At 39.7% G+C, this 144,179-nt stretch overlaps 1 long non-coding RNA gene across 1 annotated transcript; it reads right to left on the reverse strand.

Moving 5' to 3' along the window:
* LOC106502077 lies at positions 21,540-70,557 on the reverse strand. Its single transcript, XR_001295646.1, has 3 exons — positions 70,504-70,557; positions 22,012-22,106; positions 21,540-21,576 (listed from the first exon to the last, which is right to left on the reverse strand). It is a non-coding gene; the product is annotated as an uncharacterized LOC106502077 (long non-coding RNA).

Genomic DNA, 144,179 nt, shown 5'->3' on the forward strand with positions numbered 1-144,179 from the left:
GGCACTTTCAGACTGGGTAATTTAAGGAGAAATCATAAAATAATTGTTTGCAAAAATATGAGCAGAGTTTAGGAAAAGGACCAAAGAGCAGAACAGGGATCCATCATCACCTGACACCCCAGCCTGATCAGATAGGGGAGGAAGTGGTTACAGGAACCAAGAAAGTGAGCTGTGGGGAGAGGGCCATCTGAGAGGAGTGTGGCCTTTAGCTGAGGAGCACCACAGAGAAGGCGAAGAATAAATATTCCGACCTGACTTTCCTCCTGCTCTCCAGATCTCTTGCCAATGTCTTCTACTAGCAAAACCCACTGGAAGAATGGAGGGAAAGGACGTTGTTGGCACAGTCCATACGGATAGCCACCCAAGCCACCAGAATGGCTATGAAGGATGAAGGATGAAAAATGGACCTGTGGAGCAAAATGGAAAATGCCCATCAGAGGCTTACTGATATCTATGCTTTTTATCAATATATATACACATACACATGAAGATGGAGGTAAGTAGAAAGGAAACTTCTCCCTCCCTCTCAATTTCTCTCTTTCTCTTTCTGCTCACTCTTCCCATTTCTTAGAAACCCATTGAACTGCCAGTAATACAGTGTATGCCATACATGGGCTTAAACACTAAAACACTACTTTTATATAAGTAGTTAAAAAACATAATAGACCACCAAGGTTCCATCTTTCAGCTCTACCATCCTGGACGTTTTGGCTTTCATCCTCACTTTAGTCTGGTGGCTCAGAGGTTAAAACGTCTGCCGGCAATGCAGGAGTCCTGGGTTCGATCCCTGGGTTGGGAAGATTCCCCTGGAGAAGGAAATGGCCACCCACTCCAGTATTCTTGCCTGGAGAATCCCATGGACGGAGGAACCTGATGGGCTACAGTCCACAGGGTCACAAAGAGTCGGACACGACTGAGTGACTTCACTTTCACTTTCTTTCACTTTAGTCGTCTCTGGTTAGGATGGGGGCTCCTCCTAGCAGCACATTGGCACCTCTGTATAGTAAGCCAAAAGAAGAATAAAAGGGAAAGAGGAAGACAAAGACTCCCAGGAAGGCATCACTTATGTCTCATTGGCTAGACTGTGTCTCATAACAACCTTGGATCCTTGGACTACGGAACAACGTAGTTCTCTTGTAAAATGTAATAGAATGTACTACATTGAGAATGTAGTAGAATAAACTCCAGCAATTGCCTTTATTATAGCTGGGAGAGTTAAAGTTTTCTTCAAAAGGATGGAAAGAAAATAGACACTGGGTAGGCAGCTATTGGGCTTTCCCAGTGGCTCAGAAGGAAAGAATCCACCTGCAATGCAGGAACCACAGGAAACTCTAGTTCAAGCCCTGGGTTGGGAAGATGCCCTGGAGGAGAATATGGCAACCCACTTCAATATTCTTGCCTGGAGAATTCTATGGACAGAAGAGCCTGAAGGGCTATGATCCATAGAGTTGCAAAGAATGAGACATAACCGAAGCGACTTAGCATGCACACATGCAGGCAACTGTCAGTATCTGCTATATTTAACATTTTTATCTATATATTTTTTTAAATTCTTTTCAGCTCCCAAAACTCTTTAGGTCACTGGAAATCAAATCTAAGAAGAGATTTACAGACTCTGGGTTTGGGGATGCTGTAAGGAGGGAGAGAGAGAAATAGATGGATATATAAATAGACAGAAAGATAAAGTTGAAAACATAACTGCTCAGCTACAATATGTTTCTTAGACCTTTTTGCAGCTAGATGTGAATGTTTATCATCTTCTCACCTACTGAATGTGAACAGAAGAGATTTGTGCCCTTGTATCAAGGTCTTAAGACAGGAACGTGTTCCTACAGCTCCTTCCCTTTCCTACAGTCTAAAAGCTAGTGCCTGTGACCAGCCTCTGCTATACTCTAGGAGATAATGGATCACAAGATGGCATCACTTTATATGTCTACATGAAGCAGAGATATGGCCAAACCTGGACTGCTAAATCCAAGACTGTTATGAGAAAGAGATAAGAGCTTCTTTATTTTATAATCGACTTCTTTTTGAAGTCTCTATGTCACAGCCTCAAATACCTTCTGACCCAAACATGGTTGTCCAGGATGGTTACTACCTCATCCAAAGCCATGCCTGGGTTTATCTGTGATATTTTCCCAGGCTTCCCAAAGTCAGTGGTTAAGTTCTCATCCCCTTGTTTGCTTGTCATTACTTATTTTCCAAGGACTTCCTCCCTTTTCCAAGCACTGTTCCATCCTTCTCATTCCATCTACCAAGTTCAGATGGGAAGAGGGAGGATCATTCTTGTGGATTAGCAGCCATTCTTTGGGCATTCTGGATGTTCTCAGGAAGGATGAAGATAAACAAGATCTAAAGTCATGTGCAAGAGGGACATAGAACAGCTAAATAAGACCAGGACATGAGAAGTCCACAATAGGAAATTCTCACAATCCTTCCTCTAGGTCGCTGGGGAGACTGAATCTCATTTAACCAAATCTTGACTTGTTCAGTTTTCTAGGTCTGTATCAGTTGAGGTAGCTATAGTCGTAGTGTGCATGTGTGCTCAGTTACTAAAGTCGTGTCTGACTCTTTGTGACTCCATGGACTATATCCTGCCAGGCTCCTCTGTCCATAGGATTTCCAAGGCAAAAATACTGGAGTGGATTCCATTTCCTTCTCCAAGTGGTGGTGGTGGTTTTGTCTCTAACTCACGTCCAACTCTTGCAACCCCATGGACTGTAGCCCGCCAGGTTCCTCTATCCATGGGATTATCCAGGCAAGAATACTAGTGTGGGTTGCCATTTCCTTCTCCAGGGGAATCTTCCTGACCCAGGAATCAAATTCAGGTCTCCCACAATGCAGGCAGATTCTTTACTGACTGAGCTTTGAGGGAAGCTTTTCCTTCTCCAGGGGATCTTCCCAACCTAGGGATCAAGCCTGCATCTCCTGCATTCTCAGGCAGATTTGTTACCACTGAGTCACCAGGGTTGGGATAACACTTGTCCATCCTCCTGATTTATCCAGAGAAAATTGTGGAAAGAAACTTTAAGAATCTCACAGGTGGTTATGAAAAATAGGAGAGGGAGATGAAGAAGGATGTGGTTGTTCTTTACTACTAGGGTACAGGAGGGCTTAAATTAAAGATATTCAATGGAAACTGTCTGTTTTAAGAAATGTCCAAAGATCAAAGGTGAAAGCTTGGAAAAGCTATCACCTTCATGATGTCATCTTCTGGAAGATTGCAAGGGAATCTGTCTTGACTCTGCTGTTGATGTAGAAATTCAGGAAATAAATATATAAAGACAAGGATGCAAGGGTTGATCCTCTTTAGTTTTACTACAGTGTTTGTGGTTCACAACACTTGGAATGATCCTTTCCAATGATGTTTGAGAAGAGTCTTATGTTGTGGTTGTTTTCTGTAATCCAAGACTTGAGACTGAAGGGGTTCCAGTACTTTATCACTAAGAGAAGCTTCTTGGACCTGTTGATGATCTTGAGTATGCTGCCTTCATCCCCTACAGTATTTTGCCATGTTGAACTGTAAAAGAACAGCCAAGTCAGGGGGTGAAAACCCAGCATGCAATGGGCTTCTAGTGACAAGTTCTTATGGGAATAGTCTTTGAGTTCCTAATGGCCTGAAAACTAAGGGCAAAGCCTTAACCTTGGCAACTAAAGTTCTTAAGGTAGTTTTACAAGCCTCAGTTGGTACCTCAGTCACTAGATAAATAGGTGGGTATTGCCAAGTGGAAAACACAAAGCCTAAAAGTTTCTTTGCTACTATCAAAGGAGTTGCTTTATGGCAATGAACGACTTTTAGAAGACCAGAAACACAAATACATTGATAAAAACATATTCATCACCACATAAAGGGAATAACTGAATGAAGTCTGTTTGTAGATAGATTTCCAGAAGGTCCTAAAGGTTTTGGCTTCTGTTTATGCCTCAGCTTTACAATTTTTCAAGACGGTAGGTTTGACAGATGGGAAATACAGCAAAGATATACTTTAAGATCTTATTGAAATGTCCCCATCACCATTTATTTTTGATAGTTTTAAATTTTTCCTTCCCATAGTGGGTCATAGCATGTAACACTTTTTAAGAAGATTCATTTAAGCCTCTTGGGCAGAACCAAGAGACCCTTTTTGTGCCACCATAGCTTTCTGGGTGAAGAAAACAATTTGATTTTTTCAAAACACTTCTTCAGAATCAAATGCTTAATACTGGAGTCAACTCTACATCTCATGCCAATAGTTACAAGTTAGTTTTGGCTTTGACTCTTGGATTTGCTGGACAGCCTGGAGGTGTTAAAGCAGCTCATTGAGTGCAGTAACCTGCTAAAGTATTACCCTTTGCTCCTTGAGTCTGCATTTTTACTGTAGGGCTCAACCCTAAGACAGCCAATTCCTTTGGCAAAACCAGGTATCTAATAGGACCCTTATGTGGCTGCCATGCTTAATTGGAAAACCAGATGCAGTTAAGAAGCAAAACTGCTTCCAAAACATATCAAAATCATGAATTACTCCCCAAAGCATATTTGTTATATGTATAGATATTTGCTCTCTTATCTCTACTTAACTGACAGACTGTAGTAAGTGCTACAATTTCATCAACTTTTATCGATTTTGCCTCTGGTAAAATATAATATTCAAGTAAGTCTGAGTGAGTTGCAAACCCATACTAAGTTTGATAACTTCATTGTTCATTTTTCAAATTGACTCCTTCCATAACCAGTTCTAAATCTGGATTGTCTAAAAGAGTTTTGAGGAGATCAGAGTAAGGCAAGGAAAATATCTGAATAAGTGCATGACATGGTGAGGTTCTTCTCCTTTGGGGAAAGAAAAAAGCTGAAGGGCTTTGGGGATTACAGAATGGGTGGAAACATATGTGAGTGAGAAGAGGACAATTTTGTAGAAGGTCAGTCTAGAGGTAGAAAAGCACTGAGTGTTTTCAATAAAGAGTAAGATCTGAATGACATGAGGACCATAAGATTAAGTGGAGATCTTAAGACTAAGTCTAAAACTTAAGATCTTAAGACTAAGTAGAAACCTCAGTTAACTTTGCTGCTGTTGCCACTTAATATAAACAAAGAGGGGATGCTTTGCTATAGGATAAAGCATAGAGGCAATTTTAAGTGATGAGTGTCTGAAACCCATTGTGTTGTTGTTAGAACACTCAAAGCTTGTCTTTGGATCTTTCCTATACAAACAGAAAGAAAGTTCAGTTCATTCACTCAGTCGTGTCCAGCTCTTTGTGACCCCATGGAATGCAGCACACCAGGCCTCCTTGTCCATCACTGGCTCCCAGAACTTACTCAAACTCATGTCCATCCAGTAGGTGATGCCATCCAACCATCTCATTCTCTGTCATCCCCTTCTACTGCTGCCTTCAGTCTTTCCCAGCATCAAGGTCTTTTCAAGTAAGTCAATTCTTTGCATCAGGTGGCCAAAGTATTGGAGTTTCAGCTTCAGCATGAGTCTTTCCAATGAATGTTCAGGACTGATTTCCTTTAGGATGGACTGGTTGGATCTCCTTGCAGTCAAAGGGACTCTCAAGAGTCTTCTCCAACACCACAGTTCAAAAGCATCAATTCTTCAGTGCTCAGCTTTCTTTATGGTCCAACTCTCACATCCATAAATGACTACTGGATAAAACCATAGCATTGACTAGATGGACTTTTGTCAACAAAGTAATGTCTCTGCTTTTCAATTTGCTATCTAGGTTGGTCATAGCTTTTCTTCCAAGGAGCAACTGTCTTTTAATTTCATGCCTGCAGTCACCATCTGCAGTGATTTTGGAGCCCAAGAAAATAAAGTCTGTCACTGTTTCCATTGTTTCCTCATCTATTTGCCATGAAGTGATGGGACTTGGATGCCATGATCTTAGTTTTCCGAATGTTGTATTTTAAGCCAACGTTTTGACTCTCTTCTTTCACTTTCACCCAGAGGCTCTTCAGTTTCTCTTCTCTTTCTGCCATAAGGGTGGTGTCATCTGCATATCTGAGGTTACTGATATTTCTCCCAGCAATCTTGATTCCAGCTTGTGCTTCATCCAGTCCAACATTTCACATGATGTACTCTGCATAGAATTTAAATAAGCATTGTGATAATATACAGCCTTGATGCACTCCTTTCCCAATTTGGAATCAGTCCATTGTTCCATGTCCAGTTCTAACTATTGTTTCTTGACGTGCATACAGATTTCTCAGGAGGCAGGTCAGGTGGTCTAGAATTTTCCACAGTTTGTTGTGATGCACAATTTGTTTGTGATTCCTTGGTTACTCTAAGGAAGGAATGATGGGTTTATAGTAGGAAGTGTAGGTTTAGTATCAAAAAAGAAACATCCTAGGTTTGTTTTTTTTTTTCACAATTGTATGGCAATTTCATCTTTACATTTTAAGGGCAATTTTAGAAAACCAGAGGATCTACTTACTCAAAGACAAGTCACTGTGTTAAGCAAAGGTGGCTCTTTGTCACTTTAGATTCTGTCTTTCAAGTTAAGGCTTTTTAGTGTTTTTTTTTAATCTTAATAGTATCCACAGGTATCTTTGTCTAGACTAGCTATAGAGATGTTTTTGTTCCTGGATTTCTCTAATGGCTTATCTGAAAAGTTATTAATTTGATCTGTAATTTTCTTTTTCTGAGCCAAAGTATCTTCAAAGTGCTCACTGAGCCCTTATAATTCAGAGAAAGCAGTGTATACAATCTTGTATTCCATTTCCTAACTAAATCTGTCACTTCAGATTTAAGACCATCAAAAAAGAAGGTAGTTAAGGCAGTTGTGATATCTTCATCCCAATGGAGAAAAGAATATTCTTCATCCCTGTGGAGAAAAGAATATGGTAGTTAAGCTGTTTCTGAAATCAAGGATGGATCTATTTTCTCCCTCTTTACATAACTGGATTTTTGACAAGTGAATTTTGACAGAAAGACCTCAGGAATAGCTGCTAAGAGATCTATCCAACTTTTTCACTTTTTATAAAAAATTTAAATTTTGTCCCATTTCTTGTATCATTTCAGTAATCAATCCATTCTCATTTTCAAATGAATTTCTACTACCTCTGGTTTCCCACAAAGAGATGAACTAATTTATAGAGATCAGGGAAGCCCAGACTATACATTCCTAAGACAATGTTTAAAATCTTCAACTAACTTCTATTTCCTCCCTAGGAAGAATCAGAAAGTCCTTTGCTAAATTATGAAAATCTGTTTTGACTAAGATTTAAAACTGAAGAATGATTTCAATCTACATTAAAAGATATTGTGAGGGGATAGTTTCCACTGAGAGGACTATATTTAGAAATGGGCAGTAGAGGAGAAGGGGATTGAGGGAAGGTTCAAGAGGAGGAGGAGCAGAGCAGGGAAAGGAAGAAGTTGGGGGACCAGGAGGAGAGTCAATTTAAAGATGGAGCAGAAGTGGGAAAAGCAAGCTTAGTTTTGATTTTGAGGTCCTCCACATTTTTATTAGCTTTTCCTAAGGAATCCTGCAGCCATGAAATTAAAAGACGCTTACTCCTTGGAAGAAAAGTTATGACCAACCTAGATAGCATATTCAAAAGCAGAGACATTACTTTGCCAACAAAGGTCCATAGAGTCAAGGCTACGGTTTTTTCCTGTGGTCATGTATGGATGTGAGAGTTGGACTGTGAAGAAAGCTGAGTACTGAAGAATTGATGCTTTTGAACTGTGGTGTTGGAGAAGACTCTTGAGAGTCCCTTGGACTGCAAGGAGATCCAACCAGTCCATTCTAAAGGAGATCGGCCCTGGGATTTCTTTGGAGGGAATGATGCTAAAGCTGAAACTCCAGTACTTTGGCCACCTCATGCAAAGAGTTGACTCATTGGAAAAGACTCTGGTGCTGGGAGGGATTGGGGGCAGGAGAAGGGAACGAGGATGAGATGGCTGGATGGCATTACCGACTCGATGGATGTGAATTTGAGTGAACTCCAGGAGGTTGGTGATGGACAGGGAGGCCTGGCGTGCTGCGATTCATGGGGTCGCAAAGAGTTGGACACAACTGAGTGACTGAACTGAACTGAAGGAATCCTTAAGAGATGTAATTTCATAACTTTGCTGTATTTTAGGGGACTTTTTTTTTTCATCTTTAAAGAGACCTCTTCATATGAGTTAAAAACTTGTTGACCATTGAATATTTAGAATCTGAATCTTTTCATTCACTGAAGTTCCAAACTACTTCCAAATGTTCAGTGCTATTGGCTTTATAATGTTAAACCTATATTCAAGTGGCCTAAACAAACTAATGAAACCTCCTTAGCACTATGGCTCTACCATGACTACAAGAATTTCTGTGAGCAGAATAAATCAAACCAAGAGATGTATACCAAAGATAAACAGAAAGAATAAAGGCTTAAGCAGTGCTTCAAGACCAAGATAACTGGACACTGGCATGGTCCATGGAAGGACTTACTCCTCTATGAAGTAGCCAGGCTGAGCAGCAAAGGGACCTATCCTGCCTGAAACTCAGTAGCAAAATTATGGATGAAATCAACTAGACAGCCATTAGGAAAGACTCTCAAGGCAGGCTCCAGAGGAACATTCTATTTGGAGAAGGATGGTGGAAAATTCTGCGTGGCTTTAGCAGGAGAGAGTTGGCCAAAGTTCAGCTCAATTTAGCAGGATAGGGGTTGGCTGAAGTCCAGCTAGTTTTGGAAATGGGCATAGAGGGATTGTTCTTGGGGAATGAGAATCATTGTCTGGGCAGCCTGTATTTCACTGAATGAGGTGAAGAGGAGGAATTAGGGGTGAAAAGGGGATGGGAAGGAACAGTTGTGGGGTGAGAATGGGGATGCAAAAACTCATAAAGGTCAAAGGGGAAAGTTCTCCAGTCTCAAGTCATTCGGGATCTTTTACATACAAAAGCAGTAAAACTTGTTTTCATTGAGGCCTTCAATGCCTTCATTCAAAGTGATTTCCAACAACGTGACCATGTCAGGGAGGACAATGTCTTGTAACAGAATACCCTTGACTAAGTCCTGAGACTCCTGGACTAGGCTGTGGGATGGGGGCTTCTGGGGAAAGAAGAGGAACATTTCCTTCAGTGGCCTTTTCTTTTAACAGATGAGAATTCAGATTTGTCAGGAATTTTGCAGGGTAGGATTCAAATGGAAAAACGTAAATCCAGTGGATAAATTCCTCCAGGTTACTGCATATCCAGATAAATGTGAAAACCTTTTAGAATTCAGCAGTGTTCTTTTATTCTGTCAAGATCCCAGGATAATGAAACATAATTTTGAGGAAGAAAATTCAAAGTACTTGGATGTTTGCTTATTTTGGTTCAGGAGAATGCTGGCACCCTTAGAAGACTAGCGCTTAAGTATGCGACATTGGAATGGAAGTCGAGTAGAAAAAAGCACTGGTTCTTCTTACATAAATTTCAGCTGAATATAACTTTCTCATGACATTTCAGCCTTTCCCCCTGCCCCCCATCTTGGATAGAAATAAGTGAAAAGATAGGACCAAAAGAAGAGACAGTATAAAGAGATTTTCCAGATGCTTTAAAACCCTGGGAAGCATTCAATTCTGGTTTAACATGGGGTATAAGTGAGTCCACTTATTTTTTTTTTTCCCTCTGAATCATACAGCTGGTTCTTGAACTGAATGTTCATCTGTGCCCTTGTGAACAATTCCACTGCAGTCAGAGGTGAAAATACTGGAGCAGCTTCCACAAATTTGAGTCACTGAAGGGAATTCTTGTTACTTTTGTCCTTTTCTCCTTTTCATGATTAAAAAAAAAATTGTAATAACAACATTGTTTTGCCATAATTTCAAAGAAAGTCATAACATTGATGGATCTTGGCAGAGTGGATCATTTAAATAACTACTTATTCCAGCTTTGCCACAGATGTAGAGTAACATGCTGTAGGTGTTACTTGCCTGTACTCGAGTCTTATGAAATATAAAACCTGTTCATTACCAGATTTAACTCTTGTTTGAGGTTTATTTGAACCTGTTTTTTCAATGTGTATGGAATGTATAAAAATTGACTTTGTCCAAACTGTTTGTTTAATTGCTTTCAACTGCTTGGTGAGTGTACCATGTACCAGGCATGATAGTGTTTTGTACTAAGAAAATATTGTTCTGAAATAGCAGGAAAACAACACTGTTGTCAGGGTTTAATACAAAACTCATCAGGGCCAGAAATTCGTTATTTCATTCTTTTTACTGTGAGAAGACTTAACGATAAATGTTTAAGCCTAATGTTGTTTCTTTCAAGATATCTATCTTCTTTTCTTCCATTAGCCATTCACCTATTACCTTCTGCTAAAGGCAGTGCAGAGCATTTTCAGTTGTTTCAAGAACACAAACTGTAGAAATTCTAATTTTTACAGTTATGCTTTTGAAATTATCAGAGAAAGGTAACTTTTTTCCTGTACTTAAAAGGAAGTGTCTGCTAAAGGGAACTCAATTTAACAAGCTGTGTTAAATAATGTGACTGGAAATTTATAAATTCTATAAATACTTCAAAGATAAGATTAATATATTTCTTTATGAGTACATGGATACTTAGAAAAAAGATATACAGGAAATCAAAAAAAAAATTGAGACTACAAAATTTCAAATCTGGGATTCAAGTAAGTTTCCCAGTAAAATTGTTACATAAATAAATTTTATCTTCCTTTGCTCTCCTTGTCTTTTTTAATGCTATTTTCTCTCAGTTGTGGATGCACTTATTCAGTCAGTTGTATAAAATAATTCACACTAGGGTAACTTTGATTGAAATCTCTAAATATTTGTTAGACATCTCCTCATGGCCCAAACTCTGTATGTAGGATTATACGCTTTCTCTCTTTGATCTTCAGACTTTCCCCTAGAACATCAGCATTATCTGTGAACCTGTTAGAAAGGCAGAATTTAGACCAACTAAATACGAATCTGCATTTAGACATATTTTCCAAATGATTTTTTTTTAACACATTAGAATTTGAGACACAATGGTCTGGAGCAAAGATTCTCAAACTTTAGCTTAATCACATTCATCTGGGTGGTTTTGTCATGAAGTCTCCATTTGAAGAACCTCAGCTTTAGAGGAGATAAAAGAAATCTTTGCCTTTAAGCACTTTATAACATAGCTGGGAAGCAAATTGATCATGCATTGAATAATTAGGGAACAGTTGAGTGCAAATCTGTGTGATTTTAACGCAGTGGAAATTTGAGAAGGGAAAGATTCATGCAGAGTTGAGTTGTCAGGAAAAGTTCCATTGCCTGGGAAAGGCAGTAACACTGATGAAACTGAGAAAGGCAGAAAGTATGGCAGAAAGTGTGGCCAGCTGGCAAGAAAGGCTCTGTTTCATCTCAGATAAACTCAGCTAGAGGGACTGATGGACCAAATCGTTATTGAATTTTTCAGTCTCTCGGTTGTGTCTCTGTGTGACCACATGGACTGTAGTGTTTCAGGCTTCTCTGTTTATGGGATTCTCCAGGCAAGAATACTAGAGTGGGTTGCCATTTCCTCCTCCAGGGAGTCTTCCCAACCCAGGGATCAAATCTGCATTTCCTGCATTTCCTGAATTGCAGGCGGATACTTTTATTAAACCTCCAATGGGCCAAAAGAAAGTTCATATCCCTGACACTGGAAGTACATAATTGCAGTGCAGCTCGCGCTAAGAATTAAACAACTACTTGTACCGAGGGCAGAAGCCTTACCTTATTCCTCCATCTTCAGTGCTACTGGTATACCCGGCACATAAGGAGGTGTTCAGTAGCTTTTTGCTGACTTCATGAATAAATGAATTTAGATTTGCTCCCTGAAGCTATGATTCTTCACAAATTTTCCCACTTAGATTGCATTTAGTCTTTTAAAGAAGACAACAAGAATAACCAAAAAGCTTAAGCCAAAACTATAAATCTTAAATAGTGGATTTTCCAGCCCTGAGGAAGCCAAAAGAAAAATATTTTTGGTGGGAAACATTTAACTTCCTACATGTCCTATGAATAAGGCTATTATATAGGGAACTGTGTATATATTTCATTTTTTGTTTGTCATGTGTTTCATTAGGAGAAAAATTGTTAGTGTTTAAGAAAAATCTTAAACACTCCCAGAAAACCTTTTAAAATGAATTTGAACCTTGTGATTTTCCCATTATCATTACTGAACAGCACTGGGTGCTACTGCCTGCAAAGTCTCCTCTCCCAGCCAAGAAAAACCTGCTTATTGTGGGCAGTTTTATAGAGGGAAACATAGTTTCTAGCCAATTCTTCTATAATCATCCATCATATCTCTTGATTTCCAGTATTTTTTTTGGGGGGGGGAGCCTAGTTTATATAAACAAGGTTGAGTTTGTTTCACTGCCTCCATGCACAACTGAAGTTGGTATCGGGGTTGGAAGGCTCCATTGCTGTTTAACTAATTGTTCCATGTTAAGGTGCAATTTACTGGCTTGAGGCTCTTGGGATGTGGCATAACATTACATCCAGATCACTCAAAGTAACTTTAAAAACACAATCCAGCTTTCAACAAAGTAGAAAAGAGGCAGAAGAAGGAATCATAGCACCCTCTCCCCCACTGAAACGTGAAGGATGAATTGCACATGTAAAAAGCCAGCTTTTATGTTGAGATTTATACTTATTATTTTATAAGCATGCTGTAGTATATAAAATAGGCTCCCCAGGTGGTGCAGTGGTAAAAAATCTGCCTGTCAATGCAGGAGATGCAGTTTTGATCCCTGGGTCAGGAAGATTCCGTGGAGTAGGAAATGGAAACCCACTCCAGTATGCTTTCCTGGAAAATTCCTTGGACAGAGGAGCCTGACGGGCTACTGTCCATGGGGTTGCAAAGAGTCAGACATGACTGAGTGACTGAGCATGCACGTGCAAGTATATAAAATACTTATGTAAAAAAATCAATTAAATTTAAAACTTTTTAAGCAATTTCTGATTCAGTAAACAGCTTTTCCCTTTACTCTGTTGTTATCAGACAGTTGTCATACTTAACAACACATACCATAAAATCCACCCATATGTAGAAATGACTATCCCACTAGTGTCTTACCTTCTGAATCAGAATCCCCCACTCTTATTGCTTTGGAAACCATTATGAAAACTAAATCCGTGGCTTTTAAATACATTACAGGGAAAAAGTGAAGAAGAAAAAAAATCAGCTTAGGGGAGCTGATCCTATTTTCCTCATCAAAATGAGGAAATTTAGATTCAGTCCTAGATCCTAGATTCATTTAGGTTAGAAAAGCATCTTCTTTTTAAAATACAAATACCATTTTGAAGGTTATGTGACTGTTTCCTTTTTTTATTTTTTTATTTTTTTTAACATTTTGAATGTGAAATATTTATTAACACTTTTTTTTTTAATTTTATAATTCTGTTTTAGAATGATTTTCTCCACCCAGTTGCTTTCCTTTTAATCATTGGCTGGGTGAATTGCACTCAGAACTGGGAGTTTTGATTGAAATAACCACGGCATATGGAGCCATGGTGAGGTGAGGGGAGGGAGCAAATGTTACTAGCATGTTGCAGTGGAGCGTTGAGGGTGACACAGAAATATCAATACTAATGACTGAGACTAGATAGCAGGAAATTCTATATTGTCTTCTATAGAAGACAATGTGAAACAGTATCAAAATTAAATTTCATGTGCTTTAAATTTTTGTTTGCTAATCCAGAAATAGGAAGAGAAACCTTTTTGTCTTTCTTCATATACCCCAAAGATACTTTATCTTGGGATCCACAATTCTGGCTGGTAGTTTAGCCTTGAAGAAGGAAATGGCACCCCACTCCAATATTCTTGCTTGAAGAAAACCATGGACAGAGGAGCCTGGTGGGCTACAGTCCATAGGGTTGCAAAGAGTTAGACACGACTTAGTGACTAAACCACCATACCACTTCAGAGATCCTTTCTCTTGGGATCCACAATTCATTAATAAAAGGATTTTTGTCTTGCCTGCCTTTGACTCATAAGTGCTCAAGTGTACAAACAATCCTTTTGAGTTTGCACTTCTATACAACATGCATGTTCCCTATCTAAACTACCTTAAGTGCAAAAAGCTCCCTCTCCACAGAATTCATGGTTCACATTATTAGGAACACATATACATAAAAGTGAGGAAGGAAACTGCTTGGATGCAAACACAAACTTAGAAACTCATCAATGACACTATCTCTATTCTGATTACAAAATTTATGAGATTAGATTCTGTCATGAGTTTTCCATCACTTCCTGAAAGGTCAGCAAAATAGTGTGCTGTTCTCAGTTTAAGAACTAAAGTAATGCAAAGGTTGCAAAATTCCAAGAATGATTAAAATCAGTTGCATTGCTAAATTAAAAACTAAATCAGCAGGAGCATATTGTACTCATGTACAAGGTTCCTCCCCACCACTGCACCCCACCCCAGTCCCTGACACATATTGAACCAAGTCATTTGGCTCAAGAAATCGTGGTACTGTTCATGCCTTATCACTAGGGAAAAACTAAGGACAAACTTTGTCCTTCTAAATATCAGAAGCCCATTTTGTACCTTGTTAGAAGACCTCACTACACCCTGAAGAATGGATTGCCTGTGGCTTACTGCCTTTTCCCTATTTAGTTGAGCTAAACTAAAAAGGCTAAGAAAACCCATTGTTGCATTATTTTAGAGTTCAACAAAACGCAAACTAAGAGCTTCAGTTCAAATAACCTTAGTGTTCAGAAAAATTAGTCAATAGATAATATATATAATATTAATAGATACGCATGTATAGTGCATTATATAAATGCATATAATATATACTATAAAATCAGGTTAGTAAATACAACTCTTAATTTCCTGTCTTTAAGAAATGTGATTTCTGGTTTGACCATGCAGTCTTCAAATTAGACGTACTAGTCACATAATTACTTTAGCCAGCTGGCCATTTGGGCTGTTCATATGATGGAAAACAAATGCTTTGTACGTGAGTCTTTTCTAGCTTAGACAGGATAGACCAAATAATGTTTTTTGAGAAATGTTTTATTGTGGGCTACAGTTAGGCAATAAGAATCGAGCCAGTCACCCACATTCATTGGCAAGCGCTATGCCCTTTCCAAAGCCATTTGTTTGCTTTTATGACAGCAAACTGAAAATTAAATCCAAGGAGTATTAAATTATTATTAATGAGGACATTTGTGGGACACTGAATTAAACCATTACAATATTCTACAAGGCTACATGATTATGGAGAGAGAGAGAAGCAATTGAGCTCGTTTAACACTGTTTTGTTTAAAGCTATCACAACCAGTTTCAGAAGCATACATGATGCTCCAGGGTCTAGTGTACCTGAGAACATGATACTTCCAACAGGAATTTATTTAGTTTCCAAATGATCCATTAAGAAAGTTATAAAGTACAAGAAATGTTCCCAACTACCGTTCAGCAAACAAAATTTTTAGTGCTTGTAGGTGAGTCCGAAAAACACTAGTCTATACAACTATAATAAAAGTTTTGTGTTCCAGAACCTTTTGCCAAGATCATTTATATCTTATTTTGTTAACCATACTTTTAAGGATTGTTCAGGTCCCTTGCTTGCTGCACTTACTTTTCTCCTTCAAAAAAATAGAGAGAATCATCTCCTCCAAGAAAGAAACTTAATCCCCTCCAACAAAGAGAGTGACATCTTCTGTACACATACATTTTTTTGCATCCAATTCTAAAGATATGTAAAACTAGACCATAAACTCATTTATCTGTTAGGGGGTCACATGTGTGAAATGGACTATGTAAGACAATGTAAACTCTAGTTAGACTATCATATATAACTTTTGTGGGACTGATTAAGAAACAATAGAAAAATGAGCTTATGATATAAGTAAAAACATAAATATAAAATTTTTAGTAAAGTATGACTAAGTACACAAAAACTGTGCATAAGAAATGGCTAACGATATTTTGTTTAATTAGCACTTAAACAGAATAATTAAGCAAAATAATTATTTATTTGCCAATTCAGTGAAAACAAAACTTGTGCCTGAATTAGCCTTAAATTTCTACTTTACTTGTTCATGTGAGCTGGTCTAATAATTACATCTTCGTTAAAAAGAAATAAAGATACTTTCCGTTGGCTTTGCCTTTGCTATTTTGATGGGTGTTCTGGGAGGAATAAGAAAAAAAAGTAGTTCTGGGAGGAATAAGAACAATGACTCAAAACTGTACCACGTATGTATGTTTCCTTTTCATATTACCCTTGTTGTTCTTAAGAGGATAGTTACTCAGTATAACTTTTGAAATATATTTGAAATATATTCTTTTGAAATAGTATCATAAAAGGTATCAGATGTGTTCCTGACAAACCATTCTTATAATTCTTAAATAAAATATTTAACAGTTGAAAATACATGCATTGTTATATGGTTTTAAATATGTTATTGCTTATGCCTTTGTAAATGAATAATACAAACTGATAGGAAACCTACCTACCAAATTACAAAACCATAGAAAAATCTCACAATGTGTATTCAAAGGGATTGCCCTTCAAAAAGGTATTGTGTAAAACCAGATGTCAAGATGAGATTAATTATACAAAAGATTAAATGGAGGAAACATCTACGAGGGAAAATGGCACAGGGCCCCAGGGGAGGCTCAGAGAGCCATCAGACCAGGATGCAAATCTGACCCCTGTGAAGGAAAGAGGGAAGGATGTGAGGCTGGGTAAGGAGCACCTGAGTTGTGTGTGTGCATGCTCAGTTGTGTCCAGCTCTTTTGCAACCCCATGGACTGTAGCCTGCTAGGCTTCTCTGTCCATGGGATTTTCCAGGCAAGAATACTGGAGTGGGCTGCCATTGCCTACTCCTGGGGATCTTCCCAACCCAGGGGTCAAAGCCATGTCTCTTGCAGGTTCTACATTGACAGGCACATTCTTTACCACTGTGCCATCTGAGACGGCAGTGCAACTTGAAGGAAGTTCAGCAAGTTTGCTGGGAAGTCCTTGAGACAAAGTCTCCCACCAGAGAGTCCTTTCTTTTCCAGGAATGGCCATGTCCTAGTAATCCTACAGTGTTCAGTCACAGACTTAAAACAGCCTGTGGGAAATGTGGCCTCTGCATCACAGCAGTGGTGGATTTAGAATGTGGCAGCTGAGACCATCTGGTAATTATGCCATCTGCAACAGGAGCTCTGAGAAGCTCTTTTTCCTCGCTGCACAGGTAATATTTACTTACACTCAGAACAGAGCTTCCTATTTTATAATGAAGCATCTACTTCAATGTTCAATGTTATTTGATGGTATTTTTTTTAATGTATGGTTCATTTTTGTCCTATTTCTATTTATTTATTTAGGCTGTGTGGTAGCATGTAGGAGCTTAGTTCCTCAGCCAGGAATTAAACCCACGCCTCCTGCCATGGAAGCATGAAGTTTTAACCACTGGACCTCCAAAAAAGTTCGATGTGTTTTTTTTTTAATGAAATGACCACGAGTTTCTCATGACAACAGTCTGGGAAACACTTAGGAAAGCGTGTATCTCTACTGTTTTGGTGAGGAAACTGAGGAATAAAGAAGCAAAAAGACTTACCAAAGTTAAAAACAAGCAATAAACCAGAGTGCAAATCACTGTTATTTTAGTATAAGAAAGCCACTTCTCTTTTATATCCATACATATAGAGATATAATAAAATTTGTAAGATGTTAGCATCAGTTCAGTTCAGTTTAGTCGCTCAGTCATGTCCGACTCTGGATAACATAAATTTCAAGTCCAAATGGCTCCCAAGTTCACTTGTTCTGTAAGAAAGGAGATTTCACATTTAAGCATATTTATTTCCAAATGGACTCGAAGGACCCAGTGTCTAGTCATAAAGTTTCCTAAGAGAATTGATTGTTTACCTCTTATCTTCTGATTCAGCAAATTAGGGAGAAATATTAATATTTTCTTCATTAAGTCTTAAGAGTACATACTCAGTTTTGAGTTCAGCCAAAGAATTCAACCAAAGAAAAAGATATGTCCTTCTGGCCATTGGGCACAAAGAAATTATTTAAGGCCTTTAAAACAACACCTAGCCCCAAATATCTGATTTAAAACATGTAGAAAACAGATTTCTCATTTGATTCTATACATGTTAGGACCCAAATTACCCTTAAAACTAGAATATTTTCCTCTGCCCAGCTGTTATGAGACTGGTCCCTTTATTAAGGGACTTTATTAAGTCTTTAGACTTTATTAGTCTTTATTAAGACTTTATTAAGACTGGTACTTTATTAAGCCAAATTTTTAAGTGAACAAACTGAGGACGTTTGAAAACTGAATTAAATCATTAATGCATATTAGCTATACCTTTCTTTGTTGCTGTTGTTTAGTCACTCAGTCACGTCCCATGACTGCAGCCTTCTAGGCTCCTCTGTCCATGAGATTCTCCATGCCAGAATAGTGGAGTGGGTTGCCATTTCCTCCTCCAGGGGATCTTTCAAACCCAGGGATCCACGTCTCCTGAAAGCCTTTATGATGGTCTATTTGTCAAAAAGAATTTGTTTATGCTCAAGGGATAGCTAATTGATGTGAGATGCTTATATCACTTCAAATCCCATAAACATTATGAAGAAAGGATTTTACTTTCCAATATCAAGGACATACCTGTCTCAACATACAAGTCCCATCAGAATCAGCTCTAACCTAATCATCTCTATTGATAGCTGCTTTTAGTTCCAAATATTAGGATTTGAATACTTCCCAGGACTTCTGAATATTACTTATCAGGTTTGGGCGCAGAAAGGGTGATACATGCTAAACTTACTTAAATATCACTTCCAAGGCATCACTTGAATGACATCCAAGGTTGGTTTGTCTTGGATTTTTTTCTTTCTCATAAGTTTTGTGAGGTAGCTACACGGATTCAAAATGATGACTACAGCAGTAATCTCCACTCAAATATGTATTTAAAAATAGAGTTCATTGCCATAGAAATTTTCTGTTTCCCCAGACTTTGAAAAATGAAATCCTCTGCTTATTTATAACAACAGCTATAAAGACTTTGACTGTGTGGATCACAAGAAACTGTGGAAAATTCTAGGAGAGATGGGAATACCAGACCACCTGACCTGCCTCTTCAGAAATCTCTATGCAGGTCAGCAAGCAACAGTTAGAACTGGACATGGAACAACAGACTGGTTCCAAATAGGAAAAGGAATATGTCAAGGCTGTATATTTTCACTCTGCTTATTTAACTTCTATGCAGAGTACATCATAATAAATGCTGCACTGGAAGAAACACAAGCTGGAATCAAGATTGCCAGGAGAAATATCAATAACCTCAGATATGCACATGACACCACCCTTATGGCAGAAAGTGAAGAGGAACTAAAAAGCCTCTTGATGAAAGTGAAAGAGGAGAGTGAAAAGGTTGGCTTAAAGCTCAACATTCAGAAAACGAAGATCATGGCAACTGGTCCCATCACTTCATGGCAAATAGAAGGGGAAACAATGGAAACAGTGCCAGATTTTATTTTTTTGAGCTCCAAAATCACTGCAGGTAGTGACTGCAGCCATGAAATTAAAAGACGCTTACTCCTTGGAAGAAAAGTTATGACCAACCTAGATAGCATATTCAAAAGCAGAGACATTACTTTGCCGACTAAGGCCCATGTAGTCAAGGCTATGGTTTTTCCAGGGGTCATGTATGGATGTGAGAGTTGGACTGTGAAGAAGGCTGAGCACCGAAGAATTGATGCTTTTGAACTGTGGTGTTGGAGAAGACTCTTGAGAGTCCCTTGGATTGCAAGGAGATCCAACCAGTCCATTCTGAAGGAGATCAACCCTGGGATTTCTTTGGAAGGAATGATGCTAAAGCTGAAACTCCAGTACTTTGGCCACCTCATGCAAAGAGTTGACTCATTGGAAAAGACTTTGATGCTGGGAGGGATTGGGGGCTAGAGCAGAAGGGGACAACAGAGGATGAGATGGCTGGATGGCATCACTGACTCGATGGACATGCATGTGAGTGAACTCCAGGAGTTGGTGATGGACAGGGAGGCCTGGTGTGCTGTGATTCATGGGGTCGCAAAGAGTCAGATACGACTGAGCGACTGAACTGAACTAAACTGATAGCAATTCAAGTTTTAGGGACCATCATCACTAGATTTTAAATTGAGCCTGAAACAGCCTACCTCAAAGACCTCTCTTGAGCAGCTTCAGTTCATTTCAGTGGCTCAGCCATGTCCGACTCTTTGTGACCCCATGAATCACAGCATGACAGGCCTCCCTGTCCATCACCAACTCCTGGAGTTCACTCAGACTCATGTCCATCAGTGATGCCATCCAGCCATCTCAACTTCTGTCATCCCCTACTCCTTCTGCCCCCAATGTCTCCCAGAATCAGGGTCTTTTCAAAGGATTCAGCTCTTCGCATGAGGTGGCCAAAATATTGGAGTTTCAGCTTTAGCATCAGTGCTTCCAATGAACACCCGGGACTTTAGGATGGACTGGTTGGATCTCCCTGCAGTCTAAGGGACTCTCAAGAGTCTTCTCCAACACCACAATTCAAAAGCATCAATTCTTCAGCGCTCAGCCTTCTTCACAGTCCAACTCTCACATCCATACATGACCACTGGAAAAAGCAAAGCCTTGACTAGACAGACCTTTGTTAGCAAGGTAATGTCTCTGCTTTTCAATATGCTATCTAGGTTGGTCATAACTTTCCTTCCAAGGAGTAAGCGTCTTTTAATTTCATGGCTGCAATCACCATCTGCAGTGACTTTCTAGCCCCCAAAAATAAAGTCTGACACTGTGTTCCACTGTTTCCCTATCCATTTCCCATGAAGTGATGGGACCGGATGCCATGATCTTTTTCTGAATGTTGAGTTTTAAGCCAACCTTTTCACTCTCCACTTTCACTTTCATCAAGAGCCTCTTTAGTTCTTCATCGCTTTCTGCCATAGGGTGGTGTCATGTGCATATCTGAGGTTATTGATATTTCTCCCGGCAATCTTGATTCCAGCTTGTGCTTCATCCAGCCCAGCGTTTCTCATGATGTACTCTGCATATAAGTTAAATAAGCAGGGTGAAAATATACAGCCTTGACGTACTCCTTTTCCTATTTGGAACCAGTCTGTTGTTCCATGTCCAGTTCTAACTGTTGCTTGCTGACCTGGATACAGATTTCTCAAGAGGCAGGTCAGGTGGTCTGGTATTCCCATCTCTTTCAGAATTTTCCACAGTTGTGATCCACACAGTCAAAGGCTTTGGCATAGTCAATAAAGAAGAAATAGATGTTTTTCTAGAACTCTCTTGCTTTTTTGATGATCAAGCATATGTTGGCAATTTGATCTCTGGTTCCTCTGCCTTTTCTAAAACCAGCTTGAACATCTGGAAGTATATGGCTCACGTATTGCTGAAGCCTGGCTTGGAGAATTTTGAGCATTACTTTACTAGCATGTGAGATGACTGCAATTGTGTGGTAGTTTGTGCATTCTTTGGCATTGCCTCTCTTTGGGATTGGAATGAAAACTGACCTTTTCCAGTCCTGTAGCCACTGCTGACTTTTCCAAAAGTGCTGGCATACTGAGTTGGCACTTTCATAGCATCATCTTTCAGGATTTGAAATAGCTCAACTGGAATTCCATCACCTCCACTAGCTTTGTTCATACTGATGCTTTCTAAGGCCCACATGATTTCACATTCCAGAATCTGGCTCTAGGTGAGTGATCACAACATCGTGATTATCTGGGTCATGAAGCTCTATTTTGTACAGTTCTTCTGTGTATTCTTGCCACCTCTTCTTAATATTTTCTGCTTCTGTTAGGTCCAGACCATTTCTGTCCTTTATCAAGCCCATCTTTGCATGAAAGGTTCCCTTGGTATCTCTAATTTTCTTGAAAAGATCTCTAGTCTTTCCCATTCTGTTGTTTTCCTCTATTTCTTTGCATTGATCACTGAAGAAGGCTTTCTTATCTCTCCTTGCTATTCTTTGGAAGTCTGCATTCAGATGCTTATATCTTTCTTTTTCTCCTTTGCTTTTCACTTCTCTTCTTTTCACAGCTATTTGTAAGGCCTCCTCAGACAGCCAGCTTAGTAACTTTATCTTTTTCTACTCTAGCCATCTACATAGCTAAATCAGAGCAAACTCACATCATTTATTTTGCACATTTGACTCCACTCCTTTGGGGCAAATTCATTCTCTGGATGAAATGGAACTGGCAAGGGTGTTCATAATACTTGATCATCTAGAGGGAAACAGAACATATACTCCCTGGTAAATATTTATTAGATCATTGGTATTTTTGCATAATAATTTCATACAAACATAACTATATGAATGAATGAAAATAAATTTAACTTTCACTCAGTTTTTTAAAAAAGGGGATTCAAGAAAGTAATTGCAAAAGTTTAAAACAATGATTTGTCTTCATTAAGTCAAAATTACTCAAATATATTCAATTGCAAATCAACCAGAGGTAAAACAATCAGAGAGATTTGGAGCTTGAAAGATTTAATAAGTTACTTTATTACGGATACAGCTTTACTTGTGCGTAATAGAGACCCAAGTTAACATTGTCTCAAACAAGATGGAAGTTAATTTTTCTCCAATACAACCCTGCTGAAGCAGGCAAAGTGCTAGGATATTCTGCTCTGTAAAGTATCTAGGGGCCCAGGATTCTTCATATTCTTCATCATATTGCTCTATCATAATTAATGTGATGTCTTTGTTCACATGGCCCTTGATTCAGTTCAGTTCAGTTCAGTCACTCAGTCATGTCGGACTCTTTGCGTCCCATGGACTGCAGCAAACCAGGCCTCCCTCTTCATCACCAACTCCCGGAACTTGCTCAAACTCATGCCCATCCAGTTGGCGATGCCATCCAACCATCTCATCCTCTGTCGTCCCCTGCCCTCCCATCTTCAATCTTTCCCAGCATCAGGGTTTTTTTCAAATACGTCAGTGCTTCACATCAGGTGGCCAAACTATTGGAGTTTCAGCCTCAGCATCAGTCCTTCTAATTAATATTCAGGGTTAATTTCCTTTAGGATGAACTGGTTTGATCTCCTTGCTGTCCAAGGGACTCTCAAGAATCTTCTCCAACAACACAGTTCAAAAGCATCAATTCTTCAGCAATCTGCTTTCTTTATAGTCCAACTCTCACATCTACACATGACTACTAGAAAAACCAAAGCTTTGACTAGACAGACTTCTGTTGGCAAAATCATGTCTCTGCTTTTTAATATACTGTCTAGGTTGATCATAACTTTTCTTCCAAGCAGCAAACGCCTTTTAATTTGCCATGAAGTGATGGGACTGGATGCCATGATCTTAGTTTTCTGAATGTTGAGTTTTAAGCCAGCTTTTTCACTCTCCTCTTTCACTTTCATCAAGAGGTTCTTTAGTTCTTCTTTGCTTTCTGCCATAAGGGTGGTGTCATCTGCATATCTGAGGTTATTGATATTTCTCTTGGCAATCTTGATTCCAGCTTGTGCTTCATCCAGTCCAGCGTTTCTCATGATGTACTCTGCATATAAGTTAAAATAAACAGGGTGACAATATACAGACTTGACGTACTCCTTTCCCGATCTGGAACCAGTCTGTTGTTCCATGTCCAGTTCTAACTGTTGCTTCCTGACCTGCATACACAGTTCTCAAGAGGCAGGTCAGGTGGTCTGGTATTCCCATCTCTTTCAGAATTTTCCACCGTTTATTGTGATCCACACAGTCAAAGGCTTTAGCGTTGTTAATAAAGCAAATGTTTTTCTGGATCTCTCTTGCTTTTTCAATGATCCAGCAGATATTGGCAATTTGATCTCTGGTTCCTCTGCCTTTTCTAAAACCAGCTTGAACATCTGGAAGTTCATGGTTCATGTATTGCTGAAGCCTGGCTAGGAGAATTTTGAGCATTACTTTGATAGCACATGAAATGAATATAATTGTATGGTAGTTTGAGCATTCTTTGGCACTGCCTTTCTTTGGGATTGGAATGGAAACTGACTTTTCCAGTCCTGTGGCCACTGCTGAGTTTTCCAAATGTGCTGGCATATTGAGTGCAGCATTTTCACGGCATCATCATTTAGGATTTGAAACAGCTCAGCTGGAATTCCATTACCTCCACTAGCTTTGTTCATAGAGATGCTTCCTAAGGCCCACTTGACTTCGTATTCCAGGATGTCTGGCTCTAGGTGAGTGACCACACCATTATGATTATCTGTGTCATGAAGATACTTTTGGAAAGTTCTTCTGTGTATTCTTGCTGCCTCTTCTTAATATCTCCTGCTCCTGCTAGGTCCATACTATTTCTGTACTTTATTGTTCCAATCTTTGCATGAAATGTTCCCTTTGAATCTCTAATTTTCTTGAAGAGATCTCTAGTCTTTCCCATTCTATTTTTTTTCTCTATTTCTTTGCATTGATCACTGAGGAAGGCTTTCTTATCTCTCCTTGCTATTCTTTGGAACTCTGGATTCAAATGGGTATATCTTTCCTTTTTTCCTTTGCTTTTCGCTTCTCTTCTTTTCACAGCTCTTTGTAAGGCCTCCTCAGACAGCCATTTTGCTTTTTTGCATTTCTTTTCCATGGGAATGGTCTTGATCCCTGTCTCCTGAACAACGTCACAAACCTCTGTCCATAGTTCATCAGGCACTCTGTCTATCAGATCTAGTCCAGCAAATCTATTTCTCACTTCCACTGTATAAGGGAAGTGTATAAGGGACTGTATAAGGGACTGTATAAGGGATTTGATTTAGGTCATACCTGAATGGTCTAGTGCTTTTCGTTACTTTCTTCAATTTAAGTCTGAATTTGGCAATAAGGAGTTCATGATCTGAGTCACAGTCAGCTCCCGGTCTTGTTTTTGCTGACTGTATAGAGCTTCTCCATCTTTGGCTGCAAAGAATATAATCAATCTGATTTCGATATTGACCATCTGGTGATGTCCATGTGTGGAGTCTTCTCTTGTGTTTTTGGAAGAGGGTGTTTACTATGACCAGTGCATTCTCTTGGCAAAACTCTATTAGCCTTTGTCCTGCTTCATTCTGTACTCCAAGACCAAATTTGCCTTTTGCTCCAGATGTTTCTCAGAGAAGGCCATGGCACCCCACTCCAGTACTCTTGCCTGGAAAATCCCATGGGCGGAGGAGCCTGGTGGGCTGCAGTCCATGGGGTCAAGAAGAGTCGGACATGACTGAGAGATTTCACTTTCACTTTTCACTTTCATGCACTGGAGAAGGAAATGGCAACCCACTCCAGTGTTCTTGCCTGGAAAATCCCAGGGATAGGGGAGTCTGGTGGGCTGCCGTCTATGCGGTCGCACAGAGTCGGACATGACTGAAGCAACTCAGCAGCAGCAGCCAGGTATTTCTTGACTTCCTACTTTTGCATTCCAGCCCCCTATAATGAAAAGAACATCTTTTTTGAGTGTTAGTTCTAAAAGGCTTCCTTAGCCAGCCATTTTTCCTTTTTGCATTTCTTTTTCTGTGGTATGGTCTTGATCACTGCCTCCTGTACAATGTCATGAAATTCTGTCCATAGTTCTTCAGGCACTCTAACAGATCTAATCCCTTGAATCTATTTCTCACTCCCACTGCATAATCGCAAGTGATTTGATTTAGGTCATACCTGAATGGTCTAGTGGTTTTCCCTACTTTCTTCAATTTAAGTCTGAATTTGGCAATAAGGAGTTCATATCAGAGCCACAGTCATCTCCTGGTCTTGTTTTCGCTGACTGTATAGAGTTTTTTCATCTTTGGCTGCAAATAATATAATCAATCTGATTTTGATGTTGACCATCTGGTGATGTTCATGTGTAGAGTCTTCTCTTGTGTTGTTGGAAGAGGGTGTTTGCTATGACCAGTGCGTTCTCTTGGAAAAACTCTGTTAGCCTTTGCCCTGCTTTGTTCTGTACTCCTAGGCTAAATTTTCCTGGCCCTTGATTGCTCATCATCAAATTCCTATTTCAGATATAACCTAAATTTTGTATACATCACTCTGCTCCTATCCCATTGGCCAGAAATCAGTCACATGGTCATATCTAGATGCAAAAGATGCTGGGAATTGTAGTGTTTAATCTTAATATTCACATGCCCAGCTAGAATTCAGTTACTATGAAAAATGAACAGAAGATACTTGAAAGGATTAGCTAAGAGACTGTGCCTCAGAGGGGATTGTAGATCCTAATATATAAAACAAATAAAAACTGAGCTCTGATTAAAGGTGGTGAGGTGTTAGACCCATGTTCCCTGCCTCTTGATTCCTCATGAGGATCCTCTAATGACCAGGGCCTTGTAAGACACATTTGGAAACTAGTGCTCTAGACCAGGGATGGAAAACTAAAATGTCAAAAAAAGGTCAGATGGGTAAAGTGAATAAACACAGTATATGAATGCGTCTAGTGACTGACAATGGGACAACCTAAAGAAAACATTCCCAATTAGATCAGAAGGTTCTAACATACTCAGTATCAGCAGATTTTTGTCCATAAAACTCTGGATCCTGCTTACCAGACTTCTAATTTTTCAAGAGAAGCTTAGAAATCTATATTTTAGTGAAATGTCCTGCTTTTTTAATATTGGTTACCAGTTAACACATCTTATCATATTTCAAAGGTTGAAAGTACACCTGCAAGCCAGATCTACTGAAGGGTCACTGAATACAATTTATAATCATATAAGCCAATCAGGTTATTCTCTAGACAAGGAAACAGAGGCTTTGAATGCTTGAATAACTAGCTCACAGTAATGTAGCCACACCTGGTTAGGGTGGTTTTTTTTTTTTTTGTCTTTGAATTTAGTACTTCTTACATGATACCATCATAAAATGCCACAGTGACGTTCAGAATAAGCAAATAAGAAAAAAAAGGCCAGGGAGGTGGGGGGAACGTCTTTAAAAGCAATCTAATTCTACGCTACAATTTAGTGTTTGGCTTTGAAATAAAATATTTGACAGCCGACCAAGTGTGTGTTCTTTGTCCCATTCCCTCTCAATCCCATAACTGAAAGTAAAATCTGTTCTGTTTTCTACCTTCCTGGCCTGGACATGCCAGATCCTGGCTGCCTGATCGGGAACACACAAGGCCAAGAAGCGTCACAGATACCCCTGACACCCACACAGTAGCCAGTCTCCCCTCTCTCCAGCATGGCCCATTTAATCACACACTTGTATCTTATCAGTGGCAGATTCATTGCAAAGCACGTTTTTCATTTTTATATGTATTTTTTTCTGTACGCTGTAAAGTAAAATGGCTAAAATGTTTGTGGCTAAAAGTTTTAAATATATGGAAATGGATAACATTTACCTTCTAAATGCCTGAGTAGGACTAAATTGTTCACGGATTAGTTTACTGTACTTTCATAAGATTTTTTATGAATATTTCTATTCCTTAGAAACTTCTTACAGAAGAATCTTATACTGAAAGTGTGTGTCCAGCATGAAAAATGCTCTTATACATTTTTTCTACCTTATGATAGTCTTTTAGGTCCAAAACTTAGATGAAGGGATGTGCTTATTTTCTGCCTTTATTCCTAAAATCTTTTGTTTAGATCAATCTTTCCAATACTTAAATTAGATTTTTTTTTTTTGGGTCCAGTGAGTGTTATCCTAAATGTATAATAAGGGGAAATGTTGGAAATATAATGTTGGTATAAGTCTATACCCAATAATAATTCAAAAAGATATTAAATTCTCAAATTTTCATTTTCTTTCATTTAAAATCATTAGGGTTCTTTTTTCAACCTGAGGTTTTCATGGTTTCTGTGATACTAGCAGTTAGCAAAAGTAATGTCTTTGGGGGCCAACCTCAAGAAATAAGAGCAAAGGAGTGGGTTTGGTTTGGCTGGGAAAATACATTATTTTTCCATTGCCTATTGCTAATGTCTTAAATCATCAGATTTTATTAATAGAATAAAGCAAACCACATGGAGCAATTCCAATATCACTGTTGGAAAAACATGGATGCAAATGTACAAACAAAGCTGCTCCATTTCCCGGTCACTTTCCGCAGTTGTTTTTTTGTTTTTTGTTTTTTTAATCTTCTATCTTTCTTTATTCTTCTTTCTTTCTTCTTTCCCTCTTCTATTTATTTGCATTAACTTCAACCTAAATATGAAAACATTAGATTTTCACTACATTTAGGGTAAAAGCTTGTTATCTTTTTAAAAAGAGGACTCTTCCATCCTATGCTAAAGAGAACATCCCAGCTAGTGTACAGGTAGCAGCTTTCATTACATTAAACAGGGAACAAAGTTAGGAATGTGATAGAAAGATAAAACCCCAAGTAATGAGAGTCAGAGAGAAAGTATTACATAGCAATGAGGCAAGAAGGAAGATGATTCAGAAAGCACAGGGAAGGGCAAAAGTGGTTTTAAAATGGTTCAGTGTGAATTGCTTCATGTACATGACACTAAATCAGTTATAAGCGAATAGGTTTAAATAAACCATTAATGATTGAACATTCTTCAAATGAAATGGGTCTTCCTTTGCCTCAGCATCACTCACCACCTTATTCAGTGACAAAAGTAAAAAAGTGAAAGTTAATCGCTCAACCATGTCTAACTCTTTGCAACTCCACAGACTGAAGCCCACCAGGCTCCTGTCAATGAAATTCTCCAGGCAAGAACACTGGAGTGGGTAGCCATTCCCTTCTCCAGGGGATCTTCCTGACCCAGGGATCAAACCCAAGTCTCCCGCATTGCAAGCAGATTCTTTACTGTCTGAGCCACCAGGGAAGCCCACAAAGAGGGTCCTGAATGTAAGAGGTAAAGGAGGTAAGAACTTATCAACACGTCCACAACTTAGCAAAGACTCCTTTGGTCTGGTTTCACTCATCTTACTGCAGTATCCTCTTTTTAAGAATACAGATAAACTGAGATAGTTATATTTAGGAGAAGGAAGCAAAGAAAAATTATTGAGAGTAGTTGCATGGGCAGAGTTGGGCAAGGGAAACAAAAAATACAGCAAAGATGAGAAATAAGCCACAGAAAGGAAACTCTGTGTGTGTGGGGGGGGGTGTCTCTCCCTCTCTGTCTCTCTCCCTCTCTGTCTCTCTCTCTCTGTCTCTCTCTCTCTTTGTTCCCTCTCTGTCTCTCTCTCTGTCTCTCTCTCTCTTTGTTCCCTCTCTGTCTCTCTCTCTCTCTGTCTCTCTCTCTTTGTTCCCTCTCTGTCTCTCTCTCTCTGTCTCTCTCTCTCTGTCTCTCTCTCTCTGTCTCTCTCTGCTCCCTCTCTCTCTCTGTCTCTCTCTGCTCCCTCTCTCTCTCTGTCTCTCTCCCTCTCTGTCTCTCTCTCTCTGTCTCTCTCTCTCTGTTCCCTCTCTGTCTCTCTCTCTGTCTCTCTCTCTCTTTGTTCCCTCTCTGTCTCTCTCTCTGTCTCTCTCTCTCTGTCTCTCTCTGTTCCCTCTCTCTCTCTGTCTCTCTCCCTCTCTGTCTCTCTCTCTCTGTCTCTCTCTCTCTGTTCCCTCTCTGTCTCTCTCTCTGTCTCTCTCTCTCTTTGTTCCCTCTCTGTCTCTCTCCCTCTCTGTCTCTCTCTCTCTCTTTGTTCCCTCTCTGTCTCTCTCTCTCTCTTTGTTCCCTCTCTGTCTCTCTCTCTCTCTTTGTTCCTTCTCTGTCTCTCTCTCTCTGTCTCTCTCCCTCTCTGTCTCTCTCTGTTCCCTCTCTCTCTGTGTGTCTCTCTCCCTCCCTGTCTCTCTCTCTCTCTCTCTCTCTCTCTCTCTCTCTCTCTGTGTGTATGTGTGTGTGTGTGTGTGTCTCTCTCCCTCTCTGTCTCTCTCTGTTCCCTCTCTCTCTGTGTCTCCCTCTCTCTGTCTCTCTCCCTCTCTGTCTCTCTGTTCCCTCTGTCTCTCTCTCTGTCTCCCCTCCTCTCCTGCTCTCTCCTCTTCATCCTTGCTTCCCTTCTTTTTCCCCTCCCTCCCTTCCATTTTCTCATCTTCCATTGACCTCCTCCTCCCCTTTGATGCTCCCAAGCATTTCCCTCCATGTAATAACCTTGATCCTTAGGCAGTTCTTGTTCACTCTTCTGCTCTTTTCACTCTTTACTTATGACTCACAGTGCTTTGGAAATAAGGAACGGGGAGAGGGATAGTATTTCAAAGCCATAATGTTTCATCTAAATTCCTATAATTACTAACTGATTTCTCTGCCACTCAGGTGTCCTCTGATTAACCTGTCTGCCACTCCTCTGCCAGAAAGTGCAAACAAATCACATTGTTACTACACTGGAAGCCTTTTGAGATGATTTCTGAAGGTGTACAGGATGCTGTCATCTTAATCAACTGAGCACAAAATCTACCCCTCCACCTCCAACTATCCCCAAGTATTTATTATCATTCCCCAAACATGTCATGTAGGCCTTTGGGCTAGTGTCTTTGCACACACAGATCCCTTTGTTTTCCTACCCATCTTCAAAAATTCTCCTGGAGGGACTTCCTTGGTGGTCCAGTGGTTTAGAATTCACCTTGCAATGCCTGGGACACAGGTTCAATTCCTGGGCAAGGAACTAAGATCCCACATGCCTCGAGCAACTAAGACCATGCGCCGCAATTACTGAGCCCAAGAGCCACACCCAGAGTCTGTGCCACAAGGAAAGCTCTCACATAACACAACGAAGATTCCGTGTGCTGCAACAAAGCCCTGAGGCAGTCTGACTAATAGACTGATTTTAAAATGCACCTGGAGCTGTCCTCCTGCAGAAAGTGTCCCTTACCCATAACTTGCCTCTCTGCCCGTGTCACATCACATTTTATATACAATTATAAGAGGTAGATTCATCTGTCTGTCTCCTGATCTACAAGCCCCTAAGCAAGTAAGCAAAATGTTGGCAATAAGGGAGGGGTTTGGGGGTGAGAGATGCTTTTACATAGAGTGAAAGAGTAGAAGCTCCCATCTCCTCACATACCAGCTCTAACAGGTCATGTTTCCGTGCACACATCATCTGCCTTCTTGAATTGATCTCAAATTCATCATTTGTAAAGCTGAAAAAGCCTGGCTAATAGTAAACACTCCAAAATATGATGATAGCTTTGCATCTCTGTTTACATCTATAGCTATGAATCTGTGTTTATATCTGTAGCTATAGCTACGTGTAAATCTATGTGTCTGCCTCAAGTATGCACAGAGCCTAAACCTTGTTGTCACTCTTCCTGCAAGCATGCTTGTAGGCAGGCTTCTCTTAGAACTGTGCTCTAGAAACCAGTTTTGGATAAATTTATCAAATATTCTTACGACTAAATATGCTTAACGGATACAAACAATGTTAGAGATTTGAAAAAGACTCCAAGCCAAATTTTTCATTTTATTCAGTAGAGTCTTATATTTATGACTAGAGTGACCATCCATCCTAGTTTGTTTGGAATGGCACCAGGTTACACCTTTCATTCGGTCATATTTGTTATCTACTGTTTTATTGAAGTATAATTGCTTTACAATATGATAGTTTCTGCTGTATAAGAAAGTGAATCAGCTGCATGTATACATATATCCCCTCCCTCCTAGAGCTCCCTCCCACCACCAGCCTCATCCTACCCCTCTAGGTCATCACAGAGCACCAAGCAGAACTTCCTGTGCTATGCAGAAGCTTCCCACTAGCTATCTAGTTTCCACGTGGCAGCGTATGTCAAATCTAACCTCCTATCTGATACTAAAAGTATTTAACAACTGGTAGGGCACGCTGTGCTCTACTTAGTTGTTTCACTGTGTCTGACTCTGCGACCTCATGGAAGCCCTTCAGGTTCCTCTGTCCATGGAGATTCTCCAGACAAGAATACTGGAGTGGGTAGCGGGCACTGGCCGATTAGAAAAGGAACACTGTGATCAGTCAGAATGCTCAGAAGCCACAAGGAGAGAGGCCATATAATTAATTGTCCAAATCAAGACACTTTGGAGAGTGAATCTACTAAAAATTATGCCAGATTCACCTCTCTTACAGCTGGACCTTATCTCTTTCTCTTCTTTTTTTCAGGTTCTATCACTGTTGAGACTATTTGGTCCTTACTTTATTCCCTTTCTAATCCTATAGGAATTTAAAATGCTATCCTGGTCATGCCCAGTTGTCACAAACCATTTTTCTTCAAAAGTGGAAATTCTAGCTACTGTCCCTCTATATACAAACATCCTCTGCTGATTTGCAGACGACTTAGTTAGAAATGTCTTCTACTTGGCCAGTCCTAGAATTTCTTCACAGAGTACATTTCCTGGAAAGGCAAGCTAGGGAAATTAAGTTCTGTAGTTTAACAAGCATATATCCTTGCCATATCCATAAAGCTGACCTCCTTAGACTAAAAAGTTAATGAGAATTTTACCACTCAATAATTTGGCAGGGAGGAAATATTTTCTACCACAGAATTTCTAACGGAATTCATGTCAACTGGATTCATACGGTAAGAAAAGCTGTGCACACAGTCAGAATAAAGTCCTTCCCAAGAATAACATGATCTTGAAATAGAGCATTTTTACCCTTACTAGAAAGTTTAAAGAGTTATGAGATTAGAGCAGTGAGTAGCTATTGGTGTTTATTCCATGATTTTCTACAGATAAAGACAGAAGTTAGCAGTTCAGGTTGGGGCTTAGCTAAGTAATTTTGCCCTGAAAGGTTTACACAGCTCTGTCTATTTACTGCCATTCATACAGAATACATTCTGATAAACACAGTAGGATCTAGGGAATAGGGGTTGAATAGTGATTAACTAACCCAAGTTCAAATAAGAATAATAGCTACTATATATTCAGACTTACCACATGTATTGGCAAACCATGCAATTCAATCTCCACTCTGAAACTGAAGCCAAATCTACATGTAAAACAATTGCTTTGCAGTATGCAAACTTTGATGTCAGACAAATGGCATATTAAGAAGCATATAATGAAAGATTTCTATTTGCTTTCAAGCAAACAAAATATCAGATACTGCTGTGATCACACAAGTCAGTGAAAACAAATCTTGTTTAATAATTTTTCACTATATGCTTCCAAGAATAGGACAGTGAGGTAGTTAGAGGGTTCCTTAAAAGAACATTTCTTAATAGCCCCATTCAACAATGACAGGTGTAAATTTCAAAAGGGAATCAACAATTAAAGGAAAGAATTTTTCCTATCCCCTAGTACATCTGTCTCAAAATTATACTTTGGGATGTACGCCTTAGATTTATGTTGCTTAAAGTGTCAATATGCTAACTTTGCTACATTATGAGATAAAGATCTTACACCAGAATATAAATCAGACTGCTCTCTTCATTGAGAACATCTTGCAACCAAAAGAAAAAGTCAGCTGAATTGAACAGTGTGTTTAGTAAAGAAATTGGTCTATATTCTGGTGCTAGCTGCTGATTTTATTGCTACTGGTGGCAAAGTCCAGGATTGACAGTAGCTTACAGAACACAGTTTCAGTGTTGCATTGTGAAATATAAAGTTTTGTGTCTGTTAGAAATTATATTCAGCTGCTAATGAAACCCAACTACAGAAGCTTCAGTGAATTAAGAGATTCTTCTCTCACAAAAAACATGTAACAGACTATCTGAGACATGGATGTCCATCACAAGTTTTCTACCAGATCTATCAAATCATAAGGTGAGGTGGGCCCAGCAGCATCCCATAAGATGTAAATGGTACCTTTGGCATCAGGTGTTCACAAGACACACAGCAGCCACCCCAGTCCCTTGTGTTATGTACCACCGTCACACCAGTACCTCTCTCCCAGCTCTTCTCTGCGGCTCCGTGAGGAGTCCATTACGATCAACTAAGGGCCAAGCTTATTTTGAGGAGGGAAATGGCCAAGCTTGGCAGCCTGGTCAACTCCATATGTGAGCATAAGCCCAAAATGGGTAATTGCTGCTCTACTGCCAATTCAGAGTAGCCCTGAAAGGAAGTGGGGAGAGAAATCCTCCCAATAGATAGGGTTTTAAGCAATCCACCTGGTCATTCACTTTGTGTGGAAAGAGAAGGGCTGGAGTCAAGAATAAATACGGCATTAAGAATATAGTAATATGGAAGACACAGAGGTTTGGTAAGAGGTGTCGGGAACGGGGGGAAGTACTGCATTTCACCCACCAGAGAAGGTGACAAAGCAGTAGACAGGGACAGTGCCCGGCCCGTCAGCAGCGCCGGCCCTTAACCAGGCCAGTCGGAGCGCAAGGCGCGCGTGAGCAGCACCGCCGTGCGCTGCGGCAAAGCCCAGCTGCACGGGCCCCCACTCAGGGCACTGCTTTAAGCTTCGCTTCTGCCGAAAGTCCAAACCTGCCAGCAGCAGAGACAAATTCTGAGCCGCCAGTGTGGCACCAGTTCGCCACTAGACTCCTGTCACCCTGGAAAACGCAGTGATTTGTCTTGACTGAAATCGACACATATTCCTAACAGGGGTTTGCCTGCTTGCCGTCTGGATGTCAGCCAGTGTTATCATCCGCATGGCTACAGAATGTGTGACCGGCTGACTTGGGGTCCCACATAATGTTGAAGGGGATGAAAGGACCCAATTAAAGGGAAGAGAGTTAGAGACAAATGATCATGGAATTATCTCTCTATGTACAAAGATGCTTAGACTTTCTACTGTCTGCTGAACCAATACACATGGGGATATCAGTGTGTGTAAGACAGGACTTGACTCATTATTCTCTATGAATCCTCTAGTTTTCCTCTGATGGTTTGTGCCTCAGCCAGAGCACTTTCTATAGCACATCACTTTACTTTCATTGTTCTCTTCTGAACGTATTTAGGGTGTCCGACATTATTCCTCTCTTCTTATCCTTTTTTTAAAAAATATGGACCATTTTTAAAGTCTTTATTGAATTTATTACAATATTGCTTCGGTGTTTTGTTTTGTTTTGTTTTGTTTTTTGGCCACAACCGGGGTGGAACCCACACCCCCTGCATTGGAAGGCAAAATGGTAACCACTGGACCACCAGAGAATGCCTTCTTTTCCTATCTTATCTTACTCTCATAGAATCTTGTCTTACTCTATATAATACAGTTCTTGGAATTTATTTCCCAACATAATGGGGCTTCCCAGGTGGCACAATGGTAAAGAATCTGCCTGCCAATACAGGAGATGCAAGAGATGAGGTTTGGATCCCTGGGTCAGGAAGACTCCCCTGGAGGAGGAAATAGCAACCCACTCCAGTATTCTTGCCTAGAAAGTCCCATGGGGACAGAGGAGCCTGGCAGGCTACAGTTCCTGGGACTGCAAAGAGTAGGACACGACTGAGCAACTGAGCGCACACAATACTGCCAGCAGTATTGAACCACAGCGATGTCCTTTTGGTTCTTCTAATAACTAAAAATAATATTAAAAAGCAAAAGCATGTTTAGCAGATAGTACCTTCTAACAGGTTAGTGGTTACAAAATAAGAATCAGTTTCAAGCATCACACAGGGAAAATTTTTCCTATACCTTCTGTTCTCCAATCCTTCTGAATAACTGTTCTCTCTTTAATTAATAAAAATATTTTCTTTTTCCATTAAAGAGATTTTTTCTCTGCTTCTACAAAATACAGGCAAGATCAGTTGGTTACTTCTGATTTTTTTCATCTCTTTGTCTAATGTTTTCTATTAAAATGTTAAAAGCCTAAAATAAATACACTCCTCCACAAAGCAAGATTTTTTGTCTCTTCATTAAATGCAATTTTCCCTGTCTGACTTGACATACACACTATTATATTTAAAATAGATAACCAACAATGACCTGTATAGCACAGAGAACTCTGCTCAATAATCTGCAATAAACTATATGGAAAAAGAATAGATACATGTATATGTACAACTGAATCATTTTGCTGAATACCTAAAACTAATAGAATATTGTTAATCAACTATGCTCCAACATAAAATAAAAATTCCTTTAAAAATGCAATATCATCAATATTCTAATCATGTGCAAAGTCAACCAACTTCTCAGTATACAGCAAGTTCACAGTAGTGTCATGTATCAACAGTTAACTTCTCTCTGCTTCCAGAAAAGAATCTTCTACATCTGGTTATCTCTATGCCCCCAATCCTATTTCCACTGCTGTCTTCTATTCTATTCAGCCAGCTTAGAGCATCACAGTGCCTTTCTACCCACGCAAGAAACACTATCTTCCCATTTCTCTAACACGCACTTTTTCTCTTTTAATAAAAGCTTGGCCTGTTTTACTGTATTTCTGGAACATCGAGTCAGAAGTTCTTGTTATTTTTTTTCCCAGCTATTTATTCCAAAATATATCCCATGTTACTTTACTCTTGAAGCTTACATCATCTTCTTTCATCCTTAGTGAGGAATGACTACAAATATGCCTCTTGGAGTAATTCTTAGTTATTTGAGAATCAAAATTCCCATAACATAATCCCCAAGCAGCCCATACCAATTTATCTTTTGAATCTTTTTCTGACAATAAAACACTGCTGAAACAATTCAGTGATGTCTGCTTCACAGTTTCAAATAGGTTTCCCTTTCCCATTTGGGTTTCCACTTTCTTAACTTAGCTCTCAAGAGGAATGGAGGGATCTGAAAGAAAATTAACCCCTACGGCCCAATAACAGATGAACCTTAACCTTAAACAGTCCAGCAATAAACTGGATATTTTGAAGACTACACATCCACAGATAAAGCATTAATCATTTGAAAAATATTAGGCATCAGGCATGTAAAATATGCGTGAAATTAGCATCCAGCTGAATTGAACAAAAATTCTTAGAAAAAGGTGATGAACATTGGGGTACATGTGTCTCTTTCAATTCTGGTTTCCTCGGTGTGTATGCCCAGCAGTGGGATTGCTGGGTCATAAGGTAGTTCTATTTGCAATTTTTTAAGGAATCTCCACACTGTTCTCCATAGTGGCTGTACTAGTTTGCATTCCCACCAACAGTGTAGGAGGGTTCCCTTTTCTCCACACCGTCTCCAGCATTTATTGCTTGCAGATTTTTGGATCGCAGCCATTCTGACTGGTGTGAAGTGGTATCTCATTGTGGTTTTGATTTGCATTTCTCTAATAATGAGTGATGTTGAGCATCTTTTCATGTGTTTGTTAGCCATCCATATGTCTTCTTTGGAGAAATGTCTATTTAGTTCTTTGGCCCATTTTTTGATTGGGTCGAGAATTGAAAGAGACACATGTACCCCAATGTTCATCGCAGCACTGTTTATAATAGCCAGGACATGGAAACAACCTAGATGTCCATCAGCAGATGAATGGATAAGAAAGCTGTGGTACATATACACAATGGAGTATTACTCAGCCGTTAAAAAGAATTCATTTGAATCAGTTCTGATGAGATGGATGAAACTGGAGCTGATTATACAGAGTGAAGTAAGCCAGAAAGAAAAACACCAATACAGTATACTAACACATATATATGGAATTTAGGAAGATGGCAATGACGACCCTGTATGCAAGACAGGAAAAAAGACACAGATGTGTATAACGGACTTTTGGACTCAGAGGGAGAGGGAGAGGGTGGGATGATTTGGGAGAATGGCATTCTATCATGTATACTATCATGTAAGAATTGAATCGCCAGTCTATGTCTGACGCAGGATACAGCATGCTTGGGGCTGGTGCATGGGGATGACCCAGAGAGATGTTATGGGGAGGGAGGTGGGAGGGGGGTTCATGTTTGGGAACGCATGTAAGAATTAAAGATTTTAAAATTTAAAAAAAAAAAAAATTAAAAAAAAAAATCAGAAAAAAAATAAATAAAAAATAAAATAAATTTAAAAAATAAAAAACTAAAAAAAAATAAAAATAAAAATAAAAATCTTTAGGAGGAAAAAAAAAGAAAATATAAAAAAAATTTAAAACTAAAAAAAAATAAAAAAATTAAAAAATAATAAAGAAATTGGGACCAAAAGGAAAAAAAAAAAAGAAAAAGGTGGAAATGCTGTTCACTTCAGTTCAGCTCAGTCGTTCAGCCATGTCCGACTCTTTGTGGCCCCGTGAATCGTGGTACACCAGGCCTCCCTGTCCATCACCAACTCTCGGAGTTTACTTAAACTCATGTCCATCGAGTCGGTGATGCCATCTGTGGCAAAACTAAAAAGCAAAATCTTCCATAATTCATCAATTCCAACAAATTGATTTTCTGGAAGTTTATTTTTAGTGAATTGCCCTATTTCTCATTTGGAGAAATGTCTAACCTCAGTTGCTTACACAGTCTTCAATTAAGGCTCCAGGTTTGTGGATGGGCACTGCACATGGTTTCTGATCCAGGACCTTAGTCTCTGGATGCTTAATGCTCTCCTACCTGGTGTTGCTTTTGCTTATGTGTTTCTCTCAAGATTTTCACTTCTGTGAAGGTTGGGGATATATGCCACATGTCATGACTCCATATTCTTATCACCTTGCACACATATTTGGTAGCATGTTAGCCATTAAGTGATCAAGTGAGACCAGTACACCAATCCAACCACCTCTTCTTTGAAGGGGTGGTTAGGGGAACCCTCTAAAGATATTCCCTCCTAATGGTGGCTCAAAAGTTTCATCTTTGTAAGTGAAAGACATATTACTATTATAACTACATTGAGAGTAATCTGAAGCTGATTAAAATGTTCCTGCCCTATTCTAACCCCAACCAACTTGACTAAAGTCTGTTCCTTTTCTCAAATGGAAATTGAAAAAGGAACCATATATTATCCTGCCAATTATTGTATGATTTTTATATAATAAACTTTGAGATTTTTGTTACCAATATTTCCCTTTTAGTAGGAATCTGAATTATTTGAATAAACTGTTCTTTCTGTTTTGCAATGATGCAAAGCCAACCAGAAAGCAAAGCTTTTCAAGCTATGAACCTAGTCTACTGGCTATTTTATTATATCAGACATGCTTCCACCCTTCCCCCAGATATTATAACCAATGGATGAATTGCCTTCACCTCTGACCCTCACGGGCAAACGTCTTCCCATATCTGCTTCCTTACTTATATCTCAGATGTCCCATGATTACTCCTGGACGTCCCCTTGATATTCAGCTGCGGAAGTCTCTAGTCTGGTGCAGCTTTGTGCTGTTTCCTGAAACTCATTTATGGGGTTGTTTTTAAAGCCTAAACATACCCTCTTGTGAAATCTGATTAATCTGCATTGTTCTAAGGTATATCTTGTCTATATGCTACCATAGCATGTTTCATATTACATTTTAGTTACACTCATATTTTACACCCCCCCCCCATATTCTGAACATTCTTTTTACCTCTTGCCCTTAAACAGACAGTGGTCTCTTATAATGTATGCTTTTATACTAGTAAGAGTCATCTTTTCTGGAAATCCCCAAAGCTCCTAGAATATAATCTAATCAAATCCCAAACTACTTGAACACAAGCTCCATGAGACCAGCAAGCTTCCCTGCATTCATCCCAATATCCTAGTTTACAGAACAGAGCAATGGTCAGCACTAGTCTCAAGGACATTAGTGGTACAAAAGAGTACTTTGTTAATATGCAACGTTATGAAGAGAACCATGTTATATCCATTTCTTTAGATATTTGTAAGACCCTGAGAAATGGAGTGTCTCTTGCCATATCAGGAAACAAGGACGTCACAGTCATCAGCGATTGCAGCCCTCCCGTGTGAGCCCCCAGGGCACTCAGGAAGGGGAAGAACACATGGGATCTGGTAGCCATCAAGCTGCAGCCACTCCCTATGGTGAGCCCCAAGGGAGCACTCAGGATGTGGAAAAAAGACAGGATACTGGCCCAGGAGAGCTGAGATGCATATGAGAGGAATGATTCCAGTGAGTCCAGACTCACATCCTCCCAAACATAAAAAGGTGCTAAATTCCCTAACTTGAGATATCTGGTTTTCTTTAACTAGTAATAATCTCTTGATGTCCAGACCACCTGCCCTTAGTAGCAAAACTTCTATACAACCTGGCTCGTTCCCTGTCTGCTCAGAGCAGTTCTCTCAGGGTGACTTGAGATGCTGTCTCCTGGGCTTGAAGTCCTAAAAATTCCCACCAAATAAACACAACTCAATTTTTAGGTTGTGAATATTTTCGAAGTCAACAACTCCAATAACCCTTTCACACCCCACAGACAGAAGACTACCTAGGATTTAAAATTTTTCCATCACTGATATTTTTTATTCATGTGGTTTCACAAGAACACTCTTACTTTGGTGCTCAAACAACTGTCATTTTTTAAAGCTTTATGGGTTCTGGGTTATCTGCTTGCAAAGTGACTGCTGTATCCACCTAGAAAGTCAAGCAGTTGATATCATCTTGGGTGTAAAGAACAGTCCTATAGGATAACTAGAAGAATCAGACCACTTCACCCCTAGATTCTTCCTGTATTCTCCGAGCAGTTCAGATTGTTTCCTGGTGTAAAATGTCCAAGGATGCTTGTCTGCATGGGTCTCAGAGCTCGCAGGAAAAAACTTAAACCTGACCAGCTACTGGGGTTTGGACATGTCCCTTTATGTGGCATGAGGGATCCCTGAAAGAAACCAGACTGAAGGAAAAGAAAGTGGAGCACTGAAAAAAAGGAAAAAAAAAAAAAAAAACTGCCGCAGTGGAGATAAAAGCCTGGCCAGGTGGGCAGAGTGAGCTTCAGAGAAGTTGGGTTCCATGGACTGTGTTCGACCTGCACCCATGCCTGTGCCTGAGCCCGGCAGGAGGGGAGTAACGGGCCTAAGGGTTAAAAGCAAGTGAGCAGCGAGGGCGAGAGCAAATCAGTGACTCACTGAAACAAAGGTTCATGGAACAGTGGTGCAAAGGCGGAGAGCAGCAATCAGACGGAGAGGCTGCAGCAGTGATTATGCAGGACACCCTCTTTGACTTCTTGGGGAAAGCTCAATGAGGTGAGAAAGACAGAGTTTCCTACCAAACAAGGCTCAGACCATTGTTCCCACCTCCCACCTCCAGCTAGAGGAAAGAAAAGTTACATGAATCAGAAGCAGCAAACTGAACAGAAGGAAAAAAAAAAAAACAACCACTTTTAAAAGTGTAAGTCACATCACCAGATCAGCTCCTAGCAGTCTTTCCCAACAAAAATGTAAAAGGAAAATGGAAAATGGAAAACAACATCTATTTGAAAGCTTCTCTGTCATGTAACATCTTGTGAAGGAAGGTGAAAGAGGCAGATGGTCTAGTCTAGATGGAAACTGAAGTGTGTCACCAGGAAGGTGTGCTCCCCTCAGGCTATTTCAGCCTGAGTGTATGAAAGGGAAATACCAGTGAAAGGAGTGACTGAGCTACTCACCAGCACCTTGGCAAGAGCTGGAGTATCCAAGAGAGAGTTCACTCCAAACTCAGTAACTGCAGGGGTCCCCTAGGACCGTAGGAGCAAAAGAGGAAACGGTGTTGCCAGAACCTAGTGAGTGGGCCTCTGAGGCCGCTGAGAAGCCCTCTACTGCCCATGCTCCACCGGGGCCCCTGGGGCCAGCACCTCCTCAAACGCCCACTGCTGCTGCCGCCGCTGGAGCCACACGGACCCAGAACCCACAGCCCGCAAGGGAGCTCTACCGCCAGAAGCACCTGACAGAAGCCAGGAGGAAACGCAAGCCCTTCCCTCTCCCCAGTTCCCAATCACCTGCCCGTGTCTCCCATTAATAGAACTTAATAGGAAGGCAACCAGCAAGGGAATCTGGGGAAAGAGCTTTACAGACTTTCAGACACCAAAGTGCAGAGTATCAAGAAGGCAAGGGGTGAAACTGAGAAGCCAGACACTCTAGCAACTAAGTAAAGCATAGTTTACATTATCAAGAGAAGTTCATTTGCCTTCTTAGAAACAACGGAAAGGAACAGTTGGCTCAAAACAATAGTCAGTTTTTTAGGCTTTTTATTCCAGAAAGATATCTATACATATATGTTTTTTCCAACTTTACTGAGACAACTGACACAAAGAAGTATAAGTTTAAGGTATACTGCATGTTATTTGATACATTTATAAATTGCAACATAAATTACATTTATAAATTTATAAATTACTCGGTGGCACTAGCAGTAAAGAAACTGCCTGCCAATTCAGGGGACTTAAGAGACATAGGTTTGATCCCTGGGTCAGGAAGATCCCCTGGAGAAGGGCATGGCAACCCACTCCAGTATTTTTTTTTTTTTTTTTTTTTCAATTTTTTTTTTTTATTTTTTATTTTTTTTTTTTTTAAATTTTAAAATCTTAAATTCTTACATGCGTTCCCAAACATGAACCCCCCTCCCACCTCCCTCCCCACAACATCTCTCTGGGTCATCCCCATGCACCTGCCCCAAGCAAGCTGCACCCTACGTCAGACATGGACTGGCGATTCAATTCTTACATGACAGTATACATGTTAGAATTCCCATTCTCCCAAATCGTCCCACCCTCTCCCTCTCCCTCTGAGTCCAAAAGTCCGTTATACACATCTGTGTCTTTTTTCCTGTCGACCCTGTATGCAAGACAGGAAAAAAGACACTCCAGTATTCTTGTCGGCAGAATTCCATGGACAGAGGAGCCTGGAGGGCTACAGTCCTTAGTGTTGCAAAGAGTCAAACACGGCTGAAGTGACTAAGCATGGCACGGCACCGTAGTATTAACTATCGCCTCCATTCGTTCAGCTGGTAAAGAATCCGCCTGCAATGCAGGAGACACCAGTTTGATTCCTGGGTCTGGAAGATCCCCTGGAGAAGGCATAGGCTACCCACTCCAGTATCCTCAGGCTTCCCTGGTGGCTCAGATGGTAAAGAATCCACCTACAATGCGGGAGACTTGGATTCGATCCCTGGGTGAGGACAATCCCCTGGAGAAAGGAATGGCAACCCACTCCAGTATTCTTGCCTGGAGAATTCCATGGACAGAGGAGCCCGGCAGGTTACAGTCCCTGGGGTTGCAAAGAGTCTGACACAACTGAGCAATTTTCACTTTCACACCATTCTATCACATAGTTACATTTTCTCTCTTTTCTTGTGGGGGGATAAGAAAATCTAAGATCTACCCTCTTAGCAACATTCATAAAATATTATTATCTTTAATCACCATCCTGTTTATCAGTTTCCCAAACTTCATAATCTTATAACTAGAAGTGTGTATCCTTTAAACAATATCTCCCTATCTTTCCCACTCCATAACCCCTGGTAAATACCACTCTACTCTCTGTTTCCAGGACTTTGGGTATTTTTTATTTTTCTTATATCTGAGATATAATTTATATCTCATACATATAAATGAGATTATACAGTATTTGTCTGTGTCTGACTTATTCTACTTAGCATAATGTCCTCAAAGTCACAAGCAGCAGGATTTCCTTCTTACGGCTGAATAATTCCATTGTGCGTGTGTGTGTGTGTGACATTACAGTATCTTCATTTATTCCATCTGTTGGCAGACACTTAGGTTGCTTCTATATCTTGGCTATTGTAAGACTGCAATGAACATGGGAGCGCAGTTATTTCTGCAAGATTCTGATTTCATTTTCTGTGGATGTGTACCCAGAAGCGGGATTTCTGGATTATATGGTAGTTCTGTTTTTAATTTTTTGAGGAATTCCCATACAATTTTCCGTAGTAGCTCTATCAATTGACATTCTCAATAGCAGGGCATGAGGGTTCCCTTTTCTCCACACCCTCACCACTTGTTATTGCTTATCTTTTTTTGTAATAGCCATTCTAACTGGTGTTAGGTGATATCTCATTGTGGTTTTGATTTGCATTTCTCTGATGATCAGTGATGTTGAGCAGTTTTTAATTATCAGCAGTTATATGACTTAATTGAGAACTTAAAAAATATCAATATATGCTGTATTTATCCACATATTCTCTTTTATCTAAGAGTAAATCAGGGTCAAAGATGATATAATTTATTATTCTACTTATTATCCTGAATTCTCAAGGTCAGGCCAAAAAAAATTGATGTATAGTGTCAAAATTTTTACTCATACTAATAAATATTACTTAAGTCATTATATGAACAAAGAAGTATAGATATTTAAGAAAGTTAAATAAAATTTTCTCTAACTATATAAACCATTAAGATAATACATTTTCAATTTTAAAATCCTTAGCAATAGTATAGACATTTACAACTTTCTAACATTATTATTAAATGGTAGAAACTTTTAGAAACCTCTTGTTGACACTTTAATTTTTCCTTCAAGGGTGTTTTCATCAAGTCTGAACTCACATATGGCATTTTCCTCCTAAATAATTTTGAAAATGACATGTTTTACCTTCTCTTTCGACTTGTATTAAAGGCCTAAAATACCCATAAATGAGGGATAATTAAGGAGTAGCTCTTCAAAGACCTGGTGCTTTGCCTTGAATGAAACCACAAGGTTGAAAAAGATAAAGATAAGGACCAGGAGCTGTTGGATTTGGGAATAAAAACCCATTGGTGAGCTGCCCAGGTTCTGTGGAATAGCAAATTTTGACAGTGAGAATGTAAGTACTAAGGTCAGACTAGCAGAGTTTGGAATGTCTTCAATATTTTCAAGTTACTTGTTTCCCTGTGTCTCATTTTCCTTATGTGCAGAGGTATGAATACCTAACTCGGGGCACATTAAATACAGTGATACATTTAAAGCTCTTAGAACAAAACATGACAAGTAGAAAGCAGTCATTAAAAGTTTATTGCCATCAGTATTGACGCTATGGTTACAGGACAGTCATGCACTGCTGCTGGAAGTTCCAAGATGCTAACACTCAGTGGAGATCAGTTTGGCATGCACTTGTTAACTTAGCAATCCTGAGCCTGGGAATTTATCCAACAGAGAAGCCTGCTCACACAGAATGGCACGTACAATCTTGGTAATGGCAGCACTGTCTGAAGATAAAGGTTAGAAAACACACAGGAGACCAATTATATACACCACCTTGTATCGCCAAAGGAAAACAGAGTCACTTACACAAAGGCTGAGAAGGCCTTTGGTGTTCTGATCAAACAATCTCCCAAGATACATCATGAAATGTAAAACTCAAGGGGCCAACAACTGTGTATCATATGCTTATTTTTCATTTAATCAAAGGGGGACATCCCTGGCAGCCCAACAGTTAGGAATCTGACTTGTAATGCAGGGGACAGGGGTGTGATCCCAGGAACTAAGATCCCACATGTGTTGTGTGTGCTTAGTCATGTCTGACTCTCTGCAACCCCATGGACTGTAGCCCACCAGGTTCCTCTGTCCATGAGGATTCTCCAGGCAAGAATACTGGAGTGGTTTCCATGCCCTCCTCCAGGGGATCTTACCAACTCAGGGATCGAACCCAGGTCTCCCACAGTGCAGGCAGACTCTTTACCAAGGTCCCACATGCCAAGGAGCAACTAAGCCAGGTGCCATAACTACGGAGCCCACACTCCACAAGTAGACTCCGCGCTTCACAACGAAGGGGCCCCTGTGACACAATGAAGATGCTGCATGCTGGAAATAAGACCCAATGCAGTTCAATAAATAAATCAATTAATTGAAATTTTAGAAGAGAAAAGGAAAATAAAAGAATCATTCTTCAAAAGCGGTTTGTTACCCAATCATAGAAGTCATTCAGTGATCAAAAAAATTCTCCCACACCAACATTTAGAGTAATTAAACTATGGACTATGGCTCTGACATCTGCCTGAGACAAGAGTTAATTATTTCCGTCATGAAGACAGCTTTCTTTTGGTCTCCTGATAGTCCCTCAATCTTCCTTCCTTCCTGGTTCCCCTTCCCCTTCCATCCTTTCCTTTTCTGCTCTGTTCTCTTAACTCTTTTCTTATGCATTTTCTTTTTCCTTTGACCCTTCTTGTCCCTCTTACTCACAGGTATGCCCAAGCCATACAAGCAACACTCAGGACCAGATTCCTAATCATCCCTACTAGAGCATCTCATCCTGTAAATATCACAGCAACAAAAGCCTGGTTTTAACTTTCCGTATTGATCACTTTCACATCAAATCTCTAAACAACTAATTATCCATAAAACATGTTCATCTTAAAAGCCCAAACCTGGAAGTTATTCTAGCCGACAGCAACACCAGCTAGTTCACCATTTGAGGTTCAGTAACTGTGTTCTTATTTTAGCTCTATTACTTAATGCTTACAATTAGCTGAAAACTCATTCCTGAGACTAAGGGCCACAGGAAAAGGTGTTAGTTGCACATGATGCTCATTTCCACACTGAACAGACTTTCCTGTTTCCAAAGGTGATGGAAGAACTACTTTGAGAGAACGAGTTTTGCAGATGAAGTGTAACAAATCTTAGAAGAAAAGCCGCATTGCCCCTTAGGTTTGCCAAAACCTGTTAGTACACCCAGGGAGCAATGCAAGGCACAGACAATACCTTTACCCAAAAGGATTTTTCTTAGCCCAAGTCCAGGTAGACATTTACCAGGAACGATATTTGCTCATCTCTATCTTATCAATACAACTTTTCATGCTCTTTTTCTTGAGGATTATAAAAAGAATTACATTCGGATTAATGGGAAGACCGTCAAAGACAGTGTCTGATAATATAGGTTTTGAGATCAGACTTACTGGCTGCATGATTAAATGAAGGCTACATAACTCCCTTGAGATTTAGTTTCATCCCAAAATGGTGATGAAAATGACTTTCATATCTACAGACTTGTTGGGAAGATTACATGAAAAATAGGTCAAGAATGTGGCAGAGGGTGTGAACAGGTGGCTTAGTGGTAAAGAGTCTGCCTCCCAAGGCAGGAGAAGCAGGAGACGTGGGTTCAATCCCTGGGTCGGGAAGACCCCGTGGAGGAGAAAATGGCAACCACTCCAGTATTCTTGCCTGGCAAACCTCATGGAGAGAGGAGCCTGGTGGGCTACAGTCCACAGCATCACAAAGAGTCAAACACATCTGAGTGATTGAGCAATGTGACACTTAGTGGACACTTAAAATTAGCTGCTAATACTACTGCTACTTTTTTACAGCCCAGATGGGTGACTATGTCCTTCTCACTGGTGATCTTCAACATATAAAATACACAGTTCACCAAAACTCATCTCTAGGGTAGAACTATATGCCTCTGGGCACACATAAGTGCCCATTTCACCACCGCACGTGTTTGTGAGTTCAGCCATGCCCAACTCTTTGCTACCCCATGGACCGTAGCCCGCCAGGCTCCTCTGTCTGTGAAATTTTCCAGGCAAGGATACTGGAGTAGGTTGCCATTTCCTTCTCCAGGGATGTTCCCAACCCAGGAATTGAACCCTTGTCTCTTATGTCTCCTGCATTGGCAGGCAGGTTGCTTACCACTCAGCTTAAATCAAAATTGGTATCTTATTCTGTGTGCTCATCTGACGGCAAACTCTTGCCAGAGCCGTCCAGGAAGCAGAGCAATCCTTGTCTACATAGAAGCGTTTCAAAACATCAAACTGGCAATACACGATTCTCACTTTAAAAATACAGTCTTCCCTGATGTCGTCATTGAATCATGTTCCTCACTGTCAGACTAGCTCTTCTGTAGACGTTTAAATGATAAAATGGCCACAATTTTTTAAAAGAGCAAAACAAAGGAGGATGAGGGGGGAGAAAGCAATGCCAAAAAGGAGTAAGAGCAAGAGAGTGAGAGCAAGAGAGTAAATCCATTTAAAATGTCAAACCTGGGAAATAAAAGGAAAAGCAGCTCTGCTGAATATAATCCAGACCTGCAAGAGCATTATAGGAAAGAAGAAAAAGATAAACCCCTCAATCAAGTTCCAATCATGCTCTAGCCCTGGCTAGATCCTATGGTCGATGGATGTGTTTACAAGAAATGTACAAGTCTGCGTTAGTTCCTAATTAGGTTAGGGTGGCTGCCAAGGAAAGTAGTAGTGTTTTTAAATGTAAGGGTTTGGTTACAAATGGATATCAAAAGCCTTGACACTTAAGTAGCCATGACAATAACTGCCAACTGAATCTACATAATTGGTCCCCCAAGGTTGCGCCAGCGACTTGGGTTTCATTCTCATGAGGGCCGTCCCTCCAAGAATCATAGCCTCTAGAAGGTGGTACAATGTCAACTCATTAAATTAATTGACATTATTAACTTGGATTAAGATAAAGACAAAATGCAATTGATTTTAAAATAATTGTGGGCTTTATTACACTATTTACTTCTACCACTCACCTGGGAAGAGGGTAATTTGATAGTAGTTTCTTTAAAAATCTCTGATGTGGATTCAGGAAGGAAAAAATAATTAACTGTTTCTGGACAAAATGTGCACCATTTTTTTGCTCCACAAAAACCACTCTAAGAAATAAAATAATTGACTAAATTTTCCAAATCAAGTTAAACTGGTCTTTCAGTTTAATTTGCTTTTATTAGCCAGGTAAATAAATAATAAAAGTAGACCATTTGGAATCATCATCAGTGGCACTGTCTCAAGTAAAAGGTACAAATGAAATTCTTGCAGATCACAAATCTAAACGCATTATGTCTTGGAATCCAACAAAATGTCATCGAGAGGCTCACAGAATCCATTTTTCCACTGCACTGCCAAAGACAAAAAATGGGCAAAGTTCAAAGTGTCTGGAGAGCAGAGAAGTCCTTTTGAACCACGCTTGCCAATTAGCACATTTATTTTGCCTTTAATGAGTCCTAAAAATATTTATTGAAAATGGCATTTATTGTTAATGAAAATTCCTTCTTTCCTCCAGCAGAATTCAGTGCTGGATCAAAAGTAGCAAGTGAAAATAACCTGCAAAAGCAATGCACCACTATTATCCACATCAGAATTATATCAGGAAGCCCACTGGAGTGAGTGGTGCCTGTCTCTCCCTTAGGTACCTTGTCAGTAATATGAAAACATGAATCTAATTTCTAAGGAATACACCTAATAAAATGTTACAGAAATCTACCAAAGCCAAACTCAATTTCACAGCTCTTGGGAAAGACAATATGAACTATGTGATCCTACTGCTGAAGAAAGTGACTTATGATTATTCTTTACCTAGAACAGTGGTTCTCAACCAGGGGTTATGTCCCTCAAGGGCAATTTGGGCAATGTCAGAAAACATTTCTAGTTGTACAACTAAAAGGGTGGGGGTGCAACTGGCATCTCGCAGGTAGTGACCGAGAATGCTATTAAACATTCTATAATGCATGCATGGCACCAACACCCCCAAAGGAAAAACAAAACAAAAATTAACTGACCCAACATATCAATAGTCCATTGAACAAAATACCCGAGATAACATGCTAGACCTATTGTACTATAGCTATAGGAATCCAATAATTTCACTTTTATTTTTTCAGCTTCATCATTCAGATCCTCAAAGCATTATGTTAAGATCAACAACAAAATAGCTTACACTTACTGAGCAGTTTCTTCATAGCATGTGCCTTCCTAAGCATTTTCATATATCATTTAATCCTCCCAAGACTCCAATGAGCAATAAATTGCTATCATCATTTCACAGGTAAGAAAACTGAGGCATAGGGAAGATATGACCCCCCCAGGACACACAGCTTCAAAGGAATGAGATGCAAACCCAGGCCCATCTGACTCCAGAAGGGAGTCAGGGGCCTTAATCCACAATACCCTGCAAGACAGCCTCAGAGACAGAAACCAGAGGAGAGAGCTTAGAGACAATTTCCTAAAAGAGAAAAACAAGACTTTTTTAATGAGCCACCAGATGAAACTAAATTATACCTAGTCAACTCCCCAATACTAGCACTTAATCCACAGGGGCCCAGCCCCTCTCTCTTTTTTTTTTTTTTTAACACATGAAAATGTCTAGAAATGGCCCAACTTACAAATACTGAATTAGTTCAGTTTCCATCTGTGTGGTTCTCCAAATCTCTAGCTTCACTTTATAGTAAAAAAAAAAAAAAAAAAAAAAAAAATCTGTTTCTAAACTAATTCAGAGCTGACTTGTATATATAAAAATAACTAATATTTTCCATGGAATCTTGAGGCAAGGTTTTTGGCCTGAATGATGTTGAGTGGATGGGGAGCAGCAAGCTAACTGTTTCTCCAAATATTTTGCTTTGTGTTGGAGCCCCGATTAGAAGCACTCGAAACCAGCTTTAGTTGGCAACTGGACGGAGAAGGCAATGGCAACCCACTCCAGTGCTCTTGCCGGGAAGGTCCCATGAATGGAGGAGCCTGGTAGGCTGCAGTCCATGGGATCGCTAGGAGTCGGACATGAATTCACTTTCACTTTTCACTTTCATGCATTGGAGAAGGAAATGGCACCCACTCCAGTATTCTTGGCTGGAGAATCCCAGGGACAGGAGAGTCGGGTGGGCTGCCATCTATGGGGTCGCACAGAAATGCAAAAAAGCAAAATGGCTGTCTGGGGAGGCCTTACAAATAGCTGTGAAAAGTAGTGAGTGAAAAGCAAAGGAGAAAAGGAAAGATACAAGCATCTGAATGCAGCATTCCAAAGAATAGCAAGGAGAGATAAGAAAGCCTTCTTCAGCGATCAGTGCAAAGAAATAGAGGAAAACAATAGAATGGGAAAGACTAGAGATCTCCTCAAGAAAATGAGAGACACCAAGGGAACATTTCATACAAAGATGGGCTCGATAAAGGACAGAAATGGTATGGACCTAACAGAAGCAGAATATATTAAGAAGAGGTAGCAAGAATACACAGAAGAACTGTACAAAAAAGATCTTCAAGACCCAGATAATCACGATGGTGTAATCACTCACCTAGAGCCAGACATCCTGGAATGTGAAGTCATCCCCATCTATTTCCCATGAAGTGATGGGACCAGATGCCATGATCTTCGTTTTCTGAATGTTGAGCTTTAAGCCGACTTTTTCACTCTCCTCTTTCACTTTCATCAAGAGGCTTTTTAGTTCCTCTTCACTTTCTGCCATAAGGGTGGTGTCATCTGCATATCTGAGGTTATTGATATTTCTCCCGGCAATCTTGATTCCAGCTTGTGTTTCTTCCAGCCCTGCGTTTCTCATGCTGTACTCTGCAGGTCTCCTTGATCCCAAATGGATTTTCATCATTCTATGATTCTTCTACCAAAGTCCTGATTCTATCAGCAAGTCTTGTGGATCCTTCTATTATATCCCTCATCATATAGCATTGATTTGCTAGTCTTCTTCCATAGGCTGTGAGTTTCCTGATACCAGGAACTAGACCATGTTCACAATTTATCCTCAAGTCATAACATCATTTGGTCTCTAACAGGTACCAAAGAGAATATTGACAAGGGCAGGAATGTCATCATGAAGGGAGTTCCTAGAGAAATGCAACTAGCCTATTACTGTTAAATATTTTCTATTAATGACTTGTATGAATATAGAAAGCTCAGTAACATTTTTTAACAGCACAAGGATGGCAGAGTTAGCTAAATATATTATATGACAGAAATAAAATTTTAAAATACCTCTAGAGGCATGACTATTAGGCCAAAACTAACAAGAAGCAATTTAGCAGAGATAAATGTAAAATCCTACACTTGGGTTCAAACACTCAGTTGCACAAATACAAGCCAAATTTGTCTTAGTTTAGTAGTATTTTATGCAACAAAGAATGTCAGGGATTTCACTGACAGAAATTTCATATGAGCCAAGTGCATGATTTGACGGCCAGGAAAGCTAGTGTGAGTACAGGTTGCCTTAGCAGGAGTGAGTCATTTATGACATCTAATTGAGAACCAGTTTAGTATGGCCATTATCAATGGTGTAACAAATAAAGAGAGATGGAAGGCCTGTTGCACTCTGTACGGTCATGCCACCTGAGTGCTCTGTGTTCAGCACCTAGTGGCATGTTTTAAGAGGGATATTGACAAATCCAAGTATCTGAAGATGCTGCCAACTGGAAAGAGATCCAGAAAACGGATTCTGGAGGCTTTCCTTGAGTGTTTTCATGATTGAAATGTGCCCAGTTCTCTGTCTTGCAATCTCCACAGCTAGGGCCACTGGAGTGCCATTTTTATTCACTCATTGCTGCTGCTACTGCTGCTAAGTCGCTTCAGTCGTGTCCGACTCTGTGCAACCCCATAGATGGCAGCCCACCAGGCTCCCCCCGTCTCTGGGATTCTCCAGGCAAGAACACTGGAGTGGATTGCCATTTCCTTCTCCAATGCATGAAAGTGAAAAGTGACAGTGAAGTCACTCAGTCATGTCCAACTCTTAGCCACCTCATGGACTGCAGCCTACCAGGCTCCTCCATTCATTGGATTTGCCAGGCAAGAGTACTGGAGTGGGGTGCCATTGCCTTCTCTGATTCACTCATTAAGTATCTCTAATTTGCATTATGTGAAAACTTGAATCCAGCCTCTACTAAGGGAAAGCATAAAGAGCCTTGATTTAATGGCTCACTTGTTTTAGTGTCAGGTAAAATTGTTGGTGATCTCACAATAAGTTCATGGACTCTGATCCCTGTGACCAAACTATAACCGCATTCCCCATTGCAGCGTCTGAATCCATGGTGATGCTTTGACTGTCTTCCTGGTGATGTTATCACCTGCCTGCCTCCTTACCTGGATTTCTGAGTCTAGTCCATTTACAGTTTCCCTGTGACTGTATTGGCATAGACATTACCTTAAGGACCTCCTCCTTAGGGAACTGTTGATCCTGAAGGCTATTCCACTGGTCAGACTTGTAAACATACCTAGGTCCCAGGCCCCATAGGCTCCCTTCCTACACCCATCATCTGCACGATTCAGAAGACTGAGTATGTCAGATGTAGAGAAAATAAGGTGATGGTTTTTTAAATACAATTGCAATGAATATGTTTCCAATAATCAGTCTTGAGAAAAATCCCGATAAGCTTCCTTTTCAGAGAGGAAGTGAGGGCTCTTCAGGAGCTCCCATGAACCCTGGGAGTGATTGCAACAATGCCATGAAATGATTTTTGCATTGTTACAAAACTGGGCTAGATTGAGTCTAAGGTAGAGTCTCCCAAGCTTTGGTGTATTAACTATCAGCCAGGAAGCATATTTTTAAAATGGCAGAAGTCCCAGAATTCAGTGGGTGCAGACTGGAGTCCAAGAATCAGCATTTCTGACAACCCACCCCCTCTCCAAGTGATTTCAATACATGTGAACATGGGTTACGTTGTTTAAAACATTCCTCAAAGGAGAGTAGCCAACATTTACTGAAAGTCCTCTCTATGTTAACAGTTTTGTGTATTTTTTCTTAATTACACCTCAAATAGTTCTTGAGAGCTGTGGCATAATTATTAAAGACCTAGCCTCAAGAACTAGACTATTAAGATTCTAATCTGACTTCTCTACTTCCTAAAATTTTCCCCATCTCAATTTCCATTTCTGCAAAATGGGGTTCATATTAGTAATGACCTCATAAAGTTATGAAGATTAAATCATTCATCTCATTTGAAGTACTTAAAACAGTTCTTGGCACATAGTAAGCACTTAGCATTACTATTCCTGTGAGGCAGTACTAGAGTTCCCCCATTAATACATAAGGAAATTGAGACTCAAGGAAATGAAGTCAGTTTGCCTCAGATTCCTCGCTAGTCATGACTTCAGTCTGTCTTCAAAGATTGTCCATTATATTGTTCCTTCCAACTCTGAGAGTGTATGATCCTACCAGCCAAAGAGATCATCTTTGATAGGATTGGTTGGGAAACTGATTCTAAAGATGGCCCTATTCCTGTGGGGATTGCTGCTGCTGCTGCTGCTATGTCGCTTCAGTCATGTCTGACTCTGCGTGACCCCATAGACGGCAGCCCACCAGGCTCCCCCATCCCTGGGATTCTCCAGGCAAGAACACTGGAGTGGGTTGCCATTTCCTTCTCCAATGCATGAAAGTGAAAAGTGAAAGTGAAGTCTCTCAGTCGTGTCTGACTCTTAGCGACCCCATGGACTGCAGCCCACCAGGCTCCTCTATCCATGGGATTTTCCAGGCAAGAGTACTGGAGTGGGGTGCCATGCCTTCTCCAGTTCCTGTGCGGATCAGACAGACACTTATCTCAAATTCCACCAGGAATGATTTTACAAATGAGAAAACTGAGGTTAAGAGAGTGAAATGATGTTGATAAGCACTCATTCAAGGGTTTAAATCTGAACCTATGTTTCTTCTGCCCCATACCGTGTGGCTCTAACCTAGAGTGAGTCACTGTCTGGAAAATCCTTCTCATCCTAGTAAACACAAATGTTTTAGAAACAAAAGTGGAATTTAGGGTAAAACTCGTTCTTGTACAAAGACACTGCCACCCATAAACATGGAAAGAGCATACTTGAGAAAAATATTTATTTGCTATCCCATAGGTGCAGCCTAGAAAACTGCTAACATTTGACACCTTGAAAGTAACCTCAAAAGACAGCACCATGGGGAGAGAATCTATCTTAAAAACAAGGCAAATATAGGAAACTGGGCATAGAATGAATTGCTTCTTGGACACATGCAACCTTGTATGAAGCCTTGCCTCTGCCACTTACTAGCAGTTTTCTGAAATTCGGTTTCCTCATTTACAAGGAGGTAATCACATCTATCTTGCAGAGGGTGAGATTTCAAGTGGCATCTTTTAAGCAAAGCCCCTAGAACAGCAATCATCACACAGAAAGTGCTCAGTGATCACGGCCACAGATCGGGACCTCTAAACTGCTGGTGGAGGTGATGGAATTTCAGTTGAGCTATTTCAAATCCTGAAAGATGATGCTGTGAAAGTGCTGCACTCAATATGCCAGCACATTTGGAAAACTCAGCAGTGGCCACAGGACTGGAAAAGGTCAGTTTTCATTCCAATCCCAAAGAAAGGCAATGCCAAAGAATGCTCAAACTACTGCACAATTGCACTCATCTCACATGCTAGTAAAGTAATGCTCAAAATTCTCCAAGCCAGGCTTCAGCAATACATGAACCATGAACTTCCTGATGTTCAAGCTGGTTTTGGAAAAAGCAGAGAAACCAGAGATCAAATTGCCAACATCTGCTGGATCATCAAAAAAGCAAGAGAATTCTAGAGAAACATCTATTTCTGCTTTAGTGACTATGCCAAAGCCTTTGACTGTGTGGATCACAATAAACTGTGGAAAATTCTGAAAGAGATGGGAATACCAGACCACCTGACCTCCCTCTTGAGAAACCTATTGCAGGTCAGGAAGCAACAGTTAGAAGTGGACATGGAACAACAGACTGGTTCCAAATAGGAAAAGGAGTACATCAAGGCTGTATATTGTCACCCTGCTTATTTAACTTATATACAGAGTACATCATGAGAAACACTGGGCTGGATGAAGCACAAGCCAGAATCAAGATTGCTGGGAGAAATATCAATAACCTCAGATATGCAGATAATACCACCCTTATGGCAGAAAGTGAAGAGGAACTAAAAAGCCTCTTGATGAAAGTGAAAGAGGAGAGTGAAAAAGTTGGCTTAAACCTAAATATTCAGAAAACCAAGATCATGGCATCTGGTCCCATCACTCCATGGGCAATAGATGGGGAAACAGTGGATTACAGTGTCAGACTTTATTTTGGGGGTCTCCAAAGTCGCTGAAGATGGTGACTGCAGCCATGAAATTAAAAAACACTTACTCCTTGGAAGAAAAGTTATGACCAACCTAGATAGCATATTCAAAAGCAGAGACATTACTTTGCCAATAAAGGTCTGTCTAATCAAGGCTATGGTTTTTCCTGTGGTCATGTATGGATGTGAGAGTTGGACTGTGAAGAAGGCTGTGTGCCGAAGAACTGATGCTTTTGAACTGCGGTGTTGGAGACGACTCTTGAGAGTCGCTTGGACTGCAAGGAGATCCAACCAGTCCATTCTGAAGGAGATCAGCCCTGGGATTTCTTTGGAAGGATGATACTGAAGCTGAAACTCCAGTACTTTGGCCACCTGATGCAAAGAGCTGACTCATTGGAAAAGACTCTGATGCTGGGAGGGATTGGGGACAGGAGAAGGGGACGACAGAGGATGAGATGGCTGGATGGCATCACCAACTCGATGGACGTGAGTCTGAGTGAACTCCTGGAGTTGGTGCTGGACAGGGAGCCCTGGCGTGCTGCAATTCATGGGGTCGCAAAGAGTCGGACACGACTGAGCGACTGAACCGAAACTGCCACAATAGGGAAGCACAGTGTTCTTCTCATGCTCCAGAGAGCAGGGAACACATTGTGTAACCGTGTGGGCAGGGAAAAGGATGCTAGCAAAGAGGGTAAAGAGAAAAGTTCACAGTCTGCACATATTGCACCAAACCTTGAGATAGAGCTCCTCTGAGGAAATAATTGTGAGAACCTAATATCACTCTGTTTCTTTGCCCAAGTCAGTATCTCTTTGTAAAATTCTTAGTATGACTGTCTAAATAACATACAATCATTTCATACAATCTCCTCTAGGATGAAGAACTTGTCCTACACATCTCTCTATTCCTAATGCTGGTTCAGTTTTAGTTCTTAATAAAGGTTTTATTGAATGAAAGAATAAAAGTGTGAATAAATGAATCAATTAATGGCATTCAGGTTTCCACAAAAGAAACCAAACATAAACAAGTCCTCAGAACGAATACACTAAGGAATTTTCTAATTCAGAGGATAGCAAATTTTTTTCTGTAAAAAGCATACCATCAATGTTCTAAGCTTTGAGGAACATACAGTCTCTGTCGCGTATACTCAACTTCACCATCACAGCGTGAAAGCAGCCGTGCGTGCTATGCATACTACGTCACTCACCCGTGTCCAGCTCTGCGTGACCCCATGCTCTGTCGCCCACCAGGCTCCTCTGTCCATGGGATTCTCCAGGCAAGCATACTGAGTGGGTTGCCGTGCCCTCCTCCAGGGGGTCTTCCTGACCCCGGGATCGAACCCGGGTCTCATATTTCCTGCACTGGCAGACAGGTTCTTTACCAAGCAGCCACAGGCAATGCAAAAACAAATGAATGGGTCTGTGCGATTTACGGATGCTGACATTTAAATTTCCTATCATTTTCATGTGTCAAAAGATATTCTTTTAAAAAATATTTTTCAATTGTTTTAAACATAAGGACCATTCCTAGCTCATGGTCAGTAAAGAAACAGGCAGACTGTCCTAGACTCTAGTCATTTCCACAAGCACCAGTAAACGTTTCTGTGCAAAGCTGTTTCCAATTAAGAAAAGGGGGCTGAGTTTAAAGCCATTTCTTCAGTGCTCCTAAATATTTTTTTTACACCCATGTTAAAAAAAAAGCTCAAACTCAAAATACATACAAATGGTAGCTTTATTCTAGCTTTCAACCTCCAGTGGTTGATGTGATATGCCTGCCTCATGATATAGACACATGAGAGCCTTTACTAGAAATATAAGTAGAAAAAACACACTCTAAGAGATATATTCCCTTAAATGTAAACATTTCTTCTAAATGATCATTTACTGGGAAAGTCAAATGTTCCATGAATATAAGAGTAACTAGGTATCCATTAGGATCTTCTTAAGGCAGCCTAAACTTCATGATAGGCTGTTCATTTTAAACTCATGCATAGAATCTAAATGAATTAACCATCCACATTTAGAAAGTTCAGATAAGCATCCATATGGTTACCTACACTGCATTTCTGTTATCTCTAAAATGTCAGTGCAGGAAAAAACAGGAACAGGATATCTGTGAGATTTAAATCTCTGCTAATCTAGTCAGTTTGTACACTGGCTATAGATAGCAAACCAAAAACCATAACTATGAATAATGAGACAATCTTTAGGCATTTAAAAAAATCAAACAAGTAACCTTATCACATGTACTCACTTTTATTTTAAAACAGCATTATTTATGGCCTGCTGGAGGGAAAGGCATAATCTTAGAAGGGCTAATCTTAGTAGCTAAAATTTAGAAATGGAAAGAGAATTTTATTTAAAAGATCGTCTGGGGCTCATCCCAAATTTACCACTGACTCACCTGAACACTGGTAAGTTAGAACCTCTTGAATCACAGTCTCCTCATTGTTAACTTCTCATGATAATTATTTTGGTTAACTTCTTGTGATTCAAAGAATACTTTTAATACTACATCTGCTGAGCTGGATAAGAACCAGAGGTTGTATTTGACAGAAGACTCAGGACCAGTAATTCTAGATCCCCACCACTAAATAAATCAACAGTCAGTCTTCAAGGTTCCTGATTGTCTGTTTCTTGCTTTTTTATACATACTAATTCATGTTGGTCATGAATACATAGATGTAGGATGTAATAACTAATATCAAATAACTAGTTATCTAGTTTTGGGCTTCCCTGGTGGCTCAGCTGGTAAAGAATCCGTCTGCAATGCAGGAGACCTGGGTTCAATCCCTGGGTTGGGAAGGTAAGGCTACCCACTTCAGTATTCTGGCCTGGAGAATTGCATGGACTGTGTAGTCCACGGGGTGGCAAAGAGTCAGATAGAACTGAGCAACTTTCACTTTCAATAACTAGTTATCTAGTATTATAACAGTGTTTGAGTTATGGTCCATAGGAAGTCAAAAATACATAGGATTTTTATTATCTCTCTTCCTTCTCTTGGTTCCTGAAATCCCTTTAGAGTACCTGTTCAGATTGTAGCATTTATTCTTTTACCTGGAGTTCCTAACTTTCTAAGCAGCCTAACATCTTAAAATGTTTTACATGATTTATTTGTCAATGAATAAATATCCATTTTGTTTGTTTTTTACTACTCTATCCTAAGTAGTATATCTAAAAAGCAAACAATAAAGACTGCAAGGAGATTAAACCAGTTAATCCTAAAGGAAATCAACCCTAAATATTCATTGGAAGGACTGATGCTGAAGCTGAAGCTCCAATACTTTGGCCACCCAATGTAAAGAGCCAACTCATTGGAAAACACCCTAATCCTGGGAAAGATTGAAGGCAAAGGAGAAGGGGGCAGCAGAGGATGAAATGGTTAGGTAGTTGTCACCAATTCAATGGACATGAATTTGAGCAAACTTCAAGAGATAGTGAAAGACAGAGAAGCCTGGTGTGCTGCAACCCATGTAGCTGCAAAGAAATCCCACTAATGAGCATACACACTAAGGAAACCAGAATTGAAAGAGACACGTGTACCCCAATGTTCATCGCAGCACTGTTTATAATAGCCAGGACATGGAAGCAACCTAGATGTCCATCAGCAGATGAATGGATAAGAAAGCTGTGGTACATATACACAATGGAGTATTACTCAGCCATTGAAAAGGAATACATTTGAATGAGTTCTAATGAGGTGGATGAAACTGGAGCCGATTATACAGAGTGAAGTAAGCCAGAAAGAAAAACACCAATACAGTATACTAACACATATATATGGAATTTAGAAAGATGGTAATGATAACCCTGTATGCGAGACAGCAAAAGAGACACAGATGTATAGGACAGTCTTTTGGACTCTGTGGAAGAGGGAGAGGGTGGAATGATTTGGGAGAATGGCTTTGAAACATGTATAATATCATATAAGAAACGAATCGCCAGTCTAGGTTCGATGCAAGATACAGGATGCTTGAGGCTGGTGCACTGGGATGACCCAAAGGGATGGTATGGGGAGGGAGGTGGGAGGGGTGTTCAGGATTGGGAACACGTGTACACCCGTGGCGGATTGATGTTGATGTATGGCAAAATCAATACAATATTGTAAAATAAAATAAATAAATAAATAATAATTTAAAAAAAAAAAAAAGAGTTGGACACAACTTAGCGACTGAACAACAACAAAAACCCCCAATCGATCCTATCTCAAGAGATTACCAATGTTTTGTGTGTGGTATCTAATCTCCCAAACCTGTCTCTATGCATTAAGGCATTCACCAACATATATATCTACATACTGATTTTTGCTTACTTCATCTTTTTAACTTGGATTATCTTTTATATTTACTCTGCAATTTGTTTTATTTCACTTAAAATGTATCTAGGACATGCTAGCAGATGAATATATATTATATACACACATATATATAATTGAGTTGACCTTATTCTGTTTTGATATCTGCATAATATTCCACAGCATGGACTTTTAAAATAAATATTTTCAATAATTCTCTAAATGGATAGACTTCAGGATTTTTTCCCAGGTGTTTCCACTACAAACATCCATATACAGTTGACCCTTGAACAACCTATGGTTTGGGGCACTGACCTTCCTTGCAGTTGAAAATCTGCATGTAGTATGTATATAGCCAGTCTTCTGTATATATGATCTCCCCACAAACTCAGTTCCACATCTGTGGATTCAACCGCAGGTGGATCGCGTAGTACTATAGTATTTACTATTGAAAAAAATCTGTGTATACATGGACCTGTGCAGCTTAAACCTGCAGTGTTCAGAGGTCAACTGTGTATGTTTCTTTATGCAGTTGGGCAAATATTAATATTTCTCTTGGACATAATCCAAAAATAGGAATTTACTGACAAATAACTTTCCTAAAGATTAAATGAGCTCACTCCAGGTATATGTGAATATTAATATTATTAAGCTCTTTAATGGTTTCCAATATAATGGGTGAAAAATATTTGATTAGTGCTTTATGATGTATTTTCCTCATCAATAGTAAGTGTGATTATATTTTAAAGTATTTATTAAACATTTGACTTTATTTCTTCCATTAAGCTTTTTTGTCTTTTTGTTTTCTTTAAAGGTTTGCAACAATAACCCTTTGTCATTAGTATTGAAAATATTTTCTCCAAATTTGTCGTTTGACTCTTCTAATGATATAGTTGAACATATACAGAAATTTAATTTTTGTAGTCAACCATCTCTTTATTTCTTTAAGGGCTCTGAAGTGACGTGAAGCAAAGTGAAGTCGCTCAGTCGTGTCCGACTCTTTGTGACTCTGTGGATTGTAGCCCACCAGGCTCCTCTGTCCATGGGATTCTCCAGGCAAGAATACTGGAGTGGGTTGCCATTTCCTTCTCCAGGGGATCTTCCCGACCCAGGGATCGAAACTGGGTCTCCCACATTACAGGCACATGCTTTACTGCCTGAACCACCAGGGGACCCCTAAGATCTCTGAGGCTCCTTCTTTCTTAATTTCCCTTTTCCTTTGTTTTCACTTTTATTTTCCTCCAGTTTTAAAACTGAGATGTAGCACTCTATAGGTTGCATGTGTACAGCATAATGATTTCACTTACATACATCATGAAATGATGGTCACAATAAATTTAAAGAACATCTGTCATCTCACATACATACAAAATTTTTTTAAATAGAAACAAAATTTTTTTGTGATACATGTATATGTATAGCTGACTCACTTTGCTGTACACCAGAAACACAGCACTGACAATCAACCAAAAATTTAGTTAAAACAAAATTAATTTTTTAAAAAGTCTGCCAGTGAGAAAGAGACTCACTCACAGATACATGCCCCTGGATGCCAACAACTCAGCAATAATCTCACTTGAGTAATTATGCTTAAAGAGATGATATCAACCTACTTATGCTTCTCAAAGTAAGCCAATGCTGTTCAACATTCTACATAATATCAGCAGTCTACTCTTCTCAGAGAGACTTTGAAAGCATAGCTCTCCCTTATAAATAAATTGAGCTGTCTTTTTTATTTCAAGTATTAAGAAGTGATCTCACCACACTTTGGCATCAATAAAGATGTATTTGAAGCTAACTATGAGACTAAAAAAATAAAAGGATGGTAAGGCAAGTTTGCTGCTCCTCTGTGAATTTAAAATAAAATGTGCACTATTTCTAAAGGTGTTTAATGTCCCTAAATATCCTGAAAATGCAGTGAGGATAGGAATTAGGAATAAGAACAATATAGAAGTCTGTACAAGAAAAAACATCTCTGAACTGAAGCCTAATCGAAATAATTCTAGTTTCCCATCTATCCAAAGGTTCGTGATACCTACGATTTTAATTAGCTGACCTGTAGTACACTTTTAAATCCTTTTGGGGACTAGACAGATGAGTAAGAAAAGGAAGGGAAAAGAAGGATATAAAAGTGAAAATTAGTAAAGGAGAAAGAATAAAAAGAAGAGGAAGTAATTTCTGACAAACTATGTAAAAGAAAGGCAAGCTTCAGTGCGTCTGTAACCTGAACACAGGGTTTTCTTTGTACTTCCTTTCATCTCCCACATCCTCACTTCTGGCCCCTGAGGAGTACTCTCAGAGGTCCTCTCTCGATTTCTTCCCCTTGTCTTAACTGAGGACCTAACTTTCTCTCACTTTTCTGTCAACTAATCCCCATAAGAAGGTTATAAACCTTTTGTTAAAAACATTTATTGGGCATTCACTGTGTATCAGGCCCAATACTGGGTGTTATTCCTCCCAGAGAGATTCTTAATGACCTAAGGGGCTGAAAACCCCAAATAATAAGTCCTTTGGTGAAATTTCAAGCCCTCGGATATCTGATAAGGCAGGTATTTAGGACCAGGGAACCATACAAATATCCATGATAGTATTTGCAAACTTTGATAAATTCCTATAAGCCTTATTAAATTTCACCTTACTCCCACCTTTCCCATCCTCAAGATGAGACAAATTATACCTTTCATATTTCTCTGTGTCTTTATATGGAGGGAGGGATTAAGTTTACCAGAGCCATTGCCGGAAACAGTGGGTTTGACTAATCTATCCCTTAGTCACTATCAGAAATAAAAATGTAAACAGAATGAATCTCTATGATTTCATACTATTTTGTGTTTTATGACTGCCATTATTCTCCATGTAGAAGAATTATAGCAGCTATAGCCCTTTGACTTCAACTTTCTTTGCATAAAGATTTAAAAATCATGATGATGTTAATACAGACACAGTTTTCTAATTCTGTCTGCTAAACTACTGCTAAATTTAATACCTATATGATGGTAAAGTTTTCTTCGCCATGAAAATGTCAGTTGCCATTGTATTTAGTATGAAATCAGCCGCCAGATTTTTTTACTTTTAAAACTGGAAGGGAATTCACTCAAAATTGTATGGGCTAGGGGCTTGCCTGGTGGCTGAGTGATAAAGAGTTCGCCTGCCAATGCAGGAGACATGGGTTCGATCCCTGATTCAGGAGGATCCCATGTGCTGGGGAGCAACTAAGTCACAACAATTGAGCCTGTGCCCTGGAGCTCAGGATCCACAACTACCGCGGCCGCCGCCCCCTGGAGGCCGCGCTCCACGGAGGAGCCACCGCAGTGAGCCGGCCACCCACGGCGACTAGAGAGCCGCCCCCATTCTCTGCAACGGAGAAAGCCCAGGCAGCAATGGAGACCCGGCGCAGCCAAAACTATAAGTAGACAAAGTTTTCAAGAGACTGTGTAGGTTAGAATTAAATTTGTTTAAATACATTCAACATCTGAGTACTTAAAATTGATCTCCTTATTTAAAATATTTGCTTTCTTAAGCTGCATGTACTAAATAAATGAACTGTTCATGTTTTCCCCTAATTTTTCAGTAAAATAGGATGTATACTTTCTTAAAGTAGAAAGTGATCTGAATTCCAACAGTTTTGCCCCTACTTCATAAGTTCTCATAGGCCAGGTCCAAAAAGAATCTCTGACATCACCTGGCATCTCTTTTTTTTTTTTTTTTTTTCTTACTTTTCTCCTTTTCTTTCTTTTCTTTTCTTTTTTTTTTTTTTTTCTGAAACATTGACAGAACTGGTGTATTTTCCTCTTACAAAACTGAACCACGGAAAACACTTCTGTGTGATGTTTGTGTATTTACATATTTTATTGCTTTTTTAGTGGAGCTAATTCCATTGTAATGGTAACCTAAACTGGAAATTACCATGTCAACAATAAACTGTTTACATAATAATGTTGTTGGAAGAACCAAGTTGGAACATTGTTTGGCAATTTATTACCATATGCTCTCATTAGTGATATAGCTCTAGGCAATCCCTGAGGTTCTACCTGTCTCAGATTCTCCATCTGTAAAAGGGAGATAATAATTCCTGTATGGCTCAGACAGGAAAGAATCTGCCTGCAATGCAGGATACCTGAGTTCAATCCTTGGGTTGGGAAGATCGCCTGGAGAAGGAAATGACAACCCACTCCAGTATTCTTGCCTGGAGAATCCCATGGACAGAGGAACTGGCGGGCGGCCTACAGAGAAGGACATGACTGAGTGACTAACACTTTCCTGTAAAGTGTATTCATAATTCTTAGGAACAAATGGGATCAAACACAACAATGTAGCAAAAGCACTTTGTAGATGTTTAAAAAAATTAAATCAAATACTCTTTTCTAGTACACATATGGCAAGCTTTGGCACAGGGACTATACAAGAGAGGGATTAAAAGAAAAAATTTAAATAAGACTAAACAAAGACATTGTAGCTTCTCTCCTAACTAGCCTAGAAAATTAGTTATACAGCTACTATTTTGTTAACAGTATTAGTGAGGAGGAATTCGGATAGGAAGGTCCAAGAATGTCAATTTATATTAGGTTAATTTGTCACTCCAGAAAGATACACACTGAACATTTCAGGAAATATACATCCTGTACTCTTGGATTTCTGATTGAGACATTATAACTCATTTTATATGGCCTTCTCACCAGCAGTAATATTTTCTTATTTTTATTTCATTTTACTACTGTTTCAAACTTATGATCATATCAAATGAACCTTTATCAAATTCTTCCTACAAAATTCCATGTCTGTCTGTCTCAGCTTCCACAGCACATTTTTGCAAGTTAAGTCAATGTCTACATCAGCCCTTCTATTATAAATTTGTTTTTTAGGGATTCAAACTCATCTGTAAAAATTGACTAAGGCTGAAACTTGACAAACAGCTTAGCAGCACATTTTGTTTTACCATTTTTCAAGAAAATCCATATAGCTATTTCTAAATTGCTGTATATCAGGCTCAGACAAAACACATCTTGGCCAACACAAGACACTTATTTAAATTAATTCACATCATAAACAGAGTTTTATTTTTAATTTTTATTTTATTTTACTTTGACTGAGCGACTGAACTGAACTGAATACTGTATTAGTTTTGCCATACATTGACATGAATCCGCCACAGGTGTACATAAGTTCCCAATCCTAAACCCCCTTCCCACCTCCCACCCCATAGCATCTCTCTGGATCATCCCTATGCACCAGCCGCAAGCATCCTGTATCCTGTATTGAACATAGACTGGCGATTCGTTTCTTACATGACAGTATACATGTTTCAGTGCCATTCTCCCAAATCATCTCACCCTCTCCCTCTCCCTCAGAGTCCAAAAGTCCATTCTATACATCTGTGTCTCTTTTGCTGTCTCGCATACAGGGTCATCATTACCATCTTTCTAAATTCCATATATATGTGTTAGTATACTGTATTGGTGTTTTTCTTTCTGGCTTACTTCACTCTGTATAATCGGCTCCAGTTTCATCCACCTCATTAGAACTGATTCAAATGTATTCTTTTTAATGGCTGAGTGATACTCCATTGTATAAACAGGGGTTTTTTAATGCAATGTTTCCATGCCTGGCTCTCATCTCTCCTCCAAGTCCTTCAGCCACCACCCTGGGTGGCTGCCTGATCACCTGGTGTCCGGCCTCTCTGACACCTGCAGCCCAACCTTGGAACCATGAGATGCCTAGCTAATGTCTCATGCTGTCTTAGGGCTGTGAGTTTCCTGGAAGCTGCCAACTGAATTGACACATCAAGAATATCCTTGGCTCAGCCCTGTTTCTCCTCTGTCCTACCCAAATACATGCCCGCGTAGTACTGCGGTCACCTCCATAAGCCCCTGGAGGCAGCATCTGAAAAACCTGCTTCTCACCCCCGTAGGTAGAGCTGTCTCTAATCTGACAAATCATGCCACGGCTCTGAACTGTCGGAAAAGAATTCTCCACGGGTTTCCCTTGTCTTTGCACATCTTGCAAATGAGGCATCCCCTGCTCTCTGTTCCAGACAACATTTTCAACGATGTTTATATAGTTAACAGCCTTGGAAGGCAGAGATAGGGTCTTCCTCTGGAGGAAGGGGCATACATGCTTGCTTTGCAGCATCATAAAAGATAATGTCTCACAAAATAAAGGCCAGGCATGCTTGGTGCCCATTATGGTGGACTCAGGCTCCTAAACTCCTAAACAGGAGCAGTCCTCACCTGCCTCTCCAAGCACCATCTGGCCTTCTTCACATTCACCCTGCAGGAAGTGGGCCTTGAGGAAAGTGAAAGTGTCCATCACTCAGTTGTGTCTGACTCTTTGTGACTACATGGACTGCAGCCTGCCAGGCTCCTCTGTCCATGGAAATCTCCAGGCAAGAATACTGGAGTGGGTTATCATTCCCTCCTCCAGGGGATCTTCCCGACCCAGGGATTGAATCCAGGTCTTCCGCATTGCAGGTAGGTGCTTTACTCTTGAGCCACGAGGGAAGCCCACACAAATGCTGACTCCCCTGCAATTCCTATTACTCTGAGTCCTTTTCCTCTGATCCAGGTATCTCATCTCTTCTGACAAGATTCATGAAACTCCAGCAGGTTAACTTGTTAGCTTGCAAATAGGATGAAAGACTCTTACAAGGATGATGAAACTGAGAACACATAAACTGTCTCTGCCACTAGAATGTAAGCTTCTTCCAGGCTGAGACCATGTCTAGTCTGTCATTTAATCAGTCAGTCATACCCAGCTCTTTGTGACCTGGGACTGTAGCCCACCAGGCTCCTCTGTCCATGAGATTTTTCAGTCATACCCAGCTCTTTGTGACCTGGGACTGTAGCCCACCAGGCTCCTCTGTCCATGAGATTCCTCAAGCAGGAATACTGGAATGAGTTGCCATTCCCTTGTCCAGAAGGTCTTCCCAGCACAAGGATTGAAACCACATCTCATGCACTGCCAGGCAGATTCTCTACCACTGAGCCCCCAGGGGAGCACATAGCTTTACTTTACTTATCACTTATCGCTGTATCCAAGAACTCAGACCAGTACCTAGTAGACAAATGCTGCTCAGTAAATACTTGTTGAATCAGTATGTGGTAGAGATGGAAATTCAAAACTGAGGAGGAGCAATCTCAGGGGGCTTCTTGGTGACAACAGGTTTAGTAAAGGAAGTGACATTTAAGGAAAGAACACTGATTGCTCCTCTAACCTACTCTCTATTCCACTGTGAGAATTTGAAAATATCATTCAGAGACACTTTTAGATTGCCAGTAGAAACACATCTTCTAGCATCCTACAGCTTTTCTTCTTTGCCTCTAGTGGATCACGCAATGTAACCTCAAAGATACCGTATCCTCTGTGGTTCTCTCTCTTTGAATCTCAGCTTCTTAAATGTTTCTGCTCTCCCTGCCCAAAGGGCAGAATTGGAGCAGCAAAGTGAATGACAGCTTCTTTATCCCTTTTCTCAAAAAACACATCTGTCAAGGGACAACCAGGGTATGTTCCCTTAAAATACTGAAATTAATTTTTCCTGAATTTTTCCCAGAATTAAAAAAAAAGATTCCCCCTCTACATTGGTTCTTTGATCTGACTTCATGAAAAGATGCAATTTTCTATTCTATTTCCAGAGAAAGGTTTTTAATTCCTAATAAGAGTTTAGAAGGCCCAAGGCTAATTTGGAGACAGTTTTAAAACTGAAAAGGCCAGCGTGCTCATGTTCAGGAACAGCAGCCAAGTTGGGCAGAGACAAGAGAGGATGAGGGGTGGATGGTGACTGCAGAAGAAAAGGACAGAAAGCAATTACCTGCCTGGGTCTGAGCAGGGATCCTGGTATGGTCAGCACAAAAGTTCATAAGGAAACTTTAAATCTCAAATACAAAACCCTGCGAGAATCATATCGTCGTTGGATTGAGATGTTCCTTAGGATTCACGATGCAGAAAAAGCAGAACTTCTTAATATAGCTCTGATAATCCTTTGTTTTCCGTTAAACTGTTTCAGAAGGCTTCCACTCTTCCCATTATTTTTAGTCTCAGATGGAAAACCTTAAACACTCACACTTCACTGCCAACCTACAAACAAAAACCAATCATAACATACAAATGGCTAGGGAGTCTGTGGACGTCGACGTTGTGCGGAGATGAAAAGTCGATAGTTTTACTTACCAATTATTCTCAGGCTTTACATCTTTCCAGCTTCAGAAGAGCAAATTCCTAACGAGTGGGTTTGAAGAGTTTGAAAAGTTTGACATGGATGTCATGTTCATGACAGAGAAGGATTAATAGCGCTTGGCCTGCAGCGAGCACACGTCCAGGCAGGTGGCAGGCAGGATCCCACTCTGCAGAGCCAGGACACCTCAGGCGAGCCCTGCTTACCCAACCCCTGGCCTCCCCTTCAACAGACACTGCCAGCTGGAGCAAAACGAGCCAAATGGTGTGGTGGTTTTCTAATGAGGCTAATCAGGGAGAGAACGAACCAAGTAAATTTTTTCTCATGGCCAACGCAAAGCTAAGTTATAAACTCAGACCTCCAGAGGTGAGAGGCTTATGTACTCACCAGCTGCCACTTCTGCCCTTCACACGAAGCCTCAGAGTGTGGCCATGCACTTAGAACTCTTGAAACGGCTGCCAGGAGTTCCCTTGCAAATAGCTTTTCATTCTGGGCAGTGAAGCAACCTCTGGGTGTGAAGTCACGTCTGAGGTTTACAAACTATTACTGACATCGATAAAATGCAACATTTGTTACCCTCCTTTCAGTATCCTGTAGGCGTACTGGCACTCATTAAATGCTTCCTAAAAATATCATTTGGCAAACTTTTGTGTTTTGTCTATAAAGGCTTAAGTACATCATTCAGAGCGTCATTTTAGAAGGCTGCTATAAAAATTTAAGTATGTGCTTTCATTAAATCAGTTTGTTTCATTTTAATTAATCTGCAGAACTCTTTCTCTCTGCCCAAAAGCACAGCTTATATTCCAAATGACTGCTTTTGGAGCCTCCCTGTACCTCTAGGGGATTCCACACTGCTCTCAAATGGAGCCAAGTTTGTAGGTCTCAGTGTCAGGTTTCCTCAGATAATGTTTGAAACATAAAGGGTAAACCATTTAAGAATTCTTCAGCAGGATGTTTCACCAATTAATCTGTCAGTTAGATGTGCTTGCCTACATTCCCATCTGGTGTTTTGGGACTCCAAAAGCTGTCTAATTCAGGTATAAGTAGAAATGAGAATTGACTAAACATGCTTTTTAAACCAGGCTGAAAGGAAAGCTAATGACCACCTTGTTTAACTGGGGCCAAAAATACACTGAGGAACATTGCATTACAAGTATAGGGATCCTCAAAAGAAAACATCAGTGGAATAGAATTCTTCACTGCTGAACTCTCTTTCCAGCCCTATCCTAACCCAGACAGCCAATATAAAGTGGAAGTAAGAATAAACAGAGATTAAAAAAGAAGGAGAGAAAGCAAGATGATGGGTTGAAGAGCTGTTTGCAGAATGCCTTCACTGAGTGACTGTCCAACCCCTTCCTGTGTAGCAGAGTCATATGTACTCAAGCTAAAGCAGAAAAGCATGCTGTGACAAAATTGAGCTATCTGCTTTAAAGGAAGGAAGTCTTCCAAGTCAGATACTGGAACTACATAGTAGAGCCCTCATTGTTTTGGCAAGTCTTGTGAGCATCGGAGTAGAGAATTCTACTTTCCTCTTTCAAAGGCTCTACAATCTAAAGTGAGATCAACAGTCAACAAGCTGCCCATGTTACACAGAGCTCAGTCACCTCTCTCATTCAGGAAACAGGCTAGGAAAGTCAGACAAACAACAAAGCACTAATCTGTATGAATCAAACCTTAACTTTGCATTCACAAATATGAACAGAAAACCAAGGTCAACAGACATGTGGGGAAGACCAGCAACACCAAAGAAAAGGATCAAGCTGAACAAAACAAATTGACCCCAGAGGAAAAAAAATAATTCAGACCTAATCAAGAGAATTTTTAATTAATATTGTCAATATCAAGAAAAGTGTTATAACAAAGAAAAAGCTTAAAAATGAATAATGAGGAGAAAAGAGCACTTGGAAAATACTAACCTGACAGCCAAGATAAATTTTCACTAGAAAGCTAGAGTAAAAAGCTAAGGTAATGTACAAGTACAGAAAAAAGGTATAATTATTTAAAATATGAGAAAAATTACAGAAGATATAGAATCAATCAAGGATATCCAATTTCTACTTACCATGCATTCCAGAACAAGTAAAACATAAAATCAAGAGAAAGAAACAATTTTAAAAAAGAAAAAAAAAATGTCAGAACCAAAACAAAAGTCTTCAAATTACACTGTATCACTGGCTGCAGAGCAGGATAAATGAAGTCACACCCACACCTAGGAACATTTCACAAAACCAGAAGAGTAAGACTAACAAAATGACCAAAAAGTATCCAGAGGAACAAACCCACAAGGAAGAAAAATATCACATTTCTCATTAGCCACACTGCATGTTGGAAACTAATGAAGCAACACCTTCTCAGATAAAACAGAAAATTATTTTCCACTTAGAATTCTGCATCTAGCCAAAGTCCCAATCAAACTGTACAGAAGATATAAAGACTTTTGTATATACAGATAATCAGTAGGTTTATCTACCTTTCTGTGAAAAAAAAAAATATTACTTGAATATAGATTACAGTTAAATTAAAAAGGAAACCAAAAAAGGAAGACATACAATAAAAAAGAACCCAGAATGAAGCCTCTACAGCAGGCCTGGGACCCATATAGATGTATCTAACAAATAGTATAATTATTAAGAAGAAATCAAATTATTCTAGGAACACAGTTTATAAAGCAGAAGTTCTTTTCTGAAAAACAAGAAAGAAAGAAAGAAAGGCATTTAGAAACTCTAAAAGGAATTTAAAACCGTAGAAGAAATTTATGATGCAAGTAAGAAGCATATTAAAATGTCATTCTTTGGGAATTCCCTGGTGGTTCAGTGGTTAAGACTCTGCACTGCCATGGCTGAGGGCTCAGGTTCCATCCCTTGTGAGGGAGCTAAGATCCCATAAACCCCACAGAGCCACTAAAAAAAAAAAAGTCATTTCTGGGAGTAATAAGCATCTGAAAAAGACAACTTACTCGAGTTTTGTGCTCAGAGCTTCCAAACAGTACAGATGTAGGGATGTAAGATCCTGTTTCTTTTCCTGTGGATTTTTACACATAGAAATATTTACATAATTGTCATATTTTACATGCTTCTTATCAGTTTCCATTTTAAATTCAATTTAAAGAAATGACATGAAATCTCTATTTATAACAATGGCAAAGAATTCAAAAGTTGTAAAACTTAACCATGTAAAGTACTAGTACAGTTGGCTGATTTTGAAAAGAGAAAGGAAAAGAGATGGAGGAGGGGAACATGTAAGCACACCAAAGTGTTTATCTTGTATAGTTGGAAGGAGAGAGAAATGTCTAACAATGATCAGGAGACAGCTTAAGGAGTGGGGAGTGATCAGATAAAAATTTAACTAGAAAGTAAACAACTAAAGGTATAAGCATGATCTTTAACACTGATAATTCATTATCAGAAAAGACAAATCCAGAAATGGTCAAAATGACTTTGTCTGAGATAGCAATTCTCCAAACATGGTTCAGAACCCATGGAGTCCACAGACTTTTTTCAGGGAATCCGCAAGATCAAAACTATATTCCTGATAATACCAAAATGTTGCCTTTTTCGATCTTACTTTAACATCGTCGCACAGTGGATTTCTCTAGAGGCCACATGATGTGTAATATTACGACAGACGGAACACAGAAGCAGAGGTGAGGATCCTCGTCTGTATTCATCCAGACATTAAAGAGATGTACAAAAACAAACAATACCATTCTTCTCACTATCATGGAAGATCTTTTTTGATATTTTTCATTAAGTGGTATGTCTAATGTTAATAGGCAATGGGTTTATCATTAATGTTTCAAATGAATTAATAGATAAATATTTTATAGCCTTCTCAGTTTCTAATATGATAAACATCAATATGATTAGCATATTAGAAAATATTCTTTGCTGCTAAATCACTTCAGTCGTGTTCAACTCTGTGTGACCCCATAGACGGCAGCCCACCAGGCTCCCCCATCCCTGGGATTCTCCAGGCAAGAGCACTGGAGTGGGGTGCCATATTTTGGGGGCTTCAATAACTACTAGGAGTCTAAAAGGATCCTGAGACCAAAAAGTTTTCTCTGAGGAATAAGAGAAGGGTAAAGAAAGGGAAAACTTCCCATTTCCATGTAAATATTTTCATCTATTTTACCTATTTGCATGCACATACATTACTTTTTTTATTGTGATATACTTAATATATAACATTATATGAGTTTCAGTGCACAATGTAATTATTCAATATACATATATATTGTGAAATGAACACCAAAGTCTAGCTACTTTTTAAATATTGATTTACTTGACAGTGCTGGGTCTGAGTTGTGCCATGCGGGATCTTCAGTTGTGGCATGCAAATTCTTAGTTGTAGCATGTGGGATCTAGCTCCCCGACCAGGGATCAAACCCGGGCCCCCTGCATTGGAAGCATGGAGTCCTAAACATTGGGCTGTCAAGGAAGTCCCTCTAGTGACTTTTTAATAGCAATTTCTAAGTGTGCGCACAAGTAAGACAGTGGTGTTCGGGTAAGAGAAGCACAGAAATAGTAATCTCACGTTGATGGAAACTAAAAGAGAGCTAGCGTTTTCAGGAAGTGAACACACTTTTCCCAGCAAAGATTATTGCATACTGAGATCAACCAACAGATTTTACCTGTGGAAAACCTTTAGATGACCCCAGATAAGCCATCTTCTTGTAGGCCTTCAGTGTATTTCCAGGCCAAGAAGAGGACTTGGCTAAACAGCTCTGGAGACTCCTTAGAAATTCCAGCATACAGTGTTCCTCAGAGTGTTAAGCTGATACCCACTCATGTTCAATAACATCAATTTAACATCTCTTTCTAAATTCTTTTGCAGCATATTGGTGGATGCCACATAAACACATATGCAGATAATAATGCTGTGTTTGTAATGCCAGTTTTCTTTCATGAAGCTTAAATTGTCTTACAAACACCACCTCAGTCCAATTTCTTGTCCAATAATTATGCTTGTCCAGAGCCAGAACATATGCTTCTCTCATGATTCCCCTCTCTCCTCTTTCTCTCTTCCTAGGCTTAACCATGGTCTTTTACAGATTGTTAAAAATAAAAATCATGATTCTTTTGGAAATGTCAAGATTTCCTAAGTAAAATCTATTATACCATTTATTGCCAAAGTCAGGGAAGCCAATTAAACTGCAATTTTTTTTGGCTTTAGGAATGCCAGAAACTGGAGCCAAGATTATATTTTAGCAATCTAAATTAATTTAGCTTCAAATGGCTGTTTAAAAAGAAAGTAAAAAGGACAATCTTGGTGATTCTAGTGTGTTGTCTCTGTAATCCATATCAGGTCACAACTGTTATGTTTTCATATCATTGATGAGCATTGTTTATGCCATGAATAATGTTTATACTTGTTTGTCTTGCCTTTTCAAAAGACCACAGACAAAAGGCAAGAGTGACAAGAAGCATATTAAGAAATTACACAACCAAAGACTTTGTATTGTGAGACACATATCATCTAATTCTGAAGACAGAAAGTATGCTCTCCACTAACATTCAATATGAAGTTATCTTTGGACTGTATGTAACTATTTAGAAGCTTGAAATAATGTCATTTCTATTGAAATGATTTCTATGGGCTAGTCACTGTGCTAAGCACTTTATATTCATATTTCATCAGTCCTAACAACCCCCCTACTTTAGATATTCTTAACTAATATTATTATACCCCATTTGTATGTAAATGAATTGAAGCTTACAAGAGGTTGGTAATTTGCCCAAGGTTTCAGAACTAGTCTGTGGCAAGGCTAGAACTAAGATCTGCTTAATTTCATAGCCCATGTCTTAACCACTTTGCCAAACATGAAGAGCTCATGAAGAGCTTATGAAGGTGTCCTATAAATATGGGACAATGAACCTTCAGTTGCTTATCAGCCATCACTTAGAATGGGGACTTTACTATGAGCCCAAGATATACAACATAATGTCATTTTTAAGGAGCATTTAAAGTCTACTATATTTATGACAAAGAGTCAGACACGACTGTGCTTACTGAACTGAACTGATATTTAAGACGCTATACTAGAAGACACTAAGAAGGGAATCAGAGAAACAGGTAAGGCAGCTGATCTGAATGGGGACTGCAGTCTAGTGAGGGTGAAAGTCATCCTAACACAAGGTAGAATTAAATAAGTGGAGAAAGAGACATGAGCTCTCAGAGTGCAAAGGGAAGCTTCATAGTTAGATGTTTAAGCATCATCTCAAAGAATGAATGGGATTTTTTTTTAATGTAAAGAATCAAAGAAAGGCACATAGACTGAGACCTAGGTGTGATTAAAGTCACAAAGGAGACAGACACAGGGATAACCAAGGGGTGCAAATGGTTTGGCTGAGTGTGAAGCTATGAGGCACATAAAGCTAGAAAGATATTTGGGAACCAGATTTAAGGAAAATTTCTATGCCTTCATAAAGAAACTGGTAATCTCTTCCAGGGGAATAAAAAGCAAGGAGTTTGCAGGAAAGGGAAATGAATTAATGACATCAGAAGCCATGCTGGTTATTACATTAGCCAACATAGGAAATGATGAAAGTCTAGACTTCAGAGTGACTGAAAATAAAGTAAGGAGGAGAAAAATAAGAAGTCAGCTAGTGAGATATGGGATAAGAAGCAGATAGCTCCTTGAAGTGGACTAGAAAATAAAATGAGAAAAGAAGGAGAAGAAACAATATAACAGATTTGGTTTGAGACATCATAGTCTTGAGGTACCTAAAGAAAATCCATGCAAAGATATCAAGTAACTGTTGGACATCTGAGCCTAGGAATTGAAAGAAATGCCAATGCTAGAGGCATATGTTAAGGAATTATCGTTAGCATGAAGATGACAGGGAGGCTATTAGGTAAGACTTGAATGAGAAGAGAACAGAGGGTAGAATTCTGATAAACACTAATTTTTAAGGGGAAGACAAGAGAAGCAGAATTTGTTAAGATAACAGGGCAGGAGACAAACATCAGAAAACTTTATCTTCACAGAAGGCAAGAGGGAAGAATATTTGCAAGAAATAATGAGTTATCACTGATATGCTCTTTTGAGATTAACTAAAATGAGACTGAGAAGACACTTAGAGCCAAGACGGCCCCACAATCTCTATGTTGTTTCTCATGCTCTTCTCATTTGCAGTCACCACTGCTTCTCCCTTGCTGCCTGTAGGTATCACTAGCAGAGATGCGCAGTTTCACTGGTCAAAACACATGTGTTCCTGTAGTGATGATGATGACATTGATTGCTGGCATAGGAAGCATTATATCCAGGATCTGCTTTTGATTTAGATCTTAGGAGTTTAGGAAGAGAGTCAATTTCTTCCCCAGTTGGACTTTTGTTCCAATACAACTCCCCAGCAAGTATCTATTATAAGCAACTTGCAATTTCTCACCTGATCTTGGCATATGTTAAAGCCAAAAATAGATTCTCTATACTTCTAACTTGAAAAATAAGTATTTCCTTCTTACAGTGAAAGAGCTATATGACATTTTCTACTTTAAATTCAATCACTCATTCATCAACAAGCATTTGTCAAGCATTTGAAGTGTATACGACAGGGATATAGTCATAAATTGAACAAAGCTCCAGCCCACGTGGAACTTGCCTTCTAGTGGCTGAGACAGATACTAAACGAGTGAGTGGATACAGCTGTGTAATCTCAGACTTAGGTCATTAAGTGTTCTAGTGGAAATAGTAAAGCCAATAGTGTGGTCTACAAGGCAAGGCCTCCAGTCTGAGATTTGGAGAGGGAACATTCCTGGCAGAAAGAACAGCAAACGCAAAGTCTCTGAGGCTCAGCACGGGATCTTGGCACATTCAAAGAATAGCATTACCTTTGGATATATACCCAGCAAAGGAATGGCTGGGTCATATGGTAGTTCTATTTTTAGTTTTTGGAGAAACCTCCATAATATTTTCCATTGTGACTGCACTAATTTATATTCCCACCAACAGGGCACAAGTGTTCCCTTTTCTTCACATCTTTGCGAACATGTGTTATCTCTGCTACTGCTACTGCTAAGTTGCTTCAGTCGTGTCCGACTCTGCAACCCCATAGACGGCAGCCCACTAGGCTCGTCTGTCTCTGGGATTCTCCAGGCAAGAACACTGGAGTGGGTTGCCATTGCCTTCTCCAATGCACGAAAGTGAAAAGCGAAAGTGAAGTCACTCAATCGTGCCGATTCTTAGCGACCCCATGGACTGCAGCCTTCCAGGCTCCTCCATCCATAGGACTTTCCAGGCAAGAGTACTGGAGTGGGGTGCCATTGCCTTCTCTGGTGTTATCTCTAGTCTTCTTGATAATAGCCATTCTAACAGCTGTGAGGTGATATCTCGTTGTGACTTGGATTTGCATTTTCCTCATGATAAGTAATACTGAGCATCTTTTCACGTACTTGTTGGCCATCTGTACGTCTTCTTTGAAAAACATGAATTCAGGTCCTTTGGCCCTTTTTCAATCAAGTTATTTGGTTTTGTTGTCCTTGTTATTTGAGTTGTATAAGTTCCTTATATAATTTTGGATATTAACCCCTTATCAAGTGTATGTTTTGCAAATATTTTCTCCAAGTCCATATATGAATGTAGTTAATAATATTGTATTATTTATAATTGCCAAGATAGTATCTGCTAAGAAATTCGAGAATTGTGTATTTGAAATTTGTTTCTATACCACACATATACAAACACATAAACAGTAATTATGGGAGGTAATGGACATGTTAATTAGCAACATTGTGGCAATTATTTCACAATGTATACATATAATAAATCATCACATTATACACATCTTTAAGAATCATGCTGTACAATGTAAACACATACAATTTGTCAAAGAACAGCAGGTTCTTCTGCAAGCTCAGTAGAAGCTGAGAAGACATGAAAGACTCAGGACTGACTAGGGACCACTTCCTCCAGTGCTGCTTTTATGCATTTCACTAGCAAAGATGTCAAATTCTTCAGCTTTTCTTTCTCAATAGAAATTCTGAAAGACAGATATTCTTCGAGATCTTTCATGTCTACTTCATTTATCCAAACAAGTAAGGGAGAAAGACTCAGAATTCTTTTCTCTGGGCCCCACAAGTAAAGGATGGTTAATTTGCTTTAGTATTAAAGTCTGGCGAAGAACTATTATCCTTTCTTTGGAAACAGTATGCCTGAAAAAAGATGCCATGAGGAGGAAAGGTCATGTTTATTTACTGCCTTTTTAGCCAACTTTTACTCTTGCACAGCCCTGATGGATAATTACTTTTGGCACTGTGTCCTTGATTATGGGTACTGAGCTATACACACTGAATATTCATAACTGTCCAGAGAACAGCTAACCATTGACCACTTCAGGCTACCTCCATGGGTCCATTTGAGAAACTGCTGACAGGCGGGAATGAATAGTACGTGAGGTGAAAGCACAATTTGCTAAAGAGGAAAGATGTTTTCATTCTAAACAAAGACAGTGTATGATTTACATTTCTTGGGGTATACATAGCTTGTTGTATAGTGCTTAGGACTATAAGGAAGACTGCTGCTGCTGCTAAGTCGCTTCAGTCGTGTCCGACTCTGTGCGACCCCATGGACGGCAGCCCACCAGGCTCCCCCGTCCCTGGGATTCTCCAGGCAAGAACACTGGAGTGGGTTGCCATTTCCTTCTCCAATGCATGAAAGTGAAAAGTGAAAGTGAAGCCGCTCAGTTGTGTCTGACTCTTAGCGACCCCATGGACTGCAGCCCACCAGGCTCCTCCGTCCATGGGATTTTCCAGGCAAGAATACTGGAGTGGGGTGCCATTGCCTTCTCTGATTAGGAAGACTGCTGCTGCTGCTGCTGCTGCTGCTGCTGCTAAGTCGCCTCAGTTGTGTCCGACTCTGTGCGACCCCAGAGATGGCAGCCCACCAGGCTCCCCTGTCCCTGGGATTCTCCAGGCAAGAACACTGGAGTGGGTTGCCATTTCCTTCTCCAATGCATGAAAGTGAAAAGTAAAATTGAAGTTGCTCAGTCATGTCCAACTCCTAGCGACCCCATGGACTGCAGCCTACCAGGCTCCTCCATCCATGGGATTTTCCAGGCAAGAGTACTGGAGTGGGGTGCCACTGCCTTCTCCATAAGGAAGACTATTAACCATTAAAAAAGAATGACCTTCAGGGTGGTCATTACTGCCCAAAGAGAAAAATTCAAATTTACTCTTCAGAAGGCAAAAACAGGTAACATTTCTTATGCAACTGTCAGGAAGAAATCAAGCAGAGACAACTGAATTATTTTAGTAGGAAAGGCATCATGAAATACTGCTGAGAGCTAGTAACCAGCTTTATTTCCTTACAGAAGATTACTTATCTATTTCTCTATTTTAGACTTGAGGAATATATCCATAGCCAGATCTGTAGATATAAATTAGTGTGATGAAAAACTATTTGTGATAGACTTAAAAAGTGTCTTTTCCCATTGGACAAATATGTACTATAATATGAATATTAAAATATTAAATTTCCAAAAACATAAAACTGAAATACTTAAAATATAATTAACACTAAAGTATTTAAAATATAATTACATTTGATATTAAAATATAGTTATATATAGAGAGATATATAAATCTCTCTCTATGTGTATATGTATGTATGTATGTATATATATATTTATACTTATACATAAATATATGGGACTCCCAGGTGGAGCTAGTGGTAAAGAACCTGCCAGCCAATGCAGGAGATTTAAGAGACACTGGTTTGATCCCTGGGTGGGGAAGATCCCCTGGAAGAGGGCATGGCAACCTACTCCAGTATTCTTGCCCATGGACAGCGGAGCCTGGCAAGCCACAGTCCATAGGGTTGCAAAGAGTTGGACACAACTGAAGGGACTTAGCATACATGCACATAAATATGTACACATATGTGCTGACATACACTGAGAGTTTGATCCTACATAGGACCTAAAAAGGAAATGATAATAGTTCTTAGTGAAAGCAGGATTTCATCTGACACTGTATATGACATGCAGTTCAACTCTTTGCCTTTTAAAATATGATACTAATAATCATATCTCTTCCATTTTTATAGCCTTTGCCCCTTTTTGTACATTCACTGGTAAAGAATGAAGAAGAAAAGGAGACCACAGAGGGCAGCTGAGGCTTTGGTTCTGTGCAGTGTGGCAAAACAGCCCGTGATCTACACAAGAAAGGGAAAATCAATCGCAGCTAATTCTATCCATTAATATGGCCATCTCCTGTCACAGGATATTCAGCTCAGTTCAGTCACTCAGTCATGTCCGACTCTTTGCAACCCCATGGACTGCACCACACCAGGCCTTCCTGGCCATCACCAACTCCCGGAGTTCACTTAAACTCATGTCCATCAAGTCAGTGATACCATCCAACCATCTCATCCTCTGTTGTCCCCTTCTCCTCCTGCCTTCAATATTTCCCAGCATCAGGGTCTTTTCAAATAAGTCAGTTCTTCGCATGAGGTGGCCAAAGTATCGGAGTTTCAGCTTCGACATCAGTCCTTCCAATGAATATTCAGGACTGATTTCCTTTAGGATTGACTGGTTGGATCTCCTTGCAATCCAAGGGACTCTCAAGAGTCTTCTCCAATACCACAGTTCAAAAGCATCAATTCTTTGGTGCTCAGCTTTCTTTATAGTCCAGCTCTCACATCCATACATGACTACTGAAAAAACAATAGCTTTGATTAGATGGACTTTTGTTGGCAAAGTAACACCTCTGCTTTTTAATATGCTGTCTAGGTTTGTCATAGCTTTTCTTCCAAGGAGCAAGCATCTTTTAATTTCATGGCTGCAGTCAGCATCTGCAGTGATTTTGGAGTCCAAAAAAATAAAGCCTGTCACTGTTTCCATTGTCTCCCCATCTATTTTGCCATGAAGAGATGGGACCAGATGCCATGATCTTAGTTTTCTGAATGTTGAGTATAATATTAGAACACCTATTTCCATAAATTCCTAACGGGGAGAACTTCCATGTCCTCTCATTTCCTTTGATAACCAAAAACAAAAAAACAAAAAAACCACACATTTTTTTAAAAACACTAAAAACAAAGCAAAAACACACAGAACACTGCAAAAAGTAAGAAAAAGTTTATTTGGGGTCTTAAAAGTTGCAGTTGGTGAGATACAGGTATGAGTAAAATTGAAAGAATGTTCTGGGGAAGAGAGAGAGTAAGGGGCTCATAAAGGCAAAAGTCATGAGTTTACACTCTGACACAAGAAAGGAAATATTTGTCCTTAACAGATAGGCTGTCCTTAACAGATACCCTTATTTAGGGTAAGGGTGTGGTGAGTATCTTGGCTTCTGGAACTTTGGCCAAGTGTTCTGGATGCCTACATTAAGACAGTAATGGTCCAAGGTCAGTTTTCATCTCAGCTGAGATATGCGTAAGTCATATTTCCTCAGGGGTCTTGTGGCTCTGTTTTAGAGAGCTCTCTTAGCAATACCAATTCCATTTTTATTTTCCTTTGGCACCTTCAGGAATGAAATGGGCATTCAACACATTTGTGATTTCCATGTCCAATTAGCAGGAATAAATAGACCAGTTAGGTGTGCCCCCTACAATGGAACTAATAGTTGTAATCAGAGTGAATTAATGAGCTTTTGTAACCTTTTATGTTCAATATTATGGCCTACTTTACTCCTGCAGGATTAAATTGATTCTTTGCAACACTGAAAGAAGGAAAGCCCTTTAGGTTAAAATTTAAGAAAGGAGAGTTTTTTATCTGAGATAGTTCCTCCAAGCTCAAAGTCTCCAGAAATCTGGTAGGTATTCTTTGCCTCATATACTATGTCTCACCGAAATGAATCTTAAAATATTCACTATTTGGGTAGTTCAAGCTCCTTGGAGTGTTGGATTACAACATTTCATAAGAGGGAGCAGACTTATCTATAAGAGAAAGGCAACACGCATCAAATCTGTTTCACAAGCCAGTGTTCTGGGAAAAAAAGGAGCAAGGAGTGTTGACAGAATTTATCTTGTCACTCAGGTTCTCAGTAAAACAGTACAAGGGGAACTTACAGACTTACAAAGAAGTAGGAATATGTTCCGTGACTTCTCAAAGTAAATATCTCAAAATATAAAATAAGCAACTGGAAAATAAATTATCAAAAAATATTTCTTAATGAGGTTCTTGGTCAGTAAGTTCATATGTTTTAATGAAAATAAGAAATAATATAAGGAGTTTACAACAAATTCTGTATCTTGAACAGAGTAAAATCTAGGCTAAATATAGACTATAAATAAATAAATAAATTATATTTTTAAAGTCAGAAATATTCAATTATTTCTTTGTTAAGATGATCAACAATTAAATAAGCAATATTTCAAAGAATTAGTTCAATCCTATTGTCAATCCCTTAAAAAATGAAGACCTGTTTGGGATATATATTTCATAATTAATGTTTTGCTTTTGGGTTAGGTATTTTTCATATAATCTTTAATGTATATTATTAATACACAGGATGACTGTTCAAGTTTTCAGAGAACTGTCCTATGTCCCAGGAAGCTCCTTGGTCCTGGGATGGCTGTTTACCTACCACTAAAATCTGTATTATAGCATCTCTCTATTATCTCAACAAAAATTTTATGTTTCCATCAGAAAATTGTGTTAAACAAATATTTGGAGCCTGCATCCCTCTCATGGTAAATATGTAGACTATATCTATGATTGGATAACAGAACTAACTTAGGTTGACAGGAGTTTAAGGTAAACTTGGAGAGTAAGAAGATAGATAATGCTTATAAAGAAAACACATGAATTTCCACAGTAACATTCTTTCCATCAGTATTCATAAACTATACTTTAAACTGAGAAAATGTTAGTCCCAGATCCTTTAGCATGGGAATCACTAATCTTAGTAATATGGAAAAAGCAATGAAAGCATGGAAATTTCCATAGGAATATCAAATTTTCCTCAATCATATTGATTTATTGAAATACTTAGCAATGGACTTCTAAAATATATTCTTACCGCAGGAGATTCCCCAAAGGGAATTACTTAGAGATCAAGGTTATTCATTTTAAGTGAATTTGACAATAATAAACTGTTTAGTAGTTTTATGGTTAACAGAGACAATAATTTCCAGAGAATTTTTGGACCCCCAGCTAACAAGCATAGCCAACTTTTTTTGAGAAGTCTAAATAATGTGCAATTTCTTCAGTACCTGATGCCAGTGAATCTATTATTTCTCAGTTTAAAGCCTTTGTTGTATCTGCTTTTCATTTAAACTCAGGAGAAAACATTTTGTTTCTGGAACAGTTTCTTGGAAAAAAGAGTAAGCCATTCAGTACATTAGCAAAACCTAGGGCTTTATTTCCTTTCCTTGCTGCATCACCATCTATTGCTGCCTGAAAATACCCCACATATGTGGTCCTGTCATTTGGCAATGAAAACCTCTGATCCAGCAGTGATGAAAGAGCCATGTTTGAAAGAAAGCGATCCAAGATAATTTCACTGCTAACACTTAGAGAGGGTCCAAATAAACTCGACAACACATCCAATGTATGAGGTACATTAATAAGGAGAGTACTCAGGATCACAGGGCACATTTCAACCGAGCATTTTTCAAAATGAGAAGCTTATGCCCATGAGAGTAGTGAAGCCTTTCTTACATAGAAGCAAAGGGAATCCGAGGCTGCTGTGAAGGTCTCTTACTCTAGCACTAATCTGTTTTTAATTGCTAACGTGTTGTTCATTCTAAGCCAAACAGATATGGCAACATTCGGAAAGGAAGAAAAAAAGGCTTCCAAACTTGAATTCTGTTTTCCCCAGATAAACAACATAAAATATTAATCATTATGTGGTTTTTAACTTTTTCTGGTCCTTCTGTCGTTCTTTCTATCCTTCTTTCAAATACTTGCAGAATGCATTTCCATGTGACTCTGTGACATGCTCAGCAAACACAGTAACTCTGGGACCTAAGCAAGGAAGAGCACAAAAGTTTTATTGAGTTTCAACTTTCCTCATGTTCCAAGGGAAAAACATATAATTCAGTTTTATCACTCATATGTAATATAAAGTCTGTACTAAAGCCTAACAATTGTGGGAAAATATATGTTTTAAATACGGTCCCCTGAACACTACACATTTAATTCCAGTAGTGATACTAGCATCTCACGCATTAGTCACTCAGTCAACTGAGACTCTTTGGGAACCCATGGACTGTGACCCACCAGTCTCCTCTGTCCATGGGATTCTCCAAGCAAGGATACTGAAGTGGGTTGCCATTCCCTTTTCCAGGGGATCTTCCTGATCCAGGGATCAAATCTAGGTCTCCTGCACTGCAACCAGATTCTTTATCACCTGAGCCATTAGGGAAGCCCCAGTCTAATATTAGTAATAGCACTAGTATTAGTAACAGCCTAGTACTAGTACTAGCCCCAACCCCATACTAGTAATGTAAGAACTAGTATCTTACATTACAGTTTTACAAAGCACATATATATATATATACACACACACATATATACATACATATATAATTTCATCTGATCATCATAAAATTCTTTTAAATAAGTAGAATAATATTATCCTTATTTCATAAATGTGGAAAATTGAGATTCACAGATTCCATTCTAAGGACACCTTTTAACACTTCATTCAACGTCCATTCCACTACCCCATCATACCACTTTAACTAGAGTAGCATACATTTTGAGTGTCTACCATCCACTGAGTGTTGCGCCAGGGAGCTGTGAATACAGTGGTGAACAAGAAAACCTCAGACTCTGTCCTCAAAAGAATTTGAATAAAAATTATCATTTGATAATTTATACAAAATCAGTTATATAATGACAGTCCCTTGAATGAATAGAAAATTTCCTGACTAGACTGGAAAGTATAACACCAGAAAATCATCAAGATTAGTTTCTATATAAGTATTAATATAATTGGAAACATATTTATGAGCCTGTATGAATCCCCAAATTCAGATTTTTTTTTAACAGAAAAATGTGTTTTTCTCTCATGCATAGACTCAGAGAGAGGAAAGAAACCAACAGACTGCCTCAGACTTCAGATACCCTTTGTGGAATGTCCCCTGGTTTTGATACAGATATTTCAAAGTCCTACTTCCAGGCAGAACAATGTAATGACTGAGATGTTGCCTCTCATGTTAAATTACTGAGATTTGAATTGCAGATCCTCCAAATTAACTAACTTCCCTAAGCTTCTGCTCTCCTCATGCACTAAATGGGGATAATAATGGTACCCATCTCTGGCTGTTAAACAAGGTCATCCATGTGAAGTCCTGGAGAAGGCAATGGCACCCCACTCCAGTGCTCTTGCCTGGGAAATCCCATGGACAGAGGAGCCTGGTGGCTGCAGTCCATGGGGTCGCTAAGAGTCTGACACTACTGAGAGACTTCACTTTCACTTTTCACTTTCATGCATTGGAGAAGGAAATGGCAACCCACTCCAGTGTTCTTGCCTAGAGAATCCCAGGGATGGGGGAGCCTGGTGGGCTGCCGTCTCTGGGGTCGCATAGAGTCGGACACGACTGAAGCAACTTAGCAGCAGCAGCAGCAGTATGTGAAGTCCTTAGCCCTGCACACAACTTACAGTAATTAACTTAATAAGCCTAGCAGTTATTTGAACCTACAATTTTTGTCCTGCCCTCCTGTGTCTTTGGTCTTTATGACTATGAGTCATTACCCATTGGAAACCACACAATGATTCACGTTGCTTGTTTTCCATTTTAAAATCATTAGTGACACCACTTATAAACAAAGGAGACAAAGAGCTCTAGAGCTGGATCTAGACACAGATATGTCATACAAGATCACCGCCAAGTTCTAAGTAGTCCCTCAGCCTGATAAGATAAAGCCACCCATCAACTAAAACCATGCATATACACGCACATTCTAGAGGTATAAAGCAATAATATGTAACCTAATGATGTAGCCTAGGAGGAATACGGAAGAATGTAGTTCTTTTGACCAAAAGAACTTTATTCATGTTGATCAGCAGAACCATCATTTCACAGAATATATAAATTCTATCCCATAATTGATGATAACAGAAGTCATCATAAGTAGTTTACTATTATTAGTGATTTCATTAGTAACTAACCTCACAAAGAAATTAATTCACTTCTTAATTAATCAAAGAAGTGAATCCTGCCTCAGATAAGGAAAAATATTACATGAAAATTGGGTGATCATTGCTAATTCATATTCATTTTAATAGATCAGTGTTTAATCTTATGCAACCAGCATAATGCTGCAAGTAGGCAGTCACACCCCTGGTGAAGTGTATGGGTATCTTTTCTGTCCAGAGCAAATCCACAAAGCGGTTCATTACTAGTGAACCTACCACAGAATAAGTATTTCTTGAAAACACAGTACTGTTCTATTACAAACATTCTATCTCAATTTTTCTGATGATTAAAGGGGATTTTAATTATACAATCAATGAGAACATAGATAGGAACCATCTGGACATACTTCTGTTTTCTGCCAAAGAATTTTCTTTTGTTTTACATATCAATGACTTAAGCTAACAAAGGAATTTCAGTGCCAGTCATTTGTTCTTGGCAGGGCTGGATCTTTTTTATGTATGAAAGATCTTTTAAATTTACTGATTAAGAGTCAAATTATCCCACATGGTCAGCGAATTAACCTCAACATTTTCCTACACAGAAAACCAAGAACAAAGGATATTTTTAATTGCTTGGTCTTTAAAGCGCACAAACTTTAAATCATTTTGTACTTCAATGTTTTTGCTAATCAGGGTGGTCAACAGTCAAAAACACTTTCTCTTTTTTTAAGAAACTGATGGAAAATGATTAACCAGTAAGGTACTAAAAAAAAAAAAAATGCTGCTGGTTTCAAATGCAATAAAAGAATGGAGAAGGACATGGCATCAAAGAAACAAAGAGAGCCTTCCAGAAGTTATATTGCTATAATATTGAACAACCCGTCTGCAAGAAGTAAATCTTTAGGGAACTCTCCCGAGGACAGACTGCCAAGGAGTCTAGCTCCAAGTGAGAGGAGCAAAAGTGAACTATCTGAAAGAGTAAACGAACTGTTAAGTTAGAAACTAAAGTCCACTTCTGCCATTGCTCTGAGAATGGAGGAAAACATGGCAGGCTGGCTATGGACTCTGCCACAATTCTCTGTCGAGCACCACTTTGACTTTGACTTTGAAATGTGGATTTCATTTCTTAAATCTACTCTCTGTAAGGAATTGTGCAAAACAGAAGATAGGTCCTTCCATGGACCAGAGAAGTGACAAGATTTTTTTCAACATTCTACAGAGGCATTTCTATAATAAGCAGGATTTCTTGATTTGATAGATGGGTGAAGAAAACCAGTAGCATATGGGACTTGAAAATTTAGTGTGCAAAGAATACTAAAGAATTACATTACCATTTGCAGTAGGAAAAGAAATCACTGATTTGAAAGTTTGATTCACAACTATATATTTTAAGATTTATATATTTATTTTTATTTATTTCTTTTCATTTCTATTTTTAGGCCAGTCCACTCAGCATGTGGGATCTTAGTTCCCCAACCAGGGACCAAACCCACGGTCCCTGCAGTGGAAGCATGGAGTCTTAAACACTGGACCACCAAGGAATTCCCTCACAACTATATATTTTAGAGATATGTTGTAGGACTAACACACAAAATTTTTCAAAGATATCTTAACAATTTCTTTGGAGGAGAAGAAAGAACTGGAAATTGATATAAAATTCATGAACGTGTCAACAGCTCTGAAAGGAAGGAATTTGACCACGAAATATTTTCTCCCTTGGGTACTTCTTTAAAAAAATAACAACTATGATTTGTTTGGGGTTAGAAACTACTATGAAAATTCACAGAGGAAAAAAAATCAAGGAAAGAAAGAAAATTACCTTGTATTTATTACTAAGCTAACATCACTTTACTATCTTCATTTTTTTTTTAATTCCCAATTTAAAGTATTCAGATGAACTTCTTTGCTTGCTATTACTTACAAAAGGTGATTATTCAGGTCATTACTGAAAGTTAAGGTAAAATAGAATTTAATGACCCAGTATGTGAGGTCTAAAGATATATCTCTTAGAAATTTTAAGGATTTTTGACAAAGAGAGTCAAAATTAAATTAGTGAACTTCCAAAAAACATAATGAAATTATTTTGTCTTCACCTTAATATTTATAGATCCTTGATGATTACCAGATTTTAACTTGTATAACTCCTTGCAAATTAAATACAGTATATTGAAAGGGATAATGTAGGTATTTTAAAATAAAATAAACACAGTTTCAAAAAGCTACAAAGTAAAGTGTGTTTTCGAGCTCACTGCTGAAGGAGCACTTGAAACAGTCATGTTAGACCCTGTAAATGGAGCGGAGGTGAGAGGGACAGGGAGAGGTGGGGCCATGTTGGAGGAGGGGCATGACTTCTGCCCATAACCTGCTTGCCACTGGAGAGCTGGCTCTGATTTTTGCCACCTTGGGTAAGTTATGCTTTAAAATTTGGTCTCCTCCTCCTTCTTAGAACCATTTTGAGGGATTTCAGAGAAGAACACTTTTCTCTATCCTTCTAGGTTCTTCTGGCTGGTCTTAGAATTAAATGAGACAGATAAACGAGAAAATTAGACAAAACTTTAGTAACACTTATACATGGAAGAGATCCAAGGAAAACTGAATAACGCCAAAATGGCCAAAACCTTCACCTTAAACAGCATATCTTCAGCTAAAAACAACAGAGGGTGTTGGGAGTAGTGATTTGGGACTTCAAAGCAGAGGAAGGCAATTGGCATGCGGATGGAAAAGGAAATGTTTGAAGAATAAACGTTTTCTGGTTCCTGCAGAAACAGTGGAATATAAGGAATTTTAAGAGACTTTGCTGGACTCCTTCTGTCTACTATAGTTCAGTTCAGTTCGGTTCAGTCCCTCAGTTGTGTCCGACTTTTTGTGACCCCATGAACTGCAGCATGCCAGGCCTCCCTGTCCATCACCAACTCCCGAGTCCACCCAAACCCATGTCCACTGAGTCGGTGATGCCATCCAACCATCTCATCCTTTGTTGTCCCCTTCTCCTCCTGCCCTCAGTCTTTCCAAGCATCAGGGTCTTTTCCAATGAATAAGCTCTTCCCATCAGGTGGCCAAAGTATTGGAGTTTCAGCTTCAACATCAGTCCTTCCATTGAATATTCAGGACTGATTTCCTTTAGGATGGACTGGTTGGATCTCCTTGCAGTCCAAGGGATTCTCAAGAGTCTTCTCCAACACCACAGTTCAAAAGCATCAATTCTTCGGTGCTCAGCTTTCTTTATAGTCCAACTCTCACATCCATCCATGACCACTGGAAAAACCATAGCCTTGACTAGACAGACCTTTGTTGACAAAGTAATGTCTCAGCTTTTTAATATGCTATCTAGGTTGGTCATAACTTTCCTTCCAAGGAGTAAGAGTCTTTCAATTTCATGGCTGCGGTCACCATCTGCAGTGATTTTGGAGCCAAAAGAAAATAAAAGTCAGCCACTATTTCCACTGTTTCCCTGTCTATTTCCCATGGGACCAGATGACATGATCTTAGTTTTCTGAATGTTGAGCTTTAAGCCAACTTTCTCACTCTCCTCTTTCACTTTCATCAAGAGGCTTTTTAGTTCCTCTTCACTTTCTGCCATAAGGGTGGCATATCTGCATATCTGAGGTTATTGATATTTCCCCCAACAATCTTGATTCCAGCTTGTGCTTCCTCCAGCCCAGCGTTTCTCATGATGTACTCTGCATAGAAGTTAAATAAGCAGGGTGACAATATATAGCCTTGACGTACTCCTTTTCCTATTTGGAACCAGTCTGTTGTTCCATGTCCACTTCTAACTGTTGTTTCCTGACCTGCATACAGATTTCTCAAGAGGCAGGTTAGGTGGTCTGGTATTCCCATCTCTTTCAGAATTTTCCATAGTTTATTGTGATCCACACAGTCAAAGGCTTTGGCAGAGTCACTAAAGCAGAAATAGATGTTTCTCTGGAACTCTCTTGCTTTTTTGATGATCCAGCAGATGTTGGCAATTTGATCTCTGGTTCCTCTGCCTTTTCTAAAACCAGCTTGAACATCTGGAAGTTCACGGTTCACATATCGCTGAAGCCTGGCTTGGAGAATTTTGAGCATTACTTTACTAGCGTGTGAGATGAGTGCAATTGTGCGGTAGTTTGAGCATTCTTTGGCATTGAGCACTACAGTTAGGTAACACTATACTGAACTTCAATGATAGCTCCTTTTCTGGAAGGGTCCTCCGTCTAAACTCTTTTTAAATGTATTTCTTCACATTCATCTTTATCTATTTATACATTTGCCTGTGCCTGCCCTTACTGCAGCACATGGGGTCTTCAATCCTCATTGCAGCATGTAGGCTCTTTAGTTGTGGCATGTGAACTCTTAGTTGCACCATGTGAGATCTAGTTCCCTGACAAGGGATTGAACCTGGGCCCCTGCATTGGGATCGCGGAGTTTTAGCCACTGGGCCACCAAGGAAGTCCCTTATTTAAATCCTCTGCTGCTGTCCTCTTTAGTACAGTGGTGAGTATCCCCACCTGTCAGGGGGAGACCAGGGTTTGATTCCCCAGCTCTTTTAAGGGCTTCCCTGATGGCTCAGCAGTAAAGAATCCGCCTGCTAAGGCAGGAGGCACAAGAGATGCAGGTTCTATCCCTGGGTCGCGAAGATCCCCTGGAGAAGGAAATGGCAACCCATTCCAGTATTCGTGCCTGGAGAATCCCTTGGACAGAGGGGTTCAGGGGGTTGCAAAGAGCTGGACATGATGACAATGTACCTTTACCTTTAGGCAACTAAGGAAGAAATAAAAATAAAGACTTCCTGAATCTTCTGTTCCTTAAAAACGATCCTCAGGCCTAGGAGACACATCTTCAGGTAGCAAATTTCATTCCCCTACAGGGTTAAATAAAATTACATGTGCTATACATTTCATATAATACATGTAACAGTGTATGTGTCACCAGGCACACAAAAGATGCCCAGTAAACATGAATGCTATGTCCCCTAGACTAAAGCAGGGAAGTAGGAGAAGAAAGCCGTGAAGGCACAGTGGAGAACGCAAGTGTATGATGAGCTAACGTGCAGGAGGTTGCTGCAGGAGGCCCACTTCCCACAGCCACCAGCAGTGTGCCCACTGGCAGGTCACACAGGAGCCCCTTCAGAGGATGGCCTGAAGCCACATGCTGTTCCAGAGGCAGCTGTCTTCAGTGACTGGAGGAGAAGGCCCCCAAAGGCTCAGCTCAGGTCGTTCATAAAGTGCCATCCCAGCTTCAGAGTGCCGAGTGGGAGCCACTGGGATTTCCAGTGCCAATGCATCACAGACCAAATGCTTCCACTGCCCAGCCCAGCTTCCCTCCTCTCTTTATAGATGTGGTTCCTGACAACATTCCCAAATAAACCTTCTGCAGGCAAATTTTCATGTCAGAGTCTATCTCCCTAGGACAAAAGGTAACAGGAGTGAGAGGCAGGGTATGGGTTAGTTCAGTGTAAACATCAGGGATTTTTTGAGGTTACGAATGATTAATATTGTAATTATGCAAGATCATTTGCACAGTTTCTGTCTTCAACTACGTGTGAGATTGGTCTTCCCCAGTGGTTCAGCAGTAAGGAATCCACGTGCAATGCAGGAGACACTGGTTTGATCCCTGGGTCAGGAAGATCCCCTAGAAGAGCGCATAGCAACCCACTCCAGTACTCTTGCATGGGAAATCCCATGGACAGAGGAGCCTGGCAGGCTACAGTCCATGGAGTTGAACACAGTCAAACATGACTGAGAGACTAACAAGTGAATAATTTACCTTCCCAGATTCTATCACATTATACAATATACCTATTCTGACTTTACAAAATACCTATTCTGACTCACAATACATATACGTATTGCAGTAGCCATATCTAGCCTCTCTAGGTCTTTATCATCATGCCTCCTAATCAGTTTCTAGACATAATGTAAAAACTGTATTGAATGGTCAGAACATCTAGGCCACACTCTCCTGTCTGGGGAAGATGAGGGCTCTTCACTTCTTCTTTGTTCAGCCTGACATTCAGGACAAAGCATCCCATCACAGCCAAGAAATATGGATCTGCAGAGGAACAGAAATTATTCCTGCCCAGAAAAATAGGCTGGATTCTCCTGAATTGTAGAATCCCACACTGAGACTTAAGGCTTACCAGGTGGTTCAGTGGTAAAGAATCTTCGTGCAATGCAGGAGACAAGGGTTCAATCCCTGAGTTGGGAAGATCTCCAAATGGCAACCCACTCCAGTATGCCTGTGAAATCCTATGGATAGAAGGGCCTGGTGGGCTACAGTCCATGAGGTCACAAAGAGTCAGACATGACTGAGTACATACACACACATTGAGACTTAAACCCATAAATTCTAATTTCCAGCAAGGGGCACACCTCCTCAATCACTATCACTGTTTGAATAGAGAAATGTTTGCCGCATTTTATTTTAGACTTTGAAATTCAATGGCTCAGAGGGTAAAGCACCTATCTACAATGTGGAAGACCCAGGTTCGATCCCTGGGTCAGAAAGATCCCCTGGAGAAGGGAATGGCAATCCACTCCAGTACTATCACCTGGAGAATCCCATGGACAGAGGAGCCTGGTAGGCTACAGTCCATAGGGTCGCAAAGAGTCGGACATGACTGAGCGACTTCACTCACTTCACTCACTCAGTTAATACTTACTCTGTGCCAGACACTCTGCTAAGTGTTTTTCTGCATTGTATTATTAACCCCAATGACAAAACTAGTTAGTTATTATAATAATTCCAATTTTATAAAAGGAGGAAAACAATGTCAGGGAAAGTATCCTTCCCTGATTCTAGGAGGGATGAAAAGCTGGGACCACCTAGTTGTCAGCTCAGCCAGATAGAGCAGTGATCTGAAGGATGTAAGAACTATAGAGAACCACCACTAAGAGTAAGTTTATAAGAAGAGGAAGGAGAAAAAAAGAATTTTTTCATATTGTGAAAGGAAAATCCAAATGGAGGTCGTACTGCTGAGACCTCTTTAAAAAGGAACCTGAAGCCCATTGAGGAAGTGTGACTTACACACATCTTAGTCAGGATGGAACATGAATTTTTGACAACTTATTGTCCTAAGGAAGACATTCAGAACATCTGTCAGAAACTCAAGATATTTATCAGCCTCTTACCCTAAACTAACTTGTGACAGCCTATCTATTATCAGACCCTTAACCTAAAACAACTCATGAGAGACAGCCTGTCCCTTAAGGACAAGTATTTTCCTTCCTGTGTCAAAGTACAGCCTCATGACTCTTGTCTTTATAAGCCTCTGATTCCTTCTCTTCCCTGGAACATTCTTTTACTTTATCCAGATCTGTGTCTCCAAAATTGAAATTCATAAGACCTCAGAAAAAACTCTTTGTTCTTTGCAGCCTCTATATTGATCATTGATTATATTACTATTGTTTAGTCACTAAGTCGTGTCCAACTCTTGCAACCCAGTGGACTGTAGCTTGCCAGGTTCCTCTGTCCATGGGGTATCCCAGGCAAGACTACTGGAGTGAGTATTCATTTCCTTCTTCAAGGGATCTTCCCGACCCAGAGAAACACATGACTCCAGCATTGGCAGGCAGATTCTTTACCACTGAGCCATCAGGGAAACTCATCAGTTATATACATAATCCTATATTGACACTTTTAAATAAGTAGTATTGATTTTATTATGGAGATATTCTTAAGGAAAGAAATCTGTAGGCAGATCAGGAAGCAACAGTTAGAACTGGACATGGAACAACAGACTGGTTCCAAATAGGAAAAGGAGTACATCAAGGCTGTATATTGTCACCCTGCTTATTTAACTTATATGCAGAGTACATCATGAGAAACACTGGGCTGGAAGAAGCACAAGCTGGAATCAAGATTATTGGGGGAAATATCAATAACCTCAGATATGCAGATAACACCATCCTTATGGCAGAAAGTGAAGAAGAACTAAAAAGCCTCTTGATGAAAGAGAGGAGAGTAAAAAAAGTTGGCTTAAAACTCAACATTCAGAAAACTAAGACCATGGCATCCAGTCCCATCACTTCATGGCAAATAGATGGGGAAACAGTGGAAACAGTGACTGACTTTATTTTGGGGGGCTCCAAAATCACTGCAGATGCTGACCGCAGCCATGAAATTGAAAGATGCTTACTCCTTGGAAGGAAAGTTATGACCAACCTAGATAGTATATTCAAAAACAGAGACATTATTTTGCCGACTAAGGTCCGTCTAGTCAAGGCTATGGTTTTTCCTGTGGTCATGTATGGATGTGAGAGTTGGACTATAAGGAAAGCTGAGCACCAAAGAATTGATGCTTTTGAACAGTGGTGTTGGAGAAGACTCTTGAGAGTCCCTTGGACTGCAAGGAGATCCAACCAGTCCATCCTAAAGGAAATCAGTCCTGAATATTCATTGGAAGGACTGATGTTGAAGCTGAAACTCCAATACTTTGGCCACCTGTTGTGAAGAACTGACTCATTTGAAAAGACCCTGATTCTGGGAAAGATTGAAGGCAGGAGAAGGGGACGACAGAGGATGAGATGGTTGAATGGTATCACTGAATCAATAGACATGAGTTAGGGTGGACTCCGGGAGTTGGTGATGGACAGGGAGGCCTAGAGTGCCGTGATCCATGGGGTCAAGAAGAATCAGACACGACTAAGTGACTGAACTGAACTAAATTTCCCAGAATAGCAGATCCTTTTGTAAGTAGAAAAAGAAAATGGAGAAAGTTAAACATTTCATCAATCAGGATATTAGATTTTTGTTAAAAACAAAACCAAAAAACCTCTCAAGACAAAGCAAGGGCAGGAAGCCAACTTGAAATGACAGCAATGAGTTCTCTCTACGCCAAGATTAAAGGCCAGAGTCCTGAAACCAGATAGTCTGCCCAATTCACCAGGCTTGATCTTTTTCAATAACTTTAATCTGCTAGGATGTTGTTTCTGTTTCTGGGCCTTTTACTAAGTATTGACTAGATTTTTCCCAGATCAAGTGAAGCCATTTGTTTGAATTAGTCATCCTTATTTACTAAAAACCAATTGATATGTTTCATCAAGGTTGATATCATAAGTCAAATTATGAACAAGTGAAACTAACTTAATTGAAGAAACTGAGATCTTGCATTCCTTGATGATTTGATGAAATTGAGTTGTTCATGTTCTCACTTTCTCTCCCAAGCCAAAGCATTGCATTGAGGTCATTTGTCCAAGCCACTTTAAAATCAATTGTTAGTCATTTCACATACGCAGTAAACTTAGCCTCTCTATGGGCCACATAAGGAAGTCAGGAAGATTTTTAGCCCCAGTTTCCCAGAGTTGGAAGAAGCCCAGTGTTCCTCTCTAGTGGGCACTGCAGTGAAAAGCTAGATGCATCCTCTATACCCTTGCAGGGTTGGCAGCCTTCCACAGATGCAGTCTTGGCAGCACAAAAGTCGTGATGGATTCACCATCCTATGCAGACAAGAAATTCAGTAAGGACCACAACCTCCCTGGGGACCCTTCTGTTTACAGTGCAAAATTAATAGCAGGCTTTCTCCTTGTGGTTCACAGTTACAGGGGCAGGACCAGAAATTCTTAAACCAGCAGTTTAGTGATAGGGTGGTGGCACTGTCCCTGAATTTTGTCTTACAAGATGGGAACCTTGGTTTTTTCCCAATTAAAATATCTTCCAAGGAGATAGTGATCTGGCTGAGATATTAGTCACTCCCACTGAGCAGAAAGGCTATTTTAGAGGTGCGGAATTTTTGGTTGCAGTCTCTTTTCTATCTGTTATTCAGTTCAGTTCAGTTGCATTCAGTCACTCAGTCATGCCTGACTCTTTTCTACCCCATGGACTGCAGCACACCAGGCCTCCCTGTACATCACCAACACCTGGAGTATACTCAGACTCATGTCCATTGAGTCAGTGATGCCATCTAACCATCTTATCTTCTGTCATCCCCTTCTCCTCCCACTTTCAATCTTTCCCAGCATCAGGGTCTTTTCAAAAGAGTCAGTTCTTCGCATCAGGTGGCCAAAGTTTCGGAGTTTCAGCTTCAACATCAGTCCTTCCATTGAATACTCAGGACTGATTTCCTTTAGGATGGACTGGTTGGATCTCCTTGCAGTCCAAGGGACTCTCAAGAGTCTTCTCCAACACCACAGTTCAAAAGCATCAATTCTTCAGCACTCAGCTTTCTTTATAGTTCAACTCTCACATCCACACATGACTACTGGAAAAACCATAGCCTTGACTAGACAGACCTTTGTTGGCAAAGTGATGTCTCTGCTTTTCAATATGCTATCTAGGTTTGTCATAGCTTTTCTTCCAAGGAGCAAGCGTCTTTTAATTTCATGGCTGCAGTCACCATCTGCAGTGATTTTGGAGCCCAAGAAAATAAAGTCTGTCGCTATTTCCATTGTTTTCCCATCTATTTCCCATGAAGTGATGGGGCCAGATGCCATGATCTTAGTTTTCTGAATATTGAGCTTTAAGCCAACTTTTTCACTCTCCTCTTTCACTTTCATTAAGAGGCTTTTTAGTTCTTCGTTTTCTGCCATAAGGGTGGTATCATCTGCATATCTGAGGTTACTGATATTTCTCCCAACAATCTTGATTCCAGCTTGTGCTTCATCCAGCCTGGCATTTCTCATAATGTTCTCTGCATATAAGTTAAATAAACAGGGTGACAATATATAGCCTTGACATACTCCTTTCCCGATTTGGAACTAGTCTGTTGTTCATGTTCAGTTCTAACTGTTGCTTCTTGACTTGCATACAGGTTTCTCAGGAGGCAGTCAGGTGGTCTGGTATTCCCATCTCTTTATCTGCCATTAGTCTTCTTCAACACTTCTAAGTTTAACCCACAAAGACACTATAAGCACATCTTCAGAAAGGGATATACTTTATTTGTTCTGCTGTGTTGGAAATTTTGTACTGATTAAGCCACATGCTTTCAACCTGTCACCCTGATAACCAGCACTGTTAATGCATAGCACAGTTCACTGGCCTAATTAAGTCCATATTCATAGTCTGGATGCTAGTAACTAGAAGGACCATAACTGCCCCATATGAGGGTCAAGAATATGGTCTTGGGCTTGTTAACATGCTATTGTAACTACTTGAGCTGGCCAGCAAAAAATATTTCTTAACCAGTTAAAAACTTTTTAGTACCTGTATGTGTGTGTGTGAGTATATATATATATATGACACAGTGATTTTTTAAAAACATATACCCCTGGTGTTTTTGTGTCTTATCTTTACTTTCTCCACTCTGAATTTACTGCTTTAGAAAGAACTTAGTCCTGGGTCAGCAAACGTTCTCAGATATTAAGTATTTTAGGACAAGACCATGCAGTCCCTGTCCAGCACCACCACTCACCCTGTCGTTGTAACATGAAAGTAGCCCTGATCAATATGTGAACAAATGAATGTCTGCATCTCAAGGAGTGAGTGAAAGTTGCTCAGTCGTGTCCGACTCTTTGCGACCCCATGGACTGTATAGCCCATTCTCCGGGCCAGAAGACTGGAGCGGGTAGCCTTTCCCTTCTCCAGGGGATCTTCCTAACCCAGGGATCAAACCCAGGTCTTCCGCATTACGGAAGATTCTTTACCAGCTGAGCCACTATTTACCAAAACAGGTGACAGGCCAGATGTAGCCATAGTTTAATGATCCTGATCTAAACCAAAGGTTGATGAGGTCAGGAAACTACCCCTTCGTGTGTCCCCAGCACCCGGCACACAGTGGGTATTCAAATCTGTTAACCTGTATGAATAAAAATAAATTTCAAGAACCAAGAAAGGATCCTAGATCAATTGTAATAACAAAATGAATCACACCTAGCAGTGCGGAAACAAAGTTACTTGCCAGTAGAGAAACAGTTGCTGAATAACTGAAACTCAATTTTATTTCACACCCAAGATTAATCTCTGTCTTTTATTCTTGATTTATGCTCTGGATTATCTTTTGGGAATTTATTGTTGGTTCAAAACACTATTAAAAGATGCATTAAACTTGGGTTATGGCCCTACATATATTTACTCATAAAAGTACTCCAAATAGAAAAAGACATCGTGAAGAACTGCTGCTTTTCTGTGTGTGCCCACTCACAAGTTGTTTTAATTTTTCAGCTTCATCAAGTCATGTAGCTGCTGCTGCTGCTAAGTCGCTTCAGTCGTGTCCGACTCTGTGCGACCCCATAGACAGCAGCCCTCCGGGCTCCCCCATCCCTGGGATTCTCCAGGCAAAAACACTGGAGTGGGTTGCCATTTCCTTCTCTGAAGTCAGGTAGGCTGCCACCTAATTGATTATTGACAGTTTTCATGGCTTTAGCTAAAACTTTGGCAGTTGATTTTTTTTAATGAAGGCAGCCAATGTTCTAAAAAAATTCAACCCTCTATCCCTAGAGAAATTATTTAGTTTTTTAGAACTTGCTTTCAGACCAACTTTTCCCAGAAAGGCTTCATATCTTCCCTCTCTTTCAGAAATTCTCCCTTTTTGCAGTCAGCTGTCACAGATGATAACTTATTGGCTATAAAAAGAGTTTTTAACTTTCATTACAAAATAAACAAGGTAACATTGCCAATAAGCCTTATGAAATGATAAGCACACTATTTTTAAGGGCATTTACACAATATCCCTATCATAAGATGCTTAGGGGGCAAAATAAAGGAAATCAGAATTATAATCACTCAAAATAAATAATTTGCCCTTCTAGTTAAAAAGAGAAATGCTGGTATTAAAGATTTATAACAGAAATTCATCATAAGAAGAGACCTGTACAGTTTCTTTATTCAGCTTAGCTTTTTTTAAATGATTTTATTCCTGCTCCATTGAAGCAGGATTGACAAATAAAAATTGCCTATACTTAAGGTCTGCTGCTGCTGCTGCTGCTGCTAAGTCGCTTCAGTCATGTCCGACTCCGTGTCACCGCATAAACAGCAGCCCACCAGGCTCCCCCGTCGCTGGGATTCTCCAGGCAAGAACACTGGAGTGGGGCGCTTCGATACACATACACGTTGTGAAATGACTACCGCTATCAAGCTCATTGGACTTCCTTGGTGGCTCAGTGTTAAAGACTTTGCCTGGCAGCACAGGAGACATGGATTCAATCCCTGGGTTGGAAAGATCCCCTGGAGAAGGGAATGGCAAACTACTTCAGTATTCTTGCCTGGGAAATTCCATGGACAGAGGAGTCTGGCTGGCTACAGTCTATGGGATTACAAAGAGTCAGATATGGCTTAGTGACTCAGTTTAGTTCAGTCGCTCAGTCGTGTCCGACTCTTTGCGACCCCATGAATCGCAGCACACCAGGCCTCCCTGTCCATCACCAACTCCCGGAGTTCACTCAGATTCATGTCCATCGAGTCAGTGATGCCATCCAGCCATCTCATCCTCGGTCGTCCCCTTCTCCTCCTGCCCCCAACCCCTCCCAGCATCAGAGTCTTTTCCAATGTGTCAACTCTTCACATGAGGTGCCAAAGTACTGGAGTTTCAGCTTTAGCATCATTCCTTCCAAAGAAATCCCAGGGCTGATCTCCTTCAGAATGGACTGGTTGGGTCTCCTTGCAGTCCAAGGGACTCTCAAGAGTCTTCTCCAGCACCACAGTTCAAAAGCATCAATTCTTCAACACTCAGCCTTCTTCACAGTCCAACTCTCACATCCATACATGACCACAGGAAAAACCATAGCCTTGACTAGATGGACCTTAGTCAGCAAAGTAATGTCTCTGCTTTTGAATATGCTATCTAGGTTGGTCATAACTTTTCTTCCAAGCAGTAAGTGTCTTTTAATTTCATGGCTGCAGTCACCATCTACAGTGATTTTGGAGCCCAACAAAATAAAGTCTGACACTGTATTCCACTGTTTCCCCATCTATTTCCCGTGAAGTGATGGGACTGGATGCCGTGATCTTCGTTTTCTGAATGTTGAGCTTTAAGCCAACTTTTTCACTCTCCTCACAAAATCAAGCTCATTAACATGTCCATCACCTCCCATAGTAGCCCTATTTTTGTTTGTGCTGAGGACCCTTAAAAGCTACTCTTAGCAACAGTCATATATACATTACATTATTATCACCTACAGCCACCATGCTATACATTACAGCCACAAAACTTATTCATTTTTCCCCCATGGAAAGGCATTTTATTTTAAATATAACAATGTGTACATGTGAATCCCAAACTCCCAACCTATCCCTCTCTCCCCACTCTTCTCCACTGGTAACCCTAAGTTCCTTCTCTGGAGAACTTACTTATTTGATAAGCGGAAATTTGTACCCTTGACCAACATATCCCTATTTCCTCTACCCCCAAACTCCTGGTAACCATTATGCTACTCTTTCTATAAGATCAACATTTTTAGATTCCACAAACAGAGGCTAGTATATTTCTTAATGACAACAACAAAATCTCAATACTCAGGGGCAGAAAAAAATATACCTATATACCTGACTTCCTTTTCTTTTTTTCCCGGCCATGCCGTGTGGCATGCAAGACCTTAGTTCCCTGACCAGGGGTCTAAGCCATGCTTCCTGCACTGGAAACCCAGAGTCCTAACCACTGGACTGCCGAGGAAGTCCTTCTTTTCTTTTCCTAATCTATCTTTTCAAAAAAGTCTTACTATAATGCCTTTCTTTTCTCCAAAAACAAATTGTATCTAGAGGTTTCAGAAAATTAGTACTGCCTTAAGGGAAAAAACAGCAAAGATGTAGCTACCGTATCCTACTTATCCTCTGCTAGAGCCCAGATATGCCTGGTTATCGAAATCATGAAACCATCCAGTCAGTCTTCAGAGCACACAGATGGCTGGGCCCCACTAAAGGGTCGGGTTGAAGGTTCTGTTAGTTTGGATTGAGATAGTCCTCACAGTATTTCAGATTTGGGAACCCCTGCACCAGAAGACTCTCTCCCAGCAAGACTGCTGTATCTGGTCCACACTTTTATTATTCAAAAGGCCCCAGATTCCTTTTCTCAGCAGTGAGCAGATTTTCTTTTCACCCTTTTGATCTTCACCAAATATTAGGTGCCAGCCACAAAATCCTATTTACTCTTACTGTAAGCCCAGCATCTGTCTTAACAAACACAGACCTTCTTTCATTTTGTAGCCATTCCAGTCTTTGAAAACAAAGGCTGATATTCACACACAGAAGTGTACTTTTCAGAAAGCCACAAAATAGTGACTGTTTCTCGTTCTGATTGCAGAAAAACCATATGTCAGTTTAAATATCTTCTGCCCTGATTACACACATCAGTATGTGAAAACACTGGCAGAACCTAAGTATAGAATTCAGTGCAACAATGCGAAATTCCACCCACCACACTTGTGAAATTCAGAAACACAGCATTAACAATTAAAACAACAACAACACATATTTGCTGAGTGTCTCTCTGTGCCAGGCAATTGGCAGATGAACAGAAACTTTCATTTAGAAAGACAGCATTTTAGTAAGTGATTTCAGTGCCACGATCAGTGAAGTCCTTCATTAATATTTCCCAGCAAGTATTTAAGTTTCCCCAAAGAAATTATATTTTAGCAAAGAAATTTTTTAGATACAGTAACAATTGGGGTTTTTTCCTGTATTGCTGAGATTTTAAATACTCTTTTGGCATATTCAACGAAACTGTTGACTTAGGTTCATTTTGTATACGGCTGATTTTGTATACTTTTGATAGTTCGATTACATGTCCAACAATAATACTTCTTCTTTTCTCTATGGAAAGTTTAGCATGCGTTCTTGTATTTTAGAGTTTCTAGGAGAAGGCAATGGCAACCCACTCCAGTACTCTTGCCTGGAAAATCCCATGGGCGGAGGAGCCTGGTGGGCTGCAGTCTATGGGGTCGCTAAGAGTCGGACACGACTGAGCGACTTCACTTTCACTTTTCACTTTCATGCATTGGAGAAGGAGATGGCAGCCCACTCCAGTGTTCTTGCCTGGAGAATCGCAGGGACGAGGGAGCCTGGTGGGCTGCCATCTCTGGGGTTGCACAGAGTCAGATACGACTGAGGCGACTTAGCAGCAGCAGCAGCAGACTTAGCTTATGAGAGAGTTTAGATACTAAGTGAACTCAGTTAGAAACTTAATGCAATGTTTCCAAAGCAAGGCTAAGGATGAAACTAAGACAGCAGCAATAAAAGGGGCAGGGGGGCAGTGGAGAAGACAAAGAGTGTTAAGCATGTCTCCAAGGTGATCTCTGGTTGTCAGGTTGGAAGAATTGTGATACCGTACCTACCAAAATGGGAGACACATAAGGAGCCAATCCGGTGCTGACACAAAGGGGGAGAAACAATGACTTCAGTCATAAATACATGGCATGTCTAGTGCCGACAGGACCGAATGCCTTCAGGTGAGCTACTGGATTGGTAGAAGAAAGTAACACCCCTAGCTGAATTCTCCAGAATAAGGGTCAAACAAGATACGTACAATGCTCTAAAGGATTATGTATCAGGTATCTAAAGGGGGCTTCCCAGGTGGTGCCAGTGGTAAAGAACCCACCTGCCAATGCAAGACATAATAAGAGATGTGGATTCAACCCCCGAGTCAGGAAGATCCTCTGTAGCAGGAAATGGCAATGCCCTCCAGTATCCTTGCCTGCAGAATTCCACGGACAGAAGAGTCCGGCAGGCTACCATCCATGGGGTCACAAAGAGTTGGACCTGACAGAGCACATGCCCAGCTTAAACACATATATCAAGTATCCATTTGCCCCAAGGAAACAAGGTGTTTGTTTGCTGCATAACAAACAACTATATAGCTCAAAGGGTTTAAACAATAAGTAATTTTTTAGTTCTGGGTTCTGCTGGTGATTGAATGGTTCTTCTGGTCTCAGCTAGACTCACTCACACTCCCATAGTCATGTACCATCTGTTTCAGCTGGGTTAAAGTTTTGGCTATGACAGCTGGGCTGACTCAGCACTGCTGACACAATGTCTCATCCTCCAACAGGCTCATTCTCAAGGCAGGGGGAAGGCTTAGCAAGGGAGGGTCAGAGCTCACCAAGCCTATTGAGGCCTGGCTCAGAACTGGGCACAGCTTCACTTTGGCACATTCTGCCAGCCAGAGCAAATCAAAGGCCAACTCAGCCTCTAGAGGAAGAGAAATAGATTCTACCTCTAAACGGGAAGAAACCCAACACCATATGGCAATGGGTACGAATCAGGGAGAGGGAGAGAATTGGAGCCATTTCTGCCATCAGTGTATCAGAGATCAGAATCAAATTTTTCTGATATAAACTGTTTTCTCATCTTAGAGAAGGTGAATAAGAGATTTACAAAAATTTCAGAGATGAAAGGGGATTGAGCGATTAGGCTTTCAAATCCTTTAATGTGCCCAATGTGGGAGCACAAGGAGGTCTGCTCACTCATAATTAAATAGCTAAATAGTTACAAAGCTGAGATAAAAAGTGCTTCTAAGTTCTGGAACTCTGCCTTTCCATCACACCACACCCCTAGCTCCCTGGAGTGTTCAGCCTCTTTAAATAACATGGTAGTAATAACTTTTTAATCAGGATGTGCTATTTTTTTTTTCAGAACAATTTTTGGAAATGTGTATTTATTTAATACAAATAATGAAATCCTCATTTGCAAAAAATATTATGAACACAAAGGAATTTTTTACAAGTGATTCTATCCATCCATTATCCATCATTGTAAAGAAATATAAAGATAATAGTGGTTAAATACAATGACTGCAGACTATTGAGAGAAAATTATATAAATGGGTTTATTGTGATTTATATAATAAGTTTGACTCACTTCATCTTGGATTAATAATTTCTTAAAAGGTAGAACATAAACCATGCCAATCACTTATTTAGGGTTTCTCAAAATGCTTCTTAATCCATAAAAGTTACTCTCATGCTATTTGAGTTTTCTAGCTTATTTTCCTTTTGTAGTAATTAAGGAATTCTTAGTTAAAAACAAAATGTAAATTAATAGATGGCTTACTTCTCATGTACAGAAAATTAATTTAAGAATATAGAAATTTTAGTCTTTTCTATTTTTTGTACACTTTACTATATTTCATGACCAGCTTTTATAAACACCTGATGTAAATGAAACCTATTTAAAATGGCTTTTTTTTTAAGTGAAAATAACTAATTAACTAAACAATAAATTCAGGAAAATGGTTAAATAAATTCTGGATCTTCTATACCAAAAAAAAAGAAAGTCAAATCAGTGAGTAATGAAAATGGTTTAAAGATAATGTTATAATCAAAAAAAAGGAGGAAGAAAAAGAAATAAAATGTTTACCTAGAACACAGTTCAGTCAATTCAGTTCAGTTCAGTTGCTCAGTCATGTCCGACTCTTTGCAACCCCATGGACTGCAGCACTCCAGGCCTCCCTGCCCATCACCAACTCCCAGGGCTTGCTCACACTCATGCCCATTAAATCAGTGATGCCATCCAACTACCTCATCTGCCGTCCCCTTCTCCTCCTGCCTTCAATCACACAGTTCCAATTTTTAAAACAGGTACAATAAAAATACTGACAGGATGTATAGCAAAACATGCACAGCGTTTTCTTTCTTTGGATGAGAGAACTCTAAGTGATTTATTTTTTAATGTGCTTTTGATCAATCAAAATAATTTAAAAATTACATTATTTAAACAGCTAGCAATTGAAAAACAAGAAGGAAGTAAGCCACGAGATTGAAGTGATTGCACATACTTAAAATGCAAACTTTTGAAGATAATATATTTGAATAGAATTAATACTAGACAAAACATTTAGAGTTGATAGTCATATTTTTTTAATCATCCTACACTCAAAAATGTATCTTGAGACCATAAAATTAGAATGTATGAGGTAACAATCCCATTTCAAAGATAAAAAGTTGATTCATACCCAGAAAGATTAAATGACTAATTTTTCCAATAATATATAACCAGTCCATTGTAGAATCAAGACTCACAATCTAGTCATGCTCTATTTTATCATTCTGTCTCTCTAAAAAATACTAAAAGAGACAATAAATTAAAATGCTGAGAGTTAACAAGCAGTGTCGTACCCGGTTTTTAAATATGTGATTGTCTTGCTAATCTTCTCTCATTTATGAGTTCGTCTCTAGAAATAGTCAGTTAGTTCAGTAGCTCAGTCATGTCTGACTCTTTGAGATCCCATGGACTGCAGCATGCCAGGCCTCCCTGTCCATCACCAACTCCCGGAGCTGGCTCAAACTCATGTCCATCCAGTTGGTGATGCCATCCAACCATCTCATCCTCTGTCGTCCCCTTCTCCTCCTGCCTTCAATCTTTCCTAGCATCAGAGTCTTTCCCAATGAGTCAGTTCTTCTCATCAGGTGGCCAAAATATTGAAGCTTCAGCTTTAGCATCAGTCCTTCAAGTGAATATTCAGGACTGATTTCCTTTAGGACTGACTGACTTGATCTCCTTGCAGTCCAAGGGACTCTCAAGAGTCTCTCCAACACCACAATTCACAAGCATCAATTTTTCAATGCTCAACTTATCTTAAAATGTTCTCACATTTTAGGATTTGCATATGGACATGACAATATATTTTAAATTTTTTCATTTTACTGTCTTGATCTCATTTCAGATATTTTTGCTTTTGACAAAAAAAAATCACAATTTTCTTCAGTCGTTTTAGTTTAGGGAAAAAAAGTAACACAGAAAGCTAAGAACTGAAACATCTATTCCTTTCTCACTAGTAAGCATATGGCAGTAAGCACCACAGAGCAAGTCTTGTCATTAGTGAATTTCTAGCCTATTGAAATAAAAAGATGCATATGATATGGTGCCTGATTTCAAAGAGCTTATAGTAGATTAGGGACAGACAGATATACAAGCAACTAAGAGCAACACAGGGTTGTAGTTACTTATAAAGATGTCTTTACAAGTTTAAAAGAGGAATTAATTATTTCTCCCTTGGGGGATATGAGGTAACGTCATCGGGAAGTGTTTGCAAAGTCAAACCTGGGCTGAAAATGCCTCAAAAAAATCCAAGTTATAAAAGAAAAAAAAACCTAGCAACTAGGTTTGAAGACTTAATCAATTCAAATGACCATTATATGTATTAAGAAGATAGCAAGAGATATTTCACAGAAGATGTGCATGCACAGTCACTTTAGTCACGTTCTACTCTTTGTTACCCCATGGACTGTAGCCCACCAGGCTCCTCTGTTCATGGCATTCTCCAGGCAAGAATACTGGAGTGGGTCGCCAGGCCCTACTCCGGGGGATCTTCCTGACCCAAGGATCGAACCTGCGTCTCCTGCATTGCAGGCAGATTACTTACCACCAGGTAAGCCCCTTCATAGAAGACAGTTTCCCTCAAATTAACGTTCAATCATCTTATCTAATGTCCACAATTTTATAAACATATATACATATGAATTGAAAAGTATGTGATCAGCTCTATTCTAAGTGTTATGGGAGGTACAAAAATTTATGAGACATATTGCCAACCTGTGAAGAGAATATTGTTATAGAGTCAATATATGAACACGTTCAAAGCAAGGTTCGATGCTGTAAAGAGCAATATTGCATAGGAACCTGGAATGTTAGGTCCATGATTCAAGGCAAATTGGAAGTGGTCAACAGGAGATGGCAATAGTGAACATCGACATTCTAGGAATCAGCAAACTAAGAAGGACTGGAATGGGTGAATGTAACTCAGATAACCATTATATCTACTACTGTGGGCAGGATCCCTTAGAAGAAATGGAGTAGCCATCATAGTCAACAAAAGAGTCCAAAATGCAGTACTTGGATACAGTCTCAAAAAAGACAAAATGATCACTGTTCATCTCCAAGGCAAACCATTCAATATCATGGTAATCCAAGTCTTTGCCCTGACCAGTAATGCTGAAGAAGCTGAAGTTGAACAGTTCTATGAAGACATACAAGACCTTCTAAAACTAACACCCAAAAATGATATCCTTTTCATTATAAGGGACTGGAATGCAAAGGTAGGAAGTCAAGAAACACCTGGAGTAACAGGCAAATTTGGCCTTGGAGTACAGAATGAAGCAGGGCAAAGACTAATAGAGTTCTGCCAAGAAAACACACTGGTCATAGTAAGCACCTTCTTCCAACAACACAGGAGAAGACTCTACACACGGACATCACCAGATGGTCAACACCAAAATCAGACTGATGATATTCTTTGCAGCCAAAGATGCAGAAGCTCTATACAGTCAGCAAAAACAAGACTGGGAGCTGACTGTGGCTCAGATCATGAGCTCCTTATTGCCAAATTCAGACTTAAATTGAAGAAAGTAAGGAAAACCACTAGACCACTCAGGTATGACCTAAATCAAATCCCTTATGACTACACAGTGGAAGTGAGAAATAGATTTAAGGGCCTAGATCTGATAGATAGAGTGCCTGATGAACTATGGATGGAGGTTCGTGACATTGTACAGGAGACAGGGATCAAGACCATCCCCAAGAAAAAGAAATGCAAAAAAAGTAAAATGGCTGTCTGAGGAGGCCTTCCAAATAGCTGTGAAAAGAAAGGAAGCAAAAAGCAAAGGAGAAAAGGAAAGATATACCCATTTGAATGCAGAATCCCAAAGAATAGCAGGGACACATAAGAAAGCCTTCCTCGGCGATCAATGTAAAGAAATAGAGGAAAGCAATAGAATGGGAAAAACTAGAGATCTCTTTAAGAAAATTAGAGATATCAAGGGAAAATTTTATGCAAAGATGGGCTCAATAAAGGACAGAAATGGTAGGGACCTAACAGAAGCAGAAGATATTAAGAACAGGTGGCAAGAATACACAGAAGAACTGTACAAAACAGATCTTCATGACCCAGATAATCATGATGGTGTGACCACTCACCTAGAGCCAGACATCCTGGAATGTGAAGTCAAGTGGGCCCTAGGAAACATCACTATGAACAAAGCTAGTGGAGGCGATGGAATTCCAGTGGAGCTATTTCAAATCCTGAAAGATGATGCTGTGAAAGTGCTGCACTCAATATGCCAGCACATTTGGAAAAGTCAGCAGTGGCCACAGGACTGGAAAAGGTCAGTTTTCATTCCAATCCCAAAGAAAGGCAATGCCAAAGAATGCTCAAACTACCGCACAATTGCACTCATCTCACACACTAGTAAAGTAATGCTCAAAATTCTCCAAGCCAGGCTTCAGCAATACGTGAACCATGAACTTTCAGATGTTCAAGCTGGTTTTAGAAAAGGCAGAGGAACCAGAGATCAAATTGCCAACATCCGCTCGATCATCAAAAAAGCAAGAGAGTTCCAGAAAAACATCTATTTCTGCTTTATTGACTATGCCAAAGTCTTGACTGTGGATCACAATAAACTGGAAAATTCTGAAAGAGATGGGAATACCAGATCACCTGACCTGCCTCTTGAGAAACCTGTATGCAGGTTAGGAAGCAACAGTTAGAACTGGACATGGAAGAACAGACTGGTTCCAAATAGGAAAAGGAGTACACCAAGGCTGTATATTGTCACCCTACTTATTTAACTTATATGCAGAATACATCATGAGAAATGCTGGGCTGGAGAAATATCAATAATGTCAGATATGCAGATGACACCACCCTTATGGCAGAAAGCAATGAACTGAAAAGCCTCTTGATGAAAGTGAAAGAGAAGAGTGAAAAAGTTGGCTTAAAGCTCAACTAAGATCATGGCATCCGGTCCCATCACTTCATGGGAAATAGATGGGGAAACAGTGGAAACAGTGGCTGACTTTATTTTTAGGGGTTCAAAAATCACTGCAGATGGTGACTGCAGCCATGAAATTAAAAGACGCTTACTCCTTGGAAGGAAAGTTATGACCAACCTAGACAGCATATTAAAAAGCAGAGACATTACTTTGTCAACAAAGGTCCATGTAATTAAGGCTATGTTTTTTCCAGTAGTCATGTATGGATGTGAGAGTTGGACTATAAAGAAAGCTGAGCACAGAAGAATTGATGCTTTTGAACTGTGGTGTTGGAGAAGACTCTTGAGAGTCCCTTGGAGATCCAACCAATCCATCCTAAAGGAGATCAGTCCTTGGTGTTCTTTGGAAGGACTGATGTTGAAGTTGAAACTCTAATCCTTTGGCCACCTGATGGGAAGAGCTGACTCATTTGAAAAGACCCTGATGCTGGGAAAGATTGAGTGCAGGAGGAGAAGGGGACGACAGAGGATGAGATGGTTGGATGGCATCACCGACTCAATGGACATGGGTTTGTGTCGACTCTGGGAGTTGGTGATGGACAGGGAGGCCTGGCGTGCTGTGGTTCATTGGGTCACAAAGAGTCGGACACCTTGGGCGACTGAACTGAACTGATATGAACACATGGGAACTGGTATTAGAGAAATTCTAGCCCATTTAATACACACAGAAGCCAGCAACATTATAACAAACATACCTTACAATGGTAACCCACTCCAGTACTCTTGCCTGGAAAATCCCATGGACAGAGTAACCTGGTGGGCTGCAGTCCATGGGGTCACTAAGAGTCAGACATGACTGAGCGATTTCACTTTCACTTTTCACTTTCATGCATTGGAGAAGGAAATGGTAACCCACTCCAGTGTTCTTGCCTGGAGAATCCCAGGGATGGTGGAGCCTGGTGGGCTGCCATCTATGGGGTCGCAGACAGTTGGACATGACTGAAGCGACTTAGCAGCAGCAGCAACCTCATAAAAGTCTATCTTGTGTTCATGTAAGGGTGCATTGTGCACATTCGTGGTTTGAAGTTAGCTTCCCTCCATTTGATGATTGTACAATATCGCTGCCTTGGATATGTTTTGTGTGGCTCAGCAGCCTGCAGGAGCCTTAAACTGACAGTCGCCCCTGCCTCCAGCTCTTGCTTGAGACTGCAGCCCATAGAGTCACAAGTAGATGTCAGTCCTGACATGCTCCCCAATCACTTTGTGACAAGCAGTCTCACCAACTCTTCATCAGTCTGAACTGACGAACCTGATTCCAGCCCTGGAATCCCAAACTACTCTACCCGTAGACCCTAATAAAAGCATATGCCCCCAATCCTGCTGTCTCTGCCTGAACCCTTTCTTGGCCTCTCCACGAGGTCCTTGAGGCATACCATGTATTGACAGTTCTTCCAGGAGCTCTGAGTGACAAGTTTCTCTCCTTCAGTTCCCTTGTTGTCTTTTGTTGAATCAGGGCTCATCGTCCAACACCCTGACTCCACATAACAAACATTAATGCTCAGGAACTACAACAGCCACCGTGCAGGAGGACCGGCTCTGTCCACCTTGTCTCTCTGTCACTTGCTGCAGTCTTGCCATCTTCAGATGACAGCTGGTGGATGGGGGACAGAGAATAAAGAAGGCACACCACTTTCAACCTCCTTAGTCCAGAGTGGAGTAACAGCTTCCCTACTACCCACTGGCGGGAACAAGGACACAGCCCCACCAACACCTGGACGGCTGGCTAGGTCACTGCTTCCCAGCAATGACTCAACAACAGGGGAGGTGGAGAACAAATTCCAGGTGGGCACCAGCCCATTTCTGCCATAGATTTTGCTGCACATGAGGCTAGATTTTTTTTTTTCTGTCACATTAAAAAAAATAGCTGTTTGCAGATCTCATCTGGAGCTTTCCTGGTGGCTCCGCGGTAAAGCATCTGCCTGCAGTGCAGGAGACACAGGTTCAATTCCTGGGCCAGGCAGACCCCCTGGAGGAGGGTAAGACAACCCACTCCAGTATTCTTACCTGGAAAATCTCATGGACAGAAGAACCTGGTGGGCTACAGACCATAGGGTCGCAAAGAGCTGGACTGAAATGACTGAGACACATGCATGATCTCGTCTGAGTGTTAAATAAACTTGGTCTTCACTAACACTTTTCTTCAAATCTTTAATTTCCTATCAAAATATGTATGCTTCTGAAACTATAATCCCTCCAAGCCATCAATTCAAATAAATTATGCTTAACATTTTGTCTCTCAGAACTACTTCGTAGTTGACACCACCTTATGTGAAATCATTTCAGCACATGAGCAAATGACACCCTTGGGCAGCTTATTCATTCATTTAACAAACATTCATGGAACACCTATCATGTTCTAGGACACACAATACTTAGGAGACAAAGACAAGCTAAGATATCCAGGATGGCTAGAGAGAGAAGCTGAATTCTGTAGTTACACTGAGATTCTATGAAGTAACAAAAACAATATGTTAAAAAAATCTGTTGTAAATTTTTAGATTTGAGGCCCCAAACCATGAAAGTATCTAGACTACCCAACATGGCAGAGCAAAACCTGTAGGACAGAAAGGGGTAAGAGACGAGGTTAGCCCTAGGAAAGAAAAAGATAGTCCTCACAATTGTGCCAGATGTAGATTTAACAAGATGCTATGATCAAAATGCTGGCTCAAAGGTAGCAAGATGGAAAACTGGCTGAGCGACAGTGCTCTTCATGGAACTAGAGGAGTTCTACAAATGATAGCATTTTAAAAGAGAATATAAGTTTTAACAGAGTATGTGAGTTTGAAATAGCTATGCATATCCATGTAAAAATTTATCTGGATGTAAAGGAAGTTATCCATGCACAAGAAATTAAATGCAGTCTAAATTCCAGTCTTACTCTATTTTTCAAGTTGCTTTCTTAAATTAGTGTGCGTGCGTGCTTAGTCACTTCAGTCATGTCCAACTCTCTACAACCCTATGGACCAGGCTCCTCTGTCCATGGGATTCTCCAAGCAAGAATACTGGAGGGCGTTGCCATTTCCCTCACCTAAATTAGTGTGCAGGGGAAGAAAAGGGAAAAAGAAAAGCCAGACAAAGGTAGATAACATCATTGTGTCTTTATAGCATTAGAGTTGGCAAGATTTAGTCCTCTTTTTCAGAGGCTCTTGCATTTTGCAAATCAAGTCTATTTTTTATAAAAAAATCACCTGGCCTAGTCTTCATTCAGACATTGACACTTCATCTGATATTTTGAAATATAAAAAACTATATAGTGTTTTAGGGAGGGACCACCTGATTCTTTAAAACCAAACTAAACAAAACAAAGGTGGCAATTTAAGGCAAACCTGGATTCGTTTTAGGTTTGGTGTGAAAACTGTTAAGTGTGGTGGTTCCGCTCTATTTCATCTCCTGGAATTTACACTCTGATCACTGTGCATTGTTTTCAGTTTTTCAAACCTATAAATACCAGGATCAAAATTCAAGGTGGGAAAGGAAGTAGCCTACATTAATGACATTTTTTAATGAGTGTAATTTAAACTTTTCTTAACTTAGCTACTCACATTTGCACTGGTTTATTTTGTAATCATTCATAACAGCGATAAAGACTCATGTAATACTTAACAGTGTGGGATACTGTTCTAATTCTTCACATATATTAACTCATGGAACCTTGACAACAACCCATGAGGAAAGGACTCTAATAATCACCATGTTAAAGATGAAGAAACTGAGGCACAGACAGGCTAAGCAATTTACAAAGGGTTCCACAGCTGGCGAGGGCAGAAGTAGAATGTAAACCCAGGTCATCTGGGAGTTCCTTGGTGGTCCAGTGGCTAAGACTCTGTGTTCCCAATGCTGGGGGCCCAGACCCTGCATACCACAACTAAGAGCCCGCACCGTCAAATAAATGAATAACAAAAACAAAAACCTAGGCGGTCTAGCTTTGGAACCTGGTCTCACATCTCTTCTGCTGTATTGTTAGTCCACTTTACAAATAGTATTTCTCTTTTATTGTCTTTCATTATTTGAAGATTCGTTCTGAGACCCCTGGGGCATAAGATACAAGACTGCTTCTTCACACAGTATGTTCATCCAAACTGTCCTTGCCAACTAAGCCAGATGCCAGCAAGTAGTCACCATGATCCCTTTGCTTCTCCAATCATCTGATTACAAGAGTGACTGGTGAGAGTTAATAGACCTCCTCCACTGGGAAGGAAGTAGCGATGGGAGAGCAGGGAAGACTCCACCTCACAGCTGCCTTCCTTCCTTCCACCCCAAAGCTCTGAAGAGTTAACAACTACCTGTCAAAAAAGCTAAGAAGAAGGGTGAGGAAGGCTGCACAGTTACTGTGCTGGCAGCTTTGTGCTGAGAATAAATAACTATCACCATTCACAGAGGGTGAATAACCTACCTGAGATAAAGGAGTCAGCTCAGTTTAACTTCAAAGCCCAGACATGGTCCTTCCACACTGAAGTGCAAGCTTAGAGGGAGAAGACAAGTTCCTTTGATACCTGTTCATTTCATTGCGTCTTAACAGTTCTTCTGTAAAAACAGCATATTGAATAATTTACAACATTGGTTTCTGGTTGGTATTACTACTAAGTGCCTACTATTCTTTATTGCAATTCATAACATGCAAAATACTGAAGAGTGGCTTTATGAAGTAATCTCTAGGGAGCATAAAGCAAGCAAAAACTAGGGTAGTGATATAGCAATAATAATCATATGCCTTATTAACTGCCCAAATTGACCTGGAATTTTTAAAAATTCTCTCTCAATGTGAATCTATGTACTTGATTGACAGATATTTTCATTTAAAATAATCACTTAAAATTTGAAATACCTATGCTTACTTTCTCTTACTTAAAATATAATGGGAAAGAGTTGAAAACCTTTCCTTATAAAAACAAGCAAATAAAAAGCATCAGTTTTTAAATTTAGCAAAAGGCCTACATAGGGTTGTTGTGAAAATAAATGAAATAATATGATTAAAGGGCATTTAGTATGATGCCTTATGGGTCATAAATGATCAATAAGTGGTAGAGATTTTTATTAGGAAAGCACTATAAAATTAAAATATTTAAAACTTCAAAACTCTACTGACCACCAAATTTATGGCTTCATAAAACATTTTCATAATATTTTAACCAATTTAAATTATAACTTTTAACTACTTTATGTAAATAACACACTTACCATACTTTTCCATTTATTTTTACACACAAATCCATGAAGTATTTTTCAAATATTTCTATTGCACATATTTATAAAATAAGTGCTTTTATTCATCATTGGTACACAAAAGTGATAGCAAAGAATTCTAACTGGTCTTCTTCAAAAGAATATATCCTCTCTTTCTGCATTTAAAAAAAAAGTTTGCAGATTCCAAAAGAAATCTCTTTCTATCACTTTTTCCTGTTCCCCAAGGCTATTAATATTCATAGAGTGCTGGTTTTAAAAATAAGGTTCTGGACACATTTGTAAGCAAACTTATTCTAATGCAATCATTAGAATCACAAGAATTACAGTGACCACACACATACATCAAAACCATTGTGGTTTGTGGGCTGTCAAAAACACTTCTGAAGAGAAGAGAAGGAAACGAGATTCTGTTGCATTTGTGACCTCTAGAGGCCAACATGAATGTGATGCATTTTATTCATTCAACAGGCCCTCAAAGTACAATCTTCAAGAGTTTAAGATTTATAGGCTTTAGAAAATAGAGCAAATTCAAGAGAAGAGGGGTTCCATTTTAGGTGGATATGTTGCCTTGAACTAACAACCACAAACCACAAATTGAAGTTTTAAATAATAATTGGAAGAACCCTCAGACTCTTGGAGAACCTTCATGGAAAATGAAAACCTTGCCTACTTCATGGTGGAGCTATCCAGACTAATTACTTATTGTGAGTAATCGTCAAACTGAGGATGAACCTAGTGAAACGCACTCATTGGACCTTGGAGGAAAAACTGGATTCTAGTATTTGTTAGTTACATATCCTGGAAAAATCATTAACCTCTGCACCTCAGTGTCATTATTTGTAAGTTAAGTATTCATAATAAAACCTACTTTGCAGTGATGTTTACAGATTAAATGAGATAACATATATTTAAACTATGTCTTGAAAACTGCCAAATATGAAATCTGTAACACAAATTTCATTGTCATTTTATTACTATTTGCTCAGATGTTTCCTTTTGTCTCTAAATGATAATACTTTTTTACCACAGTGATAAAACCAAAACAAAATATTAGTCTGATAAAGATTTCTTTATATTCAAAAATTTTTTGAAGTAGAACTTACTGCACTTTCTCACTACATTGTATTACTTGCACAAAAAGTCCTAATAACTCTGAATAGAATAAAGCATGGAGCAGCAGTAAGTTACCTGCCCTATTAGATTATTTCCCTTTGTCCTGAATAATAATGGTATAACCTGTGATATGTTAGGGCATTTCTTCACTTCTCAACATGCTCAGAAGTGGTATCTACCCACTTCCCCACACACACTGCCAGTGTGTTCAGGAAATTTCAAGGGCCAAATCTTCCAAGTTAGTCCCTTTTACAGTTGGAGTGAAGTCTGAATTGTTACATTTTGGCATGTTCATGTAGCCCACCTATCATATAAGGAAGGTTGGATAGACAACAGCTAAACGTTGCTGTAAAGTTCCCTGGTTCCGTATTGATTCCCATAAAGCATAAGTCTAGTCACTGATCCTTTACTGCAAACCTTCTCCCATCCCAGAGAACACAAGAGAAATTCACTTGACTGTTATAATCACATTGTCTCTAATCTCAATACCACTCCCAAACCCTTATTTATTAGCTCTCTCTCAGGCCTCACAGCTTTTTGTTAAATCTCCACTATCTATGTCAAACGTCAGACCTCCTCTACTGAAATCTGTCTTCTGTTGTTCTCAACAACTAATTTAACTTACAGATGCCTTAAGATAGGAACTCATAAACTTCCTACCATCTACTTACCACTGAATTTTTACTTACAACCATTATTCCATTCTTCCCTCTTATTTCAGTGAATTAGGTTATCTTCTGCCTGAACTGAGCCAAATCTTCACACCATACCCTAGATCTATCTATGTTCTGTCACAATTAAGTTCAACCACAAGGGAAAGAAATATACAAAATGCATTTTTCTTTTGCAAAAGCTAAGACCTTACATAAGCAAATCAGGACTAATTTAACAGCTCTTCAATTGTTGCAGGAAGGGGTACCCCTTCCAGGGCCCGAAACTGGGCTCCTGTCTAACATTCAGAAATGAATTGTCCGAGAAGACACATGCGCTGGCAAAGCAAGAGATTTTATTGGAAAAGGGCACCCAAGTGGAGAGTAGTAGGAGTAGGAGGACAGCTCTGTCGAATGGCTTGCAGTCTTGGGTTTCATGGTGATGGGATTAGTTTCCGGGTTGTCCTTAGCCAATCATTCTGACTCAGGGTACACCCTGGTGGTGTACACCTTGTTCAGCCAAGATGGATGCCAGAGAGGAGGATTCTGGGAGGTGGTCAGACAGGTGGTGTCTCCTTTTGACCTTTCCTGAGCTCTTCTGGTTGGTGGAGGCTTATTAGTTCCCTGTTCCTTACCAGGACCTCTTGTCGTAAAACAACTTATGCAAATAGTTACTATGCTGCCCGGCCAGGGTGGGTGGTTTCAGTCAGTATGCTTCCTCTAGACAATCATCAGAGATATGGTTCCTTTCGACATATGTGTCCATTCTCAAAATATGGCTTCCACCTCATGGCCCAAGATAACTACTGAACTCCAGCCAATGTGCATGCATTCCAGCCAATACACAAAGCATCAACTTCTCTCTCACTGGCTAACTGGCCAGAATGTAACCACAAGGCCCACATGGCTACAAAGAAGCTAAGAAACATATTCTTAATATGAACAATTACATGAACACAGCCAAAAATCAAGGGAAGCAGAAAGTGGAAGAATGGATATTGAGGGAGAAGAAACAGAGTCAACCACAGTCCTCTCCAGTCTTCTCATATTCTTCATTATGTTCACATTTTCTCTCTCCTATAACTTTTAATTTTCCCTCTAGCGAGTCTTTCCTTTAACCCTTCAAACATCTTCCTAAACCTTGTGTCTCTCTCTACTGCTATATTTTCCTCCTCTTCTCTACCAAGATTTTTGAAGACTTTACTCATTGTCTTCACTTGCAGCATTCCCTTCTCAGCCCCCTGCTGTGTCCCCCCAAACATATGTTGAAATCCTAACCCCTAGTACCTATAAATGTGGCCGCACTTGGAAATAGGCTTTTTGCAGATGAAATGAAGTTAAGAGGAGGTCACACTGGATTAGGGTGGGTCCTAAATCCCCTGGTGCCTCACCCAGTAATGCAGGTGACCTGGGTTCCATCCTTGGGTTGGGAAGATCCCCTGGAGGAGGACACGGCAACTCACTCCAATGTTCTTGCCTGGAGAATCCCTGTGGAAAGAAGAGCCTGGTGAGCTATAGTCCATGGGGGCCACAAAGAGTCAGACATGACTAAGCACAGCACAGCATAAATCCAATAATTGTTATCATTATAAGAAGGCCATATGAAAACATAGCAACACTGAAGAATACCTAAAAAGCACTAAGCGAGGATGGGAGAAGGGGTGTATCAACAAGCCACGGAGCACCAAGGATTGCTGGCCACCACCTACAGCTAGGAAGAAGGGAGGAAAGAGCCTCCCCAGCAGTCTACAAGGCCCTGCTATCGCTCTGATTTCAGACCTGTAACGTCTAGACTTCTGATTTATTTTCTACAGTGAGACAATAAAGTTCTGTTATTTTAAGCCATTGCGTTTGGAGCACTTTGTTATGGTAGCCCTAGCAAATTAACACAGTTCCCAGCCACTGCACCAAAACAGCCTTTGACTATGTCATAATGGGCTCTTTGTAATGCAGAGGGCAATTTTTAAGACTTTAAAATTCTATCTCTCTATAGCGTTTGTATATATAAAATGTTGTACTCCCTGCCATTGAAATCCTACTGGTTTCTTCATAGCTTTCAGGCTCTTCTACCTTTAGAAACTTTCCTTTCTAAATCTGCTTTTTTTCATACTCTTAAGTACTCCCACTACCTACTTCCAACTTAATATGTTAACTGAGCCAAGATATCCTTAACTCCCCCAATTTTGCTCCCAAATTCCTAGTGAAATGAGTAGAACAGTATGCTTAGTTGTTCAGTCATGTCTGACTCTTTGCGATCCCATGAACTCCTCTGTCCATGGGGATTCTCCAGGCAATAAGACTGGACTGAGCTGCTAGGCTCTTCTCCAGGAAATTTTCCCAACCCAGGGATTGAACCGAGGTCTCCTGCATTGTGGGCAGATTCTTTACTGTCTGAGCCATCAGAGAAGGTCCCACATTTAAAAAATCTATTTTTCAGCAAATATTTCGTTTCTATCACATTCCAAACACTGTGCCACTATAGAAGATACAGAGATAGATGGACAAGGCAGACCAAGGTAGACTGGCCTCACAAGCCTTTATCCTTGCCGGGTTGGATAATAAACAACCAAAGAAATACGTAAAGCAATTACAAGTGTCATACACAGCATAAAGGAAACAAATGGGATGATGAGATACAGCAGGAGTCAAGAGAATGTTTTCTGCTGACGGTTATAGAGCAAATATTTTAGGGTTTGCAGGCCACGTGGCCCCTATTGCAATGACTCAAGTCTGCTCTCTCAGCACAAAAGAAGCTACAGGCAATATACACATGTATAGGTATGTCTGCATTCCAATAAATTTTAATTTACAAAAACAAGCAATGTGCTAGAGTTAACCTATGAACTGTAGTTTGCCAAACCTTAAGAGAGAGAGAAAAATTGGAATAGATCATTTTTGATGAGAGGGTCAACAATGACCTCTCAGAAGAAGTGGCATTCGTTTTGAACTTGAAAGAGAGAAGGAGCCACACCTCCCTGAGTCTACCGACCAGCCTCTGGATTAGCAAGGACAACAAATAAATGTTTCATTCTTTTGTTAGCATCTGAAAGCTCTGAATGATAATCCATATAATCTACAAAATTCTTAACTTCAAATGATGGGGAAACATCAACCTCTGCATCTCCAGTGTGGGAATTTGCAAAAAAGAGAAAGATCACTCAGTTTAAGACATTATTTAGTAGTTTTAAAGAGGCTTGGGTATCTGAAGCACTAGATAAATACTTTTCTTTACACAGACTTTCTGAAATAAATGAGAGACAGCATTACAAATGTCTTACTTGTATTCCAAGCAAGAGTTGAAAATACAGTATATCTATAAAAGAGGAATAACCTGAAGTATGTAAATATAGTTTCATTCAAAATCATTTTCACCACAAAGGTATCAAATTTTAAAGGAGGTTAATATAGAAAATTGAATCTGTGATTTTGTTCTTTAAGATGTAAAAACAACAGATATAGAGAGCAAATCCACAAGATACAATTTGCTTGTAATAGGAATTCTATGTAGAAATAGAACATCAGTTCAGTTCAGTTCACTCGCTCAGTCGTGTCTGACTCTTTGGGACCCCATGAATCACAGCACGCCAGGCCTTCCTGTCCATCACCAACTCCCGGAGTTCACTCAAATTCATGTCCATCAAGTCGGTGATGCTATCCAACCATCTCATCCTCTGTCATCCCCTTCTCCTCCTGCCCCCAATCCCTCCCAGCATCAGGGTCTTTTCCAATGAGTCAACTCTTCACATGAGGTGGCCAAAGTATTGGAGTTTCAGCTTCAGCATCAGTCCTTCCAATGAACACCCAGGACCGGTCTCCTTTAGGATAGACTGGTTGGATCTCCTTGCAGTCCAAGGGACTCTCGAGAGTCTTCTCCAACACCACAGTTCAAAAGCATCAAATCTTCAGTGCTCAGCTTTCTTCACAGTTCGACCACTGGAAAAACCATAGCCTTGACTAGACGGACCTTTGTTGGCAAAGTAATATCTCTGCTTTTCAATATACTATCTAGGTTGGTCATAACTTTCCTTCCAAGGAGTAAGAGTCTTTTAATTTCATGGCTGCAATCACCATCTGCAGTGATTTTGGAGCCCAAGAAAATAAAGTCTGACACTGTTTTGACTGTTTCCCCATCTATTTCCCATGAAGGGATGGGACCAGATGCCGTGATCTTAGTTTTGTAAATGTTGAGCTTTAAGCCAACTTTTTTACTCTCCTCTTTCACTTTCTTCAAGAGGCTTTTTAGTTCCTCTTCACTTTCCATGAACCGTGAACTTCCAGATGTTCAAGCTGCTTTTAGAAAAGGCAGAGGAACCAGAGATCAAATTGCCAACATCCACTGGCTCATCAAAAAAGCAAGAGATGTCCAGAAAAACATCTATTTCTGCTTTATTGGCTATGCCAAAGCCTTTGACTGTGTGGATCACAATAAACTGTGGAAAATTCTGAAAGAGATGGGAATACCAGACCACCTGACTTGCCTCTTGAGAAACTTATATGCAGGTCAGGAAGCAACAGTTAGAACTGGACATGGAACCACAGACTGGTTCCAAATAGGGAAAGGAGTCCATCAAGGCTGTATATTGTCTCCCTGCTTATTTAACTTCTATGCAGAGTACATCATGAGAAACACTGTGCTGGAAGAAGCACAAGCTGGAATCAAGACTGCTGGGAGAAATGTCAATAACCTCAGATATGCAGATGACACCACCCTTATGGTAGAAAGTGAAATAGAACATATAAAGATGTGATTAAACATCCTTAGAAATTATGGAACAAGTTTACCTTAGGAGAAGGTTTGTTTCAATAGTCCAAATGGATTAATAAACACCAGATCAAATTCATGCAGAAAAGAATAAACCTAGACATTTTCTGATTAAAATCAATGAATTTGAGGTTTTTAGGAAAAAGGAAACTATACATACCCAGACCAGATAGGGCATGGGAGGTACAGAAAAAATAGAAAATGGGCAAAGGAAAAAATGTTTAGAAACAGCCATCCCTATAACACTGCAAGCTTTCAATGCTTCTAAAGATAAAGATTGTGATCCATGGATTCTAAATTCACTCAAATTATCATTCACATCTAAGGGCAAAAAGGTTTTATAAAGATTCAGGTAGTATATCACTTCTGTGAAATACGTACAGTAAGAAGCATTCCAACCAACTGTGACTTGAATCAAAGGATGAAAAAAGCAAAACAAATAACTCAATGAACAACTATGATGTTTTGAAAGATGGCTGCAACATTACTTCCTTTCCGACAAACTCTTCAGTAATGTGGCCTTGCAGCTGTTCTCGGGTGATGAGGTAGAATCTGTTTCTGCACAATCATGTATCTGGGTTAGACCTCTGATTATTGTGGCCAATAGAAACTATAAACTTGACATTATGCTAGTTCCACACAAAGCCCTTAACTGATATGGCAACTTCTACTTCTTTCCTCTTGGAGCCCTGAGCTCCCTGTAGGAAGGATCAGGAGGGTTCACCAGAGGGAGGGGCTACGTGGAGGCGCATGAATCACCTCAGACACCTAGCCCCACTGAGCCTTCAAATAACTTCAACCTCCAACCTCTAACTGCAAACACATAAGAGACCCCAGTGACAACCACCCAAAGGAGCCCCATCAAGCCAGAGAACTATGAGATAATAACAAAGTGGTGATTTTTAAGACACTAACTTTTGAAGTGGTTTGTCACATAGCATTAGATCCCAAAACAAGGACTGAAACACAATGTATTACCTAATTGCTGTTAATATTATCATAAAATGTTCAAGTGTATTTTTAAAGTTTTAAAAGATATGATACAAGATGCTAAAAAATTAGTAATAATATTCTGAATCTAAAAATCCCATGTTCTTTTGATAAAAGCTCAAAAGTGGGAGGAGATGAGAGAAGGAATTAAAAGTGTAATGCATTCTTCAACTTCCATGGAGGATGAAAATAGTTACTATTTTATTCTTTACATTAATAGATAAATTAATAAGCAATTTAACCTCAAAAGGAAAAAGTTTTATTATGTTTCTGATTACAACTCAGTAAATATTAGTTATAAAAGATTTACTTGATACAGAAAGGTATAAAGAAAAAAATAAATACTAACAATTTCACTTTCTAGAGATACTAGCAATATCCATTTGGTTCATAATCTTAATTTGTATTATGTATGTTAATTAAGAGTCTGTTTAACACGATGTTAAAGGACATATTTAAACATGATTCCACAAATACTCCATCTCTAAAGAAATTTTCAACTAGCTAGCATCTTTCTAACGCATTCATTAGTAAGCACTTCCTGAGTGCATGCTAAGTCACTTCAGTCGTGTCCAACTGTTGGTAACACTATGCACTATAGCCCGCCAGGCTTCTCTGTCCTTGGGATTCTCCAGGTAAGAATACTGGAGTGGGTTGCCATTACTTTCCCCAGGGGATCTTCCCAACCCACAGTCAAACCCGCATCTCTTATGTCTCCTGCATGGTCATCCATAATCAATACACCTCTCAAAAGTAAATGATCTCTTCACTCTTCACCTTATATAATCAGAGAGAGGGATGGCAAATTGTGTCATTAATACTATACTTAAGAGTTTAGCAAACTCTCAAACTATGATGAATTACATTTGGTATGGTTTAATTGGAGTACCACAGTTCAAAAGCACCAGTTCTTTGGTGCTCAGCTTCTACTATTTTTAATTTAGATTTATTTATTTTAATTGGAGGCTAATTACTTTACAATATTGTATTGGTTTTGCCATACATCAACATGAATCTGCCACGGGCGCTCAGCTTTTAAACTGTTGTGTTGGAGAAGGCTCCTGAGAGTCCCTCGGACTGCAAGGAGATCCGACCAGTCCATCCTAAAGATCAGTCCTCAAAATTCATTGGAAGGACTGATGCTGAAGCTGAAACTCCAATACTTCGGCCACCTAATGTGAAGAACTGATTCTTTTGAAAAGACCCTGATGCTGGGAAAGATTGAAAGTGGGAGGAGAAGGGGATAACAGAGGATGAGATGGTTGGATGGCATCACCGACTCAATGGACATGAATCTGAGTAAACTCCGGGAGTTGGTGATGGACAGGGAGGCCTGGCGTGCTGCAGTCCATGGAGTCCCAAAGAGTCAGACACAGCTGAGTGACTGAACTGAATTGCAACACAAGTCTTGAGCTATTTTATTGAGTATAATACTACTTTGAAATAATAGATCATTTTATGCCAAACAAACCAATCTTGTTTGATAGTGATGTAGAAAGATACCTATGCTCATTAACGTTGCCATTTCCTTCTCCAGGGGATCGTCCCAACCGAGGCACTTAACCCTGCATTGCAAGCAAATTCTTCACCATCTGAGTCACCAGGGAAGCCCCATTCTAATTGGGTATCATTTTAAATTTAAGAAATACACTAAAATCACTATTTCCCTGTATTTGCTACAGAATTCCAATCCAATTAGATGTTCTAAGAGTAAAGGAAGTCAGTATTCAGTAAGTTTAGAAAATTCTATCACAAACCATACTGAAAAAGTTATTCTCATTCATGTCTCCTTGTTTCCCTGGGCAAGATTTCCTCTGAGGGATATATCCAGCCACAGAATTGTTATGGCAATGAGTATGTACACATGCAGTGTTCCTAAGTCTTCCTTGTGTCCCTTAATCTTCAGAATGGCTGCACCAGGCTATACCTCAGCCAGCAGTGATGAAGGGTTATTGATCCCTACAGCCTTGGCAGTACTTGACATTATCCAACTCTTTAATCATTGCCATTCTCATGGATAAAGTTTTAATGTGCAATTATCCAAGCTGAGTTTCTTTTCATATGCTTTATAGATATTTTAGCTTTCCCCTTCTGTGAACTGTCACTTTATATTATGTTTTAATCCTTTATTGATTGTTCATCCCCAACCTCTTCTCCTATTCTATTGATAGTGTCTTACATGAAACAGGAAATCACTAATTTTCATGTCATCTATTATACCAATTTTTTATGGTCTGTGCTTTTTTTTCACCTCATTTAAGGAATTCTTCCCTGCTGTTTTCATGAAGGCATTCTTTGACATCACTTTATGATAGTTTTATAGTTTTGCCTTTGTCTTTAGATCTTTATTCCAACGAGAGATTATTTTTGTACTATGCCATAGAATGAGTTTGGGAGCTATTTTTCTCCAAATATTTTGTCAGTTTTCAAAATTCTGTTTATTAAATAATCTACCATTTCCTCAATGATCTACCAACAATTCAACAAGTTCCCATACACACACAGATTTGTCTTAGATTGTCTCCTATTCTTTGCTTATTTGGCATTTCTAGAACTAGTATCTGGAGCAGGAAACAGCAACCCACTCCAGTATTCTTGCCTGGAGAATCCCACAGACAGAAGAGCCTAGCGGGCTATATAGTCCGTGGGGTCGCAAAGAGTCGGACGCGACTGAAGCAACTGAACACACACACACAGAACCAGTATCACGCTGAATTACTATAGCTTGTTACTACTGTTGTTCAGTTGCTAAGTTGTGTCTGACTCTTTGAGTTCCATGAAGCTTAATAACATATATTAACATCTGGCAAGGTATTCCCCACATTGTTCTTCTTTCTAAGAATTGGTTCAGCTACGTGTAGATTTGCACGTACCCAAATCACTGCTGGGCTTCCCCGGTGGCTCAGCGCTAAGAGACTTCCTGCAGCGCAGGAGATGCAGGAGACGAGGGTTCCATCCTGGGTCGGGAAGATCCCCTGGAAGAGGGAATGGCAACCCACTCCAGTCTTGCCTGGAAAGTCCCATTGACAGAGGAGCCTGGTGGGCTACAGGCCATGGGGTCACAAAGAATCGGACACGACTGAGCAACTGAACAACTCACTGCTGATGGGTTTTTAAAACTTTTCTGTGTTTCTTGTTTTCATCTTTGTTTTACTGAGGTACAAATGACATACAACATTATCTAAGTTTTTTCCTACTCAGATCTACTTTTGTGTCTTTTAAAGTTTTAAAATATTATCCATAATAACTTGCATTTTAAGTCAATTCCTAGACATTTTATTTATTACCTTTTGACTGTTGTAAATATCATATTATAGCCTGCTACATTTTCTAACTGGCTGTTGGTGTAAACAGATTCTATTGACTTTTACTTATTGATTTGTGCTCAAGCAACCATGCCGAACTCTCTTTTTAGCATTAATAGCTTGCCTGTTGAATCTCTTGGGTTTTCTATGTAAATAATCAATTCATCTACACATACTGACAGTTCAGTTTCTTCACTTATAGTCTTATCCCTTTTTTCTCTTACTTCTCATCTTCATTGGCCAGGACATGCAGTCCTTTGTTGAACAGAAAGGGTCATAGCAGGCATCGTTACTGACCTTAAAGGGAAGGCTTCTAAGATTTCTCTGTTAAGTATGATGTTTGAACATTCTTACCAGATCTGCCACTTAGGCAATACAATGTCTCATGGTATGTTTATTAATAAAGAAATCAGAAACTTTATTTTGGGAGATAGAATTTCTTGCCAATATAACAGTAAGTTCCAAACTAAACTAAAAATTTGAACACATTATCCAACTTAAAATAGTTTAATTGTGCTTTTACATCCTGGGTTTTCTCATTTCCCTTTGCCGAATTGTGATCAGGGATAAAGAAACAATGTCAGCAGTCATCTGCAAAATGGCTGAAATAATATATAGTTTGAACTACAGACATAAGTTCTGCATCACTGTACATAAGGTGTGTAACTAGTGGAACTACTTAATAGTATTAAATAGTGCAACTATTAAATACTGAATTATTTTAGTTCAGTATAATATACCATTATATATTAAGTTTTAATATTCACATTTTCGAGGAAGATCAGTATTAGAATACCGTATGTACCCAGGAACTAACTATGTGATTTTAAGCAAGTTACTTATCTCTCACTAAATTCATTTTCTCCTTCTGTAAAATGTATATAAATGTATCTAAAAGCCTGCTCGTAGGGTTGTTGTAATGAGATTAATAAATTTATCTCATAAAATTGTTGTGAAAATTGTATGTTTTTGTGATGACAGCATTTACAATGATGCTTGACCTAATGCTATTATTATTTCACATACATTTTATTTGAATCTCATAAAAACTCTATGATGCCGGCAGAATCTATATGAATGTATAGTTTTTACTTATATTACAGATGGGAAAAGTCAAATTCATACACAGGACTAATATTCAGTAGGCATACAATGACATATTCTTATCAGGTATTTAAATGTTGAGACAACTCCATATAGATTTACTGCCTAAGCACTCCAAGTACTACAAATCACCTCCCACCTCAATTCTTCACCTTCTCCGCAGGATCCATGGACTTCTCCATTGATCTAGCAGTTACTAAGTTATACGTGTCTAGCATAAGGGCTCAAAAAAGGTTGGTTGGTGATCATGAGTTCCAGATTATTGAAAATTTTTTAATATCATCTTTGTTTATCCTCTAAGATTCAAACTCAGCTCTTCACAAAACCAAGTTCTAATTTACATAACAGACTATATAAGGAGGAAAAAATGGACCATAATTTCAATGTATAATCTTCTCATAAGTAAAAAAAGTAAGAGAATCCAGGAGAAGAAAGATAATGTTAATTAGTTCAGTTCAGTCGCTCAGTCATGTCCAACTCCTTGCGACCCCATAGACTGCAGCATGCCAGGCTTCCCTGTCCATCACCAACTCTCAGACCTGTTCAAACTCATGTCCATCAAGTCGGTGATGCCATCAAACCATCTCATCCTCTGTCATCCCCTTCTCTCCCCACCTTCAATCTTTCCCAGCATCAGAGTCTTTTCAAAGGAGTCAGTTCTTCACATCAGGTGGCCAAAATACTGGTGTTTCAGCTTCAGCATCAGTTCTTCCAATGAATATTAAGTACTGATTTCCTTTAGGATTGACTGGTTGGATCTCCTCACAAGAGACTTCTCCAACATCACAGTTCAAAACCATCAATTCTTTCAGTTCATTTCAGTTCAGTCGCTCAGTCATGTCTGACTCTTTGCGACCCCACGAATCGCAGCACGCCAGGCCTCCCTGTCCATCACCAACTCCTGGAGTTCACTCAGATTCACGTCCATCGAGTCAGTGATGCCATCCAGCCATCTCATCCTCGGTCGTCCCCTTCTCCGCCTGCCCCCAATCCCTCTCAGCATCAGAGTCTTTTCCAATGAGTCAACTCTTCGCATGAGGTGGCCAAAGTACTGGAGTTTCAGCTTTAGCATCATTCCTTCCAAAGAAATCCCAGGGTGATCTTCTTCAGAATGGACTGGCTGGATCTCCTTGCAGTACCTTGGTGCTCAGCTTTCTTTATGGTCTAACTCTCACATCCATACATGACCACTGGAAAAACTATAGCCTTGACTAGACAGACGAGAGAATGTCAAAAGTGCCTTTCTACTGATGGAAAGAAATCAACCAAATCATGTTTTAAAGTTTGATTTAGTAAGGACTAAACATTAATAGAAATATGTATATGCCATGTTATTATATTATCTCTCACTTGAAATTATAAACCCTTATAAATCAAACTGAAACTGTAAGTGAAAGTCACTCAGTTATTTCCAATTCTTTGAGACCCCCTTGGAATTACTTCCCTGGTGGCTTAGACAGTAAAGCATCTGTCTACAATGCGGGAGACCTGGCTTCGATCCCTGGGTCGGGAAGATCCCCTGGAGAAGGAAATGGCAATCCACTCCAGTACTATTGCTTGGAAAATCCCATGGACAAAGGAGCCTGGCAGTCCATGGGGTCGCAAAGAGTCAGACACGACTGAGCGACTTCACTTCACTGGAATTCTCCAGGCCAGAATACTGGAGTAGGTACCCATTCCCTTATCCACGGGATCTTCCAGACCCAGGGATCGAACCCAGGTCTCCCACATTTGCAGGCGGATTCCTTACCAGCTGATGCAGAAGGGAAGCCCAAGAATACTGGAGTGGGTAGCCTATCCCTTCTCCAGGGGATCGTCCCAACCCAGGAATCAAATCAGGGTCTCCTGCATTGCAGGCAGATTCTTTACCAACTGAGCTACCAGAGAAACCTTTTAGAAGTCAAGGATCATATACTATTTCCTTATATTTTCTCATGAGACCTAGCATACTCAACTATGTGTTACTGTAAAATATGCTATATATTTAGCTGATATCAGGTGTCAACTATTAAAAAAATTGAACAGGTGAATTAATTAATAAATAAACTAGCAAAAGAAGCTAATTAATGATGATGAGATTTCTGGGCCAGCTCGATTTAATTCCCCAGTTAAATTCAATAAGTATCTATTGATCAACTACTCTGAGTCAGACACTTAGACTTTATGAAAACACAAGACCTACAGTGTAAAACCAAATAATCTAATCAGCATTCTCTATGGGGTATTTTTTTAAATGCATTTCAAGTCCCTACATCTTTGGAGTAGAAAAACATATCCTTCCTAGTTCCTTATTTGATATTCAATATTCCCGTAAAAGAAAGCAACTTTCCATATCTTCAGAGCTACTCCTCAAGAAACATACGTCTCCTCTCTCTCTCTTTCCCTCTCTCTCACACACACCGGGAGAGAGAGAAAGAGAGAGAAAGCTAGAGAAAGGATAAAGTACAACAAGGTATCTATTGGTTAATCATGCCTGAAATTCATGCTGACGCTGCTCAGACCTTTGTTTATTTGGCAATGACTTCATTCTTAATAAATAAAAGATACTTTCAAACATATTTAAAACAGGAGAAACAGCCCTTCCAGGGAATTTAGTGCCCTCTTTCATCTACTTTAAAAATCCAGTTTAATAAAACAAGCACTTGCCAACCAAACCAATAAGGAATTGTACCTAAGGTCACAACACCACACAATCAGATATCTGAAATGCAGCTGACAGCTCTTCCATTAAAACAGGCTACATTGTCGTCATTAACAAGTCATCAGTCAACCTGCTGAGAGTCACTTTCTATATCATTTCCTCTCTGAAGGCATGAGGATCACATAGCACCATTGTACTAAACAGCTATGGGAAATCTGAAAAATGTTTAAGATGGAGAGTATAACTTGGTGTATAACTTCCCACTTATAGTTTTATCTGTCAGACTAGCATACCTGGTATTCTCATCATTAGCATCAGAAGTTCCATAAACATATCATAAGTAATATAAGGTTCTATGTTTGCAATTTGCTTACAATCACACCAGAAAGAAATTTCATGGTAGCTGCCTAGTTCCAGGAGTCATTTATTCTCATTAAAGCTGAATCCAGCCATGATATGAACAGAGTTGACAATCACTGCTTCAGAACAATTGGGATGTCACTTGGCTGACTCAGTGGATATTGGGGTGGAAATTAGCCTAGACTTAGCTTATCCAGGTGCATCATTTAATTTTATTCCAGCTAAATCTTAATTTGTAGTGAGATTTAAAGAAAAAACTGCCTACTCCCTCAGAAAGTTGAGGGATATCTAAACGCACAGCTTGTTTGTTCATGTGTGGAACTGCAAGACTTTTTTAAAACCTCTATTTGGTGCTGTAAGGGCATGAGATATTTTTCTTGGGTCTCTAGTTCTATAATCCGTTTCCTGAGAATCTTACCACAGCCAATTTTCTCATGAGAGAAGCTCAGTTTCAGGGACTAACAAAGCCCAAGAATCAAACTGAAGTCCAAGGTAAGCAGTCATCATAAAAGAATATTGATTAATAGATCCTTACTCATTTTCAAATTACTAGCAATACAATTTGTTGATCACTTTTGTGATAGCCACCAGTTCCTTAGTTGTATTCCTGGGAAAACGGTATTAGTGCAGTTGTTCATAAACTTTTTAATAAATATTAAAATTATTTTATGTTAAAATAAATTAAATACAAAATAAATGTTGAGCATTGTCACAGTGCCTCATAGGACTCCAACATCAGTGTAGCAACACTACTATTTTTCCTCTTAGTCACAGATTCCTCCTTCGCCATCAACTTTGCTGATTCATTCTCAACTTCCTGATCTCGTAACACTTAACAGGAGCATTACAGCATTCCACTTTCTTTCATCTTTACATACATCAATTACTTCAACTTTCAGGGCTTTTAAAGACCATCAAAAGGCCAGGGATGCCGAAATTTACTAGTTCTAAACTCCAGACCCATACAACCAGATGTTTTCTCATCACGTCCATTAGCCTCAGTGCCTGACAGTCTAAACTGCCTGCCTCCCAACCCACTCCCCTCCGAGCCATCCTTATCTCTGTGAATAGCAACTTCTAGGTGCTCAGGCCAGAAGCCTTGGAGTCATTTTAATTCTCCTGTTTCCTCGCACCCAACATCTAATCCATCAGAGATTTTTCTTGGCTTCACTTTCCAAATACAGCCAATGGAGAAACACTTGGCCATGAAAAGGGGCATGCATGCACGTATGTGTGCACACACGCGCACACACAGCACAAGTGCACAGGGAGGAATTTCAAAACTATTACTCCAATCCAAAAAGTTAGACACAGAAGAATGCAGTGTAGTTCATTTATGTGAAATTCAAGAACTGGCCAACCTAACTATGGTGATAGAGATCAGAATAATCATTACCTCTGGAAAGTTGCTGAATGAATTGACTGAAAAGGGTACAAAAAACGGTTAGAGAAATTGAAATGTTCTATAGTGTGATCTCGGTGGTAGTTACAAGGATACATATGCATGCTAAAATCGACCACACTGTTCACTTAAAATTCATAAATTTTATTTATAACCATCACAATATTGTGAAGTAATTATCCTCCAATTAAAATGAGCTAAATAATTTTTAAATATATTGGCCATTTAAAAAATTTATAAATTTTATTGTATATTAATCATACCTCAGGTACGTATTTATATGTGTGTAATATGTATTACACCTTCTAGTGCCTTAGGAGGGTTAAAAAGTTGAAAAAATTTTGAAAAATTTAAATATGTGGTTCACAGATCCTCCCCAGCCAGCTCAACAAAAGCTGAAAATAAATATGGGATTATCTAGGAAAGACCTGTGGAAGAACCTCTTGCCTCATGGAATAAATTCCAAGACATACATGAAGAGACCCACAAGATTCTTAAGAATTTTACACAAACAGAACCAATTTGGACAAGCAGAACCAGTTGTCCAAAAAAAGGACAAAAAAAGGAAGTTTTCCACAAGCAGAAAACAGACTGATAAAACTATTCAGTTCCAAGTACATGCTACCCTTCATGAAAAAATAAAGACAACTTCAACACAAACCTAGAGGGTAGAACCAGAAACCACGGGGATCGTTCTCAGGTCTTAAAGCACAATGTCACCCATGCTCTTGGATTCAAAATTGCTTGGGGCTGGGGATTCTGTTTTCAACTTTCCTCACCCTTTGAGTGACAAGGTCTGTAACTTCTGCAATGTCTGCCTCACAACAGCATTTCGGCACCAGCTCAATGTTTGTTGAGATTCACAATTTCCTACATAGAGAGAAATTGTGCTTCAGAATGGATTACAGAATGGATCACATATCTGGTTAGATTATGAGATCTTGGACTTTAAGCTAATGAAGTTAGATGAGATTAGATTACTTGTACTTCACTAGATGGTGTAATACGTTGAGATACTGGGGAACGTTGGGATTGGGTGAATGCATTTTGAATGTAGGTTAGATGTTAATCTTTAGGGAGCAGTGGGTAGACTGTGGCAATGCTTCCCCCCAAAGATGTCCACTTCCTAATCCCTAAAACCTATGAATCTGTTAAAAGTGTGTTACATGTAACGACAAAGGGAACTTGCCCATGTGATTAAGTTAAAAGACTTTCAGATAGAGAGGTTATCTTGGATTATCCAGATGTACCCAATGTAAATATGAGAGGTCTTATAATTGAAAGAAATGAGAAAGATTTAAAAATGAAGGAAGGAGCCAAGGAATACAGACAGCCTCCAGTAACTAGAAAAGGCACAGAAATAGATTATCCCCCAGAGTCCCCAAAGAGAGAGTGAAGTCGCTCAGTCATGTAGAACTCTGTGACCTCATGGACTATACAGTCCATGGAATTCTCCAGGCCAGAATACTGGAGTGGGTAGCCACCTTCTCCAGGGGGTCCTCCCAATTCAGGGATCGAACCCAGGTCTCCCACATTGCAGGCAGATTCTTTACCAGCTGGGCCATAAGGGAAGCCCAAGAATTGGAGTGGGTAGCCTATCCCTTTTCCAGGGGATCTTCCCGACCCAAGAATGGAACTGGGGTCTGCTACATTGCAGGCGGATTCTTTAACAGCTGAGCAACCTGGGAATCCAAAAGGAATGTATTTTAGCCCTGTTGACACCTTGATTTTAGACCAGTGGGACTTCTTACAGAACTGTAAGACAATCAGTTCCTGTTATTTTAAGCTAGTAAGTTTGTTCTCATTTCTTACAGCACCGGAGAAGGCAATAGCAACCCACTCCAGTACTCTTGCCTGGAAAATCCCAGGGACGGCAGAGCCTGGTGCGCTGCCATCTATGGGGTCGCACAGAGTAAGACACAACTGAAGTAACTTAGCAGCAGCAGCAGCTTATAGCACCGATAGAAAACCAATGTACCCACCTAGAGTTTACTTTCAATCTGACAGCCAGAAGGACCCTATTAAAACAGAAATCAGGTCATACCACTTTCTTAAAACCCTCCAGTCCAGTAGCTGCTTTCCTTCTCATACGGAACAAAAGGCCAAAGACCATGCGATTATCCCTCACCCTACTCACAGTACACTTTGTCTCCTCTCTCCCCGTCCTCACCGCACATTCACCATGCACTCACGGCTGCTTCTACCCTCCAGGCCTATCGGAGCACATTTGTTTAAAACATCTTTCCCCCAGATTTTCCATGTCTTTCTTTCTCAACTCTTCAGGTCTTTGCTCAAGTGTCACCTGCTAAGTAAAACTTTTCCTTGCTATCTTATTTAGAACTAGACCTTCCCCGCCCCCAGCCAACAGCACTATCTACTCTCTTTGCCAGCATCACTTTTCTTCTTTCATTCATCACTCTAATCACCTCCAAACATACTCTAGTTTACGTATTCTACTCATTGTCTCTCTTCTCCCACAAGATTAAAGTTCCCTCAGAACCAAATACCACCCTGCATTTAGAACTCAACAAATGATTGTGACATTCAGGAAGTCAGTATATTATCTTTAGCATTTATGACATGGGGCTTTTACAGGAACTTCCTGAGCTCCTTGTGGGCAAAAGACAAGTCTTGTACTGCTTATGGAAATATCTTTTCCCTCAGCTCAAGACTAGGTATTAAATGTGTTCTTACAGTGATTTTTATGTTTTTATTGTGATAAAATATATATAACATAAAATTACCATCTCAGCCTTTTTAAGTGTGCAGCTCCTTGGCATTAGTACAACCACATTGTTGTGCAACGGCCACCGCTATCCAAGCTCACAATTTTTTATCTCCACCAGCTGGAGCTTTGTCCCCACTGAACGCTAATTCCTCTTGTTCACCCCAGCAGTTCATGGTAATCATCCTTTTATTGTTCACCTCTGTGGATTTAACTACTCTAGACGCCTCATGTAAGTGGAGTCATACAGAGTCTGTCCTCTGTAACTCGCTTATTTCACTTAGCATAATGTCCTCAAGTTTCAGCCATGGTGCACACGTATCAGAATTTCCCTCTTTTTTAAGACTAAATAATGTTCCATCTAATGTGTCATATCTTGTTTCTCCTTTTGCCCATCGGGGTCTCTTAGGTTGCTGCCACTTTTTGGCTACTGTGAATAATGCTGCTATGAACATGGGTGTACAAACATCTGTTACAGTCCCTGCTTTTGTTTCATGTGTGTATCCAGAAGTGGAATTCTAGATAATCCAGAAACGTTTAATTTTTTGAGTCACTGCATGCTGTTTTCTATAGCAACTGTACCATTTTATATTCCCACCCCTAATGCACAAAAGTTCTAATTTTTCCACAGCCTTGTCAACACTTTTCATTTCTGTATGGTTGGGTTTTTTTTTTATATAATAGTCATCTTAATGTGTGTAAAATAGCGCTTCACTGGATTTTTGATTTGCATTTCCTTACTGATTAGTTGAACATCTTTTCATATATTTATTGGCCATTTGTATATCCTTCTTGGAGAAATGTCTACATAAGTCTTTTGATCACTTTTTAATTGGGTTGTTCTGTTGTTGAAGTGTAGAAAGATCTCCACAAATTCAAGATACTAACCTCTTATCATATATATGTTTTGCAAATATTTCTCCCATTCAATGGATTGCCTTTTCACTCTGTTGATAATTTCTTTGGATGCACAAAAGTTTTTAATTTTGATGGAGTCAAACTTATTACTTTTTATTTTGTCTCCAATGGCTTTGATGTTACATCCAAGAAGTCATTGCCAAACACAAAGTCATGCAAATCCAATAGCATTTGCCTTGTGCTTTCTTCTAAGTGATTGAAGTTGTAGCTCTTAAATGTAGGTCTTTGATCCATTTCAAGTTATTTTTATATATGGTGTAAGGTAAGGGTTCAACTTCATTATTTCCCCATGTGAATATCCATTTTTCCCAACATATTTTTGTTGAAAAGACTGTCCTTTTGCCTTCGGATAGTCTCAGCATGCTATTTATGTCATCTTAATTAATCCACTTTACAATAAATTCTACTGTAAGTATTGAATAATTAAACTACAGACTGGTATAATAAATTTATTTTTACTTTTGAATGGATACAAGCAGCAACTTGCATGAACAAAGTCGAAAGTCACTCTACTATGCTGCATCATGGACTAACTTCTATAATTATTTGACTTTAAAAAGTGTACACCCGTGGTGGATTCATGTCAATGTATGGCAAAACTAATACAGTATAGTAAAGTAAAATAAAAATTTTTTAAAAAGACTAAAAAAAATAAAGTTCATTACAGTACCAAAAATAAAAATAAAAAAAATAATAATAATAATGTGTAGCACATTTTATTACATATCACTTGTACCTAATTAATACAGAAAACTTTTGAAGATTATGATAAAATAGAACAAATACTTAAAGAAATGTCCTTAAATTTAATACAGGAGAAATAAAATCTACTTAACATAAGGAGAATAAGAAAGTAATTCAAGTCAGTTGTCTGAATTCCTGGAGGAGTTAGACTTATTTCCTCAAGGTCAGCCTAAGAGTTATCCTGATTTTGTGTTTTCCTTCTTAAATTTCTCTTGTTCTACCACTTACCCCATACTTAACCTTTCCTATCCTCAGAGATCTCATTAAACTTACCAATCATAATTCAATGCATTCGAGTCACCAAGTTATCTAAAGAGAAATAGAGGGCCGTATTGTGCTCATAAAAATTAAGCTACAATGATAAGCCTAAATCCCTGTTACTTGTAATTTTTCATTTCTGCTCAATATTTCTATATGATTTGGTCAAAAATACAGATAAAAGTAATGGTGATGATAGAAATAGTAGTATAAGTGTCCACAGAAACTTCAGCAAGTTATTTGGCTGTAGCACCTCATGTCTGTCAGTCATTTCTGACCCTTTATGACCCCATGGACTGTAGCCTACCAGGCTTCTCTGTCTGGGGAATTCTCCAGGCAAGAATGCTGGAGTGGATGGCCATTCTCTTCTCCAGGCTGCTACTGCTAAGTCACTTCAGTCGTGTCCGACTCTGTGTGACCCCATAGACGGCAGCCCACCTGGCTCCCCTGTCCCTGGGATTCTCCAGGCAAGAACACTGGAGTGGGTTGCCATTTCCTTCTCCAGTGCATGAAAGTGAAAAGTGAAAGGGAAGTCGCTCAGTCGTGTCCGACTCTTAGCGACCCCATGTACGGCAGCCTACCAGGCTCCTCTGCCCATGGGATTTTCCAGGCAAGAGTAGTGGAGTGGGGTGCCATCGCCTTCTCCGCTCTTCTCCAGGGGATGTTCCTAACCCAGGGATCGAACCTGGGTCTCCTGCATTGCAGACAGACTGTCTATCATCTGAGCCACGAGGGAAGCCTCAGTAGTATAAGTAGAAGAAGCTCGCATTCATTGAATGCTTATAATGTGCTAAGAACTTAATACTAAATGTCATTTAATCCTCAAATTAACCATATGAGATAGGTAAAATTATCAACCCATTCTAGAGTTGAAGAGACTGAGTTTTAGAGAGAATTTCATGCCCACATACCTTATAGACTAAATAGAAGAGACAGTCTTCAAGTCCAAAGCCTGTGCCCTTACCAATTACATCACTATTTCACAAGCTTTAATTAGTCAGGTATAACTTTCACATGTTTAAAATATGTCTATGCATTCTGTATTTCTATATTATTATTTACTTACATTTTCATTTAAAAATCAACTCTTTTTTAAAAAATACCTTTAAAGATTTAAAAAAGAACAAGAAAAAAAGTCTTTAATGCTACATTAATTCAGTTCAGTTCAGTCACTCAGTCATGTCCAACTCTTTGCGACCCCATGAATTGCAGCACACCAGGCCTCCCTGTCCATCACCAACACCTGGAGTTCACTCAAACTCATGTCCATATAGTCGGTGATGCCATCCAGCCATCTCATCCTCTGTTGTCCCCTTCTCCTCCTGCCCTCAATCCCTCCCAGCACCAGAGTCTTTTCCAATGAGTCAACTCTTCGCATGAGGTGGCCAAAGTACCGGAGCTTCAGCTTTAGCATCATTCCTTCCAAAGAAATCCCAGGGCTGATCTCCTCTAGAATGGACTGGTTGGATCTCCTTGCAGTCCAAGGGACTCTCAAGAGTCTTCTCCAACACCACAGTTCAAAAGCATCAATTCTCCGGGAGTTGGTGATGGACAGGGAGGCTTGGCGTGCTGCGATTCATGGGGTCACAAAGAGTCGGACACGACTGAGTGACTGAACTGAACTGAAGTCTTTCTTTTGAACTAATCAGAAGAATCAAAACAAAACTCAAAAAGAATGATTTATTATCTGTCTTAAAGTTCTTTAAAGCTTACGATCATATCAAAAAGAAGGAGTCCTCCACGATAATCTCCTGCCACTCACCTCGAGAGACAATTCATTGCCCTCGGTTGTATCTAGATATGCTGTGATATCAACAGCAAATTCACTTGGCTACAAAACAACTACATAGGGAGGTCTCTGCAATAGGAAGCTTCTCCAAACCCAGTGTCTCATAGAGACAATAATAGTTAAGGGAAGAGTCTGATGGAGGGAAGAGACAAGCTGACTTCCAAAGTCACGTAATAAGGGGTGGTAAACTAGTCCAATACAAGACCCAAGGCTCTTGTAAAACAAATGGAATTAAGAATTAAGGTAGAGAATCTACCTAGCGATGCAGGGGACAGGGTTTGAGAATTAAGGTAGAGAATCTACCTAGCGATGCAGGGGACAGGGTTCGATCTCTGGACAGGGAACTAAGATCCCACACACCGCAGGGCAATGAAGTTCATGTGCTGTTTAACAAAAGACACAAGGAAGACCTCACATGCCACCTGCCACAGCCTAAATAAATAAATATTGCTTTTAAAAAAGCATTAAGGTATAATAAGGTCACACTTAATGCCAGAATTTATAAGAAAAATTTGTGAACTCTATCATAATAGGTTCCTGCAGATTTCATAAATTATAAATATATTTTAAAATCTATACTTTTATCTTCATATAAGTTCCAGGTAATAATTTTGTAGATGCCATATCTTCAAGCACCCTAAGTATAAAGCCATGCTACAATTTTTAACAAAAGGGAGGTCTGATTCATTTAAAAAACCTAAGTCAGTACTGGCATCGGTAGTTGAGAATGCATGGCTGTTCTCCATCCTGCCTCCAGGGACCCTCACACCAGCACCCACTGAAGTACGTGTGTGCCAAAATGCTTCAGGAGTGTCCAACTCTTTGTGACCCTGTGGACTGTAGCCTACCAGGCTCCTCTGTCCAGGCAAGCATACTGGAGTGGGTTGCCATGCCTTCCTTCAGGGGATCTTCCTGACCCAGGGATCGAACCCATGTCTCCTGCAGCTCCTGCACTGCAGGCAGATTCTTTACCTCTGAGCCACAGGGGAAGCCCCACCCACTGAAGTGACACAGCAGGATTTCTACTGTCATTCTGCCTTCCTCTACCCCATGACTGTGGCCAGTATATTTAAGAACCTATCAACTGAACTGACTATTATCCAGAAAAAAAAAAAAAAAACTTCATATTTTTTGTTTATAATTTGTCTGGTTGAATTTTAACTATGAATATTAGTCATCTTCGTCACTTAGTGGCATTTGTAGCATCCATATGTGTTGAAGACTTTGTTTAAAGACTTTTTAGAAATTGTACTAATTAATATCAATAGAAACAAGCCTAGACTTACTCATCAAATAAATAAAAAAGCACTAGCCAATGCTAGGATTTTTTTTTCCTAACAGTTAAATTATTATAATTACTCCTGAACAGAGGAATAAGTCGAAGCTATAATTCAATTTAAGTGAATGTCGAACACAGGCAGTTACCTGAAAACAAATGTGCCAGTGGGGAGACGGGTATATTCAGCCTAACTAGGAAGCATAATATCTGGAGCCTCGCCTACAGGAAAGGTCTCTTGGGTGAAACGGGGCAGGCCCTAAAGTGCCGAGGGAGGCCACACCGAGGTCTGGAAGACAACGCCGACATGGTGGCGGCCCTGAGACGAAGACAAGATTCATGACACAGAACTGCAGCACTGGCCAAACGTAAAAGGAGCCTCTGCTGAGTCCACAAAACATGGAGCTATCTGAAGACTTAACCTCAGTGAAGGCAGTTGCTGTCCTAAGGAGGCACACAGTCTGCAGAGTGTCCTCTAGCGTCCAAAGGCTGTCACTGCATGTCAAACAGAGATCTTTCTCCAGTCACAACCCGATCAGCAGTCCCTGCCCACAGACTGATAGTTGGTAGTCCACCTGGTGACTAGTTTTCAAGTTTCCACATGGTTTTCCACTCAATCTTGATCTCAGTAAACAAATCAAACAATGGAACTGAAAGCATCCTGATTTAGTGACCGAAAGGAGGCAACGGAGCAACCAAGAGTATGGTCTGGGACTGACAGCCTGAGAGGATAAACCTTGCAGGTAAAACTTGCTCACTTTGCAGTCATGCACGAAGGAAATCATCTTCTTGCTTCTCAGTGGACACATCTACAGAGTAGGGATAACAACTTTATCACCTCATAGAATAATAATCCTGCATCCGTGCTCAGTCATTTCAGTTGTGTCTGACTCTCTGCTACTCTATGCACGGCAGCCCACCAGGCTCTTCTGACCATGGGATTCTCCAGGCAAGAAAACTGGAGTGGGCTGCCATGCCCTCCTCCATGGGATCTTCCCTGGAGATCAAACCTGCATCTCTTACGTCTCCTACATGGACGGATGGCTTCTTTACCACTAGCACCACTGGGAAACCCATAATAATCCTAGGAAGCAATAAATGTTATTAATGAAATCTGAGCCACTCTACCTCAGAATGTTTTTCCTATATTATTTTTCATATTCTTAAAGCCACTTTCAGCATATGCTTGCCACTATTATTTGCAGCCATTATCCTTCTGATAACACTGTTATAAAGCAGTGTTTCAATTATAATCCACAGTCTTCCAGTGGGCTAGATTTTAGCATGCTACAAACTGTTCAGTTACATAAATCATCCAACTCACTAGTTATACAAAGGAGAAAATCAAGGCCCAAAAAGATTAAATGTCTTATCCCAGGTCACACAGCTGGCAGAGCTGGGACTGTCTAAAACTCAATGTGCCTGGCCCCCAGTCCAGTGCCCTTTTTATCATATAATTCATCTCATTCTTATTCTCCATCCATAAAAGTCAGCACAAATCACAGTCCAAATCAGAGGGAGCAGAGATACCAACTATTTCTGCAACACATCATCCAGATGTGACAAAAACTAACCACTTTTTAAAGGCAGGTAGTGGATTAGCCACAAGGTTACAAAAAAAAAAGATATTGGAAGAACTACTATGAAAGCAAAAGGACAGTCAGCTCATGGACAGCTATACAATCCATGGAATACTCTAGGCCAGAATACTGGAATGGGTAGCCTTTCCCTTCTCCTGGGGATCTTTCCAACCCAGAGATCAAACCCAGGTTTCCCGCATTGCAGGCAGATTCTTTACCAACTGGGCCACACGGGAAGCCCAAGAATACTGGAGTGGGTAGCCTATCCCTTCTCCAGTGGATCTTCCCAACCCCAGGAATCAAACCAGGGTCTCCTGCTTTGCAGGTGGATTCTTTACCAACTGATCTATCAGGGAAGCCCCAGCTCAATAATGTCTGAAATTCATTGATCAGACCTTGATACACAGAAAAATATAAACAAATGGAGCAACGATTTTAATGTGCTTTACTTACTAACCAACCCATGATGCTTCCTCTACCTGCTTCCCTGTCCTCAGTCCAGCCCTGGGGTTTAACACCCTAGCCCTACTAATACTAGTTCTTTCATTAGAACCAGACTATCATCCTGCATTCCCTCCAATTTACATCCTGCTCTCTCTTCTTGAGTTCAGAGAGTGAGGAGTAGAAAGATGATATTTAGTACTGCTCTGGAACTATCTTTTGGAGAAGGAAATGGCAACCCACTCCAGTACTCTCGCCTGGAAAATCCCATGGACAGAGGAGCCTGGTAGCTACAGTCCATGACATAGACCTTCAGATGGAAAATTCATTGTCATTCAGGTCTCAACTGGATGTCACCTCCTCCTCAGATGAGTCTTTTCTCATGATAACCTAAAGCAGCCCATTATCATCTTATCACATTATCCAACTTTATTTTATTCTAGTACCAGTTAGTACCTTCTGGATCTTTTTCATTAATTTTTGTACTTACTTCTTCCCATTTCCTCCAGCTAAAATGCATCCTGTTAGATACCTTGACTGCCAGCTTGTAAAGGCTGTAAACCAGTGCCTGAGAATAAGCACTCAGTACATGTTAGCTGAGCATTGCCTATGTTTACACTGTTAATTCCAAAGCCAAGATTAAAATTCAGATGTCTATCCACCAACTCTTTTCACTGCATTATGACTTCTAAATGACTTTATCTTGGAATATAATAAATTTGAAAACGTGCTACTTACTTTACCCGTATTGATCTCTACCTACCTCTCCCTTTAAATTAAAATTATACTTATCTTCTAAGGCTTGTTTTATTTTCACCATGGTGCTTTTTTTAAATCACACAATCAAATTTCCTCAATCCTTTCTCAGTAATACTATAACATCTTCACTACATTTCATTTTTGAAACTTATCTTGTTTTTTTATCTGGTTGTACTGACTCTTAGCTTCTTTTTTTAATCTAGACTATAAATTGTCTGAAGACAGTGATGATGTCTAAGTTTTTTCCATTTCTCCCTATGCCTATCAGACTGCCTTGAATATAAAAAGTGAAAGTGAAAATCACTCAGTCTTGTCTGAGTCTTTGTAATCCCATGGACTACACAGTCCACTGTATTCTCCAAGCCAGAATACTGGAGTGGGTGGCCTTTCCCTTCTCCAGGGGATCTTCCCAACCCAGGGATCAAAATCGGGGTCTCCTACATTGCAGATGGATTCTTTACCAACTGAGCTATCAGGGAAAGTATTCAATAAATTCTTGCTGAATTAAATTATTTTTTCTCCATACAAAGATCTTGTTGATTTCCATAGATGTAGGGTGGTCATAAAACCATAAAAATCACTCAGGGAAGCAGAACAACCTGTTTATTGACACTAAATAAATAAACACTAAAAAAACTCCCTGATATTTCCAGGGAATATATGGGAACAACTAAGGTTCAAGGCAATATTCCACACATTCTAGAGTGAATTCCATGGAGGAATAAACTGTATCTCACTGACTCAGAACCTATAAACGTTTTTCAAGTAATATCTACACAGGATGTTGAATTCCGAACAACTTTTGAAAACCACTAATCATTCACATTCTTCTCCAAATGTCACACAGTGTAAAACTGATGGATCTTTTGTGACCTGATGACATTTGTCTCCATTTCTGAAGGTATTATAATGGAAATGTGGTCTTCTATCATCCTGTTACAGTTGGTATAAATCCACTAGATACTTTTTTAAAATATTTTGGGAATACACAATAATGCAAACCAATGTCTGCCTGTCCCAGCAGGAGATAGTGAAAGACTTTGCAAAGACCAGATGGGATTAAACAGCTTTAGTAAAACACAAAATGCTCCAAGAGTGCTAAGTCACTTCACCAACAACTCAAAATAAATATATTTGATTTCCATTATACATATTTTTCCTTCTTAAGAAATTCTAAAATTTTCCAATAAAAGTTTTGTCATAATCCTTTGACATTTAATTCCTCTTAAAATTAAATTAAAATTACTTACCCTTTGTATGCCCTTTGTATACTTTGTATACAGATTATCATTTGTGGATATAGAAACAACTTTCTAATTTTACCACAAGTCTAGAACATATGGAGTTCAAAATAAGCATATTCTTGATTTCAATATTGAAATGCTTGCTTCACCAGAAATTCAACAGTCCAATGTGGCTTTTTATTTTTCTTATATCCAACCTTGTAACTATGCAGGAGTTGATATTTTGACAAATACTTTTAAAAATAGTAATTGCCAATCACTTAATGAAATATGACCTAGAGAGACAATACTACCTAATTTTATTTTAAATGATGACTTTCTTCGATATTTCAAGGAATATAAGATTGTGATCATAAAATGGAGTCAATTTTCTATTCGCAGCAAGCAGAAGCACAGATACCCCTCCCCACTCCAAAACACTCACTCATGCAATTGGATTTTATCATGTGTTTTACTCAAATAACAAGCACCCAGGTTGAAGATAAGAAGAGACAGGATGTCTACAAATGTTCTCTACTATTGTTTTACTTAGATTAACATGGGAAAATGAATTGCTCTACCCAACCACCTCTTAGAAATGGTTGCAGTCTAGAAGAAAGCTGAATGCCAACCTGAGATGAAAGTTCAGCTGTATATAATATAGTGAGTACATAAACCACAAATAAACCATAAGGCAACTCAAGAAAAAAATGTATTCGGGTGGCCCACCCCATGGACCACGCCTCATCCAAGAGCAGAGATGCTGCTTTCCACCCTCTGAACCACCCCACTCATCTCAGATAAGGAAACAATTCAAAGCAACAAGAGGCTATAACAGAAATCAGAGCAGCAGGAGTCAAACACCTGTTAGCTTTACATGATGACAGTTCCCAAACCAAAGAGGTCAAAGTCATGAACTTGCTCAAACACAGGGTCAAGAAGGGGTCTCTCTTCACAGAGAGTATCTTCAATCTAGAAGAGAATGAACGTCATCATAAAAAAAATCTAATTATGTCACTCTCCTACTTAAAACTCTTCACTGGCTGCCTCTGACTTCAGGAGAAAGTTCAAACTCCCTAGAATGCCATCCAAAACCTTCCAGGACTTGGGTGAACTTATTTCTCTGGCTAGTCTCTCAACCTTCCCCCTTCCCCTGTCAAGGCTGCTCAACAACAGGCGATTCCTCATGAACATGCTAATCCTCCAACCTAGCACACCGCTCCCTCACCTTCTCCTGACACTTCCGTCCGTAACCCAGGGCTCCACTCAGAGGGCAGCTGCTCCAGGAGCCCCGCCTCTCCGAGTCTTGGGAGAGCAGAACACCCTCCCACCAGCGGCTCCGCGTGCGCTGGCCCTCATCGCATGGCGCTCCCTGTACGCGAACAGGGCAGTCTGTGTCTTCACTGTTGCCCTGCATTATTTACTGCTTCTGAAAACTGATGAGGCAGGCCTCATGGTGCCATTTTACAGACAAAGAAATCAAGGCTCAGAGACAACTTACTCAAGGTCACTTAGCTCATGAGGGGAGAAGAACTAAAACCCTATGTGAATTGTTACTTGCTCAGTCATGTGTGACTCTTTGCGACCCCATGGGCTGTAGCCCGCCAGGCTCCTCCGTCCATGGGATTCTCCAGGCAAGAATACTGGAGTGGGTTGCCATTCTCTTCTCCAGGGGATCTTCCCAACCCAGGGAACAAACCCAGGTCTCCTGACTTGCAGGCAGATTCTTTACCATCTGAGCCACCAGGGAAGCCCAAAATACAGTACCTTTCCTTAACTATCATACTGTCCATTCATCCAGGATAGACCATTCATCCAAACATTATGAACTGTTATTATATTAACTGAGATCGTAGAGAGAGAAAATGCTTGGACCTGTGGCACACAGTATTTTCTCAATAAATATTAGCACATCATCATTATTAAAGCATCTGCCTGGAATGCGGGAGACCTCAGTTCGATCCCTGGGTCGGGAAGATCCCCTGGAGAAGGAAACGGCAACCCACTCCAGTACTCTTGCCTGGAAAATCCCAAGGAGGGAGGAGCCTGGTAGGCTACAGTCCACAGGTTCTCAAAGAGTTGGACACGACTGAGTGACTTCACTTCAGTTCAGTTCAGTCGCTCAGTGGTGTCCGACTCTGCGACCCCACGAATCGCAGCGCGCCAGGCCTCCCTGTCCATCACCAACTCTTGGAGTTCACTCAGACTCACGTCCATCGAGTTGGTGATGCCATCCAGCCATCTCATCCTCTGTCGTCCCCTTCTCCTCCTGCCCCCAATCCCTCCCAGCATCAGAGTCTTTTCCAATGAGTCAACTCTTCGTATCACGTGGCCAAAGTACTGGAGTTTCAGCTTCAGTATTAGCATTATTACTGCTTGGTCAAAGTTCATCTCTTTCAAGGCAAAACTCCAGAAATCCTGCCAAACTCAGAATCTTTCTGAACAATGGAATCAGTCATTAAATGACAGTTTTCTCAAACTACTTCCCCTCCTTTCTTTCCTTAGAAATCTTCAAAACCAATCTGTAAAAAACACAAAATGAGGTCGCTCTAAATGAAATCTCTTTTCACTTCCTTCCACCAGCAATCATTCCTTGGTTATTGAGGGCTACATTAAAAAGTCTTTAAAAGTATGTGTTTCACATCTTTGGTGTCATTATTCTATTGCTGTTTTAGTGTGATGTCCATCTTGATCCTTTTGGTTTGACCTAAGCCCATTATATGTGAGGGAAGGTAGAGTGAATTTTTTTACAGAACTCTTTATTTCTTTAGGATGTGAAGCTGAATCTTGTCCCAGTGGCAGCAGCATCTATTTAAAGACTATCTGATTCTGTAGGAACTTAGATGGGAAGCAATGAAAACAGGAACTGTCTGCTATTAAATATGTTTCCTGTAACCCAAGCTTGGTAAATTGAGTCTCTTCGTTTTGCTGTTGTTCCACCTCTAGGAGTCCTGTTTAAATTAAGAGGGTTTTGTGAGTACAGATCAATGGCAGGATTTTCAGTTTCACAGAAAAACAAAGCTTTCCTGGAGAAAGAATCAGCCAATACACAGCAAGCACAGTGTCTTAATTGCAAACGCTCTTTAGAGCTCTGAGAAATTGCGTTAGTTCATTGACTCTCGGGTTCATTCCTCTGCGTTGAGAACTAAGTGCACAGTTTAACATACTTGGCATTTTCTTTTTGAGGGTGATCCAAACTTTGAAACGTCTCTTGCGTTACAGGTCCAAAGAGCCCTCATGAAAAGTAAAATAAAACCTTTGGTCATCATCTTATTCACAGAAGATTGGAGTTGCAGTTTATAACTTTCAATTTCCTGAGAGTAAATGTAACATATTTAGCCATAAAAAATTCCAGTTAATAAATGATCATACAACTTTTTCCATGAGCTCCCATATATTCAAGATTTAGCTTCTTGATTTAGAAGTCAGAGTTTTATCTTAGATTTATGGGTAAAAGAGTGAAGAGCAAAACCTTGGCCACATCGCTGAAGACTAGACATTAGACATCGGCTCCAGTGAGAGCTCCTGGGTATAGCAAGGGTAAGTCTTACATGGTGCAAGCAGGGGAACTGGACAGGAGGAAAGCAAGCAAAGAACTGAGGAAGTAATAGAATGGTAGTTTAAGAAGACGGTGGAACACAGGAAAAATAGTGAGGTACCATCTTCCTCTATTAGTATCTATGTAAAGATGAAAAAAGTACCTCCTTCCGTGTCTAATCTCAACCCTATACTGCAAGTTCTAGAAATGAAATGGGAATTCCTCAGCCATCAAG

The sequence above is a fragment of the Capra hircus genome, chromosome 5 (assembly GCF_001704415.2).
Source record: "Capra hircus breed San Clemente chromosome 5, ASM170441v1, whole genome shotgun sequence".
Taxonomy (NCBI): domain Eukaryota; kingdom Metazoa; phylum Chordata; class Mammalia; order Artiodactyla; family Bovidae; genus Capra; species Capra hircus.